This window comes from Gymnoscopelus microlampas (assembly GCF_963454915.1).
Source record: "Gymnoscopelus microlampas genome assembly, chromosome: 14".
NCBI lineage: Eukaryota > Metazoa > Chordata > Actinopteri > Myctophiformes > Myctophidae > Gymnoscopelus > Gymnoscopelus microlampas.
In genome coordinates this window covers 29,363,244-29,507,422 of record NC_139951.1, presented here as the reverse complement: position 1 = coordinate 29,507,422, position 144,179 = coordinate 29,363,244, and the positions used below count along the sequence as shown (strand labels likewise).

General features: G+C 43.8%; 6 protein-coding genes across 6 annotated transcripts in view; 3 read left to right on the top strand and 3 right to left on the bottom strand.

Annotated features, from left to right (window-relative positions):
* gucy2g (guanylate cyclase 2g) overlaps positions 1 to 10,824 on the top strand; it is a gene marked incomplete at both ends in the record, with an annotated part of 15,797 nt that extends 4,973 nt beyond the window's left edge. The window contains 14 exons of the mRNA XM_084078286.1: positions 210 to 347; positions 1,007 to 1,090; positions 1,942 to 2,046; positions 2,189 to 2,260; positions 2,379 to 2,547; positions 2,839 to 2,994; positions 3,527 to 3,704; positions 4,222 to 4,362; positions 6,035 to 6,227; positions 7,026 to 7,200; positions 7,850 to 7,948; positions 9,005 to 9,096; positions 9,186 to 9,293; positions 10,804 to 10,824. Of these exons, the coding sequence (XP_083934412.1) occupies positions 210 to 347; positions 1,007 to 1,090; positions 1,942 to 2,046; positions 2,189 to 2,260; positions 2,379 to 2,547; positions 2,839 to 2,994; positions 3,527 to 3,704; positions 4,222 to 4,362; positions 6,035 to 6,227; positions 7,026 to 7,200; positions 7,850 to 7,948; positions 9,005 to 9,096; positions 9,186 to 9,293; positions 10,804 to 10,824 (1,731 nt within the window). The remainder of the gene's footprint in view (positions 1 to 209; positions 348 to 1,006; positions 1,091 to 1,941; positions 2,047 to 2,188; positions 2,261 to 2,378; positions 2,548 to 2,838; positions 2,995 to 3,526; positions 3,705 to 4,221; positions 4,363 to 6,034; positions 6,228 to 7,025; positions 7,201 to 7,849; positions 7,949 to 9,004; positions 9,097 to 9,185; positions 9,294 to 10,803) is intronic.
* Positions 10,825 to 11,989: 1,165 nt separating this feature from the next.
* Positions 11,990 to 16,829, bottom strand: tectb (tectorin beta; the record flags this gene model as incomplete). Its single annotated transcript, XM_084078835.1, has 8 exons — positions 11,990 to 13,507; positions 14,446 to 14,608; positions 15,067 to 15,150; positions 15,291 to 15,394; positions 15,693 to 15,765; positions 15,874 to 16,025; positions 16,358 to 16,548; positions 16,763 to 16,829. 8 exons carry the CDS (start codon positions 16,827 to 16,829, stop codon positions 13,343 to 13,345), a joined length of 999 nt encoding a protein of 332 aa, XP_083934961.1. The 3' UTR covers positions 11,990 to 13,342.
* Positions 16,830 to 39,465: 22,636 nt separating this feature from the next.
* On the top strand, positions 39,466 to 61,226 carry LOC311060717 (plexin domain-containing protein 1-like). The gene is made up of 13 exons (XM_084079018.1): positions 39,466 to 40,076; positions 50,879 to 51,048; positions 53,305 to 53,448; positions 54,490 to 54,559; positions 55,688 to 55,810; positions 56,923 to 57,041; positions 57,310 to 57,409; positions 58,651 to 58,746; positions 58,845 to 58,926; positions 59,034 to 59,094; positions 59,198 to 59,318; positions 59,640 to 59,800; positions 60,435 to 61,226. The coding sequence occupies exons 1-13, from the start codon at positions 40,001 to 40,003 to the stop codon at positions 60,558 to 60,560; spliced, it is 1,449 nt and encodes a 482-aa protein (XP_083935144.1). The 5' UTR covers positions 39,466 to 40,000; the 3' UTR covers positions 60,561 to 61,226.
* A 6,821-nt stretch (positions 61,227 to 68,047) lies between these two features.
* LOC311059666 (LIM and SH3 domain protein 1-like) lies at positions 68,048 to 79,926 on the top strand. Its single transcript, XM_084077681.1, has 7 exons — positions 68,048 to 68,207; positions 69,522 to 69,616; positions 71,811 to 71,895; positions 76,132 to 76,239; positions 78,312 to 78,381; positions 78,593 to 78,684; positions 79,176 to 79,926. The coding sequence occupies exons 1-7, from the start codon at positions 68,139 to 68,141 to the stop codon at positions 79,347 to 79,349; spliced, it is 693 nt and encodes a 230-aa protein (XP_083933807.1). The 5' UTR covers positions 68,048 to 68,138; the 3' UTR covers positions 79,350 to 79,926.
* A 1,300-nt stretch (positions 79,927 to 81,226) lies between these two features.
* LOC311060543 (kelch domain-containing protein 1-like) lies at positions 81,227 to 93,033 on the bottom strand. The gene is made up of 13 exons (XM_084078779.1): positions 92,833 to 93,033; positions 91,781 to 91,851; positions 91,398 to 91,515; positions 90,029 to 90,141; positions 89,385 to 89,475; positions 88,390 to 88,488; positions 86,729 to 86,803; positions 85,878 to 85,936; positions 85,569 to 85,681; positions 85,420 to 85,492; positions 84,457 to 84,541; positions 83,502 to 83,581; positions 81,227 to 81,693 (listed from the first exon to the last, which is right to left on the bottom strand). The coding sequence occupies exons 1-13, from the start codon at positions 92,914 to 92,916 to the stop codon at positions 81,558 to 81,560; spliced, it is 1,197 nt and encodes a 398-aa protein (XP_083934905.1). The 5' UTR covers positions 92,917 to 93,033; the 3' UTR covers positions 81,227 to 81,557.
* A 1,751-nt stretch (positions 93,034 to 94,784) lies between these two features.
* On the bottom strand, positions 94,785 to 114,365 carry plekhm1 (pleckstrin homology domain containing, family M (with RUN domain) member 1). The gene is made up of 12 exons (XM_084077880.1): positions 114,184 to 114,365; positions 109,121 to 109,211; positions 107,739 to 107,983; positions 105,664 to 106,302; positions 104,715 to 105,207; positions 103,345 to 103,507; positions 101,036 to 102,028; positions 98,689 to 98,834; positions 98,165 to 98,358; positions 97,377 to 97,440; positions 96,797 to 96,954; positions 94,785 to 96,460 (listed from the first exon to the last, which is right to left on the bottom strand). Exons 2-12 carry the CDS (start codon positions 109,172 to 109,174, stop codon positions 96,349 to 96,351), a joined length of 3,261 nt encoding a protein of 1,086 aa, XP_083934006.1. The 5' UTR covers positions 109,175 to 109,211; positions 114,184 to 114,365; the 3' UTR covers positions 94,785 to 96,348.
* Between the last annotated feature and the right edge of the window lie 29,814 nt (positions 114,366 to 144,179).

Sequence of the window (144,179 nt, the reverse complement as noted above, 5' to 3'; positions counted from 1 at the left end):
CACACACACACACACACACACACACACACACACACACACACACACACACACACACACACACACACACACACACACACAAGCACATAATTATTCTGTGAAATAAAGTGACATGGTTATTGTGTGTGTGTGTGTGTGTGTGTGTGTGTGTGTGTGTGTGTGTGTGTGTGTGTGTGTGTGTGTGTGTGTGTGTGTGTACACAACAGCAACAGGAATTGCAGGCATCTCTGAGCACCACAGCCAGTAAGAGTTGGAGTGGAGGTTCCCAGTCCATTGTCTCCTCCTGTAGCTATGGCCTGAGGGATAAGTCAGGAAAAGAACACATCTACTCAACCATAGGCCTCTTCCAGGTATTCGGTCTGATTAGCAATACCCTGCATTTGTCTATTGTTTGGCAGTTTTGCCTTCAATTCTGCCTTCAATTGATGCACAAAAAAAACATTTGACAACTGCCCAAAGTACAAATCAAGCATGACCCATTTCTCAAGGAAACACATCTGTGCCAAGTCCTATTGGTCATCAAAACAGTTTAAGAAGAATAAAAGGATGTACAAGGATTTTTTTATGGAATTGCATTTTTAGTTCAATTGGCCAATATGTTCTCGATGAACCAAATCCATGGCATTTCACTAATAAATCCCCAACAAATTGCCAAAGCATCTCAGGGAACCACATGATGAAACATATATAGATTTGAACCATCTCTATAGTGAAAACAAGATGCTTTATAGACATCCCATATGTCAGCTAATAAAGAGTTTCAACGAGAAATGCTAGAGCATACTGCTCAGATGGATATTTTGAATTGCAAAATGAAAAATCTCTAATTTGATTGTCTGCTATATAAACTTCAAGTTGTGGCGTTGTATGTGGCGGGCAGTGTCTACACATATATGGTCTGGACATGTCCTCCATCAGCACTTGGTGGCATATGATATGCCCATCACAAAATGAAATGCATTTAAATGTGATTGAATATCTAACTGATGTGATGTTTCTTTGGGGGCAGGGAAATCAAGTTGCCATCAAATACTTGAGGAACCAGATGGTCAGTGATGTCAGAAAGCCCTCCATCGTTGAAGAGTTTGCTATGGTAAAGTACCATCATTTATGTTCATCTCATCATTCCAGTTTTATTTATTTATTTCAAATTAAAAAGTTGTTCATTAAAGCTCGACTATGAATTTGCTTTGTGATTACAAAGTTATTTTGTCGAATCTGTATCATACAGTAATACAATTTAACTTGGTTTGGTTCTCCAGTAAATCATAAGGGCCACAGTGGCAAGTTTCCTATCTCAAATCACCACAAATCTGTTTGATCCAACACCATAATTTAAAACTTAAAGCTACCCCCTCTGTAACTTTCCTGTTCTACCCCGGATTAAAACTGGGTTCTCCAGCTTAAGTGCTGAAATGTTTTACCATTGAGTTAACGGTGCCTTTCTGCTTGATCAGGGGAGCAATGTCATTTTGACCTTTAGGCAGTATACCACTTGTCAACCAGTCGTGTCAAACCAGACACAGGATCAAAATGTCTCAATAGAAGAGCAGGGAGACCAAATACAACCACGCCAATTCTATGTTTTTTTAACCCCTTAAAACCGGGAAAGCATCTGTGTCATTTTTTATTTTAGCTATACTGTATATATATACATCAGATGTACATCTTGTACATCTGCTATTTTTAAGTGTTTGAACATTTTTGAATAATTTTTAATCTTTTAACACAAATCTTCTCTTCTGGGGGTCCCTGGTAAAAAAAAACAATAATTCTGATGGGGGTTCGTGGCCAAATATATATATATCAATTTGGGAGTCCTTTGCACGGAAAAAGTAGTCGAGAACTGCTGATTTAGAAGGCATTTGTAGAATCGGCCTCTAAGTAACAGTGCCCAAGGAATGTTGTATTGTGTGCCTAACCTGCCTACGCTCTTTAAGACAGATGAAAGAATTGAAGCATGAGAACTTGGTGCAGTTCTTTGGAGTGTGTATTGAACCGCCAAACATCTGCATGGTCATGCAGTACTGCAAGAAAGGCAGTCTGAGGGTAATCGCAAAAAAAACTACATTATGCTCATTTATTTTTAAGAATACTCATGCTTACTGCATTGTGACGCATTTGGAATGTCCTGCAGTACTAATTAGTAATGCCTTTCATAATTTGATCTGACTTTTAATTTTTTTCACAGGACGTTTTGAAGAATACAGACATTGAACTGGACTGGATGTTTAAACTGTCTTTTGCCTATGATATCGTCAATGTGAGCTCATTTATATCATCAGAAAAACACATCCTAAACACATGCTAATACTATACTAAAACGCATGGTATTTGGAACCCATTCATGCTTTTAACCCAGTCATTCATACTGCATGAAGGGAATGGATTTCATTCACAAGAGCACCCTGAAGTCCCATGGAAACCTAAAGCCCAAGACCTGTCTGGTGGACAGTCGGCTCCAGATTAAACTATCTGGCTTCGGACTGTGGGAGTTCAAACAGGGGACCAAAACCAGAGTCATCGTCCAGGAGAATACCCAATATGAAGGTCAGTGAAAGGCTTGTTAAACTAATTAGTTGATCTGAAGTTAACTGAGACCTGAAGAAGATCCACAAGGGATCAAAAACATCCAAAACATTGTGCAGGTATGACATTTGTGCTTGGACATACTGAAACGCATATGGTTTAACACAGCACAATATCATAGCTTAACCTTGCATGTATTAATTGTATTACTCCAATTAATACAACAATTCCTTTGCAGTGCAGTTCAGTAGCGGTTACGGTTAAAAAGGGGAGACGTCTCAGTATCAGTTTTTTTCTATAACTGTGTCCCAGAGATGTACTGGACAGCTCCAGAGCTTCTGAGACAGGTATGTATCCCATTTAACGGGACGCCCAAGGGTGACGTCTTCAGCTTTGCCATCATCATGCGAGAACTCATCTACAGTTCTGAGACCGGCCCATACCATGACATCAACCAGGAGCCCAAAGGTTAGAATGACACATTACCATGTGTAGGGCTGTCATGATTACAAATTTAAGTTGACGATTAATTGTCACTCAAATAATTGCGAATAACGATTCAATTGTGTGTTATTATGTGGCATTGAACATTGGAATAAAAGTGTATTTCTGTTTGCCTTTTAGGCTTCGTAATCAAAAATTGCACAGGCCAGATATGACAAATAACTTAAATATACAAAGAAATTATTGACATATTTAATAATTTTATACATTTGAAAATAGCAGAAATAGCTGATCTACAAGCTTACATGTCACCAAGTGATGCGTTGTAAGCTTGTAGATCTGCTATTTCAGCTTTTTTTATATTTGAAAATGTGTGAAAAATGTTCAATATGGAAACGATTATAACGATTATGACGATTATGCTAAAATTATTGCGATTGTCTCCAATAATAACGATTAGACGATTATGTAATAATTGTGACAGGCCTAACCATGCAGAGGTTGCATATTGCCGCGGTCCAGCTGGTACAAAACAATTACCTGTTTGTCTATATAGAGATTATTAAACAGCTGCAGACCCCTCTCCTGTGCGGTCCCATCCGACCAACGCTGTCTGACCAGCTGTGTGACGAGAAACTAAACGCCTTGCTGAAGGCCAGCTGGAGTGAGAACCCTGACACCAGACCACCATTCAGCGTCATACGGAGACAGCTAAAGGAGGCCAGTCCAGACAGGTGAGATGGAGAATGCTTTTAATTCATTCATTTATATTTTAATTTGTATTTAAACCAGGGGTCTTCAACGTTTTCCAGGCCAAGGACCCCCTAGCTGAGAGAGAGATGAAGCAGGGACCCCCCTCTATATTGTATAAAATTGTGTTTCAGAAAAAAAACGTTTTTTTAACTTGATCTGCTCTTTTTTCCCTCTCTACACCTATACCTCTTTTGCAAAAATAGCCGATCTGCAAGCTCACAACGCCTCGCAGCGCGAGGCGTTGTGAGCTTGTAGATCTGCTATTTTTGGCTAAAGTTCTCCTCAGAATAGGGATACTAGGGTTCAAGTGGTTAAAGTGGTTAAAAAAAAAATATATCACACAAAGATTTGGCGGTCCCCCTGCAGTATCTCTGAGGATAAGGTCCCGGACCCCCCGTTGAAGCCCCTTGATTTAAACAATTCCCTGTGAAGTATGTGAACATTCAGTTAATATATTATCTTCTAATTTTAAAACAATGCTATGACCTTATCTTGTAGTCATGTAAATATACTGGACAACATGGTAGAGAAGTTGGAGAAATATGCAAACCATCTGGAGGAAGTTGTGGAGGAAAGAACCAATCAGCTTACAGTAGAGAAGGCTCGCGCCGACAAACTTCTCTCTAGCATGTTGCCAAGGTAACAATGGTATATAGCACTGACACCGTCTATCGCAAAGGCCTCCATGGACTTTGTTGAGTATACTGTTTGTACTGTACATATCGATATGGTGCAACTGTTCTGCACGACTCCAGAAGCATATATGGATAAACTGACAATTTAACCTCACCCCTTGTTGAAGTTAAAGGTAGGGTAAGTGAGTTTTTTGTTTTTGTTTAGTTAAAAAGGTTAAAGTACTATATTATGATAGTAATCATTGCTACAGAGCGTTTGTTCGGTCACAGTGGTCTCTCCTGCTCTTTAGTAAACAGAATATAGTACATTTTCAGGTAGGTGACAACATTTAAGCCAATCAGGAGAGAGCACTGAAAATGCATTTTCTGTTTAATAAAGAGCTGGAGAGACATGGGAGACTCCTTTTACTGAACAAACACTCTATAGCAACAATGAGTACAATCAGAATATATAGCTATTTAACACTTATTTTAACCAAAGTAAATCACTTACTCTACTCTTACTCTAAGTAAAAATCAACATGAGTTTTAATTACATAATAATTATATTTCACTTTCAAACATGTTTGGGGTCATTTTAACTACTCAGACTTTTGTGAACAAAGTTGCTTGATTCAGTATTTAGATATTTGATATTCATTTTATCGGACACTCCCACCTTCCTTCAAACTCTATTTTAACCATGATACTGTAGATTAATTGAAAACACCCTCCCATTGGTTCTGGCTCATAGTGCCCTCCTAACACGTGAGGGGGCCATGTTTTTTTCGATAAATGTTTTCATTAATTTAATTAACATTTTTATTGTATAATCATTCATTTTTCCCCCAAAAAATATATTAATTAATATATGAATTAAGTTACAATGGGTTTATATAGGAAGGGGGCGTGTCTGATAAAATCAATATCAAATATCTAAATACTGAATCAAACAACTTAACAACTGTCTGGGGTGTTCACAAAAACCTGGGTAAACGTTAAAATGACCCCAAACATGTTTGAAAGTGAAATATCCCTTTAATATGATCTGTGTAGACCACTGGCTTGATGGATGTCCTCTGAATGGAAATCCATCCAAAAATATATAATGTATAATTCGTCATAGTCTCTATATATTACAACTGTAAACGATCACAGCTTTAATGTTATTGGCACAGTTAAAACACTTGTTTTGCCATCCAAATGTAGTTGCATTGCACAACATGTTTCAGTCTATGACCTATGGTTCAAGACTCAAAGGCACCAGAACATAAACTGGGTTCTTAAAATGCCTCCAGGAGGCCAATTTGTACCATGATATACATATAGCCAATGGCTTCCTCAAAAATCAGTAGAGGGAATTCGGCAGCAGCTAGGCTACCGTTGTACACCTACTAGTCAGTGGGCTGAAAATGTCAGAATGGCGGTTTGGTTCTTGTGATGTCATAAGTTAAGCGATTAAAACCGGGAAAGCATCTGTGTAATTTTAGATTTTTGCGTCGGCTATTCAAAAATAGCAGATATACAAGCTCAAGCTTGTACACCTGCTATTTTTGAACATTTTTTGAAAAATCTTGAAAGTGTGAGAAGTACTGATTTAGAAGGCATAATTTGTAGAATGGGTCTCAAGTCTTAATGGGTTAAACAAAATGACACGTAAAAAAACTAAAAGTATGTTGCTGTTCGATTGTCTGCAGGTACATTGCAGACCAACTGATGGCCGGGAAGTCGGTAGAGCCTCGTACCTACGACAATGTGACCATCTTCTTCTCTGACATTGTGGGCTTCACCTCCATGTGCTCCATCAGCTCTGCCATGGAGGTGGTGACACTCCTCAACGAGCTCTACAGCCTCTTTGATGACATCATCAAGCAGTACGACGTCTACAAAGTGCGTAATGCGAGTAGGGCTGTTGTCACGATTATGAAATTTTACCTGACAATTAATTGTCATACAAATAATTGCGATTAACGATTTCTTTGTGTGGCTTTTAGGCCTTGTAAACAAAAGTTGCACGGGGGCAGACAAAAAGACCACCATTGCTACGTTGACTAAGCAAAACAAATCTAATAAAAAAATAAGCGGACCCTCTGACTGCGATAGAGCTTTCAGTGTGGCAGCGCCTGACCTCTGGAACTCTCTCCCCATGGACTCTTTCAAGTCCGCACTGAATAGACACTTGTCTAGACAGTTTGTATATTTTTTGTATTATAAAGCGTCCTTGGGTTTCTGAAAGACGCTTATGTAAATTCAAGTAATTATTATTATTATTTCAGAGAAGGTGTTTCTTTTTTTTTAAAGAAAGATTATTCTTATTCTGTTCATACACATTTGAAAAGCATGTGCATTTCATTTTGTAAAGTTACTGTGGAACGGTCTGGATGATGAAATCAAATAAAAATACTTTGAACACTATGATTGTGAGATACAGAGAAGAGGAAGCGGGGGGTGTTGAGGGTATATGGTAATATGGTACAGTATGGCTCAGTACTGTTCAGTATAGAATCTTAGAATCTTGATAGAGACCTGATTTAAGTTTTTTTTTAAAGTAAAGAAAAAAAAAGAAATAGGGGTAATTCGAACAATTACTATTATTATTATTTTGTATTGTATTGTGTATTACTTTGTGATTTTGTTTTTAATGTACGTATTAAACATTTATTAATTTAATCCTCCAATCTTTTCCAGGTGGAGACGATTGGAGATGCGTATATGGTAGCTAGTGGTCTGCCTCTCAGCAATGGCTACAAGCATGCTGTGGAGATCTCCAAAATGGCTCTGCATTTCCTGTCTTCCATCAAGGTCTTCAAAATTCCCCACATGGCTAACGAGAGCCTGGCGCTTCGCATTGGAATACACTCAGGCAAGTACAAACATACATCGAATCAGAGATAATTGCTTGTCTGCAAAAAGATAACATTGTGGATGGTATTTGGAATTGGTTTGACTGATTCAGTTATTTAGATCAGTGGTTCTCAACATGTGGGTCGGGAGGGACCCCCAGGGGGGGTCTCCAAATGATTTGCTTAATGTGCAACATTGTTTTCTCACTCAACAGTAAACAAACCAACATACAGTATGAGTGTATACAGGGTATCTGTACATTTCTAAAGTGTCAATTTCAGGACTTTTAATACCTTTTTAATACCTCTAAAATGAAAAATATTTCAAAGTAATGCGTCAAAAGTAATCAACAAACTATACTACTGTACCAAAAATGGTTAAACATTGGCCAAATTGTCAAATATTAGAGGCAAAATGGTGACCTGCATGCTCACAATGCCTCGCAGATCGGCTATTTTCACAATGGAACAGAGTCTAAACTAAATGTAATGCCTTAACTACAATTCCAAGTGCTTGTCAGGGTGGGGGGTGGGGGTGGGGGGGAAGTGTGTCCCCAGTTCAAATATGATTATTTTGGGGGTCACAGCCTCGAATGTTGAGCACCACTTTATATCACATTTGAGAAATTGGAATGCATACATACTCATGTCTTTGTTCATGCACTGTAGGTCCTGTGGCTGCTGGTGTGGTGGGCAGCACTATGCCCCGTTACTGCCTATTCGGGGACACGGTGAATACAGCTTCTCGGATGGAGAGCAACAGCTTGCGTGAGTCTGAAACAAATCACACAAATGTGATTAATAAAACACGCTGAGAATAGCAATAGTTCATTGCCATAATGATGAAGTTCAAGTTGTGGCGGTGTCTGTGGCGGGCAAGATGATTATGCCTAAATATGGACATGCGCACGTCTGCATTGTTAGGATATGGTGTCACGGTGCGACCTCGGGAGATGCAGTGTAGACAGGCAGGGGCAGAGCAGGTCAAGTGCAAGATGATTTATTTACCAATACCAGGAACACTAGGAGCACAAGGAAGAAACACGAGAAATATACTGTGAACACTAGGAGATCAAGAACTAGAACACTGCATTGCGACATTTACAAACTGCCAAGGGAACACTAAACATAGAGGGTATAAATAGACAAGGACTAACCAGACACAGGTGGACATAACTAGTATCAACACACAATAGGCTAGGACTAAACAAGACACGGGAACAACATTTGCCAAATTATAGGAAAGGTGAGACAAGACAGGTTGTAGCAACAAAGGAAGTTCAGTCATACAAATAAATAAATAAATAAATATATATTGAGTCAATAAAAGGTATCTATCTATCTATTGCTGTTGTTTGGCAACAGCTGACGTTTCGTTAGGCAATGGTTTCTGTTGTGTGTGACGTCAGACCTAGCCTGGAAACCAACTATTCAAAGTGGGATTTGTTATGCTGTGACGTTTGAATCTGTTTGCAACCGCCCCTTGGAAATTAATCTTCCAAACCGAAGTTCCAGATAGGGTGCTCAGTGAGATCTCGCCGGCATATTCAAACGTCATAGCAAAAAATGTCTCACTTTGAATAGTGGGTTCTGATTGGTCACCCACAACTCTGGGGTGAGCGAAATGTAATTAAAAACAAGGAGTGCCAGAGTGCACACAGGCTTCACCATTGAACATTACATTGATATTTGTGCCGCTTTGTTCACACATAGTAAATTATAGGGAGGTCTTGCCTCTATTAAACTATGTCTTGTTTTCGAATATTCTCAGCTACGCTATTCTTATTACTGATACAATTGGTTGAAAATGTTTAATTTATACAGCTCTGAAGATTCATATATCCCAGGACACAGCGGACATTCTTACTCGTGTAGGATCGTTTGAGCTGGAGGAGAGAGGAGAGGTTGAAATGAAGGTGATTGGATACTCATCATAATTCTAGCAATCAAATGGACAGCATTATGGTTTTTGATGCTGCGGTGTGTGTGTGTATGTCCATATCAGGGTAAAGGCAGTCAAAAGACCTACTGGCTACTGAACAAACAAGGCTTCAACCCCCCACTGTTTGCCAATGGATCTCCTCCTGCACACAAGCTCAAACCATCATCAGAGGTATGTGGTGTTTTATACAATTATTCATGATTTTTGTTGTCCAAAATAATGTTTGACCCAAACTGGATGTGTGTCATATCTAGTTTGAAATCCTTCAATATACTGAGTAAGGCCCAAGCCAAGTCCAAAAGAGCTCCATTCTTCCACCCCAGTTTTACTTTGCTTGTGTTCATGCCAGTGTTCATTTCGTCGACTAAAACTATGACAGAAAATTTCCGTCGACTACCTTCTTTTCACTGACGAAAACGAAATAAAAACGAACAAAAAATAGCTATGATGACTAAAAGTATGACAATATGAAATATATTGACAATTTAACAAATAAAAACAAGACGAAAATATTAGAACTGTAGAACTAAGATCGAAAATAGCCGATCTACAAGCTCACAAAGATCGGCTATTTTCGGAACACAGCTAAGCGTAAATCAGCCATTATGGCATCACAGCCCGCCAAAAATACTTTTTAGTTGATTAAATCAACAAAACTAAAGCTAAAACATTTGAATCAAAATTTGTTGTCAAAATTAACACTGGTTCATGCAAAACTGAATCCCTACCCATGAGTGATGCTGCAGAGATGTGTGGCTCAGTAACATATGCCGTGACCAGAGAGTTACTGGCCCAATCCCAATGTCCCCCCTTGGTCTAAAGCCCCGGTCGGATGTGCCGGCTTCCCTGTTCACTTCTATTATTAGGGTTGGGATCCTTTAACTGTCCAATTAAAAGTTTTTAAGAGAGACTTTTTTTCCAACTTTTTTTCCAATTAAAGTTTGAGAACCACAGGTATGTGAGGTCTGACAGTGTGATAAACCGGTTCTGAAAACGGTGCCAAATGTGATGGAACCGATTTTGGATCCTCAATGTCGGATGCGGTTCCTCCGTTTCTGGATCCCAACCCTATCCATTACATGGGACAAACAGGGTACAGGGGGGGGGGGGACACATTTGCCACCCAGACCCTGCTCCTGCCCACCCCCAAAATAATACGTAGTAGAAACGTGAATTGATCACCAGAGACAGCTCTGGGTATTAAACACGCAAACACATGCTATCGTCGTTAAAAGCATGAATTAAATACATCACGGTGAAAATACATCACTTTAATTAAGAACATTAAAGTGTCTTACATTCCTGTGTTTAAAAGTTTAAAGTTTAATTTAAAAGTAATATTTACAGTAGGTGCATTTCAGAGCTCGCTCTGATATCTGTTAACTTACGAACAGTCATTTTCCATTTCTTTTGAAATGCTTTCAAATGAATGTCATCCCATGAATAAAAATGATAACTAGTTTTTTTACACATAGATGCATGTTGAATACTCAAATGTTCAAATGCTCAGAAAACCCGGCTTTTCACTCGAAGCGGTCGGTGTGCACAGAGCTCTGAATTTTCGAACGACGGCACTCCGAGCACTCTGAATGTCCGAAAACCAGAGAGCACCTGGGGTGCGCTCTCAGAGCATATTTCCGAATGCACAAAGTGTAATGCGGTGCCACATGTGGCCGCTCAGATTCAAGAGGTGCGCCACTGACCTCTATCCCTCCCAACTCTCTAGCCCTCCATGTGACAATCTGACTTATGCCTGACAGAACACAAGCAATCAACACCACAATGATGCGTCCGATAATGTCAAGCTTCTGAAGTTCAATGAAGGCCCTTTATTACTGTACATCTCACATTTTTACCTGTTGGTCTGCCTCTCTCTCCCTGCCTCTGCCTGTCTGTCTGTTTGTGGCTTCCGCGTCCTCCTTGTTCCCCCTAAAACAAGTGCATCAGCAATGAACTACCACATGTTGAATAGAGATTTGTCATACAGACTGGTTTTAACATTGGTAGGGACATTTGTTTCCTTGTTGAATGTACACCAATTTGCATATAAATGTGTTTACCCAAAAACTAATAGAGAGTAGAATAGCAGAATGGAACACATACAGTAATCACAAGACATAGTTGAACCCTGTCCATTTAATCACTCCTGATTATATATTGATGGTTTCATGAAGGTGTTTGACAAGGTTCCAACTAAGCATCTTAGCCTATCTATATAAAGTACAATGTATGTATTGTATTTACTGGTGTGAACCAGTATAATATAATATGCCTGACCTGTTTTTGATCAATGTTTGATATCGTATCCACTAAAGGTCAGAGAGCCACAGAGAAAGGCCCAGAAAACCAAAGGTCACATGACAGAGATGGCGATGACTACAGTGAACACTTAAAGTCGAAATGAAATGGATTTTTGTGACCATATCATGATGCATTTCCTAGTAAAACAGGGGCTGGGTGTGTCTCAGCCGACCATCCTGTCCCCTCGGAATATGGGATGTAAATGCAACTACACTGCCTTGTCAAGGCAGTGCCGGAACACATCCATGCTACTGCATTGCCTATTTCTCACCTCAAATGTTTTCAGATACATATTTTAGTGTACTGCTGTTTAAGTTTAAAGCGAGAATGCTTGTAATGCATCGTCCGGCCACCATCTGGAATTAGATTCAGAACAGAGTAGCACTGGCCTCTAGTGTCTCCATAACGAATCAGCTGCGTGTGGAAGAGGGACATCAAACTAAGGGAATCACAGGTGAATGAAATCATGATTCATGATTTTATTGGATGAAATTGGTTTGGACCTGCTGCGCATTATTACATTTATGTTTGACAGGAAGTAATTCAAATTGGACTTTTAGGGAATATTGACATAAAAATGCACAAAAAAGATTTAAGTGTGAAAAACATGTTTTGTAGAAACACATATATTCAATACCTTGACCAGAGAATTTCAAAATGATGTAGCCTGCAATATTAACAAGAGTATTCACATACAAATGTTCAATAAATGTATCAATTACAATTTACATTTTTGATTTATCAAATAGACACAGAATAGAGTTAGTTTGTAGTCCTAAAACACAGAAGTGATGTCACAATGGGTTCCCTCGTTAGATTTCTTATGCTTTTTTCTTTTTTTTAACCATTGTCCTCGATTTACGCAGAAAATAACGTCTGTGGTTAACATAAACCCTAAGAGAGGTTCATGTTTGGTTCTATGACGAATAAAGAACAAATAATCTCGGCCACAAATTTTCTGATCTGATATGTGCCTTTTTTAAACATAATACTAATTCCGTGTGTGGTTCTACACATCGTACAAAGTGTGTTCAATTGTGGGGATTATCTTGCTAAACAAAACATGTAAATGTCATAAGGCTCTGTTTGCTCAAAATTTCAAAAACCCAATGAAAACACACTATTTGCAATCTGCAGTGGGAACCCTTGGTTGGAGTAACCTCCAGGCTGGCCTACAAAACTCACAATATGCATATACACTCCCTGAGTCTTGACTGACGCTCTCCTTTGTGTGTGGGTGTGTGCACGTTCGTTTGTTCATTCGTTCGTGTGCACATATGTGTGTATTTGTCCATGAACAAATTGTCACTTATACAGTATGTATAGAATGGAAGCTGCAGAAATGGAAACGGGTGAAACTGTATCTCCTCAGTGTAATCTTGGACCGTTTGCAAAACCAAGACATATGTTTACCAGGACCGCCAGCAGGATGCACAGAGTTGTGCCTGTGGTAGAGGAAATAAAATAAATGGGGGCTGAAGTCAATGATGTAGGATAATTGATTAAGCATAATTGAGGTCTTGGATTGTAACTATTTCTGAGCAACAGTATAATAAATGATAAATATAAAGAAGGTAGTGCTCAAACAACTTATATATAACAATATGTTAAGTATGTTCATTATTTTCATTAATTTTCACATTATTCTAAAACACTTTGTCAGTAGAACCATTTTATCATATTTCTGTTACCTGATATGTGTGCACTCTTTGACGCTCTACCTGTTGAGAAAACAATGCATCTATGACACAAATGAAGAACACTACTAAGACCTGATAATGCAGAACTGAAGGGAACACAAGTTGCATTAAAACAACTTTAAATGGATAAACTGACACCTCAAGGATGATCGTTACTTAGTTGTTGTTCATGCTAACAGTTCCTCAGTTTTAAAAGAAAATGCATGCTACCAATATATTTCAGGGAAACTGAAGGACAATGTTTACAACTAAAATATAGTTTATAATGATATATTCTAAATAATATATGATATGTATTTTACCTTTCATTTTAAACTCAGTGGTGAGGATGCCCCCTCCACTTGGGTCTGTCTGTGATGTCAAACTTCTGGAAGAGCAGGGGCTCTTGATAAAGAGGAAAAAACATTTTTATTCTTTTATTTTCATGTTTTCCATTGACCATTGGAATGGCACTATCTTAACACTTTCATAAATACACTTGGCACTGTTCTATATTTCATAACAGTTGTATAATTTCTTTGGGAAATATATGTAAAGCGATTTATAGCACTGCTGTCACAAACAAACCTTGTATATTTACCTTCTGAATGTTTCATGAAACCCAAATCCACAATAACAAATATAATAAAATAAATGCACACTATTCAGTGCAAGTAAATACATATGGCTGTTTGTCCTAAATTAACCACTTAACCCCCATATACATGGTTGACCAGGGTCCCCCAGGGGTCTATACTTGGCCCCCTCCTTTTCCCCCTCTACGTCAAATCTCTTCGTCAAAAATAACCAATCTACAGTCAATCACCGACTGCTCGCGTATTATGACATAGGAACCCCATAGGGACACTAATAATATGTGGTTAATGCTATGCCATGATGTTTTCATTCAACAGACACGTACTGTGTGTGGTGTGTGTCATACTGACCGGCAGATAGTCTCTCGAGCCAGACTGTTGACTCACACAATTTTGAAATGCTTCCGTCATACAGTCTGTGCAAAGGAAGCGCTGAAAACTATCCGGGGGTAAAGTGGATGTCCCGCCTCCTCCACGCTTCCGTTTCGTCTTTGCAGTACAGTACTTTACAGTAAATCAAATTAGTCTAAGCATATAGCTTGCTGCTTATCAGAAATGGGAATATGTTTTAAAGGTATTTTAAAAGATATTTTTCGTGAACAGAAAAGACAAACAGATGACAGCTTCCTTTCACGACTTTCGGGAGGTGTAGTTCCAGACTCTATGCAGTAGATTGTGGAATAGTTGTCTGGCCACATGAGACTGACCGGCAGACAGGTGTCATGCTGTGTGGTGTGTCATACTCACCGGCAGACAGGAAAGCCTTTCTCCATCACAAATGTGGACGTCACAGTGAAGCCACACCGTGGACACCTTCTCCAGCCGCTGGAAACGGAAGGAGTTGAACTTGAACATGGAACGGCTGTCTTTGGCATTTTCAAAAATGATCACTGTGTGGTCGGATGAGCAGCTGTGGGGGAGAGGGTGATTAAATGTCATTTCATCATCAGAAGACAGTCAAACATGAAGGCTGTAGCAAATGATTCAATCATCCATAAAGGTACATAGCCTTCGGCAAAAGTAGCAGATCTTCAAGCTCACAACGTGTTGCAACACAATACGTTGTCAGCCTGAAGATTTTCGCCAAATGTTCGCCCCAGAATACGCTAGGGTTCATGTGGTTAAGAAGACCTGTTGTGTTCTTTGTCCTACGATGGTGTTGTGTGCAAAACAGCCAATCGACAAGCTCACATACTGTATCACAATCTGACGCGTTGTGAGCTTGTAGATCTGCTGTTTTAGCAATTTTTAAAAATAAATTGTGAAAATTACTATAATGACATGCCCAAAATATGGACACACGGTTTAAAGTGGTTAATGTGCACTTATAATTATATATAATTATATATATGGTGTTATATTGCCCACCTGTTAGCAATGAGACTCCATCTCTTCCGGTCTGTTGAGTAAGGAGTGGGAGTGGCCCAGCAATTGCTGATTACAACTTTGAATCTGAGAAAAAGCGAAATCCAAAAAAACAAGTATTGGCCAGTGCGCTGGGGGCATTTCTCCCTCGAAGAATTTGGGGGTAGGTATAAATATACATGTTCAACATGTGTGTCTTTGTTCTGGAGCTGCATGATTGCTTATACCTGTTACTTAGTCCTTTTGCTTCAATGCCGATGAAGACCTCAGAGCCTATCTCAGATGTGTCAATTATATATGGGGCATCCTTGGCATACAGGAACTTGGAGTTCTACAAATATAAATTCGGAGGATTTATTATGCTGATATTACCTTCTAGCCAGGGATTTGAATGTAATGACCTTAACAAATTCTTCCAAAATAATACACTTTATTTTGGTAAGTAGTGTAGGCCTATTTATTTACTTAATTACTTAAGTTACTTACTATTCTTTCTTGAACATATTATATTATTATATTTCAAATCACATCTAAAGAACTGCACTGTGGTTTGATTTAAATGCGTTGCATGTGACAAACGTGGCAGTTGGCATCCACAGCAATAAGTGAAACTCAGTAGCTATACTCACCGTGAATACATTCATAGTCAACTGTGATCTAAAAGTGCCTAAACTCCCGTTGTTGACATAAACTGTAGCCACTCTGGAAAAAGCATAGGGTTTAGTAAAAACACTGCAAGTCATTGGGTTAGAATGCACATGTTCTCCATTGGGTAACAGTGGTCTCCCTGCTTCCTAGATTGATGCTTACCTTTGGCTGAAGACTGCGTTGTTGACGAGGTAGGCTGCCCGGTATGTGCAGCTGAATGTGTAGTTGACCGGCTGGTTTCGTACTGTTATCGAAGTATCGTTAGACACGATGGAATTGTAGAAGATATACCTTGCGTCTTTGCCAGGAACGTACTGCAAACAGAAGAGTTAGCACACCAAGAATCAAGTTAATTCAACATTCAAACATGAATGATATTCATATCTTCACCAAGTGTGCAAATGTGTGAAAATGTGTGTGCAAATCCCGGTGTGTCCTAGTGGCATCAGTCATGTACCTTATAATAGGGACAGATCAAATTGTGATGTCCCGGGTTTGAATTGCGCGGTATCCATGTTTTCAACCGTAATAATTCCTGTTTCTCTCTAGTCTACTACATGATCCCGTCAATCAGACAGAATTAACATAAAGATAAATCAGAAACAAAAACCAACTACTGCATGTGAATGCTCACTTAGTGCCTAACCTCTGCCATTGTGCCACAATATGAGTTGTTTCTGGGAGTCAAGTCAGGGATGGTGAAGCGATAATAGCCCGGGATGCTGAGCCCAGTGTAGCAGAGCCCACCCATGGACAACTGGCCAATCTCCCAGCCGTAAGGACACTCTGGGACATTGGCGATGATGGCGTTGGGAAAACATGACACCATCACATAGTCTGACCAAAAGCACAAAAGTAAAACATCAAAAGTGGTGGAGCACTTTGAAAGCTGGGATCATACCTACGGTGGAGAACAAATCCCAACCAAAATGGAACAGTGATCTGTTGTGATGGGTGGAGTTAGTCTAAAGTGCCATATGGAAAATAGAACACCTCAAAATAATTAATGTACCTACTAAAATGTTCAACAATTAACAAATATAATAGTTACCTGCTTTTTGAGGAGTACATGTCCATGCAACAGGCAACAGCATTAGCAGAACAGCAACAGAGGCCATTATTCAAAACTGCAGAGACATTGCATGTGTTTGCCAGTACAGTGTATTTAAGGCGTACAGACTGCAGTAAATCTGAAATAAATTGAACTTACCTGTGACTCAATCAACTTCAACAAATTTGGTATCAGGTATCTGCTGTCCAGCAGGTTGCCGAATGCTTGTGACTCTACAGCTTAAAAACTTGAGGGGGCATTTTATACTTTCACAGGTAAGGACTATCACCCATCCCCCTTCTTTCCTTCTCCATTTGTCCCCTTCTCGGCAGTGCTGGTTTGGGAACTCCATTGTAAGGCAACTCACAAAGGCCCTCTGTGCTGGATGAACATTGACTTTCAAATGACTATGGTCTCAAGGGATAAGCACCCCACACTGCAAGGGTGATTCTCCTCTCTAGACATGTCCTTGCTTGAAATTTCTCCTTTATATGGACAAGCGCTGTTGTGGCAGAAGAGGTTGAGATAGATAGATAGATAGACCTGTATTGATACGGCGAGAGAAATTCAGTTGTCAAAGCACCACATGCTCAAACTCACTCAGACACAAACTAACATGTCGCCTAAGAGAAGATTCCATAAGCTGGCGGGCAGGGCATAATGATAATAATAATAATGCACAAACCTACATAGCAATCCTATCATCTTCTATTCTATTATGCCGAGTTGTGGCAAAAAAAAGTATTGTTTCAGTATTAAGAAAATGGTGACTACTTCAGTGTTCTATATCAGACAATTTGAGGTAGACACAAAGCAGCGGCCCTCTTCAACCTTCTTGGCCAGTCTTGCAAGCTATCAGGAACTACACACCACTTAAGAGGCTTTTAATAGTGCAAACCGACATGTATGGATACCCTTACAATGTGATGTTAGCTCTGATAAAGAGTCAGCATACACTAGTAACTAGTGTCTCAAAGCAGAGATGATAGGAGACTGTGGTTTACAGCATTCAGGGATATAAGGTTTCACACAGGTAAAGTCTTGGGCAGTTGGATAGAGATCACTTTTGTCTACTGTCTGGGTATGTGGGTGAGGGGGGTTAGTGTGTGTCCTCACTAACCCTTTGCCATTAATGTTTTAAAAGTCATATTAGCCTTTACCACATTGCCAGTCACAGCCATTGGGGCTGTGACTGGTGTGTGTTATTCTGCAAAATAATATGGCAGGCAGCAACCTGACTCAACTGGCCATTGCAATTTGATCAATGTAGTTGTCTGTCAAAATAGTCTATTCCCTGCTCTGCAGTTAGTTAGTTGGTTAGTTTCGTCATTATCGTCTCCAATGTGGTTTTGTTCTCAGCCTTCACAATCAATTGATATGACAAACTACACTCTTGTCTAGAAAGCATAATGAGTATTTTGAGCTCTTATAAATCTGATTATACAGGGTTATGAGCAGATTATAATGCCTTATAATCATCATCATCATCATAACCTTTATTTCAACTCGGAGTACAGTTGAGGGCAAGCCCTCATTTTCAATGTAGCCGAGATACAACATAATCAACAGGAATACATTTACATACATCGAATAATTAAAATCAGAGAATAGAAATACTCAGTTTTTCAAAGAAAGAACAGGAAAATTAAATTAAATAAAACAGTTACAGTCTGGTACAAAGGTGCTGGAAACCATTGCTCTATATTGACCCAATGAGGGCAGTAAACAGATTTTTAGAGACTTCTGAAGCTCATTCCAGGCAGATGGAGCACTGACAGAGAATGCTGCCTTGCCTAGCTCTGAATTCGCAAATGGAACCTTGAGCGTCAGGAAGTCACTCGAACGGGTCTGGTGGGTACTAGGCTTCCGATCCAACATGTTACAAATATATGGGGGGAGCATTCCTGAGATAGCTTTAAAAATAAATAGATACCAGTGCTTATCACGCCTCACAGAGAGTGAGGATAAACCTGCGTTCTCATAAAGAGTACAGTGATGTGTACCATAACTGTCACCAGTTACCCACCTTAAGGCAGAGTGGTATACTGTGTCGAGGTGCTTTAAAGTCGACGGGGCAGCAATCCTATAAATAATGTCCCCATAATCTAACACAGAAAGAAAAGTGGCTTCAATAATAGTTTTTTTGCAGGAGGCAGGAAAGCACGCTTTATTCCTATAGAGAAAACCAATTTTCTGTCTTAGTTTTGTGACAAGGTTTTCAACGTGATATTTAAAAGATAATTTTTCATCCAGCCAGATGCCAAGGTATTTATATTCTGAGACCCTCTCAATTATAGAGCCACTTGAAGAGCTTATAGTTAAATTGTCACGGTTGGTGGTTTTAGTTTTAGCCCTGGAGAATACCATGAACTTGGTCTTGCTTGCATTGAGTACAAGCCTAAGCTCAACCAGGGCATCCTGGAGTGCATTAAATGCGAGCTGCAGCTTCATATTGGCACGCTGGGCTGAGTCAGCAACACAATAAATAATCGTGTCGTCCGCATAAAGATGTGCATGACAATCATTTAGAGTTGAGATAATATTATTTATATAAAGTGTAAAAAGGACGGGACCTAAAATTGAGCCTTGGGGGACACCCATGGAGACTGGCTGGAACTCCGACTGAGTGCTCCCGGACTTCACCGATTGGTATCTATCATATAAATAATTGTGAAACCAATCGGAGGCTCCTCTGCTAAAACCAATATTGTATGTTCATGATGCGTTATACACATAGGATGCATAGCAAGTGCTACATTCTGTTTTTACAGAAACATTTTGACATATGCCCGTATTCATTGAATCCAATACCCCATGTATAAGCGACTGATGTCATATAAGAGGTTGGTGTAAAATGATAGCTACACAGTCAGACACTAATGTCCTTCATAAAACAATTGAAGTCAGCACAATGCAGTTGAAGGGGCACAACTGCACAGCATTAGCATCCAAATGCACCTCAAATGGACCAACAGGGGAATTCTTTAGGGGATCCAGGGAAGATACAAATCTAAGAAAGGGTCAAGGGACAGCTACCATTACAGCGTCTTGCAGTGCTAACAATAGGGAACTGCAAGATTCCATCAAGTTATGTAACAATGTCCTGCAATCCAAGAAACGTGCTTAGTATTTCACAAAAGTAGGTGATAGAATGTGTGCATGAGTGCGCGCGCGTGCATACGCAGATGTGCGTGTGCATGCATTTTTGTGTGGACTCTGCTTAAAAGTGAATACAATGGAAACCCTAATCTACTACAAAGTTTAAGTTGTGGTGGTGTCTGTCTTGGGCATGCAGATATGTCCATACGTGGACTGGACATCAGTTCAAAATCAAAATATGATACACCACTATATGGACTGGACATGCCCAACACCAGCGCAAATCGGCAAATATGCTCATACAGTATATGGACTGGACATGCCCAGCGTCAGTGCAAATAGGCATACCGATATGCCCATATATGGACTGGACATGCACAGCGTCAGTGAAAGTCTGTGTTGTTAGGCAAATGTTAAAGCCAGCACAAATCACCATTGTTAGGCAATGGTTTCTGTTGTATGTGACAGTGACAGAGACAGTGAGGAAGGGAGGGAGGGAGAGACAGTGAGGGAGGGAGACACAGAGGGGAGGGCAGGGGAGGGTAGGGGAGGGAGGGGGAGGGAGAGCTTGATCAGCATGAGAGAGAGAAGGAGAGGGGGAGGGAGAGAGGAGAGGGGGAGGGAGGGAGAGTTTATTCCATAATTCACCCACGCAATAACCTGTGCTGGGTACTGAAACCTGAATATGCTGATAAATGTGTCACTTTGTGTGTTCAATAACCCCGGCAATGCCAGGCAAGCTCATAACGTTTTCTATGGTTCCAGGTTTTTTTCTGTGCATAAAATCTACCTCTTTTTGTTTGCATTCCAATCCATATTATAGCCATATGGAAACTCCCTGTCATTGTTTGCACCTTTGATTTGGTGATCCTTCCAAACTGAACAACTTGTCTAGTACAGTACCTTCAGTGCCCAGTATTTGGTAGATTCTCCCCTATTCACCACAAGATAGCAGCAAAACCTTTCTTTCTTCCATTGTATCTTAGCTGACTTTTATGTTCTATGAATTATCTTATTTTGCAGCTTTAGATTTAATAGAGACACGTAAACATAATCAAGTGGAACAAACATTTATTGGCTATCACACACACAACACATCTCAAATACATGAAGGAGACATTTCATACAACACAATAACATGGATGGGCCTACAGTAACTAAATAGTGCTTTTGTCAAATTGCACATTGTACAATGTACAAATGGCAAAAAAAGGGAAAAAAAGTGATAAATCAACAGGCCTTGCTGTAAGCATCAGTATGAAGAACATGTAGACATAGAGCCTATTTGGGGGTGCATAAATTCATTATTTACAGTCAGATGCAACATATTTACATAATAAATAGATTTTATATAGTGGCTGGCATTAGGGTTTGGGCACTTGGCAGATCCAACTTGTCGGTTCAGGTTGGTACACAAAAGCCCTCCTGAAACAAAAAGATACAACAGGTTAAATTAACCTAGTTTATCTTATATAAAAAAAAGATCATGTCCATGAGAACCGTTAATGGCTCTCAGCCATTGTAAACTGTTGTTAATATAATCCTGATGCAACGGTGTTCACAGTGGTGGAAGAAGTACTCACATAAAATGTAAAAATGCCTCCAAATTGTACAGTACTTGAGTACATGTACTTAGTTACTTTCCACCACTGTGTGTTGGTTGCTCATAGGTCCTTCCACATTATCACATTTGCCTGTCGGCAGGTCATTAGTAATTGGTTGCTGTACTCACTCTCTCCTGTGTGGTGCACTGTTTCCCCGACACAGTAGTCCCTCGTCACATGGGCAAATCTGGTTGATACTGAAGGCCAGGCCACCATCAGGTACATAGCAACTCTCACCCGGCATCAAACGCCGCTTGCACACTTGCTCGCCATGGTGACGTGCACAGCACATGGATGCATCACAATCTCTGTCCATTTTACACCTGGCACCTGGATGAGGAAATCATTGATTTATTTTCAGAGCTGCAACAAAGCAACCTTGGGTTTGATAAACCGATGGTAAAAAATATATATTTATTTTTAATACAAATACATAATACTAATACTAATAAAAACATAATAACAAAATGGTATAAGCAATCCTGCTCAAGTGCATCAGATAAATGCTAAGCTTCCGTATATTGGAGATGCTCCCTTACCTTCTTGTCCATTTGGGATGCTGCGATGGCACTTCCCAAACATGCAGCTCAGTCCACGGACACACTGGGCATCCCTGCGACAGTAGTGTCCCTCCCCTCGCTGAAGAACGCACAGTCCAAAGTGGCGATCACAGGAGAAACCTCGCCCACAGGCTCTGTCGTGGTCACATACCGCCTGGAGGAAGGGAGAAGAAGATTTTTTTAGAAACCATGCTATGCACTTAAGCCACAATGATAAAGTAAGGTTAGGAGGTACAATAGACAAGTCTGGGTGTCCCAAACCTTTCACTTTGGGCACTAAGATCAACTTCGCAAGCTATTGCAACCGTGATACTTTTAGTTATGAAACCAAATCTCAGACCAAATTGTGTGGATAAGATTTAACCACTTTCAAACTGGTGTCCACTGTTCATATTTTGTGCATGTTAAAGAGCAAAGTGTGACATGCAGCATTCACTGTTACAATGTTGTTGTCGTTGTTGCTTGTATGTGTGTATCTCTACCTGCAGCCTATTTATCAAATGTGATTTGCACAAGAGAAGGTAGTAGGTCTTACCACATGTCCTTTGGCTACAGGAGGACTCTCCCTGCGTGTCATAGCTCCTTCCTTATTGGGAGCACTGTGGGGCATGTTGAGCAGCCAGGCCCAGATACGGCCCTCGGTCAGGGAGATGCACAGACACAAACATGCCAGCTGCTGCAGATTCCTCAACATCTCCACACAGAAAACAACAGACTGAAAACGGTGAGATAAAGACTGAAGAAAAAAATACGTGCTGAAGTGCTGAAAATCCTGTCAAAATGGACAACTTCTTCCTATGCTAGAAGTTTCACTTGGAGATTAGAATGTCTGGGTAGAGCAGTTTGCGGAGGTAAGTAACAGTTACTACCTCCTGCACTTGCGACTTTTATAAGGCATGGGGACTCGACCGCCCCCACCACCCCCCTCCCACCTGGCTGTTTGTTCAAGCAACGGGGTAGGAGGAGACAATTAGTTGTTAATGGATTAACTAAATTGCCTAAGCCACCCCCTGCTGTCAGAAAATAGTGGCAAAATGACCAGCCATAGAATAGTGAAAGGAGGTTTGGGGAGATGGGGCAAGGGAGCTGGGAGGGGCTTAATGGACATGATGGGTTGACGCAAAACAAAACAAACCACACAATGGGGCCAGAGCAGGCACCTCCGAGAAAACAACAGAAAAATACATGACATTGTCCCTCCAGCCACTGAGTGACTAGACCGCCTGGGACCAGTGACCCCAGGCCCAAACACTGGACAAACACTCCTGTTTAGTTACCCCATTACCCCCTACCCTATCCCACCTTGTACCCCATGCTGGGAACAATTTGCAGAAGTGCTCTCTGCAGACGACCTCGTGATCTCATTAAATGTAATTATCATCAGCGATTAGCTCTTGAGGGGAGGCAGAGAGGAGGGGCTGCTGGTCCCTCCAGGGCAATTAATGGCTTGAGGCCATTTTTCATAGTTATAAATCTGGCGTCCTGTCTTCACTTTACCACAATGAGGATTGTCTTACATCATCATACCAAGCAAAGCAAAGCAAGTTTGTTGTTTACCCAGGGTGTTGGACTAAGTGCGGAACTTATTTACAGCCAGACCCTGCATGGAAGCCTTGCTCAAGGGCTATTCAGCGGTGATTCATGATTGATGTGATGAATTGGGGAATCGAACTAGGGACCTTCCGGTATCAAGGCCGCCCCTCTAACCACTAGGCCACCGCTACCACACTTCATACTGCGTATTGCAGTGAAATTGGCTCTTGCCTGGACTTCTAAATGTTCCTTTAAATGTTCTGTAGCTGATTTGAAAAAAATATGGTCTGTCAAAAGGCTGCCAAAGTGATTGCATTTGTGTGCAATTTGTATTCAATGTGGATAACTTCCTGTGTAGGTTTCGGCCACATACCTCCCCAAGTATGTGTCACTTGAAATCACACTAAAATAAAACAAAACAAAAAATAGCAGAGAAGGCCAGCTGGTGCAATGCTCTTTTGTTTTTTTCTGTTGGACACAGCAACCTCCCTTTCGTTTCTATCCTGTCTTACTCGCTTTCCATTTTAAGTCTGAAAGTCCCAACAGTTGCAGTTGATTTGACCTCATTTGTTCTTGGAAACGGCAGTGGTCCCTGCAGAGACCTAGCATGTGCCTTCTTTGGCTATTTAGCTTTACATGGCTGACGTCTGCAAATCCTCCCATCTGTCGATATCACAGGGATGAAATGTGATACTTATGATTTAACTTGTACTCTAGCTTTCTGACATCTCCCTGCAGCTCATTAGCTAGGACTGCTCACAAACTGTTCACACCCCTACTATGACTGTGGCCAGGCAAGGAGGCCTACTGTAGTATCAAGGGCAAGATCACCACATTTTCTCAAAAGCTTCCACCCGGCTACCATCAGACTGCTGAACAAGGCCTGATCACCGCCTGTCACCAGGCTGGGCTTACTTGAAACGGACTGTTTCCCTCCATTCATGTGGATGTTCCTCTATGCAGACTTTACTTTCCCTGTGGACCTACCATGTGTTTTGTTTTGTATGTTTAAAAAAAAAAAATTAGTTTCTACCCAATGTGCTGCACCCTACTGTATGTCTAATCTCATGCACATGCCGCTATGTGGACAGTATACTGGTGTGTTACAACTTTTGCACCTCATGTTTAACCTTGTGTACAGTACAGCAGTGGTTCCCAAACTGGGGGTCGGGGTTCCCAAATTATTTTGGGGGGGTCCCCAGATGATTAGCTTAATGTGCAACATTGTTTTCTCACTCAACAGTAAACAAACCAACATACCGTATAAGCGTATACAAGGTATCTGCACATTTCTAAAGTTTCAAATTAATTACTTTTAATTGGCCAAATTGTCAAATATTACAAAGAGGCAAACATTGTGAAAATAGCCAATCTACAAGCTACAAGCTTGTAGTTTGGCTATTTTCTAAATATTTATCTGTGGAACCTAGTCAAACTAAATGCAATGCAACACTTTCAAGTGCTTGTCAGGGTTGGGGTCCACGGTTCAAATAGGATTATTTTTGGGGGGGGTGCGGCCTGAAAAGTTTCGGAACCCTTGATGTACAGTACATATTGTATCTGCTGGTCTTATGCTACATGTATGTAGATATCTCGATTTTGTTGTTCTCTTTGACATGCTTCTTTAATGTTAAGGTGACTCTCCACCAAACAGACTACTTCAGACTGGCAGTCTGTTGGCAAAAGTTGGCATTTAGTTCAGCACAAACTGTCGGCCGGCGTTAATGAGGACTCATTTTTACAGGCAGTGTTGCCATATTTTGCGAGAGAAATAAGCAACCATATTTTGCGAGAGAAATAAGCAACCAGGTCGGGACACGACCGAACCTGCTCGGTCGTTGATCGACGGTATTATAGAAGTCCCGACCCGACAACACGGCGCTATCTACAACAGGTTATCGTCAAGTTGTCGGCAGGAGGCGCTTTCCAACGCCTTCCGAGTCGGGCCGATATCGGTGCGGTGGAGAGTTGGCTTTAGATTTTTCTCCCCGTCTCCCCTCCTTTTTCTTCTGCTGCCTTTCTGAAAAACTACAAAATTATGGAGCTTGCACTAAAGACACATTTCACCCACTGCTTTACACCTGTAAACTAGTGATGTGACAATAAAGTTCATTATTGATTCTTGCAAGCCCTCCAAGGCTAGCGAGTCCTACACAGTGTCTGTGTTGGGGATCAATTATAGATTCTTGCTAATGAATTATGATGTAACTGATGCAATCCCTTCCTGAATGATTTCACACATCAGCTAATGAAATACGCACATCGCTTATTTGAGGTGCTGCGTTACACAAATGTACATGAAGAAAAATAATAAAACTTGCACACGCATATGCTCCAGTGTATAAAAGTATAAAAAGTAGAACAAATGGATTCCTTGAGTAAAACATGTACAAGAGGCTGGTCAGTTGGTCCACATCTAGTGTGCACAGGCTGGAGGATAATTTACTTAAAGGTAGGGTAAGTGATTTTTTTTCTTTGGTTAAAATAAGTGTTAAATAGCTCTATATTCTGATAGTACTCATTGCTATAGAGTGTTTGTTCAGTAAAAGGAGTCTCCTTGTCTCTCCAGCTCTTTATAAAACAGAAAATGCATTTTCGTTTCAGTTTCAGTTTCATTTCCAATTTTATCCAATCAGGATAGAGAACTCAATCAGGATATAGATTAAACAAGTGAAATTGGAAGTGATGACACTAAGAAATGAGCATGCAAAATTTGAACTGGAACACTATAAAAATGAAGCTTAAAAATGGGTACTTTCTCCTGATTGGCTGAGATTTAGACACCCACCGGAAAATGAATTGTCTGTTTATTAAAGAGCTGGAGAGACGGGGAGACTCCTGTTACTGAACAAACACTCTATAGCAATGATTACTATCAGAATATAGTGCTTTAACCTTTTAACAAAATACTTTTTGTTTTAACCAAAAAATATCACTAACCCTACCTTTAAGACTTTGGGTTGTCCCAAACTATCTAATTAGCTTTACCTATCATTAGCATGGAGCTATTTCCATTAAAATGAAGTATTTTCACTTAAACTGAAATGCCTGTGTAATTGTCATTTGTAATTTACATATGTAATGTAGGCAGCAGACAGCCTGTAGACGGGTTGTGTAGATATCACAGGGTCTGCACCACCAGTTCTGTATCTCAGCTTCAGGTTACGTCCTTATCAAACATGCAGACTAATGACATAATTGTCAGTCAATTGTTTTGTACAAGAGCTGTGACCGTATCAATTAGCGACATGTAAATAGGTAGTTTGTTTACTTAAAGTAAAAAAAACAAATCCCAATCTTGGGATTCTTTAGAGAGTTTTATTTGTAGATGGAACGTTCTTACCGCATCATAAATCAAAATATAGGTCTATGTTTAATGTTACCAATACAAATCTATTACAGCCATAAACAAATACAGTACAATAATGTATCTGTTAAGTTCCTTCTAGTCTATCAAGAGCTGAGTCAATACTTATATAACAAAACACATATATATATATACAGTACACACATTCACTCATATTGTTTTTTTTTTTATTTCTGGTGGTGGGCCTACCCATTTGTTTCAGTTTGTATCATTTATTGGGCTAATATGCTGACGTACAATGCTATTACTCAACACAATATGTTAGAGATAATAGCATTATAGATTTGTGTATTAGACTAACCCTAACCCATGTACAGTTGTAAAAGTCAGTGACTTAAACACTTTTAGCTAATGTTAGAGCGTGTCTCTCAAACACAAGGATTATCCATGAGCTCACAGTCAATTTGGATAGAATTCATCCCTAATGAGGTGATGGTGGGAGCTTTTATTCAGAGATATCTGCAGCTGATCTTATCAGCTTTGGCCGTTTTGCACACAAATAGCAGGCTCCAACAATGGAATTACAACCCAACCTACAAATCCCACTCCCCTCCCTTATCGTGTTCCTCCAACATGCAATCCATATACAGTACCTGTCACCTCAACTACAACTGCAGTTACAGTAAAATATCCCCCTTGTATCCTCCAATAATTCCACAAAGATAAGCTTTGTGTGTGCGGTGAGCCCAAAATCTCTTCTGCCCGGTTCTCCTCAGTGGCTGGAGTAATTGCTCTGCATTTGCACACATCTATTGACCATCACCATGTGCACGGAACAGCGCAGCCCATTTTTGCTTTCCCCAAATGTCAGCTGTTTATTAGCGTTTTTGTGTTCGCTGGCTCCCGGGTTGCCAAATCATGTGCGTGAAACAAGTGTGGGTGCTCATATCCCCCGACGGGTAGGGTATGGTCTAGTTTACTTACTGCTAAAGGAGATAACTGTCTCCAAACATTCTCTAACATGCTCCCCCCATGTTAATGACTCTGCTAATGACGTTCATAATGAATCTACTGCTGTCACAATCAACATTGCAATTAGGCACTGACTAATACAACAGGCTGGGTGATTTGTCCATTGTAATGAACCTTGACCCCCCAGAGGGAGTTGTGAATGGAAGAGGGCATGTGGATTCAGTCTTCTCAGTGCCAAACGCAACACATTCAGAGCAGGACTCGCTGGACAATCATTTTTCACTGCCCTGAATGCACATTGAGGGCAGTGGAAAATAACAACATGAATACATCTCTTCTCCAGTCCTGAAGATAGAGCCTTGAGACTTTTGCACTCATTCTATGACAAAGTTACATGAATTTTCACTGATGCTGCCCAGACCTTGCCTGGTTTATAGACTTTCATTAGGTTTGTTAACATTTGACGACAAGAACGTTTGCTCTTTGGGGTTTATTTTAGGATCTTGCGAATGTTGCTGATTACTCTACAGCTGTGTTAGCACATTGACGTGTGTGTGTGTGTGTGTGTGTGTGTGTGTGTGTGTGTGTGTGTGTGTGTGTGTGTGTGTGTGTGTGTGTGTGTGTGTGTGTGTGTGTGTGTATATTTTGGTTCTCCTTTGAGATGTAATATTTTTAGATACAAGTAATACAAGTAAATACAGTCCAGCATGTCTTCTTGGAGAAAAATCACAGATAGTTTTACTGTCTATTATGTTTTCAGGTAGATCAAGGCAGGAAAGAAAATGAATGATCTAGATAAAAAGTGTCTATATAAAGCCAATGTCATCTTCTTTGGATATGAAGCCCATATGACACATACAGTATATGATGTATACCTGCTATAACATATGCTATCTATGTACAGCATATATTTATGTATTAATAGTTTTATTTAACCTGTTTTCTATCTATTTCCCTTTGCTCTCACTCTACCTCTGTCCTCTCTCGCAGAATATTTCAAAATGATGGAGCATGCACAAGAAATATAATCTGACCCACTGCTTTACGCCAGTAAACCTGTGATGTGACAAATAAAACTGGTACTGATTCTGAAGTGGGGATACCGAGCTGGAAGAGATTGAGGAATTCCTACAGCGCCTACGAGTGAAGTACGATGTGGCAGTATTAATTGCCACTGAGAAGACACTCACCACGGGCGATGGTACCAGAATATACCGTTGAAGATGCCAAATGTGTTGCGTTTGGCACTCAGTGCCAAACGCAACACATTCAGAGCAGGACTTGCTGGACAATAATTTTCCACTGCCCTTAATGCACATTGATTGAGGGCAGTGGAAAACAACAAAATGAATACATCTATTCTTCAGTTTTGAAGATAGAGCCTTGAGACTTTTCACCGGCAAGAATGGCCGGCAGACGGCGACAACACCACATCTAAGCTACTGCTTCCTGCCTCCAAGCATGCCGGTGGTATGCCACTGCCACTGGCGAACCCAAAGACCGCCGACTGTCACCGCATTCTCAAGCATGACCGGAGGTTCACCACCTCCGCTGACAACTGCACGGGTTGACTGAGGTTACCCTCATTTACATTAATACAAGCAGAGTGGGTGGATTATGAAACAGTCGATGAAGAGAAGGTGACTCCAGCCTCCTCCTGCCAGTCATGAGGGGTACTGTAACCAGACAGTGAGCGCATATGAAAAGCCACATTTCCAAATACTCCAAATAATGGTGGCCAATTACTGCCCTGAGTTCAGCCTGGCTGACATCCAGGACAAGTGTGTCATTGATTGATTGAATACTGCAACAGATTGAAAAACGTACAGAAGTTATACAATAATGCTAAAAGGATAACACAAAAAGCCAGAGGGCTTGTTTCAATTGTGGTCATCGGGTTAGATCTACCTGAACGACAGGAAGCCATTGTTGCTGTTTAGAAGGCCCACCTCTATATAGTCTCAGTGACAATAGCCCTTCAGTGGCACAGTGCCAAGAGAGCCAATAATGTCTACTTCCACCTCAGGCACAGCATGCGCTCTCACCTACAACAGCAGTCAGATGGGACACTTTTACGCAAACCAAGTCAACTGCCCAGAGTGTGACGTGGGTCAACAAGGGGTTCAAACAGCCGGCAGCACTAACACCGTCAGTATGTGGCCCATCGGAGGGGACCCACACAACCATGGTGGAGATCTTATAGCAGAGCAATGAGGACTTCTCTCCCACACAAAGCCATCAGCTACGGGGACCTACTGGAAGAGTCCCTTGACAGTAACTGCTGCCAACAATGAGGACCACATTGGCCCACATTGATTGGACCACAAGATTAACATCGGGGATGCTTGCCCCATCAGTCTTCACTCACGGCAACTGCCCTTGGGGGGGAGCCGCAGAACAGAATGTGTGGGAGATGGCATGAGCGGTCATCGCTGAACCTTCCAACAGAAACGATGAAGAATGACAATAACTGGACAAAAGCTGAGCATGATGAAAAAGATTATTTGAACTGAAGTTTACATTCTTGCAGCCCCCGTCCTGCGTATCAGATATGCTTTTTCGAATGTTTTTTGGATGGCTACGCTTGGCTACGAAAATGTTCTGCAGGTCACACTTCGTATATAACGTAACACGGTGGAACACACCACTGCTCCACACCAGAAAGACACTAGAGATCCTGAGCCAAGGAAAGAGACTTCCCAGCATGCCTCAGACAGTACACACGTTTATTGTTTTATTGTTGTTACCGTGTTGTTATTTGCTATGGAGATGCGTTGTTTGTACTTATGTGTGATTAATCATTTTAATTACCATGTGTTTGGTAACACAAATCCTGTGTGACAGGGGTGGTGATTTATTTTGGGGACACCGAGTTCCGTTGGCTTGGCACACAGTTGGTGTCAGCATTATACATTTCTTACGAAGTCGTCATGCCTTCTCCTCGAGATATACAACCCACCGGTTGTTACAAGAATTTAATTAGAGGTTTAATTCGATAGCAATTTCTTTACAATTAACATTATTTCCTGTCCCGAGGAACCTGGTCTGGAGTACAGCAATGAAAGGCCTGTTCATTATTTACAGCTTTTGAATTGAATCACAAAGGTTGTATTGTGTCAATTGTAAGGTATCTTAATTGTTGGGGAGACAGCTGTTTGTCACATGTAGCTAGGGACGACAGATGTTCTCCGTCAGTTGTTTTTGTGGCATGATGTGAGGTTTTCTGTGGTAGGCTGTTACCATGGTAAAAGGACATAATGACATAACAAGTTGCTTTAAAGAACGTGGGAAAAATATGACTTGTGTTTTCTTTTGTAATATTGTGTCATCATAACCAATACGCTGCCCAAAGACACTACATGTCTATGAAGTAATGGGAAAGTTTCATTGGCCAAGTACATTTGCACACATGTCCTGTGAACCTAACTATTAGGAGCAGTGGGCAGCTATTGAACAGGGACACTTCCAACACTATGAATAGGTACTTGGTATTGGTCTGGTAGTAGTATACGTTCATTTGCCTGCAGGGAATCAGCCCAAATATACACGCATACATTTCACACAATGCCTGTACAAGGGCAATTTAAATATAACCCTTACCCAAACCAAAGTAATCTCTCCCTTACTTCCATTAGAAATATCTTTATTTCTCCTTCTTCTTCTTTTCACAAAGGTCTTAGATGTTCAGATTGGTTTCTGGTAAGGCTTAAATCATGTTCACTATAACCTGTTTCCAATTGGAAGGAGAGAAGGCTGTGTGATTCCTACTATAATTGGAAACAGCCCTAACTCCTCAGTGCCAGGTGAAAGAAAGGAGCAGGGGAACAAGAAGAGAGGGGAGAGAATGAGAGGAGGATCTGGAGCGAGAATCACTTGTGGACAACAGTCAGTCGTCACTAATCAGGACGTGGTTCGGAGGGCGTTAGGTTAGGGTTAGCATGAAGCACCTCACATTTGAGAAGCGCTATCAAGTTAAAGACTTGTCTCTGAGTAGTTTGTAAAAGGTTACTAAGTTAAAGATCTGACACACACACACACACACACACACACACACACACACACACACACACACACACACACACACACACACACACACACACACACACACACACACACACACACACACAGATGATGAGTTCATCCGAGGGACACAAGAGTCAAATCTGCAAGAACTGCTAGATTATGAATATGAATGTTGTGAACATTACGGGGTGGGAATTGCCATCCCCTGGGACCCCAAATGACACCCCTGCACACATGAGCTCATTCTTAACATACACACACAATACTACAATAATGAGTCTATTATTATGCCGATTGTTACCTGATCTAACCTAGCTTATTCTCCATCCATTACCTGGATTATTTATTTCATTTAGCATGAAACCTGTTATATTAAAAAAAAATGGTTAATTAATAGGTCATGGAATTAAGTTGAATCAAATTGACATATGGGTTGTCAAAACACCCAATGCCACTATTAAACAGGTTTGTTTTTTATGGCATGGCTCTGTAGGAGTCTATCCGTCTATAAGAGGGTCGGTCTGTGTGACTGTGTGAATGTGTGACTGTGTGAATGTCTGTCTGCGTGTCCAGAGCTAATCTGGAAAACCGTTGCACTGATCTGCGCCAAATGTCTTTTGCACACTGCCAGTAGGCCACGGAAGTACCTCCACTAATAGTTTTCTACTGTATATTGAGTCAATGGGGCTCAGACGGGCTGATACATTGCTCCTGACATCCACATGATTGAATTTTCTTTCTTTTTTCTTTGAAAAGGCACCAGTGTAAATATCTCACATTAATGTTCAATTTACGAAAATTTGCTTCTAGCTGCTAAGCATAGACACGGAATCACACAATCACCAGATAAAATCACAAAACACTGTGGATGTTCACTGCTTACATCATTGAAGCAAGGTTAAGAGAGGACGTGCTTAGCTCTATCTTGCAGGCATTTGAAGCTAAATGTATTGTTATTGGATCTATTAAAAAGAGCAGTAAACTGCTCCCTGCTCAAAGACACAAAAAAATCTAAGTAAACTTTACCTAAGCTTATGAGAAATAACGAGACAGGCTTAATTTTGAGCTGCGTCCTGCTAACAACCAAATTCTTTTTTTTGTTGCTATAGTGAGTGGCAACGTTGACGTCAGCAGGGGGGTGTAGCCGTGTCCATATTGACGGGAGAGTACTAGGGGTGTGCCGATATATCGTCCCGCGATATATCGCGATACGTTTTCGCGACGATATGTATCGTTTTGGAAAAAAAAAATATCGTTTTTGAAAAAAAAAAAAAAAATTTTTTTTTTTTTTTTTTTTTTTTACAATCATAATAATCAGGCATGCAAACGGCCCCGAAGTGAAAAGAGTGACAGGTCAGGTGTTTCGGGTCAGGTGTCATACTATTTGGATTCAAAACGGCTATTGTAGCTGAAAAGCTACAAGTTTGCATGTCTGAATAATGCAAAAACAGAATTATTTGTTTGCATTTTCTTTTTTTCTCCTCCATATATTTTCATAATAAAAAAAGTGCGTATCGTATCGTATCGAAATCGTATCGAAGTTGTGAGCCAAATATCGTATCGTATCGTTTCGTGAAATTAGTGTATCGGCACACCCCTAGAGAGTACATAATGACGACTACATACTAGTGAACGGAAAACGGGATGTACAGAGCGAAACTCGGGCTCAACATACCGTAAAAGGACAAGCTCAACTATGAGGAAAAAGAGTGTTACCTCAGCAAAATCGGGGACCTTGATGGACTCGACCCATATGAACATACACAGACTGGACAGGAAATGATTTTGATCTGCTACCACCACTTACACGAGTACACCTGATGCAATACCTAATTGAAGGAACGAGCTATTTACACATTTAGTAGCTTCCATAGTGAAAGCTTGTAGATTGGGTGTTTTTTTTTGTAATCTCCACATTGTAGCTCAGGCTGTAGCTGCTCAACATTTACAAACAGCCTGCCTACTTGTGCCTACCTGACTCACTGAGTGAGAACTGGGCATGGTTCCCCTGTCTGGCTTCATGTGTAAATTGTGTTTCACTTGTAGATTTCTAGAGAAGCCTTTTCAGGGGGGTCATCACTGATTGTCCAGCTCCAATCAAAAAACGTTAGCGTTTTGCATATGTATGCAGTTGTAGTCTTTGCACGAAACCTGTTTGTCAAGAACCAGGGTCACTGTGAAGGAGCCATTGTAGATCAGCTACAGTATTTTCAGAGAAGAGATGTAACGTGGACATTATAAATGCACAAATATAACATAGCTGTGCTTTATGGTGCAATAAATATATATTGTATTTTTGTCACATATTGGTAGTACACCAGAGTGTAATTCAGCTTGTAGATGAAGCTCATTCTGATACCTGCTGAACATACAAACAGCCTGCCACCTGAAAATCTAACTCCTTTATCTACCACATTCCCTCAACGCGACCTGTTATGGTACTTATAAACTGAGCAAGTCTGCACCATTGTAAGTCAATAGGGTATGTAATAGCACACGAAGAGTCTCTGTTTACAAGCTCCGTCACAAACCCCCTGATCCACTGTCAATCTGTAGAAGAGCGGCATTCATTATGTAGTCTCTGACCATCAAGATGGCTGCCGCTACCAAGTGACATATGTTGACGACCCCCTATTGGATTTTTTGCCAGGCCCTATTACGAAAGACACGCCCTTATTCTATATCCTCCCTGACATTCAGACTCATCTTCCATGATCTGGGAGAACCAATGGCTTCCGTTCCTCCCATATAAAGGGCTGCCCCTCCCTCCATCCCTCTAAAGTGAGACCCAGACATAATCTCTCATTAAGAATGGAGAAAGGGGAAGTGTGTCTTAATAGGGGAATAGAGAAGTTTGTCACTGTGGCACTGTGGCAATATGATAGCTGGTCATCAGTTGTGGAATGAAAAACAGGGAAAGACTGAGCGATACGCGGCAGAGGATTGATCAGTTACACCGAGTTATGAGGAGTTAGAAGATGATGTTCCTATGAATGACTCCAACAAAGCTACAATTCAAATAAGATCCTTGAATACAAGAGAGCTGTGCATGGACACACAGAGAGGCAGCATGATTAAGAAGTGGGGGAGCGGCTCAAGATTCAGCAATATATTATAAGCAATAGAATGTATTAACATGACATCCTCTAGAGTCTAGGACTCCCTGTCACCTGTGGTCCTTTGTAAGGGAAAACATGCAATTGCACTTATTGCTGTCAAATACACCAAAACAAAACATGCCATCTCAAGTACACAATGTGATACTGTAGACTGTATAATATATTATAATAGTATAATAATAATTTTAATATGATAAAGGACAAAGTGGCTTTGGTGTCGCCTCACCAGACTCGCCAACCACCGACAGAGCTTTATGCAATCACGTGATGGATATTCCAGTTCAAATATTTACGGAGAAACCACTGATTAAAGGGGACATGTGAGGACATCACACACACACACACACACACACACACACACACACACACACACACACACACACACACACACACACACACACACACACACACACACACACACACACACACACACACACACACACACACACACACACACACACACACACACACACACACACACAATTTGGCTTAAATTCTGGCAAAGAAAATATACTGTGTGCAACGTTGACAGTGGGTTGCACTACAACCCACTCTCACTTTGTTTCCCCCTTTAAACGGTTTTGAATGCTTGTCAATGTTACATAATGACCAATAAAAACATTGATGGGAGGAATTAATCCTTTCCCACATGACAACACCACAAATCATCTGCTGCCTATTTTTACAGTAATGCTGTGGTGTGCTCCTGCATCCTCGTTTTCGCCTGGGATTCATTCTTCCTGTCTGCATTAGTCACAGAGATTTCAAGGCCGTAGTCGGCGTAGCGTGTGTGTGTGTGTGTGTGTGTGTGTGTGTGTGTGTGTGTGTGTGTGTGTGTGTGTGTGTGTGTGTGTGTGTGTGTGTGTGTTTTGGCATCCTACACGGCATCATGAAATGCAAGGCAGGCAGGCAGTGATAAGCAATCTCCATTTTAGCTGTTTATTTCTATCTTCCAAAATTATATAACAAGAGTAAAAAGTGCAAACCATCTTGACTGTCTTTCTTCCAATTGTGTTCCTGGTGGCGATCACCCCCCCGCATACAGCTACGGTTAAAAGGATCCCAGGCTAATAAGCCTTATATGCCTTAATCCTATATTAAAATCATATATTAAGGCCTGGATCGCTGCGGTATGGGCAATGCACCCTGACAGCGTGTCGCGGGTGCCAGCGGCCCATGGGTGCCAGAAGCGCAAGCGCATTGTGGTATTTTCATAGTAAAATGGCTTTTTTTAGAAACACAAATCAGGAGAGAATCAACTTTGTTATCGACCTTTTTCTATCCCAGCAACCCAGAGTCCATCTGCAGTCTGACGGACGAGACATAGAGGGCTCTGTCCCTTCAACTCTATGCTCTGTCCCCATAAGATGTTCTAAAAACTGATGAACTGATATTCTATATGTGAATATAGTACGTGAAATCATTATGGACATAATGTGTGTTCCAATGCTCAATAATATCATTTTCCATAATTAACTGTCTTGGTTGATGGGGCATGATTTGGTATAACATGCGACGCACAACCAATACAATGCTCATCCACATGACGTTGTCAGCCAGGGAGAGGGGAGGGGGAGGGCGGTGGGATGGTCAGGGGAGAAGCAAACCACGCCTTCTTAGGAGACCATTTGTACGATTTGTGTACTATTTCGCCTCTAGTGGCTCCAATTGGGATGGTGTATCTTCCTATATTAACCATCTTTGCTACAGTTATGCACAGAACCTTAAACCCACTAAGACCTGAGGCCGATTCTACAAATGTCTTCTAAATCAGTTTTTCTGCAAAACCTATGTTGCTATGTATCGTTGCTGTCGGGCAGAAACCTCTTACCTCAATATTTTAACTTTTTGAGTTTTTTCATAAATTAATGCCCTTCTTAATACTACAGAATTACACGAAAGCATCAAAAGTAGCTGATCCACAAGCTTGAAACGCAGCGCGAAGCATAGATGAGGTTCCTAACTGACAGAGGCAATATATAGCTAAAATCTAAAATGACAGATGCTTTTCCGGTTTTAATGGGTTAAAACAAGTAAAAATGTTGACTAAAGGGTGGTGCTAGTCACCAAAATCAGTAGGGTTCGTACTGAAATCTTAGATTAATTATATTATGGGATATATTGTGTGCAAAGTTGACCTTTTGGCCTGCGTATGACACTAGAGGAAGGGTCATGAGTCACTGGTTAGGGTTAATTCTCCAGGAAATATGAATGTGCTCAGCAAGTTACATGGCATTCTGTCCCAATGCAATTTGAAATATCTTTTGTGCAAGTGGAAATGCTGGCCTACTGGTGGCGGTAGACGAAAGGCCATGGGGTCACAAACTCTGCAAAAATAGGTGAACATTCAACAAAAATAGGCAAACATTTGGCAAAAAAAATAGCAGCTCTAGAAGCTCATAATGCTTTTTGAGCTTGTAGGTCGGCAATTCTTCCACTATTTGATGTACAACAAAGTATATAGGGTTTAATTGGTTAAAGCTTGAAAATAATTGTAGCGTCCTGGGCTGTTAATGGCTGAGGAAAGGATTCCCAGCATGCCTTGGGGTGCACATTATTTTTCTATTAGTCTGTTTATTGTATTATTGTTCGCCATGGGAATGCATTGGGGGATTTATGTGTTGTGATTCATATCATTGGTTTATGTTCAGTTAAGCGTTTATGTGAGTTTTTGGGAAACACTCTGAGTCATAGGGGTAAGGGGTTCTTTGCAAGGAGCACCCCCCCTCCCTTGTGTGCTCATTTAACTGAGTTAAAATGCCAGCGAGAGCAGATTTTTGCTGTTGGGCCGAAACCTTGTATCTCCATAATTCAACTTTTTTTCCTTTCTTCCATAAATTAATGTCTTACTTCGACAATACTACAGTGTCACACAAAAGTAGCCAATCTACAAGCTCACAGCTCGTCGCAACGCGACTTGTAGATCTCCTATTTTCGATTTTTTGTTTTTAAGTGAAAGTGAAGATGGTTAAGTATGTCTGTGAGTTTAATAAATAATAATGAACCAATGAAAAGTATTAACAAGAGCTTGTGACTGAATTATAACAACATTGGATCCTTTAGAACACGTGTTCTTTTTTCCATTTTCTTAAAAGTAAATGGAAATAGACATACAAGGTTTCCACCCGACAGCGGCGAAATAAAAGAGTGTTCCTACTAAAAAGCCACTGTCATCATGAGTCATGGCTTCTCCTTTGGATCAGAAACCTGCTTGTCATTACAGAATGCTCATATTCCAACACGTTTTGACAGCCAATCAATATTCACGAACACAACTCCTTCCTCACAGTAAAGCATAAATCAAAGAACTAGGACTCCGAGCTCCTCTGTTGTTGACAAGATCGAAAAATCTGGGGCAGCCCCAGCAGCTCAGATCCACTCATGACATCATTCATCTGAATCCGGCTCATGACCTGTGTTGCCCTCATGCATGACTCATGTCTCTTCTGTGTTGTGGACAGAAATGCGTCGGGTCCCGACCCAGAAATGGGTTGGGACTCGGGACCCCCCATTTTTTGGGGGTGTTCCTATGACATTTAAGTGACAATGTAAGACCTTTTAAATACCTCTTTAAAAAAAGGAAGACAAGGAAAAAAAGGCCATTATTGCATCAAAAGTAATCAATGTCATACTAGGCGAATATTAAGTAAAAAGAGGTCAAGATTTGCCGAAAATAGCTGATCTAGTGATCTGCAGATCATCAATTTTTGGCGTGTCTTCGAAGAGATACAGTGCAGAGCAGCGGTTCTTACATTTTTACATTTCAAGGACCTCCCTTTAACTCTGACAGTATACAAATGGAACTAAACGGACCCTTTGTATACTGTCAGAGTTACAGACTTGTAAGGGTCAATTTAGAGCTTGTAGATCTGCTATTTTTCAAAAATCGTGAACATTTGTGCAAATCTTTGAATAAATATATATTTTTTAAGCCAACATTTTTAACAGAAATCTTTGCTTCTGGGGGTCCCTGGAACAAAATATTTTGAGATGGGGCTCGGCGGCCAAATACATATCATTTTGGGGGTCCTTGACATGAAAAAGTTAGGATTTAGAAGGCATTTGTAGAATGGGCCTCAGGTCTTAATGGGTCAAGTGGTTGAAAACACACACAAATCAGGGACAAAATTCACTCAGGGACAAACTATTGCCTATTGTTCTGCGCTTTAGGACAATTGTGGGGGGATACAAGAAAAACATCACAAATCATTGTGGGGTAATGGGGGTGGGGGGGGGGGGGCTCATTTGGGTCTGATTTGATTTGGTTCAATGGACCTCCACATGGGGGCGACCTGCTCCTGCCATCTCCAGACCATTTTGTTTTCACAAAAAAAAAGAAAAAAGAAAGAAAGAAAGAAAGAAGGAAATACATAAATATTTCCTTTATGGGGTCTGTTTCAAAAATCCAGAGCACTGCTCAGGAGAGAGAGAGAGAGAGAGGGGGGGGGGGGGTGGTGGAAGGGAAAAGAAGAGCAGAGAGAGAGAGAGAGAGCGGAGAGTGGCGTCGGACAGCAGAAAAACTATGAGAGGAGTGAGAGGAGAGCAACAAGAACAGCTCGCTGAAACTGCAACACTCCCATCAGCTGTTTGTCAACCCTTTGCATCGCCATGGATACAATATCCCAGAGGTTCCTCTGAGGGGCAAACGTGAGGGGACGTGAGTCAAGAGAGAGAGAAAAAAGAGAAACGCAATAAACTTTGGCAGCAGTGAGGAAGGAGTGAGTGAGTGAGGGTGTGTGCGTGTGTGTGTGCGCGTGTGCGTGTGTGTGTGTGTGTGTGTGTACGTATGTGCGCGCGTGTGTGCGTGCATGCTTGTGTTTGTGTGTGAGTGTATTGTGTCTGAAAGAGAAGGAAAGCAGAGAGAGAGAAGGTGGAGGTGAGGTGGAGGCGTAGGCACCCCTCTCTCACGGAGAAGAGAGAGAACGAGCGAGGGAAGAGCAGAAGAAGGCGGGAGGGAGCGAAGGGGAGCAAAACCACAGAGCTGAGGAAGAGGAAGGTGAAGAGGCAGCCGTGTTTTGGACATGGGGCTGTGTGCAGTTCTCCTCATCTGTCTTTCCCAGGCAGAGCTGGGAAGTATCTGGGTACAGGGGCAAACAGGTAACACACACACACACACACACACACACACAAACTGTGGGAATATACACTGTTGCAATGCTTTTTTTCTACCCTCTTGAGCTAATTTGAACACCTGAGAGAGAAGAGACATGCAGGAGTTAAGCACAGAACTGCTTCTAATCATCTGTTGGAGTTCTGGGACAGCAGAGACTAATGCATGACCTGGATTCTTGGGCACATTTTTTTAACTCATCATCATCCATGCTAAAGCAAAGAAGAAGAAAAAAGTTTGCCAGAATGGCTTTAATGTGTGTGTGTGTGTGTGTGTGTGTGTGTGTGTGTGTGTGTGTGTGTGTGTGTGTGTGTGTGTGTGTGTGTGTGTGTGTGTGTGTGTGTGTGTGTGTGTGTGTGTGTGTGTGTGTGTGTGTGTGTGTGTGTGTGTGTACAATGTGCAAGCCTGCCTGTATGCACTTGCCATAGTTTTCAGCAGAATTTTCAGAAGAACATTTTAATTTGCTATTAATCGCAGGGGCAGTGTGTGTGTGTGTGTGTGTGTGCACACGCGCGTGCGTGCCGAGTTAGCAGCTTTACAGGTCCTCAGACATTTCTCTCTCTGACACAGATGAGGCTGATGAAAGACTGTAGATGATTGGATTGCTAAGGTCTTCACAATGCAAAAAAATACTCATCTTGTTCTGCCTTTCATTTGTTTACATAAAGAGAAATAAATCAGCTGACGTTCTCCAAGTGTAATAAATTGTGATGTTTATTATCATGCAAATAGTTGAGGATTGTGTTCAGAGGAGCACTAAGTTTTGCTGTCACTTCAGCAGTTATTTTGTGGCACACCGTGAACACGATAAATGTCAAATCATGTCGATTTGTAAAGGGTCTCTACTTGTTCTCTCATCACTTCATCTTAACAGACTCACTGTGTGTGTGTGTGTGTGTGTGTGTGTGTGTGTGTGTGTGTGTGTGTGTGTGTGTGTGTGTGTGTATTTTGGTTCTCCTTGGAGATGTAATATTTTTAGCTAGCCCTCGTTCTTGTGGTGCCGCTCTTCTCTGACAATCAGCGCTGCTCTAGTTTCTCTGGCCTCTCCTGTGGTCTCCGCTCCTCTGATCAGAGGCCTGAGCTCTGCAGAGGAATAACCCAGCTTGTACAGTAGAAGGGCCCCCTCCGAGGGCCACAGACCATATACCCAGCATACAGAAATTGATTTGCTCTTGATTGATCTTGATTTGATTTTTACAACAGGATGTCTGCCTCCATCTCCAACTCCAAATGGCGTTTGGATCCAGGGCTTCTTGTGTAGAGTCACCACCACCTTAACATGGCCAAGACTTTGGGCTTATCTTTCAGTCAATGTGTTTTGCGTTGTAGTCAGAGCTTTGATGAAGATCTGTGTAACGTTGAATATCGAAATGGAAAGTTTTTAATTGAATTTTGATCACTTACAGTATGTGGCACCTTAACTTTGATCCTAACCATCAAAATGCTCGATGATGAACTCATTGTAAAGCTACTTGACTATGATATAAGTTCAAATATTGTGATCATCTTTATGTGTTGCTTCTGTACTCTGTGGTTGAGGAACTGGAACAATAATCCAGTCACTCTCATTGTATGGCAGAACCGCTTTATTCACAATCATTTGTATAAATTGGTACACAGACGGCATCAATCCTGCTCATCTGGAGCAGTTAAAGGGATATTTCACTTTCAAAACAAATTTGGTTCATTTAATCGTCTACTCACGCTTTTGTGAACATCCCAGACAGTTTTTAAGTTGCTTGATTCAGTGTTTAGATATTTGATATTTATTGTATCAGACATGCCCCCTTCCTATACAAACCCATTAACCCAGAAACTTCAAACTCCATTTTAACCATAATAGATTCATCAAGAACAACTGACCCGTTCTTGGTTCTGGTGACTCATATCGCCCTCCTAATACGTGAGGGGCCATGTTTTTTCAATTACTTTTTTCATTGATTTAAAAGAAAAAGATTTGGAAAATGAAACATTTTAATACAATAACAAATGTTAAATAAATAAATGAAAAAAGTAATCGAAAAAACATGGCCCCCTCACGTATTAGGAGGGCGATATGAGTCACAAGAACCAAGGACGGGTGGGTGTTCTTGATGAATCTATCATGGTTAAAATGGAGTTTGAAGTTACAATGGGTTTGTATAGGAAGGGAGCGTGTCTGTCCGGGGTGTTCACAAAAGGCAGAGTAAAATGACCCAATTTAAAAAAAAAGTTAAATATCCCTTTAAGGGTTAAGTGTCTTGCTCAAGGACACATCGACACTAACACAAGTGGAGGTGGGGATCAAACAGGGAAACTTCCGTTTCCAGTGCGGCCGCTCTTTCTCCTGAGCCCTTTCCTATGTGCTAAATTTAATATTGAGACCTGTTGCACCCTACAATAACCCATTAAGGCTTGAGGTTCCGATTCTACAAAATGTCTTCAAACAGATTTCTGAGAAACTTGTTTTTATATCAGTGGTTCTCAAACTTTTTTCGCTGCCTACCCCCATCTGAAAATATTTAGTTCCAGGGACCCCCCAGAAGCAGGGACCCCCCAGAAGCAAATATTCGCTTTGAACAAGGCACGATTTTTCAAAAATAGCAGATCTACAAGCTCATAGAGCGGCACCGAGTGCCGCACTATGAGCTTGTAGATCTGTTATTTCTGAATAGCCAAAGTACAAAATAATGGTTTAAGCGGTTACACAGATGCGTTCCCGGTTTTAATGGGATAAGTGAATAGAAGCGCTACTTTCAGTTCCTCGCTCAAAGAGTACAGAAGCAGCAGATATAGATTGACACGATACTTGTACGTACATTATAGCACAGGTGGAAACCACCTGTGCTATAAGGGCGGATTCAGACTGGGTCCGATTCCTTCGAACCGTTCCCGAGTACGATTGGCCTCTACCAGCTGGCCAGCATTCACATTGGCCAAAATGATTCCGTACTCGAGTACACGTCATGCAACAGTAATGGTAAATATGTGCCTCATGGGGGCGCTGTTGACTATGGGGCTTTGGGACATAGAGAATATCATTCACAGAAGAAGAGTCACTTGTCAGAGTGAATAATAAAGTTTGACTGTGTTCCTGACGTTGTCTTGAGTTATAATAATAACAGAACAACAATACACAACCAAAGCAGTGTGTGCATTGGTCTTTGAAACCTCAAAATGTAACGTCGTCTCTCGCGTCTTTGTTATTATCAATAAGATAGTCACATCACTGATGCATCCTTGGTATTTTAGCAATGACGTCACGGACTAATCCTTGGTATATTTATCCTTATATATACGTTCGCCACACATGTGTTTTTTGTTTATTATTTTTCACGGCTCGCGCTACTCAAACACTTGTGGGATTATTATTTCTTGTCAACATTCAAGTAGAACTATGAGAAGGTATAACCCAGCTAAAATAATGCGTCATTATAAAAATATATAAATGATATATGATTAGCAGTCCACTTCCTTCTCTTGGTACAGATGGATTCACACTGCCGCGTTCCGTTCCTGAGTCCGCAGCAATCGGACCCGAGACTACCTCCCCAGGTGGTTTCGGGTACGGTACGGTGATGCGTTACGGGGAACGGTACGCTACGTTCACACTACCACAACATCTGCCATGTGGTCCGGGGTGCGCACCCAGGACCATAGTCTGAATCCGCCCTAAGTTCAACCGAGATAAATTCTGTATCTCGGCTCCTGAGTACTTTTTTTTTTTCATTGAAAAAGTCTGGCAGTCTACTGTAGAAAATAAAGAAATAATTCTGGCAGCCAATGTGTTAAACACTACTACTACTTCTGTAAATCCAACCGTTACCTAAACTTCCAAATCAGTCTGTTCTCCCATTTCTTTATGTTTTGATTTCTATTTCATTTTGGGACCTTCCTTATCAGTGCAGCTGGCTGTGTTTGTAATTGCCTGCTATGGTTACCACTGTCTCTTTGGGTGCAGGGTGCCAAAATGGGTAACTTCCCTTCCATAAGCTGTTTTTAACATAGTTTCTGAATTAAAGCCAGTACAAATCCACTGTCCATGCTACACTGGCAGTCACACAGATGAATGCATCCTGTCACGACCTTTGGGAGTCACGACTATTCTACTAATATTAGTGTTCGCTGGGAAACTGCAAATGCTCAACTAATCCACTAATCCTCGTATTGACATTGCCATGAGGCAATGGCCAAGACCTTGTTTGTATCCTGAGACTCTCTCTTAACTTTGGACCGTACATCAACATCATGGTAGAGAGAACAAAAGGCGCTCTCTTCAGTTTAAGAGAGTGTCTCATTGTGGAGGAAGTACATGTGGGCCTGCTGTGCTCTTTTGCTGGGATTATGGTTCATGCGACCTCGACTTTACTCCCCCAGACTTTAGTGGTGCTTTGTACATTCGCCGAGGTCACCTTACCCCTGCTTGACTCTTAATACATGAGTGCAATTCCTGCAGAGGGTTGTCCATGAACCCAACAGGAGGTGCTTTTAGAAAAAAAGAAGATTTTTCACCCATGGGCCAGATACAATGGAAAACTGAACACACTGAAAGACCATCAGCTGTTGTCTCGATGGAAGAACGTGGGCCTCGTTCGTTCCTGTCTAGTCTTTATCTCATGCTGGCGCCGGTCCATTACAGGTTGCTCTCAAACTGCAGCCTCGTTCCTTTCCTTGACGACACTCATAAATGTTTTTTAATACACTGTAGAATCCGAGAGTGCCGGCCGTGTTCAAGAGAAAGGCAGAAAAATCTGGATTTCAAACCTTCTGAATGCACTCCTAGAGCAGTGTTTCCCAAACAGTGGGTCGGGACCCATTTTTGGGTCACTGGCCCATTTTGATGGGTCGCGAGAAAATATCCCTTTTTTTTTGTAATTATCTGTAAATTAAAAACAAAAGGAGGGTCCCTGTCTAAATGATTGACAGTTAGGATTAAGGATCAGTTATTAGTTATTAAATTAGTTACTTTATTTTATAAATTGGGGTCTCAGACATACAAATCGTATAAAATGGGGGTTAGTGGCATAATGCATGTAAAATGGTGGTCCTCGAAATTAAAAAGGTTGAGAATCACTGTCCTACAGACACAAAGTCCACCGGGAGGGGAGAGAGAAAGAAGGGGGGGGGGTGCGATGGATGAATGAATGCAATTAACACATCTACTGCATGCATGTTGCTCAAAATGCTTGGCCTAGTTTGGCTCTTCCTGTGTGAATCCCACACCCACTAGATGGGTTGCTGCAATGCAGACACTTGCAAAGGAGCAGAAAAGGGTGGACACAGCTGCTGTGCTTCATGCCTCCAAATGTTATGATGTGGTCACCAGAGTTTAAATCCCCATTGAAGAAGAAGCAAGGCACCAGCGCTGCCGTGGTTACTGGGCTCATCTTCTGTGTCAGATCCATGAGTAAAGCATGCTGCTAACATTGCCAGGGTTTGTGGGTCTGTCCGCCATGCAGCTCAACGGGTACCGCAAGGCAGGGGTCCCCCACCCTGTGGTCTGGCAGGGCCCCCCAACCCTGTGGTAACATTACTAAGGATGAGAGTTCACCCACACTTATGGTGGATGCACTCCTGGCACTGCAAGGAGTGCATCCACTCCATGCTGGATTCCTCTGCGAGGAAGTAGCCAATAGAGTGGAAGCTATCTGTGCCAGCTATGGGACGGTAGCTCAACAGTAGCCAACGAATCGAGTACAAGCTGCTATCCGTCCCGCTAATGGGACGGCATCTATGGATGGCAAACAACAGCTGCACGTAGGACACAGCACCGTACAGAGCGACACAGCACCGTTGTTGCGTAGTTTAGAGGTACAGATCATAGTACCCGCGCACTTTTATGTGAAAATGCGGGCCTGCTACGCAAAATGCGTGCATGTTGGCAGGTGAATTCATAGCCAAATATTTTTCCAGAACACTTTATAAATTACAAGCCTTTTCAGGACTGGAAAACAGTATTCTTAACCTTAAAATAGGCTAGTATAGCCATTGTATTATTACTCACTGCTACAGTGCGGTTATATATTGGAACATCAAACTTTAACTTGGTCTCTGCCAGTAGTAAGTCATGTTTTTGTTTTGTTTGTTTGTTTGTTTAGTGGACTGCTTTTTTCTGTTGCTGTTGGTAGTCATGGCTGCCAGTTCCCACCTGATGTCGTGTGGGAGTTCCGACTGCTTCAGACCGTACTGAATAACAGCTTGCATAACATCTTCAGACTAGGACTTATGTCTAAGATGTACAGGCGATAGGTACAGATGATACGATCTCCTGCCATGCAACAGCACGTCCTATACGTCCTATACGCCTTTGCCCTAGGGTTCAATCTCAGAAATGATTCAAATATTTTCATTTAAAAAACATTTCTAAAGCTGCTGCACAAATGATGTGTTGTGAGCCATGTCTGCTCACCTGATTCGGATGCTATCAATGCATAGAATGGGAGATTATCACGTTCTATCAGACCATTGAATGGGCGAAGTAGGCGACCTACCGGCTACCCCGCGATTTATCAGACCATTCATTGGGCGTAATCAGGAGCTACTGACCTACCGACGGAGATGAATTAAATAGTTTACTTTCGGTTTTGGTTTTGTTTGTTTCGGTTTCGGACCATGACGGAGGCGCGCAGTCTCAGGCGAGGTGGAGCCCCGCGACGGGCCACCGAAGGAGCTAAGGCGACTGAGTTGCCGCCCGGAGCGGTGCGACCCTCGCCTGTGCCTACTCAGCGCCGTTCGAGTTATGTACCGATACGCACAGAATCGTAAATATTGTTGTGGGGACTGCTCCGCCTCCGTCGGTAGGTCAGTAGCTCCTGATTACGCCCAATGAATGGTCTGACAAATCGCGGGGTAGACGGTAGCTCGCCTACTTCGCCCATTCAATGGTCTGATAAAACGTGATAATCTCCCATTCAATGCATTGATAGCATTCGAAGCCGGTGGTCTGCTACTCTTGAACAACTAGAGGTTCGAGCCGCTACGAGGCCCTCACATTGCCGAGCCGGCCAATATGTCTGAGTCATGTTGGGGGCTTTGTCAGAGTACCGATTCTACCCATCTGTCTGTGTTGTTTTTGTGCCCATATATGGCGATGTCTGTTTCTGTCTGTCTACCTGTGTCCCTTTTATGCCCATATGTGGAGACATCTGTATCTGTCAGTCCTTGTCCCTTTTATGCCCAAATATGGAGATCCCTGATGTCATCAGTATATGCCCATTTATTGGAATACCCATATATGGGCATATTGGTTGGATCGGCGGTTCTGGACAACTGGATATCCGAACTACTCGACTGCGGGCACCTCACTCCCTCGAGTCCTTGCCGCTGCACATGCCGGGTTGGAAGTCGGTCGGTCTAGTATCTGTGGCTTTGGACAACCTTTGGACAATCTAGTATCTGTGGCTTTGGACAACCGGATCTCTGTATCTGTCAGCCCTTGTCCCTTTTATGCCCATATATGGAGATTGCTGATTTGTTTGCTGCTGATGCCATTATGACATATTTGGGCGTAGCTGCATTGGGAACTCCTTATATGGTTATGGCTGTGTCAGAGAGACGTCAGAGGTCCACCTGCATTGGCCAATCTACATGCTCATGTTGAAACCATGTGTACAGCTGCACTTAAAGTACAAAAAAATGTGTTTAGTTCAATGGTTCTCAAACTATTTGGGCCAGGGTTTGCAAGATTAACTCCATACGCAGATAGACACACAGGCCCTGTTATAGACAGCTAGGCTCTTGCAGAGCCACACCGTTAAAAAGTTGATGCCCCTGCTTTTGAGGCCCATGCAGTCCTGGCCCAGCACCCCCCAGACTCACAGGGACCTGTGCCATAGAGCCTCTCCTCTGTTTGTGACATTTTTGAGGTCCATTTGGCATTTACACACAGGATGTGAGGTACAGTAACTATCCACTGTGCTACTCTGGGTATTTTTGTGCAATTCATTTTGGCATAAAATGGCACTTGGGCAGCGAACCAGACATCTCTATGTTCAGAGCACACTCTTTGCATTTGCTCTATGCTGTTATCCTCTTGCCAAGGCAAAGGTGCAGCACAACGGATATTTGTAACAGCAAATGGTAATACCGCAGTTTGCAAGCTACAGTACTTGCTATTCCCCACTATTACATGATTTGAGCTTTTTGAATGTTTCTGTTTTGCTCCAATGAAACAAACCATGGTAATTTCTGTACAACTGTTCACTTTCGCTGTGCACATAATAATCACACCTTGGCTAACTACTGATGCTTTAACTAGAAAGAATGCGAGCACACAGCACAGACTCCAGTCACAAAAACAACATGAAAAAATGTGCCCGGTGCACGGCTCCAAAACTACATCATAAGAAAAATAATAGTCAGCAGCACTCACGTTCAGTCCATTCAGGTACTTGACATTTTATTACGGAAATAGGCAATCGTGACAAAAACGGACGACAAACGGTGATGATTACGCTGAGGAAGGTATTGTAGCCGAAACACGTCTGTTTTCGTCATGATTGCCTATTTCCTTAATTAAAAGGACATGTAACTATTGATGCTTCACATGCCCAATGATGTGTACGTTAACAATGGGCACATTTCTGTCCACCTGACAATTCACTGTCTCCACCTTCACCCCTCCTATGCATCATATCTCTCTTCTTCACTTCCTCCTCTCTATCCTGCCTGAAACCTCCTCAGCTGTTTAGTGGTGATGAGCTTGAGCCAAATTGACCCAATTAGCACTCAGTTATTCTGAAGCTGTGGAAATAGCTTCCACTGCACCGTAAGTAAACGCAACTCCTCATTAGAAAACCATGTCCCCTGTGTGTCATTCTCTCTCAATTCTTTCTCTTGTCCCATTTTTCCTCTCAGTTTGTCTAGTGTATCACTCTCCCTCTCTATCTATCTCTCTCTCCATTTTACTCCCTCCTCACTTCCCGTTCTATTCTTCTCCAGTTTCTAGAAAACTCACTTGATTTATTCTGTGACTTGCGTGGGAGTGTACCCCTACCAGAGCTCGACTCAGGCCTGTAAATTTGAGAGGAACTTGACCTGAATCTGGAAAGACAAAATAGTGTCCAAAAACTCTCCAGCCACTCTCAAGTGCCAAAATAGTAAATCACTTTCTAGTGATACATTTTTCGCAATAGTAACTCTCAGCAATCACTCAAACCCAAACAATTGAATAACAAATGTATCATAACCTTACCCGAGTGGATCTGGCCCCATCACGTTCCTTTGGGTCCCATCAGGTTGGGTTTAAAGGTCACACCGTTAGTAGTCAAGACCTTCCAGCACATTAAATATAACTACTCGGAAAATATAGACGTTATTACCAGGGTTCGATTTGTAAAACAAAACATGTTTTAACCACTTAAGCCCTGTCTACTTCTTCTTCGAAACTAGGCTAAGCACACAATCCAATCTGCTATTTTCGCTATTTTTGAAATAAGTCTTTTGGACACTTTTGGACAAATTCTGAGAATTTAACCCCCCCCCCCCCCCCCTCCCCAAACAAATCAAACCCTGGTTATTTCCTTTCTGGTGAGGGATTGTGGCTGAGTTCCACTCTCTCTCCAATCCCCTGGTGGATTTTGAAAACCACACTCAATGTCCCTGACATACGATGTTCATGACAGGGTCGTTGGTTTAACAGCAGCCAAAGTTATAGAACCACAGCCGCCACAAAATGGTGACAGCAAACTGGATTTGTTCCCTGAACACATCATTGCTTCCTCATCCAGGGAGAAAACAGAGACCTTTCACCCTGTTAACGATCATAACAATGTCTGCTGATCTAGCAACTCGGTACACGTGGTTGAATGGAAATGTGCATATGAGGGTGAGTCACACATCAGTGAAAACAGAAATGCATTCCTTCTCGAGCATAGTGAATATGAAAACAAAGACATCAGTCTGTGATGTGTTGAGCAGATGGCGTTAAAAACCAGACAATTGCAGGTGGGAGAAAACTGACGCACACGCACGCACGCACACACACACACACACACACACACACACACACACACACGCGCACACACACACACACACACACACACGCACACACACTTATGCATTGCTCTGCAACTGAAGGTCAGGGATGCCAAAGGAAGTTCAAAGCATCTTACAGACACAATTAATAGGCTAACACTTCCAGGCTAAAATGTTCAGCCAAAACACACATGACACATTCCATTCTTATTCTTCCCTGGGATCTAGTGCAGCCGATCAGTATAAATAAACCAAAAGAAAAGACCAATCATGGAAATGCTTTATGGCAGATGTAAATGTGCTGATGTGTGTCTTTCATGGGTCTGCTGTTTTTTTTTCCTGTCCTTGAGATATTGCATTTGGGTTGCTAAACATAGACTTGATCAACTGCGTAAGAAAATTGTCTTCTAATGATCCAGATGATTGTAAGCAGTGAGGACCAGATGGAGCCACAGGGGGATGGAAGCAAAATGTATCGCTTTGTGGTTACATGTTGTAACTTCCCAACCGATGTGGGTTGAGAAAATTCAGCATTTCAACCAGCATTTTGTTAAGCTTTCTTGGAGCAACGTCTTTACAATTTAGTGTGTTTTTACTATACTTTAGAAAAATAAGAAATGCTACTGAAGACAACACAGTATGTTCTTCTGTAACATTGCATTTGCTGTTCGGTGATCTGAACTAACATTACATGACTACGCCAACTAAAAAACACAGGAATGACACCTGTATGCTGCATACAGTTCAACATAGCGCTCCACCGAGGTTGGGGTGTCTTCATGTTGTGATGTTCCTTCACAACCACCATACCCTTAACGCTCTTGTCTCGTTTCAGATGAACAGAGCAGGATAGGCCTACGAACAGACGGGGCTCCGCCAGGGTTGCACAGAGCCCGAAGGGACCAGCAGACACCACCTAAACACGGCCAGAGACGGGTAGACCGCAGCACCAATGGCGAAGGGGTTGCCGTCGATACGCTTCCAGACAACCTGACCCGCGTGGTGGTGAGAGCTCACAGCAATCTCTAAGCATAACCACCACTGTCTAAAATGTGATGACAATTTAAAGCTGTGGAATGCTCTGTAGGCACTTTAGTGGTATATACTGTAGGTCTGTTGAACCATCAATCCGTCATTTACTAGCTATCTTCCTTAATCAATTAGTAAGCCAAAGCCAGTATATCTTCCCCTAGAAGAGAGCAATTTACTACCTCACATTTTTCTATTTCAGCCGTCATCCCCTAACCCTCTGAAAATGTTCACCTCCACACTGGGAAATCATTACAGTAACGACTTCAGGGCCAAATAAGGTCATAGTTTCAATGTTCTACATTGCTGAAGTGAGGCTTGTTGAATTAGAACATTCCAGGAAACTTTCCCTTTAGGTTCCCACCACACAGCCCTGAACATAAAGCAGAGGTCATCGTTATAGTGATAATTGGATCACGCAGACAGGTGGATTGTTTGTTTTGTGTGACTTTCCATGCGTTGTGTGTCCGTGTACAATTTAAAAAATAATGACATTTGTACACTGTCAGAGTTAAATTAGTTAAACAGACAAATGTACAGTTTGTGTGTGTGTACTGTGGGTGTGTAAATGATGAGGCTTTGTTTGTGTTATTTACTGTACCAGACGCCTCCTTCACTTGAAACAGCCAGAGTAAAATTTCCACCAAATAAATTGTGTTTCACTTCATCTCCTAACTCCCCCCACGGTGCAAATTGGAAACAGACTGCGGCCTCGTCCTGCCAACTTACAGTGTTTGTTTAAGTGTGGCTTTGTGTGTGCATGTGTGTGCATGCATGTGCATGTCTGTGCGTGCGTGCGTGCGTGCATGTTTGTGAATGACTCACTTGGCGTCGGACAGAATAATGTGAATTGCCCTGTGCTGTTTGCCGCTGGTGTCTGATCCCAATTTGTGAATCCCTCCACCTCTCCCCCATTGGGGATCTTCTCCCAACAAATCAATCAGAGACGCTTCAGCTATTGGAAAAAAGTGCAAGGGTCTATTCCCCTCTCTTCACCTAGAAGAGACACCCCCCTCCCCCGTTCCATATCACAACCCCGCCCCCAGAAACACATGCAGGCCGGTGTTGTGGAGCCGAGATAGGATAGAAAGTGGGTCATTGGCTGTATATGGAGCAGTTGGAGAGGCAGCGAGAACACTGCATTTAACTGCTCCACTTTCTCAGCCCACACCTAAACCCCAGCACCATTGCTCTCTGTCACCTTCAAGCGCACTGTGCATTAATAATGGCATCAAGATCGCAGATCCGTTGTTAAGACGTCACGCCGGCACAACGGAGCGCAGAGGCATCGTGTGCCGTGCGTAAACAGCTCCACCCAGCTGGTATGCGCTGTGGAGCATACAGTCAATGAAGTCCCCAATGTCATGTTGTGTCACCAATATTGTCCTGCTGTCTCCCTCTCCTGGTGGAGAGGGGTCATTGCAACAATGTCCGATATAAAGACGATGGCGCATCTAATGTCCAATCCGGTGCGCTGTGTGCTTCAAATAACTTTATTGACATTGTCAACTAATAGATGTCCTCCTAACCGACACCATGGTTGAAATGTATCAATGGAAGAGTAGGGAGACCGCCTCCAACCACTGCAGATATAAAGATAGATATATTGTACGAACATCCTCTACCATACAGATTTGATAATGTATCATTTATTTTATTCATTAAATGAAGTACTGGATTGCAGCTGAATCATGGCTATCACAAAGACATCACCCAATCATGCTAGGATTATACTGTAGGTTAATAGGCTGACCAAAAAAATGCATTGAAGCCACTAATGAAATGCAACAGATATTGCTGAAGTGAACTGAACCGCACCTAAAAACATCAGCACAAACTATGCTGTAGCCTGTAGTGCTGTAGGTCAACTTCTGCCCTAACGAGCAGTGGTGGAAAGTAACTAAGTACATGTACTTGAGGTATTTTTTACTTTACTTGAGTATTTCCAATTTTCAATACTTTTACTTATTAGAAAACACTCATCAACCACTTCAGATTTTCATACATTTCAGACATTCTGCGTAATGAGAACTTTTTGTACTTTAAGTACGTTTTGATACCAATACTTCTGTACTTTTTCTCAAGTTAATTTTGAATACCTAGACTTTTACTTTTTTACAGAGAATTCCTACATACTACGTAATTGGAATTGATACTTCTACTTAAAGTAAAACATCTCACTAAAATGTCTTCCACCACTGCCCTGCCTAACGAGTGCCCTCTGTCTGACAGGAGGACACTAAGGAGTACTACAGATGGCAGAGTTTTGGTCCAACGGACAGACGAACAGAGGACTTGTGGGTAGACCTGAGCACCCTGCAGCACGGCCAAGTCAGAATCCACGTCATACTGTCCAACAACCACCGCCAGGCAGCGGTGAGATGAGCACACACACACACACACACACACAACCCCACAGGTTTACAAATTGTTGGCCATTAGGGGGCGCCTAGTCTTGCGTGGCCTCCCAGACTGTTGCCTCCCACAATTTTCAAATGCTTCTGGTCATACAGTCTGGAGCATTGAAGCTCTGTTGATGAGAAGGGGGAAAGAAGATGCCTCCCCCACTTCCGTTTCGTCTTCACAGTTGCGCAAATGTATACTAATATAATATATATCCAAGCATAATAACTTGCTGCTTAGCAGAAATTGAAATAAAAAAATGTAATGAAAAGATATTTTTAAATATATTTTCGTGAACGGAAATGACAAACAGATGCCAGCTTCCTGCCTCGGATTTGGGGAGGTGTAGATCCAGACTCTATGTAGCATTTGGAGGTTGTGGAATAGTTGTCTGGCTACGCGAGACTAGGGGGCGCCCGGGGGTTCAAAGGGAAAGGAGAGGAAAATGAGCAAGTGCGCGCACACACACACACACACACACACACACACACACACACACACACACACACACACACACACACACACACACACACACACACACACACACACACACACACACACACACACACACACACACACACACACACACACACACACACACACACACACACACACCTCCCTTATAGGCTTAATTTATACTTTGTCATATGACAGTGGTGCTGCTATACCTGGATATGCCTGACTGGCATGGACACTGTAGCACAACAGTAGTATGAATTAGGCTCAAAATGTTCTTGAGTACTACTGTACACGTCTATTCACACTGTAGATATCCTGTTTATTGGCACAAAGAGCGATATTGTACACGCTATGCATCATGCAGTCTGTATCTGTATTACGTTCTGGCCTTGTTCTGCCCATATTTTTGCTTAAACATACAACTTGTTCACCCATCTCCTTGATTCTACTGTTGTACAGACTGTATGTACTGTATGTATCACATCCCTGGCGGCTGTATTGAGCCGGGTTCCCCTCGGGGGTCGATTATACTTTCTTTTTTCTCTTCCTTTGTAGCGGGTGGCACTTTCATTTGATTTCCCTTTCTATGGACACTACCTGAGACAAATCACCATAGCAACTGGTGGTAAGCATAACCTATATTTCTATTAATGCAACAGGCCATATTTGAACAAACCGTGTTGCCCAATCAGGACACAACAGCTAAATGAGACTTGATAATGACAAACACTGGTTGATGAAAAATGTATATATTCCCTAACACAAAGATTATAACAGATTTGGACATCGTAATTTGGACACTGATTTTGCCCTTATTTGGAGCATTTATGAATCAAGTAATAATGAGTCACTATATCAATCCTCCTGATGCACAGTGGACAACTAATATTAATTGATTACATTGAATATGATTGGCACAGTATGACATCAAAATCCTCCTAGGATCCTTACAGCAGATTGTGAGAGTGATGTGCTTTGCTAGGTTATAAAACTACTCATTCTGCTGTGCAAATGCAGCTTATCAATCAACTACAAGATATCCAAGCTTATTTTAGTCACCTGTAGCTGGGAATCTTCACATTCATAACTTTGATGTGATCACTTTTACTTCAAATAGGTTCTGAAGATGCATATAACACATAGTATTGATTATAAAATATAGTATTTCACACCTAGCGTCCCTATTTTGGGCACGTCAAAATAAGCAAACATTCAGCACAAGTACTGTAGGCGAACATTTGCAGAAATAGCCGTTCTACAAGCTCACAACGTCTATTTTGGCTATTTTTTGCTAAGTGATTTGGGGTCGAAGGAAAGGAGGTGACCAAGTATAGACCCCTGGGGGACCCTGGTCAACAACTTAGTGAACGTACATATAAAGGGTTTAAGTAGTTATCTTTCTCTCATCACCACTGTGACAAGGTGCGTTAATCTCACCTGAATGGCAGAATTCCAGGATTTTGACATTGATATCAAGAGTCTGAACGATTCCCTGAGGTATCATTTCCTGAAGTCCACAGATCACTTCCCAGCAGGCTCACATCCAGCTGAAATGAAATGAAAGTGAGAAATGATTAGTGTCTGGAACAACAACATGGGTTCATAACTGCTCAACTGGTCCAGGTGTTTTATGAATCTTCTTGCTGCAATGCCAGACATAACAGTGGCATTGAAACAGAAAAAAGTCAAGACTTATTTTTTGCTACCAGGTGTGATTTTGACATTTTGAACCTTTGATCCTGACCTCTCTTAGGGTTCATCTTCACGGGGGAGATTACCCATCGCATGCTGACTGCTACACAGTACATTGCTCCTCTCATGGCTAACTTTGATCCCAGCTTCTCCAAAAACTCAACAGTGAGGTACATGGACAATGGTGAGTGGTTCCTTCTCCGTGGGAATGGATGATACTTTTGGGTTAGGGGTGTTGCTTTTTTTCTCCCACTTTTTTCCCCAATTTGTATGATCAATTGTCACACAAATAAATAATAGTGATTAATTATTTAATAGTGTTTTTCCATTGAACATTGGAACATACATTGGCTTTTAGGCTTTTTAAACAAAAATTGCACGGATATGACAACAAATCCTATATTCAAATTGGCTAATGAGAGGGCCGGCCGGCCGGCCGGCCGGCGGACCATGTCACTCTGACTCATAACCTTCAATGCATGAGGGTAGCAAGCCGCTTCTTATCACCTAACAGGGGGAGTTTCCCCGGTTGGACGTAGCGTGTGGAAGGAACACGTTATTCCAACCAGTTCCTTTCCCCTCCATCGGGCGCCCCGGCTGACCAGGGGGAGGCAGTATAGAGACCAGGATTACTGCATGTTTTTGTGAGGGTACATACCCTAGGGGACACAGGGAGAACATGCAAACTCCACACGAAGCTTAGTCTTTAGTGGTCATGTGCATATATGGGACCGACCGACTTCAACAGCCTGTCTGACAGCTACAGAGATCTCCATATATGGGCATGAAAGGGACAGACACGGGTAGACTAGACAGACAGATACAGAGATCTACATATATGAGCACAAAAGGGACACAGACAGACAGGTACAACGGGTACTCTGACAAAGACCCTGAAACTATGACTTAGACATATTGGTCGTATAGCCTCTATAACTTAAATATTCAAAGAAATGACTGACAATGACCCATGCCAGTAATCAAATGAAGTACTAAAACAAAATAGGCCATATTTAATATTTTTATACTCAAAATGTGTTGATAAATAAATAATACAAAGAGTGGAAATAGTCGATCTACAATCTCACAACACATCACATCAAGACGTGTTGTGTCTAACAACACAACATATAAGCTTATAGATCTGCTACTTCCACTGCTTCGGAAAATAATATTTTGTTTCAACATGGAAACATTGACTGTGATTATGAAAAATAATTGTGATTGTCTGCAATAATTACGATTAGGCAATTATGTAATAATTGTTCGACTTCTGTCTGTGTCCTATTTTCTCAGGTAATCTGTTTGTGGTACAATGGGACAAGGTGCGATTGCAGGGCAGGGAGGCCGAAGGACCATTTACATTCCAGGCTGCCCTACATAGCAATGGGACCATTGTTTTCAACTACAGAATTGTGAGTTCAGATCAACTTAATTGTCATTCGAACAAATGAGACCACTTTCAACTGGAAAACATTTCCCTCAGGGTCATGGCTTTGTACAAACACCAAACAAACAGTGCCAGGTATCATCTCATAGCTATGGCCTGAAGTATAATCTTACATAAATAGCAGCCTACACGGCTGTCGATTGACTCCAAAACTTTATGTTCCATTTTAGACGGAAAAGGAGTCTATATTCAGGTGATATTGCTCAGTCATGTTCAAACAACCGTTCTGACAGGTACCGTTACCAGTGGAGAAGATCAACTCCACTGAGCATCCAGTGAAGGTGGGACTGTCCGATGCCTTCATGGCCCTCATCCCTTCCTCACAGTCTTCAGGTCAGTTCTCTAAAGCACTGGTTCTCAAGGTAAGGTCCAGGGACCCACAGGGGTCAATGAGGGGCTCCAGGGAGTCCCTAGCAAAACGAGTAACAGTTTAAACCCTATCTTATTCTTCTGTAGCTACAAGCTCACAAAGTGTCACATGCTATTTTGGATTTTTTTTGACAAACTGACAAATCTCCTCTTTTGTGCCAGGGTCCCTGGCACAATTTATTTTTGATTTAATATTTTTAAATGGGGGTCCGTGGCCAAATGAATTTCAATTTGTGGATATTTGACATGAAAATATTTGAGAACCACTGCTCTACAGGCTCATTTATGCTCACTTTTTGTACACAAATAAATATGTCTGTTTCAAACGATGCAACCGTCACTGCGCACATACTGTGCTTCCATGCCTCCTTTATGTAGGCATGAATGTTCAGCAATATATCCACTAGAGGGCAGTTCAGAGTCAAAGGTTTTCTGACAACAAACATGTTGATGGTCGAGTAGGTTGTAATATTGTATCTGTTCTGTAATAACTCAATGTCCCTGTGAGTGGGTGAAGTGACATCATATACCAACTAGCATAGTCTTGCTTCAAGTGATCGTGTAGCTACACTGCCCATCAACTTTCTGTGCTCCATTTCATCTGTATCCGTAAGCTTTGAGCATAAAGGAGCCATAAACCGACATACCTTTGATCTTTTTGTTGAATGAGAAAACGTAAACCATTTATGTATCTGCAAACGTTTTATTATAATTAATAATTACCCTGTGGGCCGCACTGTGTGCCAGCCAGGGTGTTGTAATCACTCCTGTCTGTGTGCCTGTGAACAAAATAACTGAAAATCCAATGACCCAAACGTTTGGGTTGAAAAGGTCAAACCTCAAGGTCCCGATCAAGGTCATGGTCAAAATTGAGAATGGATGGGCAGATTTTCATGAAACCTGCTGGGAATCATCAGTAGGCTAGCTGCCCAGAGTCAACGTTAGGGTTGACAAGGTTGGAGGTCATGGTCAATCAATCAAGAATTACATAATCAGTCATCCCGGACAAAAAACATCCTCGCCAGTTCATAATAGAGGGAATGGGAGGTGGAGATGTTGGTGCAGGCAGGATTTGCACTCCTCGGTGTATTGATATTGTAATAAGCCCACCACAAAATTCCAAACCTGGCAGAAGAGAATCTTTACCTAGAGGAACAGCATAGCCACACAAAACGTATCAACCATATAAACGTTTCTGTTGACAGATGCAAGACGTCGTACTATCTATGAGTATCATCGTGTTGAGATCGACACGACAAGGATCGGTAACAGATCTGCCTTCGAGTTCACACCACTGCCCAGTACGTATGTCCATATAGTGACCACTCACACGATACATAACTAGACAATTTCACTTTATCCTTTACCAGTACAGATAACCTATTGCTGCTTCTTTTAGCTTGTCTTCAACACACAACTTGTGATCTCTGCCTAACATCCAACTTGACACAAGGCTGTGGCTGGTGCAACACGCTTCAACGGTAGGTTCTCAATTTCTCATGATGTGTGAAATTATGTGCGTCTGGCTATTGACCAGCTTCTTAATGAGTGGCTTTTTTGCTCTCATCCCTTTCCTCTGGCGGTGCAGATGCTCTGATGGAATTGATCGGCGTAGACAGGAGTGGCTTGATTATAACTGCCCTGAAGAGGTGAAGTACCCTATCATCAGAGCAGAGTGTGCAACAGTTTGTCTAAATATTCACTATCTTTAGAGCTAAATGTCTTTGTTTTCCCCCCTTTTGTTTCTGGCAGGCAAAGGGCACGTGTGAGGACTACACCCAGGCAGGACCTGAGGGATCTATAGGGCCATTCAACTACTCTTCCCCAGGTCCAACACCATCCTCTGTCTTCGAGGACCACCCTGTCACTGAGGGTAAGACAGAGGATTTTTTTTACATAATCACAATAAAAAAAAAATTGCGTGGCTTTGTAGAAGGCTTCCCGTCTATAAGACTATAAGGCTGATTGTGGGTACTGTATGTGGATGTGGTGTGTGACCAGCGCCAAATCGCTTGTGCTGATTAACAATAGGTGACCTTTTTCATACCTTTTTCTTTTATTTTAACTTGAATGTTATAAAGGAAGTCAATGGGGCTAGGATCATATCAATAATACATATCAATTTGGGGGTCCTTGACATGAAAAAGTTTGAGAACCACTGATGTAGGCTAACGGTGATTTCGCTCTCTCTTAGACTTACAGACAGGACCTCCAAATCCCAACGGGAGAAGTGAGAACACAGCCATCATAGCAGGCGTGGTGGCTGCCCTGGTTCTGCTTGTAGCTTTGACCCTCCTGGCTGTCTACTACATTAACACACACCCCACGGTTGCTCCACCATTCTACCTCATGCAGGTGAAAATCAGAACTCTCTCTCTACAGATAGACCACTGTATTCTGTTCTTCAGCAATGTTCTACATCTAAAGCCAAATAGACATACATAAATGCCAGTGTCAACTTCCCACCCACACACACACACACACACACAGACAGACAGACAGACAATCCTTTTAACCCATTTAGACCGGGAAATAATCTGTGTCATTTTGGCTATTCAAAAATAGCAGATCTACAAGCTCATAGCACAGCACTCGTGAACTTGTAGATCTGCTATTTTTGTAAAACATTTGAAAATGTATGCAAATCTTTGAATAAATATATCTTTAAACTTAAATCTTTGCTTATGGGGGTCCCTGGAACAATATGTTTTGAGATGGGGGTCTGTGGCTAAATACATATAATTTTGGGGGTCCTTGACATGAAAAAGTTTGAGCACCACTAATATAGTTTTTTTCAGAGAACTGTTTGTCATTTGTAGAATCGGTCTCAGGTCTTAATGGTTAATCTTAATAATCAATCTAGCATCCCTATTTTGTATATGTATGTACATGTATGTACTAGGGGTGATTGTAAATAGCTTGACTTATACTGACCTCTCCTCATATCAGAATGGCGTCTCGTCTGTCTCGTCTGTCTCTTCTTCCACAGCGACGCACCAATAACTACTGGCCATCTATGAAGTTCCGCAACCAGGGCTGTCACTCAAGTTATGCAGAGGTCGAGCTGGGGGGTCATGAAAAGGAGGGTTTCATCGAAGCCGAGCAGTGCTGCTAAGGGGGCTGGACTTCCACGGCACAGATGACACGAAAGGGTACCATCTTGAGGACTGGAAAGGGATTACAAAGTGACAAAACATGGAAGCTGAGGGCAAGGCATAATTAGGACAAAGAATGCCCTTTACTCCAAACTTGGTGGCTGGACAATGTCTACTGTAACTGCTCTTGTAGCTTGTTTCTCTCTTTCTCTCGCTCTTTACCATCACGTAACTCTCCATGTCATCCAGCGGGATTGAGGTCAGGGCCTTAGGGAGGCCCAGGAGGAAGCTGACTATACACCCCATGTGGGATTGTTCAGAGCAATTGTTTGTACCGGTCCACAGCCTACCACGGCATGGGAAGGTCAGGGAATGACGATAACTAGCCTTCATACTGCAAACCAATGTACAGTTCAACTTAAACAATGTGTTTGTTTTTGTTTGTTTCATGAATGAATTGTTTTATGAAATGTCTTAAAGTGAGCAATGATTGTTTTATAAAATGCTATAGCTTTGACATGCTATAACGGATATTCAACTATATAACAGATAGGAATTATAAAGATTATCAGAAACTTTTCTCAGAGAACCAGGAATATTTGTTTTGATGAATTTTAGAACCATTGTTGATCATTTCTGTTCAAACGTCCTCCAATAAAAACTTGTGGTCAGTTTTTATATATACACACATAGTACATATTTGGTATACTTTTATATAACAAAGTTCAAAACACAACACACAGTCTGGCGATTTTGATCAGGGCCTTCATGTTCCATGTTTTTGATTAGTCAGGTACAGTCAGGTCTAAAATGGCTGCCAATGAAACCAGCTACATGGTCTATCGCCAGAAATTGTCTTTCACTTTTCCTTGGATGGAAAACATTGTTCAAGTATAGCTGGGTCTGTAGGGGATACTCTCGGATCAGGTATTCTTTCTAGACCGTTCAGAAGACATCAAATAGCTGATTTCATAATTGATAAACTAGCAATTGAATCTATGAAAGGGCCTGACAGCAATATTATTGCCCCATATTTACTAGTTTTTCTTTACTGGATGTATCATACCACTTGTCAGCCAGCTAAACTAGCACACCTTTCTTATTCAGGCTTTCTTGAGTGAGACAGTAGGGAGAGGGCTGAGAAGGACACAGTAGGAGCTCTGGCACAATTCAGTTCTAGATCAAGAGGACACTTGTTGCTCTCAAGAGTCAAGACACAAATCTTATATGGAACCTGAAAAGCTCCATAGTCTTAAACTTTTCCCAATATATGTGGAATCTGGAATATGTGGATTATTTTGAGCAATGAGGATGACGTTTAGATGTAAAAGGTCAATGGTCATTTTAAACACACAAACCCTAGTGTGCACCTATTCTGAGCATATTATATTAGGTGGACGGACATTTGGCAAAAATAGGCAGACATTCAACGAAAATAATAGATCTACAAGCTCATGTGTCACAACGCGATACATTGTGAGCTTGTGGATTTGCTATATTTGTTATTTGACTTACAACAAAGTATACAGGGCTAAACTGGTTAAAAATGTCTGTTTGGATCTACATGGCCAAATATCTTAAAGCCTCCACTGATTAAAGTTACAAGCAGGAGCTCTCAGTCAAGAGAGGAGATTGGTTTCATCTAATTCACTGATATATAATTGGGTATGATCTGCATAGACAATAGCAAAATATATATGGTTAATAGGTCCAAGCACAGCAGCACCTTGTAGAACTGTGTCTTGTGCTCATGCAGGATTCATAATTAAAGCGTACAAACTGAAATATAGGACTTCATCCAGCTTAATGAAGTTCCTGCATTGTTCCTGCAATGGAGCAATTATTTTTTATTTCTTGTCCACCTTTGAAGTTATATCATGGCAAGGTAAGTACACAACCCAGACCTCTAACAAAGTGGTCTTGCCCTTTAAGTACATTTAAACAGGTTGACTAGTCTGGATAACAAAGGTGTAAATGTATCAGGTTTTGTAATTGTTTCTAGGATTGACTATGTTTGAGGGTGGGTGCCAGTTGAGGGCAAGAAGGTAATTAATTTGATGAATATCCACTGCTGTCTAATTTCAACTATCTCTAATGAAAACTTGTTAATTGTGAATGAGTGCTTGTTTTCAACAGATTCTTTATGCATTTTTAATACTTGGCCTACTGCACATAACATATGGGGTGCCTGAAAAACAGTTTGGGTTTTGATTTCTAATCAAGACCCCTTTTACTGGCTTCCTCAAGTACCAACAAAGGTATCCCCATGAACATAAAATGCTAAACAGTAAACACCATGACACCCTTAAACCAATGTGCTGTCTTGTCTATGATCATAAGAAATACGTGCTATAAAATTGTCCATCAACAGTCAACACCAATGTAAAACAAGTCTTGTATTAAGAATTAATTAATATACAAGTTGGATAGTAGACCCTTTTTGGCAGCCATATTTCCATGAAATAATAGCACAAACACAGGTGTTACTAATGATACCAACTAATTAATGTTGGTGTTCCTGTCATATCATGAGTTCAATCAGTGTCAGCTGCTATTTGCATGTTGTTGGGCTCTGGCAGCTACACTAAATTGAATGGAGACAGTAAATGATCAATAAACCTGTGAGTGTGAACATAACTATTTATGTGAATAAATAAATACAGTATGGCTGCTGTGAAATGGTGAATGTGGACTCCTAAACATTAGGTCTCTGCAGTGGTGGAAAGTAACTGTACTCATGTATATACAAGCACAATTTTGAGGTATTTTTTTTAACTTTACTGGAGTATTTCCAATTTTCAATACTTTTACTTCTATTCCACCAAATCTCAGAGGCAAATATTGTAATTTTACTCCTCTACAATTATTTGAAAACTTTAGTTTAGTTACTTTGTAGATTTAAATTATTACAAAACATAGAGTAACCACTTCAGCCCTATATACATTTCGGGATTTTTATATATTTTATACATTTGAAAACTTGTGAAATGGGACATTCTGCATAATGAGTAGTAGTACTTTACTTTTGCGACATTAAGCACATTTTGATACCAATACTTTTGTACTTTTACTCAAGTAAATTTTGAATTCCGGACTTTTACTTGTAACCGAGTAAGTAGTAGTTTTCCACCACTGGGTCTCACTCTGTATGTCATCAAAATCTGTTGACGAACTGACTCCACTCCTCCCAACCCAGTCATATTAATACTCACATTCATGATTCTTCGAGACACCGGCTGAAGCTGAGGAGGAGGAGTAAACTTAATTATCACTCTTTCAAACGCACGCATTTTGTAGTTCACACATCCAACCTGGAAATCGTTACAGACCACTTCTTGCTAACAACAGCCCCTCCTGACCCGAACTCTGAATTTTTACGTGAATTTTCAGAGTTTTTGACGATAATGCTATTAGCCTTAGCAGAACTGCGTTTCCCCAAGCTCCGTTCCGTCAGCAACTATAGGACATCCGGTTTTGGAGCTAGCAACTATAAGGTTTCCGGTTGCCTTCAAAATAAGATCACGGATGTGTAATGTTTTTTAAAAGACACAAATGTATTCTAAAAATACATTTATGATGTACGTCTTTTAAATGGTGCATACTAGAACACTTCTAATTGCCAATTTTATTTTTATAGACACAAATGTATTTTAAAAATACATTTACTTTAACTGGATATTCATTTGTGTTTGTTACATATGTATTGTTTTTGAACTGTTTGTCCATTATTGTAATAATGCTGCCTCTAGGCCAGGTCACTCTTGGAAAATTATCATGATATAATATTGTTTATTGCAGAAGCAAATAAACAGTGAAAAAAGTAACAACAAAATATGCTACAAATAATAATAGTAGATCAGTGCAGGTGCGATTAAAAGTGTGTGTGTGTGTGTGTGTGTGTGTGTGTGTGTGTGTGTGTGTGTGTGTGCAGTGATGCTATGCTCATTTGAGAAGTGGTTGCTCTCTATTTTAATGACGTGACGCGCACGTCGCTTAACACCTACAGTACAGGTCACACAATGGACAATTGATATGCATATAGGCTAATTCGTATGTTAATGTACCTGGCGTGAGTCGGGAGCCTTTGTAAACTTTGATGAAGTGTGAATTTAAAGTAGTTTTAAATCTATGCGTGTGCCTGCGCGTCCCCCTGGCCAAATAAGTGGTTGCTCGGCGTGCAACCCCGTCCACTGAGCATTGCACCCCTGTGTGTGTGTGTGTGTTCGTGAGAACTGTTCCATAACTGAACGCCCCTGAACTTGATAGAAAATTGATACAGACCAGTAGGACAGAATGTTGGTGAAAATTGAGACATAATTTGTAAAAAAAAAAAAAACTGGCAGGCCGTCCAGTGCGGCCAGATGTAAGAAAAGAAAGTGCCGTTTTCAGACAACAGTGGACACTGGAAAGGCGCCGGCGGACGCTGCCAACACTTCTGACATACGCACGCGTGCGGGGACACCTGCCCTACAACGCCACACTCTCGGATATGCCCGAGAGGTGTAAAAAAAGTGTGGCGGACCGTCCAGTGAGGTCAGAGGTCAGAAAAGTGCCGTTTTCACACAAAAGTGGACACTGGACAGGCGCCGGCGGACACTGCCAACACTTCTGACACTTCTGACATACGCACACGTGCGGGGGCACCTCCCCTACAACGCCACACTCTCGGATAAGCCCGAGAGGTGTAAAAAAAAGTGTGGCGGACTGTCCAGTGAGGTCAGAGGTCAGAAAAGTGCCGTTTCCAGACAAAAATGGACACTGAACAGGCGGCGGCGGACACTGCCGATACTTCTGACATACGCACGCGTGCGGGGACACCTCCCCTACAACGCCACACTCTCGGATAAGCCCGAGAGGTGTAAAAAAAAGTGTGGCGGACCGTCCAGTGAGGTCAGAGGTCAGAAAAGTGCCGTTCTCAGACAAAAGTGGACACTGGACAGGCGCCGGCGGACACTGCCAACACTTCTGACATACGCACACGTGCGGGGACACCTCCCCTACAACGCCAAACTCTCGGATAAGCCCGAGAGGTGTAAAAAAAAGTGTGGCGGACCGTCCAGTGAGGTCAGAGGTCAGAAAAGTGCCGTTCTCAGACAAAAGTGGACACTGGACAGGCGCCGGCGGACACTGCCGACACTTCTGATACACGCGTGCGTATGTCCAGTGTCCATTTTTGTCTGAAAACGGCACTTTTATGACCTCTGACCTCACTGGACGGTCCGCCACACTTTTTTTTACACCTCTGGGGCTTATCCAAGAGTGTGGCGTTGTAGGTAGGGGAGGTGTCCCCGCATGCGTGTGTATGTCAGAAGTGTCGGCAGTGTGTCCGCCGGCGCCTGTCCAGTGTCCACTTTTGTCTAAGAACGGCACTTTTCTGACCTTTTCTGACCATTTATCCATTTAGATAAATTATTAATGTTTAAAAAAACGTTTTTGTTACACAGAAACATAATATGTGTTGTATAGCTTCGTTTAAATGCTTAATTTGTAGTTTTAATGTGCAAATTAACCGTTTTTCTACTTTATTTTTATTTTTAGAGGGTACTCTTATTCTGAAGAGATCGTCCACCGGAAGTCTTATAGTTGCTCCGTTATAGTTGCTGACGGAACACAGCTGTTTCCAGCTCCCAGACCTAGCTCTGGCCCAGAGCGTTAGTGAGTTCTCTCACTCTGCCAGGCGCGCAGTTAATTAATTTACTCCACTGCGCCCTCTACAGATATGGTCTATCGTAATTTATATTAACCAAATCAAGAAGAGATCAAGAAGAGATCCTCCTAACATTCAGCAACCAATATTCAAAAAAAAAAATCAAAACAAGGGGGCATCCGGATTTGAACCGGGGACCTCTTGATCTGCAGTCAAATGCTCTACCACTGAGCTATACCCCCTGATGGTAACATATCTATAGAGGGCGCAGTGAACTAAATACATTATCACGGACCTATTTTATTTTCTGCCCAAAATGTGTATTACACAGATAATGTGGGGTCCTGGGAGGCTTCCCACCCTGGAGAATAGACTTTCAACAAAACAAAACTGCCTTTGTTTCGGTGAAGAGCGAAATAATTGTGTTTATTAGTACTAAAGTTGGAGACCTCACACGGCAGTGGAACTTTTGGTCTATGAGCAGAGCAGCGCGCCTGGCAGTGGCAGGGCGTTAGAGAGAACTCACTAACGCTCTGGACCAGAACTATCTCAGACCAGACCAATGAAATGGCGCAGATCGTGGAGGCGAAGTGTCCGACTGTGAATATCCACAAGTAATAATAACCAGACGCCGAATCGCCCCAGAAATTGTATCAAGAAGAGATCCTCCTAACATTCAGCAACCAATATTGTAAAAAAAAAAAAAAAAAAAAATCAAAATGAGGGGGCACCCGGATTTGAACCGGGGACCTCTTGATCTGCAGTCAAATGCTCTACCACTGAGCTATACCCCCTGACGGTGACAGTGAGGTTCTGCATGGGGTTATAAACATTCAACAAGTCTTACAATACGTCGATATACTTACATTCTGTTGTATATTATGTCGAGTATATAGACAAGACATCATTCCGATTAAAACACTCCTGTGATCCACTGCATACATACAGCGATTTTATGTTCGCGCGATCAAGGTGGAAGGAACGACTGCACTTAACCTAGTTCTAAGATAGGAGGCACCAGTTCATTGAACATGCTTTTTCCAACAATCACAACCTAAAAACGCTTCTACAACGCTGGCTTCTACAAACCATAGAGCTACAAACACATAGCTCGTCCAGTAGCAACTAGTAACCACCTTGGATTAAAACAAGACCAATGTCTCCACTAGTTTACCGTGACAAGTTCTAATCATAGTTCTAGTAGGGTAGCTGTTGAGAACATTTGAGAATGAAACATTTCGTAATTCGTAGCTCTACTGCTACTCCTTATAAGGAGCCCCCAGAGCCGTCTCGCCTCCCTTATGTTACACCGACATTTGTGACTTGTCGAATTCCTTTCACTCTAAGGTTCGAGAATGAATGACAGTCATTTCTCCACTTTCCCAATAACACCAGAATAATATGTGGCCAGGAAAAAGATGATCAAATATTGCGCCATAACCTTTGTAGTACAACAGTAAAATATTAAGACCTCAGGCGTCACATAATTCGATAGGTTACCATTTGCGGGTTAACAGCAGCGTTGCCATGTCGGATTATTACAAGCGGCTTCTTTTTTTCTTTAAAGTTGCTTGTACAAATTGGTGGTTGCGGTGTTTTGGGCTTGTTTCTAACGTCGTGTACTTGCTTATTTAGGCGTGCTTCCAAATTTTGTAATTATTTTTTAAACAGTGGTTCTCAAATATTTCCCCACATTTTATTTCAAGAGTTTGTGATCGGCTATTTTCAAATAGCCGGGTTAATGTGCTCATGTGCCCACGTTGCTTCTTTAGGGCTTGTTTTCCTAGACCTGGTTGCTTATTTCTTTCACAAAATATGGCAACACTGGTTAACAGCCGTCGGTAGAAGAAGTTGAGTGACTCCCCCTCTCCTCTTGTTGAGGTGAGGATAAGGTCGGTGGACTGACTCTAGCTCTATACACATCTTTATTCTCATTAGAAATCCCATCGCAATGAATCCCCCCTGTGGAAGATGCAAGAAAGCAGTTTATCCCACAGAAAAAATAAATTGCCTGGACAAGGTAGGGATGGATGCATGGTCTTATATTAATATGTACGATTTTCAGTCTGTTTTAGTTATAATCTAACAATTTAGGCATGTAGGCTTATTTATTTAGCTAAAATGATGGGGTAGCCTACTTGATACAACTGTGCAATTATTAAAAAAGCAGGTGACTGACAACATCCTCAAAATGATAGTAGTGAATTAAAAAATAGCTTAATGTAAATTTCCATGTGAACAACCAGAACAATATTTTTTTCAACTCAGTGTCAATATTTAACTTATTCTCTATGGCTGTGTGGTGTGCGTGTGTGTGTGTGTGTGTGTGTGTGTGTGTGTGTGTGTGTGTGTGTGTGTGTGTGTGTGTGTGTGTGTGTGTGTGTGTGTGTGTGTGTGTGTGTGTGTGTGTGTGTGTGTGTGTGTGTGTGTGTGTGTGTGTGCACACACATGTCTCACTTGTGGAGACACACTTATCAACATCAATCAAATGAATGTTGCCCTGCAAGCATCAGTGTTCCAGTTGCATTTCCCATGCCAACCTCAATTAATAAGCCCATCCAGTGAAGCTGACAGGCAACAGCTGTGCTCTCATGTTCATTGGAAATGGAATTTTCCCATGCTGTTATTTCAAATTACATTTAAATAGCCCTTTTAGCCTGTTCCAAGTCCAACTAGAGAAGACATTAATTGAGGCAGCCAGGGTCTTTAACAGTGTTGGAAAAAGTAAAAAAAAAATGTTTTACTTAAGTAAAAGTATCAATACTGCAACGTAGAAATACTCTGTTACAAGCAAAACACTGGAATTAAAAATTACGAGTTTTCAAATGTATACAAATCTTTTGAAAATAGCAGATCACAATGCATGGCATGATGCGACGCATTGTGAGCTTGTAGATTTGCTATTTTCAAATGGCCAAAATGTATACAGAGCTGAAGTGGTTAATGTATTGTGTTGTAATAATAATCAAAATCTATAAAGTAACTAGTAACTAAAGTTTTAAAATAATTGTAGTGGAGTAAAGGTATAATATTTGCCTCTGAGATGTAGTGGAGTAGAAGTAAAAGTACTGAAATTTGGAAATACTCCAGTATGTAAAAGTACCTCAAAATTGTACTTGAGTAAATGTACTTAGTTACTTTACACTACTGGTCTTTTCCATGGATGTGGGCTAGTCTCAGTGGGTCAGAATGGGCTATTACACAATATTTACTGTTTATCAAAAACTGACCATTAGTGGTGACTGGAATGTTGTTTATGCCAATAGGTATTTCTTATATTTATCCTCAATGTTCCGCTGTGAAATGTCTCTCATACATTCTTGTCTTTTCCTAGTATTGGCACAAGAGCTGTTTCAGCTGTGAAGTGTGCAAGATGGCCTTGAGCATGAACAACTACAAAGGCTTTGACAAGAAACCTTACTGCAGTATGTGAGTGTTTACACCGCAATAACCATGCTGATAACCTTTGCTGGAAATGAAAACTTACACTGTGAATCACTGTAGTTTAATAAATAACCTCTTCTTGTAGGGGCACAGTGCACCCCAATTATGTTGAAGGGGCTCAAGTTCACATAATGTCCAAGCAAATCAACAACAGAGATATTAGAAAGGGATTTTGAAACTCAGAAATATCTGAATATCTGTGAAATATTTGTGAAGTAGCTATAAAACACAGGGAACTGTGGTATCTGATAACTTCTGGTATCTGAACAGAAGCACCCATTTGCTTGGTGCTTTGTACAGACATAGAGATGGACAGAAAATATGTTGTGTGTAAATGTGTTGTAAATAAGGAAGTGTGAGCAGACAGAGGTTCTAATCATATGACCTTCCCTCAATGTGATCTGCCATTGTTTTTGTTGTGCCATGCAAAATGTCCAGTTTATCGCACAAACTCTCATAAACGGAAATACATTTCTGCAATCTATGGAACATCACACAAGCAAGAAAGCAGCAATGAGCAACCTCAATGACTGAGAAACATGTGGCAAAGACCCATTCATGCGACACCTTGAGTTTGAGTAAGGCAATGTGTTGCCATAGGCAGATTAAGAGATTGGCACGGATGCGTAAAAGCCCCGGATACGTAAAAGCCAACAGCATAATAATTCATCTTTACCTCAACAGGATTTACAGTGCACATATACACAATTGAAGCCAACAGCATATTAACTAAGGCATACAATCACTGCATCTCAAAAGGAGCGTCATAAATATTGGAGTAATGTTTATCCCTCAACCAACCTTCAAGAAGCACATGAAAAAAATATCTGTAAATCCTCCTTGACCACAAGAACATCACCAGATTCTGTCCTACCTTGACCCCAATGGTAGATGTAAACATGCCAGAGTTTAGCGAGATTTTTTTTTTTTTTTTCATCAGTAGTCCCTATGCAGAAACAGAAACATTACAAGTGACAGTATACAAATATAAATATACAAATAGTAGAAAGAAAATGAAATATGTACTGTTTGTGTAAAAGAAAAGTGAGCTGGGGTAGGCCTATGCAGATATGTCCCTTATTGCGTCATTCTAACGTTTACTCTTTAGTGAAAACACATTTTCTCCAAATGTGGTGGTGTGCCTATATGGCACCTCACATGGTGCCATATGGGTGTGATGGGTATGACGGGTGTAAACTTCATCTTCTCCTTCAGCATCAACTTCAAGTTTGTTGTCGCATCACGAGTTTTCCAGATGTAAAAGAGTAGGTGATATTATTTGCTATGCAAGGTCCATAATAAGGTCAGTAATAAATGATGCCTGTGTGATGGTCTATGTCGCCAAGACTGACAGCGAGACAGGGCTCAGTGCTCATTGGTTGACAAGTGTAAACTGTTCCATAGTCTGGTTGTATAGGTATCGCTTGCCTAGCCTGCCTGACGACAGCGGCATGAACAGATAGTGGCTGGGGTGGTGAGTGTCCTTGATGATCCTCTCAGTCTTGGCTGTGCACTGCTTCTCATATAAATCCTGGAGGGAGGGAAGCTCACTTCTGACAATCTGCACCACCCTCTGTAGCACTCGGCACTCCCCATTCCAGGGGGTGATGCAGCTTGTCAGGATGCCCTTGATAGGGATGTTTGTTGAACGTCCTGAGGATGCAGGGGCTCACGCTGAAGTTCTTCAGCCGTCTGAGGCAGTACAGATGTTGCAGCGTTAGCAGAGCTGCTAACTGGCTGTTCCCTCACACCACCTCCTGCAGTGGGCTCGTGAGCCTCCGCCTCAATGTTGTTATTCTCATCATTTATTTGAATGTTTAAAAAGTATATTTGTGTATATCTGATTGCTTGTTTTTCTTTTTAACTTTTGTTTAGCTGCTCCATTTAGTGTCTGGGACTGGCAGTGCTCCATTTTGCATGTGCGCAGTTGTCAAGATTGTGATTCATGACCTCACCTGTGACCTGCCTCCAGTCCACAAACTTTAATAGTGTCCTCAATTGAACAGTTTCAATTTGTAGCCCACGCAAGCTTCTTTTTAATAATAGGCTTAACAATGTTATAGGGTTAGGGTTGCTGCCAGCTTCAAGTGTTGTGTTTGTGATCATTATGTCATTTAATGAGTTTGGAGGGAGGGTGGGACAAATCTGAAAATTCTCTTTTTTTTCTGGTTTCTTCCAGGCATTACCCCAAAATGTCCTTCACCATAGTGACCGAAACCCCAGAGAACCTACGACTTAAACAGCAGACCATGCTCAATAGCCAGGTTAGACACACATATGCCTACAGTACGTAGACACACACGCACACATGCACACACACATACAGTACACACACACACACCACAGGATAACCTAATCTTGCCACATTCTCTCCGCTATCACCCTCACTCAATCAATCGCCTTGTCCTCCTTGATTATGTCTAATCTTCACCATGCTCTCCCATATCCCCCCCCTCCTCCCCTACTCTTTTTCTCTGTCGACTTTTGTCTTGCCATCTCTTTCTTCTCCATCTCGGTGTTAAAGATCATACCGATAATCTGACATGTTTAGTCCATTGAATGCAACTCATACAGCAGTTCTACAAGATCACAACGCTTCGTGATGTGATGTATTGTGCTTGTAGGTTGACTATTTTCAGGATGCAATGCCAGGTGCTCAATTAACCATGAATTAACCATGAATGAAAACTTTCATCTCAACCGCATCAATGATACATTTCTCTGCTCTAGGTGGTTTGGGTGGGATTAGAGTTACGCATTAATTGATATGGATGATTATAACAAGGCCCAATGCATAGATATACACAGACAGACACAGCAATTTTAAAAAGTAAAATAAATAGAATTACTTACTACCTTTAACAGGTTTATTTCCTTCCCAAAACCCATTCTGTGCAGGACAGCACTTGGCTATGGACATACAACTGATTCATTCTGTTCTGATCCATGGAGGACACCAGTCTATTGTGTATATTTTTTTAAGATTTGTCGAATTACCCTGTCAGCTTGGGGATTGTCTTGATAATTTGCTAGTCACCGTGCTCCTTCAGCCTCTGCAGCTTTTTATTTATATATTTTTTAAGCTTTCTTTTTTTCTTCTTATCTTTGTTAAGATAGGAGTTTGGAGAGACAGGAAACTGAGGGCAGAGAGGGAGAAGGACATGCAACAAAGGTCTCCAGGCGGATTCAAACTGGGGACGTTTATACAGAATGTGCAGGGCTAAAAATAGCACAATTAGTGCCCTAAGATTACTCTGGTACTCAAATACAAATTTAACCGAGCAACTTTCACTTGTAGTTGAGTAATATTTGGAATACCAGGAGTATCTATCCATTTACTCAAGTACTGGGGTTGAGTATTTTGTCCACCACTGGTTGAACTTTCAATAGTCATCACCCCCCAAGCCCAAGACTGGCGTACATTAAAAACTAACAAGATTACACAATGCTACAAAATGCTAAAGTTAACATAGCTTAAAATTTTAAATTACATATCCTTAGCACATTTTTCCTCTGCTCCTTTTCTCCTTTGTACTGTGCTCCAGATGGCTTTGAAACTTAATTTTCTTGTACCAGTAATCAGTCCACTTCAGTCTCCACATAAGCAGTGGACAAAGTACTCAACCCCGTTACGCCGTTACGCAAAACATTATAATAATAATAATATGTGGTCCATGCACCGGTTTTCTACCAGCTCTCCCCCTCTGAACCTTTCCTTCAGACAATTTTGCCACGGTTTACTTCACACAAAATCAATGAATGTGAACTTAGAATCCATTGCATAAATCAATGAGCAACTAACAAATTCAACTTTTGTCCTGTAAATTATTTTCTGTTGTTAAAATATTTTACTTCATTTTTATCTACTCATTTATATATATTTATTTATGTATTTGCTTGGCCCCTAGGCTTCAGACTATGCCGTAAAGCGGCATACATCTGTTTAGCATTAGCATAAAGGTCAGTGAACCCAATGATGGTAATGTCACGAAGACCCTCAGCTCTCTCTTCTCCTTGTCTAACTTACACAAGATGCCAAACTTAAGATGCTGTTTCTATACAATTCAGCCTGAAAACTAAATTAATCCAAAAGTAACAATCTTCAAACAACGGCAACCGAAAACATTTCAAAATATTTTCATGAGTCATGGATGTAAAACATTGCTGTAGTTTAAAATCCCCAGTTCAACACAAATCATTTCAGTCTTATTGAGGGAGAGTTATAGCATCATCAATGGTTTTGTAACAGAATGAATACAGTCCAGTAAGGCTTCAGTACGTGAAGTTCAGATGTATCAAGTTGCACTGTGTAAGAAGTTTGATTATTTTGATGATGAGTGCTGATACAAGTATAAGACTTTTCTCTATTTTCTCTCTCTTTCCTTTCCCTTCATCCCTGCTAAGCTGCGTTCATTGTTTATAACCATAAAAGTCAAGGCAAGCAAGCTCGCTCACTGAGACAGCATGTTCCTCATAGCAAGTACATGACTCACCCGTGTGTGTGTGTGTGTGTGTGTGTGTGTGTGTGTGTGTGTGTGTGTGTGTGTGTGTGCGTGCGTGCGTGCGTGCGTGCGTGCGTGCGTGCGTGCGTGCGTGTCTGTGTGTGTGTGTGTGTGTGTGTGTGTGTGTGTGTGTGTGTGTGTGTGTGTGCGTGCGTGCGTGCGTGCGTGCGTGTGTGAGGGCAGCCACAGGGGTCTGTTTTACTAAATAAATAAACATTTTGGGTTATGTTCTACAGACCTAACCATGGATTAAAAAGAAGGACACAGTTAAATCACTAGTGCATGTGTGTATACTTCATGATTCCTAGGCTCTTCTCTAGTGTTGGTGTATGGTACAGGAGCCAACTTTTTAAACAGTATGGGAGGTAATGTAGGATGTTTACCTACAGACTGCACCCTCAGACCATTATGCCATTCACCTGAAAATGTCTGCCCATATCATCATTTATAGACTATTAGAAAAGATGAACTCTAACCACTTGAGCCCAGCATCCATATTTTGGTAGAAAAGTAGATCGGCTATTTTTGCCTAAGACATTTGGTGTAGAGGTAGAAAAGCAGTCCAAGTACAGTTGGAACTCAGGTCTGTTTTACTAAGAATAGATCAGTTTAAATGGTTATAAGCAAGGGTTTGGCACTGTCACTTGACAGAATGCAGACTCACAGACAGTTATAAAACCTTAAAGTTTGCTCCTTCCGATGCTGTGTCTTAACGTGGATCGAAACAAACTGTACATTTGATTGGATGGTTGTTCCTTTTATCCCTGGCTCTGACCAATATCAGTACTTCTATCTGTACTGTCGGTTACTTGCTATCTATTGGTCTCCACGGACAGAACTGAAACTCACCACACAGTTGTACAGGATGACTGTGTCATATTTACTATTTACATATTGACGTAATTTGAGAGGGGTGTAAATTAACGATACAACTTGATATGTTTAGGAAATTATTTTAATGTATGATGAAATCTTTAATTTCACCATAATTGGATTGAATTATTTTGATAGGATTAATCCATTTGACTACGAAATTATCTTATTATTTTTTAAATACAAGGAATTTTTAAATGTGACTGGAGGAACCAATTTACTCATTAACTGAAATATAATGTGCTTAGCACATTCAAGAAGTGCCATATTTTATTCAATTTGATGTGGGCTAAAAATACAGTAATCTACATGTACAATCTACGACATTCCAAATCGATGTAGTAGAATCACAGTCATTGATGCATTTTACACCCCTGAGTGGGTTGTAGAATTATATGAGGCAAAACTATCTATTTACTGCATCTTGGTTCATCTACAATACAGTAGTATATACTTTATATCGCTCATATCGTTTTATATCGCTCTTTTTTAGCGGCGCTAGCCGCTCTATACCTGACTTTGTCCGTGTGCGTCAACGTTCTGATTGGTCAGGTGCGTCAACAAAGTGATTGGTCAAGCTTCACGTGACACATGGCTATAAACACATTATAAACACATATCGATGACAAAATGTATCAAAGGCGCCGCTACCTTCACACAGGGTGTGATTTTTCAATAACACTTCACTCCTCAATGTTGAGGAACCAAAACCATCGACTTTTACTCTTAATTGTGTCCTCGTATATGAGATGTAGCAATGAAAATCTTGGAATCTTGAACCTCATGCCTCAATTAATAACACCTCTTCAACAAGGTTGTCCCAGTTGCTTCTTGGTACATCGGTACCTGATGTTACTCAGCTGCTACTTAGTTGCGTGCTGGTGTCACGCACTGAAAATAAATAGCACATCTGCAAGCTCACGGTACCTTGCACCGCGATGCATTGTGAGCTTGTAGAGCTGCTATTTTCGGGCAGATCTACGCGCAACCAAGTACAAATCAAGCATTAGTCAATCCTCGTGTCAGCTTTTATGAGTTGCTTGAATAATTCATGCCTCTATTTTAGCTTATACGCATGGCTGTTTGGAAACTTTGTAGTAGTGTATGTTTCTGTGTGTGCACCAGGCGCTGTACAAGGAGGATTTTGAGAAGAACAAGGGGAAGGCGTACAACTTCGTGGCCGACACTCCAGAGATGCAAAGAGTGAAGAAAACACAGGATCAGATAAGCAACGTGAGTGTGGTACATGTCTAACCCATTAAGAACTGAGGATGATTCTACAAATGCCTTCTAAATCAGTAGTTCTCACTTTCAAGATTTTTCAAACATGTTAGTTCAAAAATAGCAGATGTACATTCTCGTAGATCTGCTATTTTTGAATAGCCAACGCAAAAATCTAAAATGACAAGATGCTTTCCCGGGTTTTAATGGGCTAATAATACAGCCTCGTACTGTATGTACACTGTAGAATCCCAGAGTCTGGTACTATTTTGTACACTTCCTGTGTTAAATTACGTCTCAGGATTGTTCTGTGTATCTAGAGCTGGAAACTTCTAAAGTATGCACAGTATATTCCACCAGAATGTGAAAACTGTACTTTTTGGGGAATGTGAAATGTTAGTGAAACACAAGTGATGACATGCCAATTTACCATTTGGTGAAATTGGCTGGAAAACATAATGTAAAATGTTTAAATTAATTTTAGACCTGTTTCGACATACAATGAAAGTGAATTCAGAGAGAAAAAAGCTCTAGTTCCTCTCTCAGAGAACAACAGATATATAGATGATTGACAATATTTGGACTTATATCATGGCCAGGTAGCCTCTATCAAAATCCAATATAACTTAAAGGGAAATATTAAAGCCGAAACCCCTATAACCATTGAAGCTTTTACCATAACCTAAAAGGATACTGTGGTGTTTTGTGCAACTGTATTTTAATCAGATTAAAATGATAAAAACAAAAAAACAAATGAGAGCTGTTTGTCCCTTAAGGACATGCACAAAATATACACATGTTCAACTACGAAGTAAAAACCAAGCCAGTCATTTCACTGCATGAACATGCAGCCACAAATTATTCTTCCCAAATCTTTCTGGCAGACATTTTTTGAGAGACTTTTTCGGAATAATGCCGATCATCAGCACAAGAGGCTGGGAGTTTCTGTCAGGAGAAGGAGCCCCAGTTGCGGGGCTGTGGCGGTCACTCTAGGCGGGAGCCAGCCAAGGATGTCAGCATACAATCCTTCAGAGACACTCAGAGGCAACATTTCAGACATTTCTCCAAGTCCACCACGGAGAGGCTGCCCTATATGGTCAAAGTCTCTCAGCTGTGGACTCAGAGGGAACGTCCGCTCTCTGATTCCAACACACACACACACACACACACACACACACACACACACACACACACACACACACACACACACACACACACACACACACACACACACACACACACACACACACACACACACACACACACACACACACACACACATTTCTTTTCTTCGGGAGCAGTAGCAGAAAGGAATGATGTGCGATAAGATGGTCTCAAAGGGTCTCAAATGTTTTATTATATGCTAGGCTACTAGTTTATTTTCTTTCATTTCCATCATTCTTTCTTTCTATCCATCTTTCTTTGTGTTTGATTCTTTCCTTCTGTCTTTCTTTTTATTTCTTCTCTATTTACATTTACTCACTGTCTCTATCTGCAGCATGCATCTTCTGCTAAAGTTTCCTGTCTCCATCTGGCCAACTGGATGAGTGTTTTGCTTGTTTCTCCAGTGGTCCTGTGAGGACAGTAGGTCAAAAGAGGCCAGTGACCCCCTTCTCTTCCTGGCTGAAGGTCCAGTTTCTCCCCTAAACATCATGGCTGAGTTCCATTCGTTTTACAGAGGGTATATAGACTATGTCCTTTTCCGTGACTTTGTTTTTCAGACTATTGTTCCAAAATGGTTTGTCCAGCGTAAACTTGAACGTACTTCAGAGCATGCATGGCATGTTTATGAATGCATCGTTGATCCGATGACTCAATTGTAACTGGATGGCAAAGTTTACCCTCAAAAAGAAAAGAAAAGAAAAACCCTGGCTGTCTCCTCATCATATCACCATAACACCTAAAATGGTAGGCTTCTTCTCACAGCCTGTCCAGAGAAAGAGAGAGCAGAGAGTGGTGTTGTGGGCGTGTGTGTATTAAGGGTATCCATATCCATTTTCTCAAACTTGAGTTAGAGGGTATGGTGAGGATATGGTGACCCCTTGTGGTTCTGACAATTCATGTGTGTGTGTTTTTGTGATCAGATCAAATACCACGAGGACTTTGAAAAGAGCAAGATTCGCAGTGATGCTCCTCCCCCTGAAAACAGGAGAGGTACTGTACAATACATTCACCTGTATATTCAATAATATTTTTTGTATTTGAGAGGCGGCCTTAAGGTTCTGAGTGCTCGTTTCAAAAGCTAACGTTTGGCCCCCAATTGTAGCCCCCCCATACGGCTTTTCTGTATTAATTGTTGGATTGATCACATGAATGTGTGTGTGTGTGCGTGCGTGCGTGTGCGTGTGCGCGTGCGCGTGTGTAGATGATGAAGAGAAGCAGCCAGCCCAGCCTCAGGTGCACAATCAACAGCCGGGGCCAGTGCGCTCTGCTGCCGTAGCACCACCTAGTGGTGGGGTAAGGAACACACATGGGGATGGCATGGCAATGCAACATATTGATGATATTAGGTTATAGAATACCAGGATGTACGGGTAGATGACCACATAGTGCTTCAACCACATAATCGTTGGTCCTTGATTAGATTCCGGCTGGAGACTATGTTGTCTATTTTCTGCCCATGTATACGCAAATCGATTAACCACTTAAGCATTATTTTATACTTTGTCATAAATCTACAAGCTATTTTCACTATAAAAAAAGAAAAATCCGCCTATAATGACATGCTCAAAATAGGAATTGATTATCTATAATCTTTTAAAACAATCACATTGATTAGTTCAATTAACTTTTGCAACTTTTCGCGACCCATAAAAATTGGTCCATGACCCAAAGATGGGTCCTGACCCACTGTTTGGGAACCAGTGCTATAAGCAACTGCCCAACACTGTAATCAGGACACTTTATGGAGTGTGCATGCGTATTGTTGTGTGCCTCTGTCTCTCCAGAAGCGCTACCAGGCCTTGTACAGCTACACGGCGGCAGACGCGGACGAGGTGTCCCTGCAGGAGGGGGACCTGATCTCAGAAGTGGAGCCCATCGACGACGGCTGGATATACGGGCGCAACCAGCGCACGGGCCAGCGTGGCATGCTGCCTGCCAACTACGTCCAGGCCGTCTGAAAGAATGAAGATGTCACCAAACATCAAGAGAGACAGACAGAGATGTATCAAGGGATGTACCAGGAGATTTTCACTTTCTAGCATACAGTATGCACATCCCTGTAGAAATTCAGGAGCAGTCAACGTCCAACATTAGTTGTCCTGGGGATCCACAGTCACCACCGACATTCAGGATTTTTAAATTACTTTTTGACATAGAATGAAGCTAGGTTACCAGTTTATTTTTTTTTATTTTATTTTTTTTACATTTTGAACATATTCACCTATAATGATATGGCCAAAATAGGTGCACCAGGGTTAAAGTGGTTAAATGTCAGAAGTTAGATTTGTCAACATTTTTCAAATTGAAGAGGGTGGCACTAGTGTACAGGTCTCCAGAGGGGCCAGTATTGATGGCTGACTTCATGAATTCATACACAGTAAAATCCTTGGTGTTCATTTATCTATTAGAGTGTACAAATGGGACCAAATGGAACCGTAAGGGTCCATTCAGTTACATTTGTAGGCTCCCATTGTTACAGACGTTGTAGGGGTTCATTTGGAGTAACAAGTAACAAAATAAAAAATATTCTATCAATGTGTGTGTGGTGGTTCTTTGTCTTGACTCTTAACAGAAATACTGATTGTTGAAATCCAAATGTATTTTGATGGATAATTACCAGTGGGTATATTATACCTTCTGACTATGTTGTATAATAGCTCTCCAGAGTTGAGTATGAGGATCAGTATAAATTAGCAGGACGACCATGTTAGAGTGGTTCTAACTTGGTTTTATGCTGGGACCTGAATTTTGTACTTAAGCAGTAGAGGGCAGCACATGCCTGTGTACCGTTTACCTAGAACAGGTCTGTTCCAATCAACAGTGATATTCTACAGCAGTTAAAATACCTGTGAGATTGTGGCCGATATTGCAGCTAGTGATGATAGTAAAGTTTAATATTTTATACTACATTTCAAAGCAGTCTATTTTGTGGTCTTGAAAAAGCAAGGTCTTATGCACACCTGATCAGCTCAGAGACGGGTGCGTAGGGAGGGATTAGACGTCTACAATACAATAACAAAGACCCGCACACCATCTACACTTGCACAAAAAGGACAACTTTATTTAGGCAACGTTTCGGTTAATAGACCTTATGTGAGATGCCTGAAGGTCTATTGACCGAAACGTTGCCTAAATAAAGCTGTCCTTATTATGCAAGAGTAGACGTGTGCTCCTGTGCGGGTCAGTTTATTGTAATTACATTTTCAAATAGATTAGAGGTTTGAATATTTCCATGCTTGTGTCAAATTGGCCACAAGTTTATCCTTTTTTCCTCAGTCTTGTCTTTTGTTAAGTAATTGGCCATGATTATACATTTACACAGTTTCATACACAACTCATTATAGGCCCTATATCAATTTGTTATGGGTGGAGTCATGTTCTATCAGCTGTATTCCCTCTACAAAATAAAAGGCTCTTAAGTGTTTTATCAATATAAATCACATTAATATAAATCACATTAAGGGATTAAAAACTTAGACATTTCACCTTAACCCCCAATTAAAATACTGCACATTTACCAACATCACCAATGAACTTCAGTGGTCTTTTATGAACAGCTACTAAATATGTTTTAGATGCTAGTTGGTTACTAGGAATTGATGGTGGATGCTAAAGAGATGAAAGGTGATTACAGAAGTAGGTCCTAGGTAATTACTAGTATGTTGCCACGGTGCTACTAGTTGGTTGATAGTACTACAATAGATGTCATCCTAAGTTACACAGAACAAACCAGTGTATGATGTAAGGCTGTGCTGCTTCAGAATGAATCAAGATACAGTATAACAACATAAAACATTGAGGTAACATAGACACACACCTCCTTATGGAATAACATTTACCTAGACACTTTATTAACCTTTTTTAAAACATTGAGGGAACATAGACACACTCCCTTATGGAAATACATTTACCTAGACACTTTATTAACCTTTTTTTAAAACAACAGTATTTAGCAAAAACAAAACAGTATTTACAATGAGGTATTTCTTATGGCTAATTTGCCAAAATTCAAGCTGAAATACTAAAGTAAATTCAAATTAAAGAGATATACATAATAAAGTTGTAAAGTTGCAAGTAAAACCACAATATAAGCACAAGTAATTAAAATGTGATTATTCCACATGATCTGAGAGGCTCGTTATCTTGTCATTTATCTTGTAAAAGCATTAAGTGATGAGTGTTGGCTCACTGTTGGAGAAGAAAGTGATTCTCTTGTCGACTCTGTTCTGCAGCCTTGGAGGAAGCCACATCAGCTGTTCTCCAAGAAGTGTGGCACTTCTTGCTATGTTGTCCTCGCACAGTCTACAGACAACAGAAAAGGGGTATAATTATTTTGTGCCAATGTCTTCCCAGAACACATGACACACTACGGGCCAAAATACACATCCAATCTGGGTATTAACAGTTTAAGCGCTCAAAACACAAAATGAATCATTCAAATTCGGGAATAAGAAAATATAAGATTAGCAGTTATGTCAATATACAATTGCCTTGAATTAATTTTGCGCATATCCCCCTACATTGGTGCTGTTAACACTGTAAAACAATTTGGAAAAAAAGGCTCACAACTCACTTTTTTGTGTTATGCAAAACTGTATTTATCCAAACTAAACTTGAATAAAGATAACATTAGTATGGTGCCAAAATATACAATTGCCTAACATATCCCCAACAGTGTCCACTGTGTAGTTGTGCAACAGGATGGATCAACACAAGGCTACTCGAGTATTACACAAAGCATTGCAATGTATACAAACAGTGGCGAGGGGCTTTAAGCATCTATATGCCCATTTCACATACTGTACACACGTCAAATCCAAAGTATTGCTCATACAGTATAGGTTTAGACTGGTAAAGCTCATTATGCTGTAACGTGCACTGGTCCAAGAAGGAACAGAGCAGAGGTATAAATAGCTCACAGACTTGTTTGTGTGGTAACTGCGGACTTTGTTAAAACGCCTAATCATCTGTGAATGCACGGCAGATGATGGAGGCAATATGAAAATGCACTCATACGGTACGTGCTGCCGATTGCACGTGCTCATGACGTAGTCATACAAACAAAAATGTGTGTGACTGACTGGGAATACATTATTATTATCCTCACATTAGGACTTAGGTGCATTAGCACCAGGGGCCTCATTCATAAAAACTTTCCTGGATTTAAGCTTAAGATCATTTCCCACATTGTATTTATGCTAGATTAATATAAAATACTTAAGACAAAGAAAATGGCATGAAGTCGTTTTAAGCAAGATTATGTCACCTTTGATTTATGCATTTCAAATGATCTTAAATTGGTTTGCACACGACTGTGGTTTACAGTCACCTTTGCCTCTGGAAAAGGGCCCGTGCCTCACGAGAAGTGTTTATTCAGACGGAACCACAGAAAATGATAAAATCAACCACACCTACAACCATAGGGACATTAATAGCGCACACAAAGTGCTCTTTAATGTGTGCCTGTTTGTCGGCTGTAAGCTGAAAATGCTTCTACAGTAGCTGCCAAGCTACACAGAATAGGCCATACCACAGTGGGTAGAGAGAGACCAAGTTCCCTCTGGAAAGTCCCTATAGCTAGGAATCCCAGGCTGGAGAGTATTTAGGCATCTCAGCACATAAATATAACAAAACATTTATTGGGAAATTAAAGTGACTCTAAGCCACTTATCATGAGCCAAAAGGTAATTCCCGTCTCTGAAAATTCAATTCTCTTCAAAGTGCACAGTTGACAATGTCTTCCAGTAAGACAGGAACAGCATGGTTGAGTTAATGCCAAACAAATAAATGCCATGCCAAAATGTCATAACATAGAGCTCTCTGCAGTTCAGAGGATGCACGCTGCTGTGCTACAACTCAACATAACGAACAGGAATTTGACTTATGCCTAGTCTGACTTGGATGTAGCGATACAATAATGTCCACATTCTAAGTAAGGTTTCATCAATAAGCACTTGATTGGCTTGAACGCAAGTGGTTACTTACAGTAGAACCCCAGATGCAATCAAAAATAATTGCATCGCTTGAATCACAGCAAAACAACTCAAAGGAAATATCCAGCTACATCTGTGTGGGAGATAAGCAAAACGTTCCTGGCAGATGGTTCTTACCTGGAGAGGGAGTACGGCTGTGTCTGGAAGAAAAGCAGGTCCTTGCAGTGCTGCTGACATGGAGCCCTTAAAACAGCAATCTGAAAAGAAAAGATTGATGGCATTACGGAGATTACGACTGAGACACAGCAGTGTCACCATCTCATACAGTTAAAATAAACAGTCAAATCCACACTCAATAATAAATAGAGACTAACTTGATGAACAGGTCTGTGAGGCATCAGACAAAACACTGGTCTACAACTTAAGTGAACAGTGTGTGTGTGTGTGTGTGTGTGTGTGTGCGCGCGCGCACGCACGCACGCACGCAAAAATATACAAATTATTATAGAAAATATGACCATTTTAAAAGATATTCAGAAGGTACTGAGCAGGGTAAATTTGGCAATTGAAAACTGTCCCACCCAGAGTTTTTACTCTTGCTTTTACATATGCGCTGCTGTCTGATTACACAGTCTTGGGTGGGAAATCCATGTAGGAATCATTGAGACCAGTTTACCTTATTAGGCCCCCATGAATAAAAGGAAAACATTACAGTGTAGTGTCATTCCTGTTTGAATGCTGAGTTCGATTCACACAGAAAAGCACTTTAACCCACTTACGGTAAGCTTTTTATTTGTATTATCATGTAACAGTTGTACTTAATAATGAATTAGCTAGTTATATACAAATTATGTCAGCAAAGTGGATTACATGGAAGGGGATCTCTTTGTTCGCCTGTGTAATGCATGTGATACTTTGCTTACATTTAGCTAAATCCCACATGCAAGAAAAGAGCTTGGTCGGTCTGTGTCACGTTCACTGTGACCATTCTGTGGAATTAAATCCAAACTTTTCATGGCTGAATAGGACAGTGTCTGTCAAAGAACCACAGTGTTCACATCCAGCTTCTACAGAGTCAAGTGACATGATCATTATGATGAAAGCAAAGTGTCAGCATGTCATATAGACCTACCGAATCCGCCAGGACGGAGAAGTTGTGGCTTCCACCGAACACAACTACGTCGTCATCCTTGCCCCGATATGCTGTGTGCCACAGTCTGGGGAGGAGGGACAGAGCAATGTCAGTTAGACATAGACAGATATAGCTGTTGATTTGCAGTCCATACACTGAAGTTGTGTTGTTCTGAACAGGTGTGTTTGTGTTTCTGTGCACTAGACAGTGCAAGAGAGACCAAAAAGATACATTTGATAGATAGCATTTGAGGATGAGAGATGTGGAGAAGTTAGTAATCGGGTCTTAGACACCATTTATGCAGACTATTCATGAGGAATAGCAATGGTGACTCGAATTTAGATCGCCCTCAACTAAAAAAAAAAACATTCTGATGGACAAATGCTTGAATATGAAAACATTGACCAAAGTCACATGGTGGCGATTTTGCTCTTACATCGTACTCATTGTACCCCCACCACCACATTGGGAAAGCAGGGGTGGGAAACTATGCCTGAGAAAAATATCCACTGTATCTGTATGAATAGTGACATTAAAGACAAGACAGGGTCTTGTGCAGTCTGGAGCCATGTGCGATGCCGCAAATAATGACATCAGACATCTCTATATTTGGGCAAAATTTGGGGGGCATTCATACAGGGGACAAACAGACAAACACTGTTATAGAATGCTGATCCCCCTGTTCCACACTGTAAAAATGCAGCCTGGCTCATTCTAGTTCAGAGATGGAATATAAATTAGAATGAGAAATGTTTTTCTGGCTTTGCGAGAGCCCCAACGTTTTTGCAATAAAAAGTAGAGATATTTGACCGATAACAGGACATTTAACAGCACTCGCATTTCAAGGAGTAATTTTCAGGTTAGAGCTTCAAGTTGAGGGTTAGAACTGAGGTCAAGATAAGGTTAGGGTTCATGCCAAGCAAGTTGCTCCAAGGATGGCTGGCTGGCTGTAGGACAGCTTACCTGGGCTTGTCCTCGTGTGGATGCTCCCTCTGTCTCCACTCTCCCTTCAGTGCATTAAACTCCCATGCATCACCTAGAACAGAAGCTTAACTCTAAGTATGGGGCACGCATGCATGCAGAAGACTTGTACTGACAGATTTAGGACTTACTCAGCGATGTTCCATCTATTGCCAGGCCTCCAAACATGAAGAGGTTGTTGTCTGCTGTAGGGGTGAGGGTGTGCATAGAACGCCCTATGGGTGCGCATGAGGAGGGGAACTCACTGGTATTGTGGAGATGAACAAACGGCAGAATAAAGCACAGAGCAGCCGTGGTCAATGAAAACATTGGAAAAACTAGACAGTGAACCAAGTTATATGATTAACATTGTGCTACTTTGACCTACATTTTATGTACAGTAGCACAGGTGCTAAACAAATCATTTCTCGTTTTTCGTATTAGAGTCACAACATTCTTACATATGTGTCCAGGTCCAAGTGTCCAGATCCAAGCAGTACATGTCCAACTCTTTAGTTTCCTGCAAACAAACAAAGACACATGAGTGATAGCAAATGAAAAATAGTTTTTTTATATATCAAATCAGTCCAAACCTTCACAAGCCATCAGTAAGAAAGTCAATTCCATCAAAGCAACCTTTTCTTAAAACAAAGATCTCTGCTTCAGCAAGATTGACTAATGCACAATATATTATATATACTATATTTAACAAATTACTTATTTGCTTATTTATATCAAGTGTGCCGTATATTACTGTATATTATGGCAAATGTAGGAAACGTGATCTGTTAGGTGGAGGGGTGGGGGGGCCTGGCGAGAGTTTCACTACATAATTCCCATCGAAACTGGGTTTTCTGTTTCAAATATTTTTTTTGTGAATCACAGGATAGGATTATACATTTCTGTTCACATACATGGATTGCTTCCTTTTTACACTCAAACTTAAATAAAGACAGGTGAAGCTGAGCATTTCTCTGATTTCCCTGTCATAATTAGGATCCACAACCACTAAATAGACAGAAATCAATAGTCAACCTCATCCGTTGTAACAACGGTGACATAATCTGTCTTTGTTCCAGGAATTCAAACGTTTTACATGATTAACTCATAATATATTTTGTACGCTTGGGTCCCTGGGAGACTTTAAACCCTGCTCTGGATGGTGTCAGCGTGCTTATTCAGTTTTTCCACATTTCCCTGTCTGCTGGGAAACGTCTTCACTTACTGTGACTATAGACTGCTCCAGAATTGTATTTATTCACATGAGAGATGCAGTTAAACAACGCACTTGGCATTGATCGAGTCCACTCACCAAGCCACCACAGACGTAGCCTTTACGCCCCAGACTGGCGCTGGCATGGCTGCCTCTCGGGGCAGGAGCAGGTCCCTAGGGATGACAGAGGTGAGAGGGGACATGCAGTCATTTACAATAAAGTGACCACTTGAACCCTAGCCTAATTATTCTGGGGATAGCATTCGACGAAAGATCTAATACATCGGCTATTTTAGGCGAAGACATTCAAGTGTAGTGAAAACATGACAGGACCTAGTATAGAGCCCTTGGTAATCCAGTCAACTAAGTATAGGGTTTACGTGATTAAATAGAGTAGTGATTCAGTAGTAAATGCAGACTAGCTTGATGTACAGGTTTTATTTTAAGGTTGTCTGATCCCTCACAGACCTGTACATCAAGCTAGTCAGTATTTAGCAAAAGTCCTTACTTCATAACCCCAATTACACACAGCCTTCTCACAAACCATCCGTAAAATGTTTAGGATTCTTTTTTCCATCTTCTTTCATATCAGTTTTATTGTAGAGGGCAGTGAGGGATAGATGAGATTGAATCCGGGTATTGAACCAGGTATTGACTCTTTGCTTGGAGAAAACAAAGATATAGCAACTTTGGGCAAAATAAAATCATTGCTTCAGCTCCATCATGCAACGTTCAATCTGTGCTCTTTTCAAACATTGTTTGGCATGCACTTTGTTGGTATTTGCCCGAGGCGGTACTCAATCTTAATATACTATAGTAGACAGCCAGGAATGCCCCCCCCCCCCCCCCCCCAAGATTCATGAAAAGGGGTTATTTAACATTTTTTTGCATTTCAGATTTTGATCTGCAAGAAAGTGGAGACATTAAAGTAAAAAATAGCGTACTGTAGCCTACACCAGGCAGTGATGAAGAGTAATGTGTTTTTCAGCAAGAAATATGTGGGCTTCTGTGTTCCAGTGTGCATCTATCTCAACATAGTAATTATCGCCTCCCCGAGGTAATCATAACTAAACAGCTGGATCAATCTGTTCAAAGACATTTTACATACCATTTTATTTGGTTTTATTCAGACAGAAAGGAGGGAGTGAGAGAAATTCCTGAGAAAGTCAGGAATTGAACTTGGGATTTTGTGGTTGACACTAAAACTGAGCCACCGCCCCAGTCAATTACTCCCGTAGCATATAAGGCTGTGTTGTGTACAGAGAAGAGACTCAGGCCCCGTTTTGGACGACAACGGTCTCTGGAGAAAACAGCAAAATAAATGATCAGATGTGCCGCCCGTTTAGACGGCAACTGTGTTATCGAGGGTTGAAACCGCAACAAAGTGAAAATCCCTTCCAGAGTGGAAATCTTTTAAAACGTTCCGCTTCCCGTCTTCATGTAAACATGCAATACTGGGGAACCCACAAAACGTGTGACGTTATGTTTCGCATAACATTTCACGACAGGAAGTAGAACGGAAGTGGCTAATACGCATGCGTGACTGGTCTATCTGGCAGCGCGTCACCACCACCTAGCCACCTGGCATGCACACTACAGCGTTTTCAATCACCGTTGCGCCTCCTTCAAAACGCAGAATAAAAAGTGAGAACGCAACTGGACTTTGATGTTTTCTCTAGACACCGTTGTCATCCAAACGTGGTCTTAGTCCTCTCACTGAGCATTTTTCAATATTACAGAACAGATGACCCGTACTTTACCTGAGTCTCCGGTTGGGTCCATGTAGCGGTGCGAGTGTCAAATTCATGAACCTCGTTGTTCCAGCCCCAGCATCTGTAGAATGTGGTTCCGATTGCTGCCTGTAGGACAAAGATTACAACATTTTAAGATATGAGTCATGATAAAAAATCTTATAGAATTCACAGCATGATACCAACTATAATTGTTACCCTAAGTATTGATTGACATGGACATCTTAATGGACAAAATGCACATGCTTAAACACATTTGTACATATTTGTCAAAAGGACAAAATACAATAAAAGTTGAGAGATTATTTCCATTGTGGTCGTTTGAGATAATGTGAAAACTGTGTAAACTGTTGCTGAGCACTGTGCGTGTGTGTGTGTGTGTGCCTGTGTGTTTCCCTCTTTCTGTTTGGGGGGATGGGGACATTAGTGCCAAACTAAGGACATGGGAGTATCTAAATCAACTTGTACTTTGATAACTCTACAAGTAATCGCAACTACTACAATTCTGGACCCGAGTTGGCTCTGTACTTGGAGTGCTTTTTCCGGCTACACCAAATCTCTTTGCCAAAAAATTGTCAATCTACAAGCTACCCAGCATATGGATGCTGTGGTTCAAGAGCTTAACGAAAGATTGGTTGTCAGTTATTGGTAGTGTAACATGACAGTTCTAGTATGAAGAACAATATTAGATTTGATATTCATACAAATTGTATCTATTTCATCTATCTAGAGATAATCTCTCAAGAACAGATTCAGCTCTCCGCTTGAATCTGTCGGGGGGGTTCATCATATCGCGTACGCACTGGCCTACAAGTGGGCGTGCCTTCAGGAAGCAGACCAAAACCCCGGTTTCCTTGCGCACGGGTGCTCCATTTAGCTCCCCCCAGAGCTAAGTGAAATAGTAAAAAACAGCAGAGGGCGCCGTTTTTCCTTTTTTATTTGGCGATGGGTTCCCAGATTGATCTAGAGATGACTGATCTTCTGCAGTTCTGTGTTTTATTTACCCAGGCGGTCTCCTCAACAACAAAGCTTGACGAGGATGAGTTACGGATTTCCTGTAGGGTCTTGCATCCATACCCGCCAAAGTAGATTAGCCTACACCAGGAAAAATAGAGTAAATAGAAATGAAAATAAACTGGCAGAAATTATTATAACACAAAGTCCTCTAGTAAAGATGTTCTGAATGCATGGCAAATTTAGACCCAACACATATTTCCTGAGTCAGAGGTAAACATTATGTACATTCAATTTCAAAACATCTCAGCTTTATCTAAATCTGTTTTACATGTTGAGGTGCGAGCATTTTAGGTACACATTTCATGTTAAGGACCCCCGTTTGAAAAGATTTTGTGCCAGGGACCCCCATAAGAGAACACCCCATTTTCAAATAGCCGAAATATAAAACAGGACATAAGTGTTTAGACTGTTCCAAGGACCACTGGGGGTCCCCACTTTGAGAACCAGGGGCATCTACAAATTAACCAGGAATGTGAAAAACCTGTGTCGGCACTATAATCTTCACAGGGTTGGTCAATGGATCAGCCAGGGGTGATTGTCAGACCAGGTGTGCGAGGTGGGGGCAGTTTTGTGGGACAGTGGCTTGAAAGACGCTGTCGATGGTAATCTGAGAAAGGTTAGACAGGCAGACCTGTCTCTGTGTATCCAGCAGCTGTGTCTGTTTCGTGGTGAGGGCGTCAGTCCTCTGGTGTCTGTCACACTCTTCCAAGTGTAGGGCTCCTCTCTCAAGTCAACACTGTGGAACTAATGCATAGGAGCACAGGTTGACTCTACAGACATTAACGGGTCGGCAAGTAAGTTTGGCCTTGGGCCAATGCTTTTCTAAGCCATTAGATGGCAAGCCAGAACACAATCAATGGCTAATATTTAGAACTGGAGCATGCGACATACCGACATATGCGACATGCGACATATTTCTATAAAAGTTAAATAAAGATCTGTGAATTATTACTGCACACTGAAATATATGTATGTGCAATCCAAGTAATCAAATGTTACAGGTGCTGATAGAAATGTTTGTGTTATGATTTTGTGCAGGCCCCATCCTTGAATGTGGCAGGATATTTAGTTCATCAAAAAAGTTAAAAATAAATATTTTATCTGGAAACAGTCACTCCTTTTCAAACAAGAGATATGTCATTGTCCTTAGATACAGACAGAATCAGTGTATTGTTTAAGGCATGTAAAACACAGTTTTGTTTTTAAACGTGAGAGAAGTTTTCCATCTAAAAGTCTAAAAGAGGGAAGTTGACAGTGAAAACAGAACATTCAAAAGGAGAATGGAAGGAACTATCCATTCATCCTACCCAGTTTCATTAAAGCAGAGCCATTGTGTATTTAACTGTCCATATCCTACATATTGATTGCACTATGATGGGTTCAGCACCACTGTGCTCCCCGCTGCCTGATTTGTGTGTCTGTCATTCACTCTCAACATGAAGAAAAGTATAATAAAGATTAAGCGTGCGTGAGTGCGCATGCGTGTCCGCAACTGGTCGCGGCCCACATCAAGTCACCTTTTGACCAATGTGGCCCTCACCCTCAAATGAGTTTGACACCCCTGAATGTGGGGCTGTTAGTCAAATACTGTAAACTATTTACAAAATAATTTCGTAAACGGTGATGTGCTATATAATATTCAAAAAGACAGATACAGTGGAGCGCTGCTTTCACTTCTCACAGAGGTTGTTGCTCATATTCCCTTCTACAATAAGACACTCACTTTCCACACCCTTGTCTGTCTGTCTGCCTGCCTGTCTGACTGCATGCTAATCAGCCTCGCCAAATAATCAGGCTGCAGCAAGTTCTGCATGTCACAGATAGTTTTCATATCAGTGTTACAGGGTCAGGCAAAACAGAAAACAAAAAACAAGTCAACCAACACCCTTCCCTATGGCCTGTTGTTAGTGACGCATGAATATGATAATTAATTAGCAAAACAGCTCAGTCGGGGGTTATGGATCAAACCACAAGGCCCCTCGGGCCCAGGCAAACCCTACCTGGTTGGTGTAGCCAAGGGAGTCGCACCCGGCGAACATGTACAGTGTGCCGTTGAGATAAGAGCTGCAGAATCCTGACAACTCTAGAGGGACCTCCCCCGTTATCCCCCTGAGCTCCCTGGTCGCACAAACACAGAAAAGAGGAAGATAAATAACTGAGATGACAGGTTGGGCAAACAAACACACATGCAAATCTAAAGAGTAATAATGCGGTTCATTTTGGTAGGTCTTAAAGAATGCAAACACAACCTGTTAAACCCCCTGCCCCCAACCGATGTGATGTTGACATGAACAGGGGGCCTATTTCACCTGATAGAATGAAATATCGTGATACATTATCAGATAATGTATCACGATATTTCATTTTATTCATTTTATCTTACCATGTCCCAGTGTCAAGATGGCAGAGCCACAGCTCACTGCACGGCACCAATACATCTTGTTTGTTATGTGCCTGTTGGGAAACAAAGTCAAGTAATAGAATCAGACAAAATGTGTATTTCACCCAGCAACATTACACTGAGCAGAGGTGATCTTCACAATGTAGTAAGTCAGGATGAACTATTTACGAGCCAATTTTATTGTCTATAATAAGGCTTTATCTGATTTCTAATCTACTGTTGGAATTATTGTTCTCTACTGTGACTGTCCTGTATATTCTTGTACAAGGAAATATTACTGACACAAGTTTAACCACTAGTCATATTTTATACTTGAGCTATTTGAAAATAGCCAATTTTTTGCTCTGTCATTTATTCAGATTTTATTTTTGATCTTTAAGATTTTTGAAAATATTTTTAAAGAATTAGGTTATTTTACATGCCCAAAATAGGGACACCATGTTTAATGTGGAGTTGAGACAACGTTCTATGCATAAGCTCAATTTCCTTACATGATCCCCTCTTTGCAATAAAGTTCTTCTGATTCGAGACAGGGAACAATGCATTATAGTTGTTTTTTACTTTGTGGGACAGTACAGCAATGAGTTATGGATGGATTTTTCTAGCTAGGTAATATTTCTTGATCAACACTGTTGTAAACCTATATTGGGTGAAACAAAGCATATTGGCCTGACATTTAAAACATACAAATTAATCTTGTCATGCATTGTTCAGTTCTATAAAGACTACGACTCAATGCTGCTGCCTCAGAGATGGTTCTCTAGATAGACAACAAGTGCTGTTTTGGCAACAAGGTGTTCATTTGCGATTAAATGCAAGAATGGGCAATTCTTATCAATGTTACCCTTAAAAATAGGCTTCATTTGGGATTTTCCTTTGGAAGGTGTAGGCTGCGTGACGGATATGCAGATGAGATAATAACAACCTACTTTGCGCAGGTATAGTCAGTCAGTCAGAATGTAAAAACTAGGTTAAGTGACATCACATTCACATGTAACACCACAAATAATTTATATTAATGAAACGCATCTTACGCGATAACCTCCCAGAACGTGAAGTATGTTGTCCTCAATAAAGGCAGTGTGGCTGCTTCTCTCCAACTGGTCCTGCGCGTCCATCCTCCCCCTGGTTGGCTGGTGCTCCTCTCCTCTGGGGCACAACTGTTGACTTGAAGACTTCCACCACCACAACACAGGAATGCTAACAGGAAACACCGGACACCACGACTGGATGAATGGGGCTGTTCTTGTTCTGACACAAAAATAAATAAAGAGGAAAAACCAGTCAGGGGAGGAGATCTGGTTGTTATAACCCCTCCCGAGTCCTTAGTGTTACTTACAATCCCATGTCATGTTGAATATTCGAATAACAAAACGCTCGCCCAAAACACAGTCGCCCCGGGGCAAATCCGGCGACCTCGGTCGCCACCTGGTATTCCTAAACGTAACCTCAGTAGTAAGTGAACTATGGCTAAACGGTAACTTAACCTTATTCCTAAACGTAGCCTATGGCTATTCTAAACATAACCCCAGTAAACTTTGCCTAAACCTAACCTTATTCCTAAACGTAACCTCGGTAAAACTATGCCTAAACCTAACCTTATTCCTAAACCTAACCTCGGTAAAACGGTGCCTTTTCCTTGACTTAACCTCAGTAAAATTATGCCTAATCATAAACTTATTTCTATTCTAACCTTAAAAACAAATACAAGAACCGTTAGGGATGAGCGTGTTTTTGGGCTAGTCTTCCGGTTACCGAATATTAAAATTCTACCCAACTAGGGACGAAACTTATAAGTTAACATGATCGATTAATGTAACCAATTCCTTCCTAACTAACTCTTTACCTTTGGGCATTGACCCTGATCTACCTCCAATTCAATACGCACAGGCCGCCGTCCCGCACCACTAATCACCTATTCATTAAGGATACACGCATCAGGTGTGTGGACCACTGATAATACACCTTCAACATCATAAATATGTGGCGTGCGAATGTGTTTATTTCTCACAGATTATGTGCACAATTTACAAGTGTCAGTGGTGTAAAAACTTAAGTAAAAGTATCAATACTGCAATGTAGAAATAGGCCTACTCTGTTACAAGTAAAAGTCCGGTAATCAAAATGTACTTGAGTAAAAGTGCAAAAGTATTGGCATAAAAATATACTTAAAGGACCAAAAGTAGAAGGTTTTCAAATGTATGTATAGGCTATATGGCTGACGTGGTTAATGTATGTTTCGTAATAATAATCACTATCTACAAAGTAACTAAAGTTGTAAAACAATTGTAGAGGAGTAGCCTAAAAGTACAATATTTGCCTCTGAGATGTGGAGTAGGCCTAGAAGTTAAAGTACTGAAATACTCCATTAAAGTAAAAAAATACCTCAACATTGTACCTAAGTACAGTACTTGAGTACAATTAGTTACTTTCCACCACTGATTATTTGTACAATTTACAAGTGATGGCTCGAGCATAGATGAAGGCATCTTTTGGAGTTGTCTCTTGTCAGCTGAAGAGGGAGTAGGAAATGGCACATGGAATGTTTGGACATTTGAAAGGAAGAGAGCCATATCCGCCCACTCAATGACCCAGAACCATTTGTCGTTTTGACCTAGGTGACATATTGCCAATTCAGTCACTTGGCTTATAGCTAGTTGAAAATATAAATCTTATGACATTATTTCTAGGTGGTCAAAGGTGAGACATCATGCACTGCCCCAATCATATCTTTGACTAATTTATCTTTTTCGACACATGGTGGTGCCCTTTAGCCATACTAAACCAAATTGCTGTACAGTATTAACAAACGTTTGCAGAGAATATGCAAAGGAACTGTACATGTCCACATCTCAAAAAGCATAGACTGGGCTGATGTATAAAATATGCCAAAGTGAATATTCATAGCCCATGATGTCAGTAAAATGTCTTCAAGTCTAGAAAGGGAAACAGTTAAGACTTAGAAAAGGCAATGATGTTGACTGAAATTGTTTTATCTTTTTAATTGATCATTAAAGTATAGGCTAAATGAGACATGACCATGAAGAATTTGAGAAAAAGAAACAATCGATACAGCAATGTTCTATTTTTCAGCATTTGGTAATAGGTGGTGTAATGTGTTAAACACATCCCATAACAATACTCTTCCTTTCAGCAATGGCTGTGCAGAGATGCACGTTTAGACAAAAAATACTAATTACTGTGCAGTTTGTTGCTGTTTTTATGCAATGCAGCAGGTGAAATTTCCTACTGTTACTGAAATCAAATTAAACTTGAACCTCAAATTAACCTTAAACATTTTGGCAACAATACATTTATTTTTCAGAGGGATAGATTGGCCACTATAAAAACTGTTTGTGTAAGTGTAACATTAGCCCTAATCTGAGATTAAGTTAACTTCACATAGTCAAGGACATTTCAACTAAAACGTTAGTTGAAATATCACTTTAACAGTCACGCCTTTCAGTGCAAATGTGCAAAATATGAGAATATGTCAAATTAATGTTCAGAAACAGTCAAGAAGTACTGTATAGAGTAAAGACTTCTACAAACGTAAAAAAACCCCAAACTTCTGCACAATCATGATTTATGCACTTCCGCCATTTCAACAATCTTTTCAGTATGGCTAGCCACACTAGCAGCATAGCAACACAGACTAAATCTAAATATTTGCTCAGAAAACTTTAGACAGTTTGATTATTAAGAAAATAAGAACATAATCAACATAATCTTGATAATAAATCTGATTTACACATTCAAACAATTTAAGTAATTTTTCCCCACACTTCTTCTAACATTCAACTTGGATGTCAATTATAAAATCTTCAACAAGGCAATGTCTAAAATATTTTTTACGAAGCTTTTTTGGCACTATATTAATAACATATAAAAAGGTGTACGGTTTAAATAAAAAGGAAGGCACATTATTATCAAGATCTTAAGTTAAGTTGAACATTTCAAGTGTTGTTTTTTATTTATTTATTTTATCTATTAAAATTATTTACCCAACCCCTTTGTCAATACCGCCTGTAGGCATGTGACTTCTATGAGTCTCCATGAAGTATAGTGTAAAGCATCTCTTGTAAACATGACATAATGGAGAAAAAAGGTTCTGTTCATCACATACCAATAAAAAATAAAATAAAAAAACACTTTAAAAGTGAGCATATTGGCGGAACATCATTGGGACTCAAACCTTTATTTGATGGCTATGTGACTGTCTGAATTAAACCTCCAATAGTGAAATTAAAGTTGGCTGTACAGTGCACACTGTCAGTAACACCCATCATGTCAGTGAAGGGGACTTGCTGAGTCACTCTGGCACACACACATCCACTTCAATGGATGTTTGTTTTGGGTCAGTCAGAACAGACGAGCCCCAGTCCCCACTACATAATTGCACTTGAGGTTAGTTGTCAAAAAAAGCTACATTTTGTGTTCCTTTTGTCCGTTTCTTTCCATCAATAATCTTATAGCTTCCACGATTACAGATAGGAAGGGGGCCCTGTATGATGGCAGGGTTGCTACAGCGGTTTGCAGTCTGGCTCGTCTCAGCCGTGCAGATCATCATCATCCAGGTATTTCTTACGCCGCTGGCAGCGTGGGCAAGAGGGCGACTGTGCATGGCAGGCCAAGTGAAACACAGCCTTACAGTCTTTACACCTGGAAGACAGAAAGAAAGGTGCATGAAGATGAGGACTGAGGAAATTAAGCAAGAATGCTTATGTAAGATAAACCAATGTGATTCTCCTCCTGAAATATGTCTATGCTCAATGACATTTTCAAAACAACAAAGCCTACAAATTTGCACAAGTGTAGCCAATTATTTGTACCCCTTCATCTCCCAAATTTAGACATAATGGAAATCAATTCCTCCCCATAGATTTCTGTATGTTCACTGCTGTTGTGCTCAACTGAAATGCCATCGATAAGTCCTATAGCGTGTGTGTGAGAGTGTGTTGAACTTAAGTGAATTGTGTGGGTGTGGCTGCTGCCTACCGGGTGGTGCTGTCGACCTGGAAGGGGAAGATGACGTCGTTGGAGTTGCAGATCTGGCAGTAGAAGCCGCGCTGGCTGCAGAGTTCACATTGGTGCACATGGCTGGAGGCGAACTGCACCAGTGTGCTCAGGTATGCCACGTATTGACCTGCCGCTATCTGCAAAACACACACAATGATATATATGTATATCAAGGAGGCAAGCTTGACTATAAAGAGTCATGTGATAAGTTATGGAGTGTTTCTTAGTGATATTATCGTTGAAGGAGAGAGTGAAGGTGAGATCACTCTTTCATCTCGCCGCATCACAATCACATGCGAGTAGTGTTCGGAAGTATTGTTTACCACATCTAAGTATTACTTCCACATTCTTAAATTGTAGTTGATGTTGTTATCTGGGTTAGGGTTAGGGTTAGCCATAAGAAATTCCAAATCAGAAAGATTATTGAATATTATATTAAAATTGATTAACTACCTGGTCCGTTTTTATACTCTCTGATAAATTAACACTCAGGACACTGAACGCTGAGCTGAATATATCATAACAGTCATAGAGGAGGCAGTATGAAGCATTTGCATACCTGTCGCAGGTCTATCACGCTGTAAAGATGGCTGGACTCCAAGAGGTATGTCCGCTGCTGCAATCTGAGGAGAACCCAATAACAAAACAATGCTTGTTAAATATACAAAAACATGAAACAACCTAAAATTCCAATGTCGATAACGGCAACACAAAGCGGTATATTCGTTAAACACATTAAGCCTGGTATCCCAATTTTGAAATAGCAGATCTACAATCTCACAACTAAAGATGTGATGCATTATGAGCTTGTAAATTGGCTATTTCTACTACTATATCGGTGCCTGAAACTCGGGAACCACACAAGTCGGGAATGATGAAAGTTGATGCAAGTTGGGAATGCATGCCCCACCCAGTTATTCATACCCGTTATACCCATTATCCCCATCTGTTTGTCTGTATCCCATTTATGCCCATACCTGGATATTAGTCCAGATTTCCAAAAGTCTTAACCCTGGAGGCAAATTGTGTTAATTTAGGGTAAACATGTTTTTTAGGGGTATTAAAGCAGTTGTTCACCCAAATTTGTTCTATCAATCACACACCCCATGAAGCCTTGAATTCATGGAGATTATTTTGTTTTTGTCACATTCCTAAGCCAATAATTTGCATGTCACATTTTGGGAAGAATCGCACCTCTTAACATTGAAACCTGGAAGCCTCAAGTCAAATTTAATATAAGATAGGATTTGTTGAATGACAAAGTACTGTATATAGGACTGAAGTGCTTAAAACAGTCCAACAAATCTAACATGGACAGTTTCGCACAACACAACGTGCCCTCCATACCTGGCTTGGACCTTCTTACAGGCACCACTGCGGCAAGTGAGCAGGTAGTCTCCCAGCAGGCGAAGGCTCTGACGGAGGCGGTGTGCCTGGCCCATGGGTTCGGCGTGCGCCATCAGCTCTGGGTTCAGCTGCTCCAGGTTCAACAGGGGCTCCTGCTCGATCTCCTCCAGCAACCCCAGGGCCTTCCGGGAAACCTGATGAGGCACACACGCACACAAGGTACATAAGAGTAAAACTTATTTTTGTTTGGCTTCTTCAGACATTGCTGCAGCATTAGTAATAAAATAAAAGACAGTAGGCTAATAATAAGGGAATACAATAAATCAACATATATACAACGTATGCACGATGATGCATTGTTTGCTTTGAAATGCTTGGGGAGGTCATTATGTGAAATGTTGCACAAATAAAATTTCTATTGCTGTGTAGTCTATATTGTTTCCAGAGGTATTTAGAGAACTTAAGGTTCCGTTTTATGGCCTTTGGCCCTGTATGTTACAGCACATCTCCAATGCTGGACCCACCTCTCGAGCTGTGAGGTCCCAGTTGTGCACCATGCGGGCTGGGATGATCGTGGTGTCACCAAGGTGACAGGAGTCACAGTAGTACTGGCCCGAGAACTCACACAGCCGCGCTCTTCCCAGGGAGAGGCCGATCTGCTTAGCGCAACCTGAATGAGGGACAGATGCAAGGATATAAATATAGCAAACACATACTGTATACCTAGTTTCACGTCAAGGTTGTGGTATGGCTTTACCACAACCTTGGAATAATTTAGCTAATTTTGATACATCGGGGAGAAAGTGTCACTACCTGCTGTATCCTCATTCTCTTTTTTTCTTACAACACAAGAATACAAAGTTTCTTTCATTTCTTAAGAATTAACTGCTTGAACTGAACTGCCTTTTTCTTGTTCAACTATACCGTAGATGCCTAGAATTACATTCATTTCCTTACAAACTATGAAACCCCAAAGTTCACATGTATTTTATATTTAGAATAGGCAATTCTTTTTAACCCTTTTCTCCACAATTTAGTCGTTATGCCAATTAATTCCTCCCCACACACATTTGTGTGTTGTCAGTGCTGCCTCCGTCCTACAGGTGCCGCCCCAGCCCGTAGGACTACATGCAGTGACAAAGATCACCCTCCCCGGCCAGCAATTCTGTTCATATACTGTACACGCTCGGTTGGATTCGAACCCCACGACTCCATGGTGGTGGGCAGGTACTTTACCACTGCGCCACCCGAGCCCCCCTACATCTCACATGCATTTAATTTACAAACATATTTTGTAGCTTTAATATACTTCAAATCCCCTGAAAGAAAGCAAACAATGTTTTTCTCTGTGAGATTGGACCAAGGCCAACAAATGCATGTGATGATATCATGCATATATAACTAGCCTACTTTCTGTAACTTCCTGAAACTACAGGCCCATGTGAGCAGAGGCTCTTTACTTCTCTATTGTCACTGTGTATTTATATAGAGCAGCACACACAAATCTCTCCCATTGTAACAATACATCCAGCAACGAAAATTTAAAGTCATTATATGGCAGGCCAGAATTTAATTACCCGCCAATTTAACTACTTAAGCCCTATATACTTTGTTGTCGAACTTTCAACTTGTAGATCAGCTGGGTAAATAGTCAGAGTCTGATGACCTGCAGTCAGAGTCTGATGACCTGCAGTCAGGAATCCCCAGGACCCACGCATCTGGAGCTTGCAAGAGACCGCCTTATTATAAGACATGCATGTGATGGGGAATAAAAGACTGGGAGATGTGGAGAATGGATAAAAATAAAAGAGGACAGTCATAGGCCCATTGACCACTTCAACCCTACATACTACTTTGATTGCGGACTCCTTGTTTCCCTCTACACCAAATCTCTTCATGGAAAATAACTAATCTGCAAGCTCACAAGGCGTCACGTTGCGACACGTTGTGAGCTTGTAAAAATTGTGGCCAACGCCTCACTACTGGCACTCAGCATTACGGGTTGGATTGGGGTTAAGTCTCTGCGACATACTAGCGTAGGGGGTGTACTTGTACATCAAAAGCTGCCTCACGCTACGGTGGTAACCAATGCAAGGTTCAACAGCAATGTCTTGCTCAAGGACACAATGCCAGGAGGAGGCAGGACAGGAACCGGGAACCTTCTGATTCCCAGAAGGCCACTCTACCTCCTTCATTTACGCTGTTACAGAACAGACTGTGATGATATTTGAAGTGACATACTTGCTTGCACAACTGAATATTTTCCAAATGGTTAAAGCTCACTTTACATGACAGTGTTAGTAATGTTTGAAACTTATACCACACAGCTCATGAATGGGGCAACAATTAAGAAGGGGTTGTTCAAATCATTGCTTCTCCCACTGTTAAATTGAAAGTCATACTTGCATGGATCCCACACTTTTGGATAACTAACAGGATGTTTCTTTGACACAATGGACGAACAAAGCCTGCCTGAGGTGGTTTTTAACCATGTTAAATACTATCTGCGTTTTATTGTTTTACAGTACCTATTCATGCTGCACAAACTGGTCTTTGAAACAGCACCTTTAAGAAATATTCTACCTGCTGCTACTTTTTCCCCCCACCTGTGTATGATGCTGATGTTTCACTTTTCATTTGTTCCATTTAGCCTGTTTTCTATCTCTTAGTGTCCCTTTGCTCTCACTCTATCCTATTTCTTCTCACAGAACACTACCAAACAATGGAGCGCGCACGGAAAAGAATATTTCACCCACTGCTTTACACCTGAAAACTCTGATGTGACAAATAAAACTGATTCTGGATCTGTTCAACTGCCTTCAACAACAAGTTGAGACAGGAGTGCAACCAAGCTGAAAACTCCCAAATCACCTGCACACTTGAAGTTCTGCTTGTCCAGACCCCTCTCTGATGGCACAGTGTATAGATGAGCCAGCAGCACTCCATCGCCTTTTAGTCTGTGTTGCACCAGTCTGTGGATGTTTCCCGCAATGCCCTGACCCCCTGCTGCTGGCTCCTCCGATAACCCATCCTCCCCGCTGTCCAGGTAGGAGTCCAGAGCTCCTCGGATCAGAGCCCTCCAGGCGCGCGCCTCCTCGGGGCTCTCCGCTCTCAGCCTCAGTGTCTCCTTGCAGGTCAGGAGTTTAAAGAAGGCCTCTCCTCCCAGCGATACGGCCGGAACAACATCGCGAATGACTTCGATGGGGTGGCCCATCCGCAGAGACTTCCGCCCTTCCTGGACCCAGAAGCCCTTCAAGACCTCTAAGGAGAGGGAGAAGACAAGCCGCACCCACGTCCGGCCATCAGCGTCTGGCGAGAAGTACAACACGGCTTCTTTGATGGCGTCTGGCTCTGGGTCGGCGGACCGTGTCCAGTCTAGGTTCTGTGGAGGGAGAGGTGGAGGCGCCGTACACCCTCCACCGCCCTCCACGTCCGTGGACGATAAGCCTCGTTCAGGGCTGGAAGGGGCGGAGGAAGGCGATGGCGAGGGTTCATTCAGACCGTTTGTGAGGGGGACCTGCAGCACTTCCCACTGCTCGTCCACGAGGGACGTCGGGCGACATTTGTTAGCCGCCTCCACAACGCGGTCCACCCAGTCCTCGGCCTCGTCATGATTGGCTGCCCGGAGGTAGAGGCGCTTACCCGAGAAGGCCAGCTCGAAGCGCCTGTCGGTTGAGGTGACACGGGCGTCCTCACAGCGCAGCAGGGAGAAGTTCTCGCAGCCGGTGCGCTCCTCAGCATCGAGGTAAAGGCGGAACTCAAAGGGGGACAGCTCACAATAGTAGTCTCGCCACCTACCCAAAACACCGGCGCAGTATTCCAGGTGACCAAGCTTCAGCAGGCCGCGGAACGGGTTGGACAGCCCTGACAGGTAAAAGATGGGGAAGATAGGGAAGTGAAACAAGGACAAGACAAAGTTAGCACAATACAATACCAATTTGGCTATTGGTTTACTTTCATTCTGACACGTCTAAGATTATTATTTTGGGTGTGACAAAAGCACAAAACCGGTTTCAGCAGTACACCTGATCCTACTACAGTCACCAGACAAGGGCAGTGATGAAGAAAACATGAAAAGGGAGCAGGGTTGGAAAGGTAAAATAAATATTACTGTAAGGTTCAACATTAATGAGGAAGTGCTTAAAATGATTAAGCCCATAAAAAAGGGAATGATAATCACAATATATCAACACACAATATTAAGCGGTGTACCAGGCTTTGTTAAAGTAGATGGTTTTTGTATGCGTTTTCACTTGTGATTAAAGTAGAAAATTAGGCAAAATTAGGATAATCTATTTATATTGACAAACTGATTTAAGTTGAATATTTCACTAAAAGGCACTGACTAACAGTAGAACTTGACACTTTCAACTCTGTGAATAATTTGTAAAAAAAAAACATTTTAGAAAAACAGATTGGAAAAAAATAAAATAAAAACGTCAATCCTTGCAAATGTCTTAGGGCATAATTTAGGAGACTGCAATTTGTCTTGGACTTGCTGACTATAATGTTCCTTATAATACACTCATGGTTTGGAAGGGTGTGAGGAAATACTTGAAGTTTCCTAAACATGACAACATGATTTCCCCACACAGTAAAGAAATATTGGACTTCTTTACTGGAAACTGGGGGAATTGACACATCTCTACACCAAGAATATTTTTAAATCAAATAATCTCTTATTATAAAAAAAAAAAAAATTAATATCTATATATATTTTTTTATGTTTTTTATTTTTTTTCCAATGTAACATATTGCATATATCACATTAAATGAAACCCCTCTCCACCAACAACTACTCTCAACATTTATCTTAAAATTCAAAAAAGTCTACATCTATTGTCCTTCACCGACATTGAAGACCCAAGAGAGAAATCTTTGCCTGGGACCCAAACTAGTGAAAATAGCAAATCTACAAGCTCACAACGTGTCGCTTTGCGCCGCTTTGTGAGCGTGCAGATCTGCTATTTTCACTAGTTATTAAACATTTGTTTTATAATTTATTTCAATTTTATTCATGAAAGTCTTTTTGAAAAATGTTTGAATTAGTTTTCAACACATGATAATAATTCATGACAATAAACAAAGGGATATTCACTTGCAACCCACAAAAATGGGTGTTTGGGAAACAGAGATCTACATCTAGCCAATGACCAGTGTGTTTTCACCAAATAAAATACCTATTTTTCTGTGGTGAACCACGCTGGGGGGTGACTGAGAGACCTCGGGCTCAGAAGTGGGGGAGATCAGCCCATTAACACTGGATGAGGACTCCTCTAGGTCCGACACTTCCTCAAGGTGGGGCTTGTAGATGTCGTCGTCTGAGATCCAGGAGTGGGTATACTGCAGATGACAGTACAAAGTCATTCTCTCTGCTCTACAGAGTTATGTGAAATGTACTAACTTACAGTAAGAATAATACATGAATTTCCCCACAGGATCAATAAAGTCTTATACTGTATATATATATATATACACACTTGGTTGCACTTTGTGTCACACACTGAAAACCACCGCATCTACAAGCTTGTAGATCCGTTCTTTTCGGTGCGCATCAGAAGCTGCAAGCAATGCGAACGGAGAACACCACATACATGTAGGAAGGATAGAAGTGTGAACTGAATCACTTATGTACTGTAGGAATAATACAACAATACGAGTATATCAATGAGTAGAAATATTGCATCTGGTCATTCTGGTGCTTGTTTATTGCACGTTTGTTCCAATGTTACAGTGATGTTAGTGATGTCCATGCAAAAACAAAAAAAAAGGTTTTATACTGCTCTACTCTACTGTGCTTACCAGAGATACCAAACAGTGCACCAAACAGTAACCCTAACCCAGCAACAATTGGATATTAGATCACTAAAAAAAATAGCGAATGGGCTCTACATTAGGCAAACTTCTCAGCAACAGTGGAAATGCACAATTTCTAGATGTGCCAACAGCTTCCCTGAAATTTCTGTGTGACATATCATTTTGTCATTAACCCAGAGCGAACAGGTGACTGCCTTGATAAACAAGCTTTTAAGTTAACTCCTAATCTATAATGTTTCATAAGAGTTGTGTGTGTTACGGCACACTACAGCAATGTGACAAATGTTTTATGAAACCATAAAACACGAGGGATGACAACGACCTTCACATAACATCACACTTACAGTAGGTTATAGGACAAGGACTTTGGATGTCAGAGGAACAATGCGTGTGTGTGTACTGTACTTGTATTACTATACTTGTCAAGATAAATGTCCCCACAAATATAGTAGAATTTGAGAAATAGACATTATGAGGACCATTTTGGGATTAGGCATTTAGAGGTTGGTTTAGGGGTTGGGTTGGAGTTATGCCTGATTTATACTTTGCGCCAGTGTCACGCACTGACAAATAGCTGATCTACAAGCCCACAAAGGCTGTTTTTCTGCCATCCTAATAATATATATATGTCCTAACATCAAAATATCATATATGTGTAATGTGTGTGTGTGTGTGTGTGTGTGTGTGTGTGTGTGTCACTTTCACTACCCCATTTGTCTGCAAATACACTTACTGAGAGCGATTCTGCTGACATTTTCCTGCTAAGCATACTGGCGGAGCGAGAGAAGGCAGGATCAGAGAAAACAGTTCTGAGCCCGTTTGCTGAAGGCTCAGAGCTGCACTCTGCGGGGTCCTTCATCACCTCTACTTCAGTGTCCTTCTGGACAATCTCAGTCTCCTTCTGATAATTGGTCGCCTGTTCCTCCTCCACGGGCTTGCTGATGGCCACTTCTGTGTCCGAGCGCGACTCGGAGGAGGTGTCAAGCCGTGATCCTGAAGAACCGAGCACCGATTCGGGTGCCGGTTCTGACCGTGGCGGTGAGGGACTTGTTGTCCGGTCTGCAAGAACGGGGACGGCCGTGGCCGGGCCGTGGATCTCGCTGTCGGAGCCGCTGCAAGCAGTGGTATCAGATATGTGGTCGGGACCCACACTGGAGACAAAGGAGTCTTCCTCGCGCATGGAGTCCTGGCTGGAGTGTCCGCTGCTCCGAAAGTCTGACAGTACACTGCAGAGACACGACAAGTTTCAACCAGTGCACGGCACGGCAGGAGGACAACATTTCATTTGTAAATGAAGGTGGATGCATTTGATAACATTTCATACAAATGTATATATTCTGTAAGAGCAAGAAGTCAATACATTTACATTGGTTGACTTTACCACAGACAATGGTAAATATTGGTAATAATGGTAGTAATTGTTATTAAAGAAGCCTGCACATTCTCTCCATATAGGTTAGTACACTCGATGTTATACTTCCTTCTTCATGGTTTCTTAATTTCATTTACTCTGAATTTGGGCTGATGGTTTGCACTTTTTTAATGGGTGTGCACTCAGCTGAATAAATTAAGAAAATGTCCACTGGTTCCCAGCACTTAGCTTTTAATATCATTCATCTTATGATATTATTGGCATTCTACATAATGCAATTGCATGCACACACACACAAACAGAAACGTACTCTTTGGGTGGCCTCTTGGTGCTGCTGTCCCCATTGAGGGACAGATCCAGGTCACTGCGGGGATCCTGGCCCTGCAGGAGGCTGTCAGAGCTCAGGCTGGACGACAGCTGAGAGGAGCCCGTTGTGTCCAGGCTCAAATTGGACGAGTTCATGGCGGTCCTGCTCCCTGGTAACGCCCCCGTTCCCTTTCCCACCAGCACGCCCCCTGGGCCCCCTCTGTGCACCTCCACCGTGTCCGAAGTGCCCGACGACTGAGATGCGGTATCCCACGACTCCTTCGGCTGGGAGGCCGTACCGTTAATAGAGGGTGGTTCGAGCGCGTCCGCCTGGGCGGCGGGGCAGAGCCCGGCTAGAGCCAGCGGGGTGGTGGTCCACTCGTTGAGGACGGCCGACTTGTAGGAGAGGTCGAATGTGAGCGAGGCCAGGCCCTGCAGGTAGCTGATCAGCACCTCCCGCTCCTCTGCGTTCAGGAGCAGTGCGGTGGGCTGGTAGTGGGCCCCCAGCTTGGAGCCCTCCCTGAACAGGGAGACCAGGTAACACTCCAGCAGGCCATGGTTGAGCGCCAGCCGGAGCCAGGCACGGCACCGGCCCACATCTGTGCTCACGAAGCTCAGCTTCTCCAGTTCCTCGATCACATCACTGGACAGATAACAGTATTAATAATAATTCACTTATTTGGGTAGCATCTTTCACAGTTCACACACCTCATGTAATGGTTATTAACCATGTTGAACCTCATTATAGGCATAGTAATAAAATAAATCTGAATGTTGTTGTTTTTTATAGCATCATTGTGAGCTTGTATAGGTTTTTTTTAGGGTTGTCCGATATTGGCTTTTTTACTGATAACCGATATACCGATATTGTCCAACTCTTAATTACCGATACCGATATCAACCGATACCGATATATGCGGGGATTATTGTGATTAGGGTAAGCTCAAATTTCATATCACACACACCATATACAGTAAGAACTCCTGTAACTTATTTATAAAGCAAAAAAAAAAAAAAATGTTTTTTTTTTCCAAAAACCGATACCGATATTTTCCCGATATCAATTTTTATGCTAATATCGGCCGATAATATCGGGAGGCCGATAATATCGGACATCCCTAGTTTTTTTTTCTTTCTAATTTGTAAATAGGGCTTAAGTGATTCATGACAATAAATGATATAGAACCAAAAACAGTTACAGTAAAGTAAAACATTATCAATAAAATATAGTTCAAGAAGCACCCGCTTAGATGGTTAATACAGGGCATTTGGGCATGGAAAGTTGACTAGTAGCCGATGTTGAACAGGTGCTGACTAGTAGTTTACTGTTACGCAGTGGTAAGCACCAAAACTTAGTAGTGTTTGGTGGTATTTGGTCATATTGATGATAGAAGTGTTGATTACGAGCTCCTCAATCAACAATTACTACAGCACAGCCAAGAAAGCAAAGCGACATTAACTTTTCTTGAATGGGAACAAAGCTTGCTCTGGTGGCAATATCTTTACTGTATACAGTATGAGAATTTACATGAGTACACCAGGTACTGTTAAGCAGTACCTGGTGTACCTGCCACCTCGGTTCCAGTGTTTTCCAGTGTGGACTCCATATACACGCCTATCCCCTGATTCTGAACATATTTGGAGAATAAGAATAGCAAACATTACACTTTGGGCTTCAAATGTTTTCATATTTGGTAGACCTTTTTTGCCAACTGTTTAGATAAGTTGTGATATCTAAGGTCTAATTGGTGAAACCAGGCTACGGGTTGAATAATGTCCTCGGCTGTGGGGAATAAATAAAAAGTTGACTGAAAAATCTTTTAATGTAATACTGCGTTGCTTAATATTATGGGTGAATTGTGGTTATCGTTGGCCTGGTCATTTACTTTTGTAACAATCTATATAGCTCCGATTTAGAGTTGAGTTGTGAGCTATTTTTGGCAAAGAGATTTGGTGTACTGTAGACGGAAAAAAACGGTTGAACAGTTGTAACTCAGGTCATATAAATCTAGAGGGTTTTTGTGGTTAATAACATCATATTGTCTGTGGTATGTGAACCTTGTTGAGCTTTTCACTCACCGGTGGGTGACAGTTTTGAGCAGGCTCCAGAAGACGGGCTGGGGGAGGGATCCCCTCGCCCTCTTCTTTTTCCGGCCAGCGGCCTCGGAGTGGATGTGCTTGCTCTTGAGGCCATGGATGAAGATGGCCTCCAGGGCACAGCAGAGCAGGTTGGCATCCCCATCTTCGCTAGTCACCACCGCATCTGACGTCACATAGCGCTTCTGCAGGGCCTTCAGAGACAGCACCAGCTTCTCTTTGATCCGCTAACAGAAACAAGATGATTATTGTGGAAATAGGTAAATAATAAATACATTTTTAGAAAATGGTGGCGCTATAACAGGTTGATTCGAATAATTTGGGCTGGAGGGTCTTCCCTGACCTACTGGGAGTGTGCGAGCAAAGTTTCACAACGATCGGACGGACAGACAGAAAACATAATCCGTCGCCTTTGGCCTGGTTGAGGATAATAAACATTATTATCCCTGTTTAGCCTTGTTTCCATGTACTGACCCTCTAAGGTGAGGATCTCAGATTAAACCTATAAACTTAATTTAAAATCAATATTGATAATTAAGGCCTAAACATAAAGAGACTGCTTTTCATGTTAGACACAAATACAAGCATTCAAATATGGAATGGATCTTATTTTGAATGAGGGAACAATAGGAAGATACAACAGTGGCAAAACTTGGGGAAAAACATTTGTCATAGTTCCATTAAGAGAAGAGGAAAAATGGCTCATTGACCATGTGACTTTCAAACGTTTACCTATTGAGTCACCTCCAGTCAGCTGACAGGCACAGAGTGAACATCAACATGCCCACATTATGCAATACACTATAGGCCTAAATAGATTATTCATCAACAGTTATCAGACTGAGAATGCCATTGTCTGTGTTCTGTACATTGGGTACTGTAGCAGCTGTGCCGATGTCAGCAGAGCCTTTCTACAAATGCATTACTAGGCTACACAATAAAATCCAGTTCAATTAACACTCAGGATTTTACCATGTACTCTGACTGAAATCCACCCAAAACCAACCAGCTGTCGCTATGTCTAATTGGCAATAATTATGAATAACAGCCAGTCAGACAGTTTCCCATGAAATGTACATATCTGGCATCAGTTTTTAGCCCCACAGCATTTAACCCCACGTTGCTTGGATGTGAGGACAAGGCTGACCTTTTGGCTTTGATTGATTCACTCAATATTCACACAATATTAGACTTGATTAAGGCCCTCAGGCCAGGGCCTTTGAAAGTATCAAGATAAGCAGCAGATAAGATTCTGAATAACATGTTAGTCGTTAGCCATGAAATGTCACAAATCAATGCAAAACTGTAAGGATCTAATCTTCTAGAGTTACAAAATCGTAAACAACATGGGGCTGTTGCTTTACCTGTGTGACATCTTTGGCCTCCGGTGATGGGTCTGGTGTCTGTGTGGCAAGCATGGCACCTCCAGAGAAGGTTTTATCCCCACATGGCACGCTGGCACACAAAAACAAAACAAAACATATTCCTTTAGGAATCTGCCCAAGGAGGCTGGGGCTGGATTGGGCACATCGGGGGAAATCAAAACACCCTCCAAAACGACCAGACAGGCCTTAACCTACAGGCAAAAAGAAAGTCAGGAAGACCTAGTAACGGCTGGAGGAAGGCCTGTCAACCGAAAGAGAAACCCAGAGAAACCAGCTGGCTCATTGAAAACTGCCAAACATCTCTTCCTTCCCATTGTATTCATGACTTACTTACTTCCCTGTTGAAACGTTATCTGACATGGCAGTTGGGTAAATATTAAACTGAGTGGGTGTGTTTGCAGCCAGATTGCCAATACACATCACATCACAATGAATGAATCCCCCTCATATTGCATTATGTTGTCTATGAAATTGCATCCGAAATCAAATCACTGCAAGTTAAAAGGCACTTCTGTAATCAAGTCATGTGACAGTGATTAGAGGGTTCTTTTTGGCTGCAGGGAAGCAGCCACACACAGATGATAGTAGTGAGTGTAAATCACAGCATTGTCACACACCCATGGGTTAAATATGTCCAAATAAATGTCCACTTTGTTACATTTGTAGCCAGTCAGAGATTTTACAAAAAACATATCAAGAAATTCAACCAAAGAACAAGATTTTGGGGCAGGATCTCCTCGTTGGTCAGTGGTACTAGGAATACACTGAGGACATTAGCTGCTGGAGCACTCATCAAATGTAATTTCGACTATGCATGCACCTCATGGTACTCTAGCACCACAAAGGCATTAAATAAATTACTTCAGAGTTCAGACCTCTCAAAATAAACTGATCAGTTTACTACTTAACCTCACACCTAACCTAGGACTCACCTAACTAGCGTTGATGATTTTACTACGTCTTTAAATGTCTTGATGAATTGAATACACAGGACCACAATTTGTGTTATCCCTTGGCCTTTAGCATCATTGTATAATTGTACCACTTGTAACAGATCAGTGGTGTAACTAAGTACATTAACTCAAGTACTGTACTGAAGAGAGGCATTTTTTACTACTGGAGATTTCCAATTTTCTCAGAGGCAAATATTACACTTTTCCTCCACTACAATTATTTGAAAACTTTAGTTCCTAGTTACTTTGTAGATTTTGATTATTATCACAAAACATACAGTAACGGTAACCACTTCTGCCCTATATACATTGTGTCCATTTGAAAGTAGCCGATCAACAAGCTTGTAGACCTGCTATTTTCAAAAGATTTTTATACATTTGAAAAGTTGTGAAATTGGACAGTCTGCATAATTAGTACTTTCTACTTTTGGTACCTTAAGTTTGATTGATTGATTGATGTACTTTATTTAGTAAGACATGAGAACAGTACATGGCAGTACATAACAGTACATGGAAGTACAAATTCGCAATACAAGGTCTACTAAACTGGATAGCTCAGTTAAGCACGTAGCTTGTTTAAGATGAGATCCCCATGCACACAAATCATGTTGACATATAAGAGACAGACAGATATACACACTACTATACAGAATGTCATACAATCAGTTTGCAGGTTACTGGTATGAAGTATGAAGGGTGAAAAATATGTACAAAAAAGAAAGAGAGGGGGGGGGGGGGGTAGGTTAGGTTAGGACATGGGGTAGGTTAGGACTTGGACAGGGGCCATTTTTGAATTGCAGCCTCCTGAAGGTGTATCTTTAGGGCATTTTTGAAAGTGAGTAGGGTTTTACACTCCTTTACTCCTTTTGGTAGGGCATTCCACATTTTAGATGAATAGCATGAGAAAGAGTTCATTCCCTTTGTTGTGCCAAATCTGGGTTGAACATGGTTTGTGGAGCTGCCTCTGGTGTTATGATCATGGACTTGATTAACATTTTGGAAGTATTTTGACAAATACAGGGGGATCCCAATGTTGTGGTGTATCTTGAAGACCAGGCCCATAGCAAGTTGCTGTACTCTGTCCTCAACCCTAAGCCATCCAAGCCTAGCAAAATGGGCATGGGTTAGATGGGCTTTGTAATTGAGGCCAAGAAGTAGCCTTACAAGTTTGTTTTGGGATGTTTGGAGCCTTGTTTTTAGGGCCTTGGAGGTGTTGTGATACCATGAAGTGCATGCATAATCATAATGACCTTGTATGAGGGCCCCTACAAGAATCTTCAGAGTATTCTTACTGACTTTACGAACAAGCCTCCACATCCTCCGTGTTATTTTGTGGACCTTTTTGATCGTCTTTTCAGCGTTTTTGTCACCTGAGAGGTTTGCCTCCAAGATGGAACCCAGGTAGGTAATTTCCTCCTTTCTTGTGATAACATTTTCACCCACTTTGATCGTGAAACTCTCAGCCTTTCTAAGGTTAGGGTTGGACCCAAAGAGGATGGATTCAGTTTTACCCAGGTGTAATGAGAGTTTGTTGTCGGAGAGCCAGATGCAGATCTTGTTGAGTTCAGTGCTGAGAGTTTTCTCAACCTGCAGCCTGTCCCTGTCCGAGACCAGCAGAGCCGAGTCATCTGCGAACAGGAACAGTTTGCAGTCGCAAGCTGAGGACATATCATTCACATATATCAGGAACAGTAGTGGTCCTAGTATGCTTCCTTGAGGAACACCACAAGTCACTGGGAGGGGAGGGGACTGGGTGCCGTTTACTTCCACCACTTGCTCCCTCCCTTCCAGGTAGGATCTCATCCAGTTCACCGACGTGTCATCAAAGCCTATTGCTTTGAGCTTATTGATCATAATTGGGTGATTAACGGTGTCAAAAGCCTTCTGGAGGTCCAGCATGACCATGCCGCAATATTTGCCCTTGTCGACATCTTGTTTGATAGAGTCGTTCAAATAGAGAAGGCATGTGTCAGTGGAGTGGTTTGTTCTGAAACCAGATTGGAATTCGTAAATTAGATTTTTTTCGGCAAGGTACTTATCAACCTGTTCATAGACTATTTTTTCCATGACTTTCGAGATGGAGCTAAGAATAGAAATAGGGCGGTAGTTGCCAGGGTCTAATTGGTTTCCTTTTTTGTACAGAGGGGTCACTCTTGCTTTTTTGAAGTCGTTAGGGACCCGTCCCTGTATGATGGAGAGGTTTATTATGTGGGTAATGATTGGGGCAATGGAGGCGGCTGAGTCTTTTAGAAATTTAGCGGGGATGTTGTTGGGACCTGTGGCTCTGTGTTGTTGGAGTGCACTCAATTTTTTAAACACCTCATCTGTTGACACAGGGGAGAGTTTAAAATCATCTTTGCGTACACCCTGTTTATCGTAAAATGAATCAACATACTCTCCACCATGACTCCCAGAGTGAGGGGGTAGTTTTTCAACTAACTCTGAGGCCACGGTCGTGAAGAATATGTTGAGGATTTTACTCACTTCCCGTTTGGATGAAATGAGAGTGTCATTCACCTTGAGGTTTATGTTTGTAAACCTGGTTTTCAATTTCTTGCTGCAGCCTAGTAGGTTGTTGAATAGCTTCCAGAGCTCACGTGGTTTGTTTTGATTTTCCTCAATTTTGCCATCGAGGTAGCTTTTTTCTGCTAACAACAGCAGCCATTAACCTTGTTTCTTAGCATGTTTTTCTCTTTTTTGAGTTTCGCTACGTGGGATTCGAGACCTTTATTGAAGCTTTTGGCAAGTTTGATCCTACTTTTATGATAGTCAGAACACTTTTTGTCTCTGACTTTCATGGTAGTAAGGATATCCGAATTCATCCATGGAACCGAGCGGGTTTTGACCCTGATGGTTTTCATGGGAGCCACACTGTCCAAAATTTGAATGAATTTGGTTTTGAAACCAAGCCAAGATTCGTCTACCTGTGTGCTGTTTAGTACGTCGGACCAATCCTGTTCCTCCAGTCTGTGATCTAAGTCCTCACTCTTGTAGTTTTTGAGGTCTCTGATCGTGACTGTTTGGTGGTAACCGGTCTTAGGTTTACGTTTCTTTCTGGTGCAGAAGATCATGTTATGATCAGATATGCCACAGGTAGAAACACCACTATTGAGGATTTTGTCCTTGTCCGTTGTTAGAATGAGATCTATGATAGTTTGAGTGGAAACACACAGCCTTGTGGGCTGAGTGATCAGCTGGTGGAGTGAGTGCCGATTACAAAACCCCCTGAATGACTTAAACACTGACGCTTCCTTACGGAGCATGTCAGTGTTAAAGTCACCAAGAAGTACTGTCTCCTCATTGTCCACTTTAGCTAAACATTCATCAAGTCTATCATAGAAATCAGTCTGGTTAGGAGGTCTGTATATGGTACAGCATTTTCAAAAATGATCTCGACCCACACAGCTTCAATGTCTGCATCATTCAGGTCTTCGCGAAGGATGCAGACATTGTCTTTATGTACATACATGCATACGCCGCCCCCGTTTCTGTTCCTATCTTTTCTGAAAGGTTTGTAGTTTTCAATCTCAATATCAGTATCATCTATCGTATGATCAAGTTTCGTTTCAGAGAAAGTTAAAATGTCAACCTTACCATCATAAAACATCTGCTTGATTTGTGTTAGCTTGTCTCCTACAAGGGAATTCACATTGAATTCACATTGGAAAGTACATTTTGATACCAATACTTTTGTACTATTACTCAAGCAAATTTCTCGGACTTTTACTTGTAAGAGTATTTCTACATTGCAGTATTGATACTTTTATTTAAGTAAACAATGTGAGTACTTTTTCCACCACTGGTAGTATTCAATCAAACAAACAAACAACCAAACAAACAGTGTTGACTACATTAGGCTAAACTGTTCATTTCTGCTAAACTTTAGCAAACAAGCTAAAGCGCTTGTATGCCGGCAAAACCTAAACAATGCGATTCATACGTGTGAAAAATGGACAGAAGGACCCACAGATCACCAATGACAACAACATCAGCTGACACACACACACACACATACACACACACACACACACACACACACACACACACACGCACACGCACACACACAGTCACACTGCTGCTATACCTTACCTCGGTCACTACGGTCCCAAAACACGCAGAGCAGGCCAGGGACGTCCACGAGCAATGTCGCAAAAATATCGAATCAATTCGTCAGTTGGTTTTCCAACGCGACGGCGTTGAGACAAGTGTCTCTGTACAACAAGATGACAAAGTGTGACAACAAACAGTCTGCTGGTTTGTTGTTGTTGAGTCGCCTGAGAGCAGCAGAGCAAGCCAAGCACTGATGCATGACGGGAAGTGATACCAACTCATGTGACGGTATAGGGTACGTTTTTGCCTTGGATGAGTACAGCAGCCAACAACCAGCGGAACTGGAGGATTGATTGATTGATTGATTGATTGATTGATTGATGTACTTTATTTAGTAAGACATGAGAACAGTACATGACAGTACATAACAGTACATGGAAGTACAAATTCACAATACAAGGTCTACTAAACTGGAAAGCTCATTAAGCACTAAGCTTGTTTAAGATGAGATCCCCATGCACACAAATCATGATGAAGGCTCACCTCACCTTGTTGAGCCTTCCTACAGGCTACACGGCCTAAGGGTGGGCAGCATTTATTTCCAGAGGGCCATACTGACTTCGATAAAAATGAGTGAAGGGCCACACATTATACAATTGAAACACATAGTGCTGAATGATGTTAAAACTGCATGAATTTGGTAGACATGCCAGACTACTTTAGAATAAGGTCCTTGCTTTCACAACAAGAATGTTCATCAACAAAATGTTGATCTTTCTTTTTCTTTTTGTATCACTCTGGATTGATTGATTGATGTACTTTATTTAGTAAGACATGAGAACATCAGTGCATGGAAGTACAAAAAAAAACACAATACAAGGTCTACTAAACTGGGAGGCTCATTAAGCACTAAGCTTGTTTAAGATGAGATCCCCATGCACACAAATCATGATGACATATAAGAGACAGACAGACAGTCTGTGGTGTACTCTGTATGAGATTACAATGAAAAGATTACATAAAACAATCCACGTCAATGCCGTAACTCATCTTATATGATATGCACCATTCCATAGGTCACTGATAAAACACATTGCATTCACATTGAATTCATTATATATGGACTCACTCACGGCAGACTGTTTCACTGTTCACTGCACATTATAAACATAAACATTTGAGTACATACGGATGGAGGAATGCAGGTATGTACTCAAATGGCAAATATTAATTACTATTAATTGGAGTGAAATTATTTTTGGGGGGGGGGGCAGTTTTGGTCAAAGGGCCGGGTCCGGCCCCGGGCCGTAGCCTATGTTGCTCATGTGTGGCCTAAATGTACCCTCTGCTACTGTGTTTCCTCCGCGGTGGGAAGGCTGCTGAGTGACGCGAGGTTAGCAACTGTGACGTCATGATGTTCCTTTGCTGGGACTCCGTGTTCCCTCATTACCTGTGTGTGTGTGTGTGTGTGTGTGTGTGTGTGTGTGTGTGTGTGTGTGTGTGTGTGTGTGTGTGTGTGTGTGTGTGCGCGTGCGTGCGTGCGTGCGTGCGTGCGTGCGTGCGTGCGTGCATGTGTGTGTATATACATATTTAATTATTTATATATTTGTATTTATATATATATTATTATAATTATATATAATTACATATATATGTATAAATTGTACTTAAGTGCAGTACTTAAGGAAATCTACTTAGTTACTTTCTACCACTGATTGTTGATTAACCTTGCATCACCCAACCCGAAACTTTCCACCTCGGAGGAAAGCCCGGTATTCGTTCTAAAACAAGCCGTGTGATCCGGTTTAGAAAAAAGGAAACAAAGAATCGTGGTTCCGGTGGTTGGTGTCACATTGTTTTCGTTCCCGGCATAATGCGAATCAATTAGTTTAGTCTCGCTAGTCACGCTACGAGTTAGAATAGAAAATGGACGAACCATTATTATACTGAAAGAGACGAAACTATTGTACCAAACAAAACAAGTGTCAAACTGGAGGGAATCATTTTGGAGGTGCACGGCGCCGGTGGTTCCGGTCATTGGTTCCGATCACGTGATGACGTAAAGTTATTTCCGCTCTGACCGGATCAGAAACCCTAAAATGGTATTGATTCCAGGCTACTGATTGATTGAACGTCAATGGGCACCAGCTTGCTTGGAGATTCGGGAGTAAAATGAAGCTCAGCTGTGGCCTCAGTTGAGTTGAGAAGAAAACTTTTGGTAAAAAAAACAACGTAATGTTGTTGAGTGTGAATGGACAAACCGGACATGATGAAAGCACTAGTAAATTAAAATGTCTGTCTTCTCTTTGAATAGCAGTGTGTGCAACCTGTATACTGGTTACTAGCTTGTGCTCAGTCTAGCCAATATAAAATCTAAAACCCATGAATAAATCACACACAAAAAAAATCACAGTTGTCTTCTTGTACTTGTTTACTTGTATAATACCTAGTATGATTTATCTTATCTACTCTGCATGTTCTATGCTCTATTTATGGATACTAGACCATACCCGGTCGGCGCAGCCCATCCGTGGGGGGATATGCGCACATGATCTATGCATAGAGACACACGGGCGGAAACGGAAGGCCTACAAATTCACGCCCACTTTTGAGACAGCGCTGCTACTCGGGGTCCGTTACAACGATGAACTGCAGCTCTCAATGCAATCTTTATGAGAGGCATTGTAAAATACCGTCATTTCATTGGTTAACTACTGAGGCTGTAGCAACTTTTTTGGTGTTCTAATAAAGTGTCCCATTTGTTTGATTTGTCCTTTTTAATGTCCCATATCTGTCATCTCGATATACTACCCACAATATACTATAATATACTCCATCAGTATGTCAAAACCGCTAGCATCGGAGATCTAGACTTTAAGTGGTCGCATGGTATATACGTCACGGACGCATCCCTTGAGGTTTTCAATACCCAGAAAACTGGCGAAAGTGGACGTTTTCAATATGTTTTGGTCATTATCTCTGGAACAGAAGGTCCAATCTGCTCAGTTCAAAGCTTGTTGGGTGCGTGACGTTGAGGACATTAAGCACGCAATGACACATTTTCGGGTTATTTGATTTTTTTTTAGGGGAGGCGAGATCTTAGTTGGGCAGGCGACCGCCTGTCCTGCCTCTACAGTGTACACCACTGGTCGGCGCTCGGCGCTCGTAAAGACAGTGATGTCACTGAAATGCGACAACTTGTCTGTCTGCCGTCTGCGATCCCTTTTTCTACCCCTTGTTTTTCAGTAGCGGGGGGCGGGGGGCGCCCTAGTCCCTACGTCACATCCTAGACGGATAGCTCCGCCCACACTGGGCGAGCGCTGTCAGTGCAGCGGAAGTCGATGCGCAGACGGCTTTGTTGTTGAAGCCCGACTGACGCACGCTCATGAGAAACAGCAGAAATGAAATCTGGCGAAAACAGTTGCGTGCATTAAACTTTAAAGGAAACATGCAGTCTAAATATATAATAAATATCCATTTGCCTAATTCACCACTACTTTTGCGACTGTGTCTCAACGTGTTTTTACTGGTTAAATAAAGGTTAAGTACAAAATAAAATTTGCGTTTGAAACTTAGTATTTCTCTAAATATTACACTTTCACGACAGCCTAAGTATAAACTGTTATATTAGATGAGTGAAACAGCTGTCTCACCACTACTTTTGCGACTGTGTCTCAACGTGGTTTTACTGGTTAAATTAAAAATAAGATTTGCGTTTGAAACTTAGAATTTCTCTAAATATTACACTTTCACGACAGCCTAAGTATAAACTGTTATATTAGATGAGTGAAACAGCTGTCGATACAGTCAATATAAGTAAATCATTATATGATGATAGAAAGTGTAATATTTAGAGAAATACTAAGTTTCAAACGCAAATTTTATTTTGTACTTAACCTTTATTTAACCAGTAAAAACACGTTGAGACACAGTCGCAAAAGTAGTGGTGAATTAGGCAAATGGATATTTATTATATATTTAGACTGCATGTTTCCTTTAAAGTTTAATGCACGCAACTGTTTTCGCCAGATTTCATTTCTGCTGTTTCTCATGAGCGTGCGTCAGTCGGGCTTCAACAACAAAGCCGTCTGCGCATCGACTTCCGCTGCACTGACAGCGCTCGCCCAGTGTGGGCGGAGCTATCCGTCTAGGATGTGACGTAGGGACTAGGGCGCCCCCCGCTCCCCGCCCCCCGCCCCCCGCTACTGAAAAACAAGGGGTAGAAAAAGGGATCGCCTGCCGTCTACCCTCTGCTGTGTTAACATTATGGGTAACTCGTTAAAGTGGCAAATTAAATGTGAAACACATCAACTATTAAGAAAACAAGAAGATATGTTGACAAAGACACTCCATACATTTGGAAACATATTTTTATTTAAATCAATATCGTCTCCAGTTAATGCAGGATAATTTTAAAAGTAGGCTAATTCTCATATCCTCTCATAGGGAATGCATTGAGAGCTGCAGTTCGTCGTTCTAACGGACCTCGAGTAGCGGCGCTATCTCAAAAGTGGGCGTGAATTTGTAGGCCTTCCGTTTCCGCCCGTGTGTCTCTATGCATGATCTGGCAACCCGGGAGGCAGTTCGTCCCATAGCTGGGCAGGCCCGTAACCATGGCGACATTGTTTGACACATAAACGCTAATAAGAAGCTGAGATTTGATGAAATTGAAAAACGGGCTTCACAGTTGCGTTCAGATGGTAATGGTCAATGGCTGTGTGCAAAATCAGAGCAATTGCTCCAACCACTGAGGAGAACCGGGTAGCTTCACGTACTCACGTACTCACCTACTACTGCGGTCACGCTGGCCGCTCTTCAGAGAGAGTCAGTCGCACTATCCGTGCTTCAAAAATGATTCCGCAGCTACGTGGCTTTTTACGGTTAGGCGAACTGATGGTGTGGTTCAATGAAATCGTAAATCCCAGTTACTTCAATATATACATGTAAAAATGTAATAAAACAAACTTAAAACATTGTTTGTGTCTAATGTTCTCGTCTGTGATTATTACCAAAATGTTTTACTGCACAAATTATTACTAATAAAATATTGTAATATTACAGAATCCCATACAGTTTAATGTAATTTTTTGGAAAATCATAAAAAAATCTAAAAACATAGTTATCACCCAACAACTATATATTAATGTGCCCCATGGTCTCTTGTACACCTGTGATGATTACCAATATGTTTTACAGTAGCAATTATTAATAATAAAATATTGAAATATTACAGAATCCCCATCCATTTCAATGTAATTTTTCAAAAGATCATAAAAAATTCAAAAAAAATAGTTATCACCCAACAACTATATATTAATGTGCCCCATGGTCTCTTGTACACCTGTGATGATTACCAATATGTTTTACAGTAGCAATTATTAATAATAAACTATTGAAATATTACAGAATCCCATCCATTTCAATGCAATTTTTCAAAAAATCATAAAAATTCAAAAAACATAGTTATCACCCAACAACTATATATTAATGTGCCCCATGGTCTCATGCAAAGCTGTGATGGTTATCAATATGTTTTACAGCAGCAATTATTAATAATAAATTATTGAAATATTACAGAATCCCATCTATTTCAATGTAATCTTTAGAAAAATCATTAAAAAATCCAAAAAACATAGTTATCACCCAACAACTATATATTAATGTGCCCCATGGTCTCTTGTACACCTGTGATGATTACCAATATGTTTTGCATTGGCAATTATTAATAATAAAATATTGAAATATTACAGAATCCCCATCCATTTCAATGTAATTTTTCAAAAAATCATAAAAAATTCAAAAAACATAGTTATCACCCAACAACTATATATTAATGTGCCCCATGGTCTCTTGTAAAGCTGTGATGATTATCAATATGTTTTACAGCAGCAATTATTAATAATAAATTATTGAAATATTACAGAATCCCATCCATTTCAATGTAAATTTTCAAAAAATTCAAAAAACATAGTTATCACCCAACAACTATATCTCTGCTGTCCGGCCAGAACCAGCTAACTCCAAAATGGTAATTGTTCAGGAAATGAAAAACAAAATATACATTTTTCAGAAAATGAAGAAAACCTTATATTTTTAAAACAAAGCAATACTGCCTCATCGTCTCAGAGCGGAGCGGAGCATAGCAGAGCGTCTCAGAGCAGAGCGTTTCAGAGCGGAGCGGAGCAGAGCGTCTCAGAGCGGAGCGTCTCAGAGCGGAGCGGAGCAGAGCGTCTCAGAGCGGAGCGTCTCAGAGCGGAGCACTCTCAGAGCGGAGCAGAGCGGAGCGTCTCAGAGCGGAGCGGAGCAGAGCGTCTCAGAGCGTCTCAGAGCAGAGCGTCTCAGAGCGGAGCAGACGCTCTGCTCTGAGACGCTCTGCTCCGCTCCGCTCTGCTCCGCTCCGCTCTGAGACGGTCCGCTCTGAGACTGCTCCGCTCTGAGACGCTCTGCTCCGCTCCGCTCTGAGACGCTCTGCTCCGCTCCGCTCTGAGACGCTCTGCTCCGCTCCGCTCTGAGATGCTCCGCTCTGCTCTGAGACGCTCTGCTCTGAGACGCTCTGCTCCGCTCCGCTCTGAGACGCTCCGCTCTGCTCTGAGACGCTCTGCTCCGCTCCGCTCTGAGACGCTCTGCTCCGCTCCGCTCTGAGATGCTCCGCTCCGAGACGCTCTGCTCCGCTCCGCTCTGAGACGCTCCGCTCTGAGACGCTCTGCTCCGCTCCGCTCTGAGACGCTCTGAGATGCTCCGCTCCGAGACGCTCTGCTCCGCTCCGCTCTGAGATGCTCCGCTCTGAGACGCTCTGCTCCGCTCCGCTCTGAGACGCTCTGCTCCGCTCCGCTCTGAGACGCTCTGCTCCGCTCCGCTCTGAGACGCTCCGCTCTGCTCTGAGACGCTCCGCTCTGAGACGCTCTGCTCCGCTCCGCTCTGAGATGCTCCGCTCTGCTCTGAGACGCTCTGCTCCGCTCTGCTCCGCTCCGCTCCGCTCCGCTCTGAGATGCTCCGCTCCGCTCTGAGACGCTCCGCTCTGAGACGCTCCGCTCTGAGACGCTCTGCTCCGCTCCGCTCTGAGACGCTCTGCTCCGCTCCGCTCTGAGATGCTCCGCTCTGCTCTGAGACGCTCTGCTCCGCTCCGCTCTGAGACGCTCCGCTCTGCTCTGAGACGCTCTGCTCCGCTCTGCTCCGCTCCGCTCTGAGATGCTCCGCTCCGCTCTGAGACGCTCTGCTCCGCTCCGCTCTGAGACGCTCCGCTCTGAGACGCTCCGCTCTGAGACGCTCTGCTCCGCTCCGCTCTGAGACGCTCTGCTCCGTTCCGCTCTGAGATGCTCCGCTCTGCTCTGAGACGCTCTGCTCCGCTCCGCTCTGAGACGCTCCGCTCTGCTCTGAGACGCTCTGCTCCGCTCCGCTCTGAGACGCTCTGCTCCGCTCCGCTCTGAGATGCTCCGCTCTGCTCTGAGACGCTCTGCTCCGCTCCGCTCTGAGACGCTCCGCTCTGCTCTGAGACGCTCTGCTCCGCTCCGCTCTGAGACGCTCTGCTCCGCTCCGCTCTGAGATGCTCCGCTCTGCTCTGAGACGCTCTGCTCCGCTCCGCTCTGAGATGCTCCGCTCCGCTCTGAGACGCTCTGCTCCGCTCCGCTCTGAGATGCTCCGCTCTGAGACGCTCCGCTCTGAGACGCTCTGCTCCGCTCTGCTCTGAGACGCTCTGCTCTGAGACGCTCTGCTCCGCTCTGCTCTGAGACGCTCTGCTCTGAGACGCTCTGCTCCGCTCCGCTCTGAGACGCTCCGCTCTGCTCTGAGACGCTCTGCTCCGCTCCGCTCTGAGACGCTCTGCTCCGCTCCGCTCTGAGACGCTCCGCTCTGCTCTGAGACGCTCTGCTCCGCTCCGCTCTGAGACGCTCTGCTCCGCTCTGAGATGCTCCGCTCTGAGACGCTCCGCTCCGCTCTGCTCTGAGACGCTCTGCTCTGAGACGCTCTGCTCTGAGACGCTCTGCTCTGAGACGCTCCGCTCTGAGACTGCTCCGCTCTGAGACGCTCTGCTCCGCTCCGCTCTGAGACGCTCTGCTCCGCTCCGCTCTGAGACGCTCTGCTCCGCTCTGAGACGCTCTGCTCTGAGACTGCTCTGCTCTGAGACTGCTCTGCTCTGAGACGCTCCGCTCTGAGACGCTCCGCTCTGAGACGCTCTGCTCTGAGACTCTCTGCTCCGCTCCGCTCTGAGACGCTCCGCTCTGGTCTGAGACGCTCTGCTCCGCTCCGCTCTGAGACGCTCTGCTCCGCTCTGAGACGCTCTGCTCTGAGACGCTCTGCTCCGCTCCGCTCTGAGACGCTCCGCTCTGGTCTGAGACGCTCTGCTCCGCTCCGCTCTGAGACGCTCTGCTCCACTCCGCTCTGAGACGCTCCGCTCTGAGACGCTCCGCTCCGCTCTGCTCCGCTCCGCTCTGATCCGCTCCGCTCTGAGACGCTCCGCTCCGCTCTGAGATGCTCCGCTCTGAGACGCTCCGCTCTGAGACGCTCTGCTCCGCTCCGCTCTGAGACGCTCTGAGATGCTCCGCTCTGCTCCGAGACGCTCTGCTCCGCTCCGCTCTGCTCCGCTCCGCTCTGAGACGCTCCGCTCTGCTCCGCTCCGCTCTGAGACTGCTCTGCTCTGAGACGCTCTGCTCTGAGACGCTCTGCTCTGAGACGCTCTGCTCCGCTCCGCTCTGAGACGCTCTGCTCTGAGACGCTCTGCTCCGCTCCGCTCTGGGACGCTCCGCTCTGGGACGCTCTGCTCCGCTCTGAGACGCTCTGCTCGGAGCAGAGCGTCTCAGAGCGGAGCGTCTCAGAGCGGAGCGGAGCAGAGCGTCTCAGAGCGGAGCAGTCTCAGAGCGGAGCGTCTCAGAGCGGAGCGTCTCAGAGCGGAGCGGAGCAGAGCGTCTCAGAGCAGAGCGGAGCGGAGCGTCTCAGAGCGGAGCGGATCAGAGCGGAGCGGAGCAGAGCGGAGCGGAGCGTCTCAGAGCGGAGCGTCTCAGAGCGGAGTGGAGCAGAGCGTCTCAGAGCGGAGCGGAGCAGAGCGTCTCAGACCAGAGCGGAGCGTCTCAGAGCGGAGCGGAGCAGAGCGTCTCAGAGCAGAGCGTCTCAGAGCGGAGCAGAGCGTCTCAGAGCGGAGCGGAGCAGAGCGTCTCAGACCAGAGCGGAGCGTCTCAGAGCGGAGCGGAGCAGAGAGTCTCAGAGCAGAGCGTCTCAGAGCGGAGCGTCTCAGAGCGGAGCGTCTCAGAGCAGAGCAGTCTCAGAGCAGAGCAGTCTCAGAGCAGAGCGTCTCAGAGCGGAGCAGAGCGTCTCAGAGCGGAGCGGAGCAGAGCGTCTCAGAGCGGAGCGGAGCAGAGCGTCTCAGAGCGGAGCAGTCTCAGAGCGGAGCGTCTCAGAGCAGAGCGTCTCAGAGCAGAGCGTCTCAGAGCAGAGCGTCTCAGAGCAGAGCGTCTCAGAGCAGAGCGGAGCGGAGCGTCTCAGAGCGGAGCATCTCAGAGCGGAGCAGAGCGTCTCAGAGCGGAGCGGAGCAGAGCGTCTCAGAGCAGAGCGGAGCGTCTCAGAGCGGAGCGGAGCAGAGCGTCTCAGAGCGGAGCGGAGCAGAGCGTCTCAGAGCAGAGCGGAGCGTCTCAGAGCGGAGCGGAGCAGAGCGTCTCAGAGCAGAGCGTCTCAGAGCAGAGCGGAGCAGAGCGTCTCAGAGCAGAGCGTCTCAGAGCAGAGCGGAGCAGAGCGTCTCAGAGCGGAGCGTCTCAGAGCGGAGCATCTCAGAGCGGAGCGGAGCAGAGCGTCTCAGAGCGGAGCGGAGCATCTCAGAGCGGAGCGGAGCAGAGCGTCTCAGAGCAGAGCGGAGCATCTCAGAGCGGAGCGGAGCAGAGCGTCTCAGAGCGGAGCGGAGCAGAGCGTCTCAGAGCAGAGCGGAGCGTCTCAGAGCGGAGCGGAGCAGAGCGTCTCAGAGCAGAGCGGAGCATCTCAGAGCGGAGCGGAGCAGAGCGTCTCAGAGCGGAGCGGAGCAGAGCGTCTCAGAGCAGAGCGGAGCGTCTCAGAGCGGAGCGGAGCAGAGCGTCTCAGAGCAGAGCGGAGCATCTCAGAGCGGAACGGAGCAGAGCGTCTCAGAGCGGAGCGGAGCAGAGCGTCTCAGAGCGGAGCGTCTCAGAGCGGAGCGTCTCAGAGCGGAGCGGAGCAGAGCGTCTCAGAGCGGAGCGGAGCATCTCAGAGCGGAGCGGAGCAGAGCGGAGCAGAGCGTCTCAGAGCAGAGCGGAGCGTCTCAGAGCGGAGCGGAGCAGAGCGTCTCAGAGCAGAGCGGAGCATCTCAGAGCGGAGCGGAGCAGAGCGTCTCAGAGCGGAGCGGAGCAGAGCGTCTCAGAGCGGAGCGTCTCAGAGCGGAGCGTCTCAGAGCGGAGCGGAGCATCTCAGAGCGGAGCGGAGCGGAGCGGAGCAGAGCGGAGCAGAGCGGAGCAGAGCAGAGCGGAGCATCTCAGAGCGGAGCGGAGCAGAGCGTCTCAGAGCGGAGCGTCTCAGAGCAGAGCGGAGCGTCTCAGAGCGGAGCGGAGCAGAGCGTCTCAGAGCGGAGCGGAGCAGAGCGTCTCAGAGCGGAGCGGAGCAGAGCGTCTCAGAGCGGAGCGGAGCAGAGCGTCTCAGAGCGGAGCAGTCTCAGAGCGGAGCGTCTCAGAGCGGAGCGGAGCGGAGCAGAGCGTCTCAGAGCAGAGCGTCTCAGAGCAGAGCGGAGCGGAGCGTCTCAGAGCGGAGCGGAGCGGAGCAGAGCGTCTCAGAGCGGAGCTCTGACACGCACGCTACAAAGACACACCACACGCACGCTACAAAGACACACCACACGCACGCTACAAAGACACACGACACGCACGCTACAAAGACACACCACACGCACGCTACAAAGACACACCACACGCACGCTACAAAGACACACCACACGCACGCTACAAAGACACACGACACGCACGCTACAAAGACACACCACACGCACGCTACAAAGACACACCACACGCACGCTACAAAGACACACGACACGCACGCTACAAAGACACACCACACGCACGCTACAAAGACACACCACACGCACGCTACAAAGACACACCAAAATGTCAATGTATTTCAGTTATTATATCTTCCCTGCACATTTTTTTTATTACGAGGCCTGAAAGTCAAACAAATCTATAATTGTAATCATTTGTACCAATGTTCAATGCCAAAAAACACAATTAAATCATTAATCACAATTATTAGCGTGACAATTAATCGTCAACTTAAATGTGTAATCGCGACAGCCCTATACATGACTGTATACTCTGTCATGTTATTATATTATGCTGCTTTTTAACAGCTGATTTAAACCATACATGCACCTTATGTACTTGCATCTGTTGCTTTTTCACTGCTTCATCCCAATGCTATTTTAACCACACACCTTATGTATATCATCATAAACCTTATGCATATATTTCACAGTGCCAATGTATCTGATATCTGATACTGTATATCTGAGATATGTTTTTCTGTTTCTACCTCTATTGAAACTGCAATTGATGGAACTTGCAGGACAAGTTTTTTTTTTACACCTGTAGTTGTGGTGTAACAATTGAGTTGAGTTGGAAATATCATTATTTTTGCTTATCCAAGACAGCAGTGTCTGTCGACCCAAAGCTTTTGAAACTACTTTTGTATCGATGTTACTTTTTCCGTTCATTATTTGTGATTGGCACATACTGATCATTAAACATAATTTAGTCTGTGGTGAAATGATTTAGGCACATGACACAATACTACTTGCGTTTGTTCTTCGTTATCAGCTACTCATAGCTTGTGTAATGCCCTCCTTATTTGATTTAAAATATGCAGGATTATCCTCTATTTTACTCTTATGGTCGTTGAAGAACATTATTTGCACCTTGTATACAACATGCAGTATATGTACTGTATATATGCATTTGCTGTGGCCCTTTTTGTGTGTATAGGTTGGCTCTGATCTCAACAGTTCTGGCTTTGGCTTGGCTAATGCAATAAATCACAAGGGCAATGACTGGCGCTTATTAAACATGATTAATGAGCCAGTGGGCTGAGTCTGCATGTACCCAGCAAGTTCTTTGAATCAATACTAGCTTTGAGCAGCAGCTCTTGTGTGTCAAACAAAGTCATACTGATCCTAATTGGCCGAGGGATGAAACCAACCAAAAAGGATTCCAATAACGGTCTTTTCTTTCTCATGTGTGTACTGTCTGCAGGCTTTGGTGGACCGTTTTGTGAAGTAGATCTCAACGAGTGCGAGTCCAGTCCATGCCAGCGTGGTGCGATCTGTGTGGATGGAGTTGACTCATATCAGTGCCTCTGCTCAGACGGTAAGCTACAGTACAGTGTGCTTATGGCTCTTTTCAACAATAAGAACTAAGCCAACTGTGCTGTGCTGTGCAGTGTGAAATGTTTCGCAGGTTATTTTTATGCGCTGCGACTCGGTTTCAGAAAAGGTTCTCAAGAGGTGCTGTTGCTCAGGATTGGTCAAGACGAGATGATAACCAGACACTAGAACAAAATATTGACGTCCCTAACAAAACAACCAGCTCCCATCCAATAATAATGTGTTACAAATGGCCATGCGCCACCGTTGAGACTGGCGTCCGATTATCCATTCATGGTGCCTTCGGCTCAATTCCTCCACTGCACCCCTACTCCAGCACGGCACCTCTAGCTTGGCCAGAGGCATCAATGCTTATGCATTAAGCGTGTTTGTAGGCTGGGTTCTTCATATATACTGTATATAACCCTCACATTTGATGTCTTAATAGTATCAAGTAATGATTGTGCCCATCCCTATGTGATGGGTAACTTTAACCATTTTCGACGAGGCAGCGTGGCATGCACTGTTGTTATGTAATGCTCATATACATACAGTATGTGTGTGTTATAGCTTGCTATTTGACCTATCTGTGTCTTATTTGTGCTGGTAAACTGTAGAATATGGTACATGACTGCACAGTACTTGTATTATACTTTGCTATGCTTTAGTTGGTTGTAATTGTATCGCAGTGTAGTTTGTGTGGTGGTTTGATATGGTCAGTAACTGATATATCAGACGAGGTGACATAAAGCAAGTTCGCCTACATGCTGCAGTCATGAACGTGTGAACGTTTCCTTGCAACATGAGTCGCAATCAGTCCTCTCTTTGAGGCATTTTTATGCTCCCCTGAGGATAGCCGCTACTGATTTTTGGTGACCCCCATGGCCCTTCCTCTGTAGCACCACCAGGCCCAAACTTCCACTTGGCACACATTTTATTCCTAAACAAGATATCTCGAAAACTACCGGATGGATTGCCATGGAATTTGCTGTGCAACTTCATGCTCCCCCGACGATGGTCCCTACTGATTTTGGTGACCCCAGTGGTCTTTCCTCTAGCCGCTAGAGGAAAGGCCATTGGGTCACAGAAATCAGTACGGGCCATCGCTAGAGTCTAGTGCCACCATTTAGGACACCATTTTTGTCCTAAAGTTGTCTCAAAATCGAATGGGTGGATTGCCATGAAACTCGCTGAGTACATACATGTACAGTACATGCATGCTCCCCAGATGGCTCCTACTAATGTTGGCGACCACATAGACTTTCCTCAAGAATGGTGTTCTATAGGCCAAACTTTCCACTTGCACACATGCCATCTCAAAAATCTCAGGGGATTGCTGCAATAAAACTCGCTTAATTAATGCTAGAAGGTAAAATTAACCCTAATTATTTGAGTGAACCCATGACCTATCTTATAGCACCACCCTCAGGTCAAATCTTCAACACACAACACAATTTCCAGCTGTTTGTAAAGAGCAGCGTTGACTCTAACAATCTGTTTTTTTCCCCTGAGCTTAAGCATATGATTTGATTTTTTCACAATGGCAGCACGGCAGTGTTCATTTTGTCGACTAAAACTATGACGAAAAAAAACCTACGAAAACTAAATAAAAACTAAGCTACGATGACTAAAACTAAGACTAAATATATTGACAATTTTGTCAACACAAAAACTAGACAAAAATGGGCCACGTGGAGAAGAAATCCAGTAGAACTAAAAGACATTTTATGTTTGGTTGTGCTCGGGTGTTACGCTTTGAAAATAGCAGATCTACAAGCTCACAACGCGTCGCGACGCGTTGTGAGCTTGTAGATCGGCTATTTCCAGCATGCAACCAAGTGTAAAATCAGCCATTACGACGCCATCACGGCCATTTTAGTTGACTAAATCAACTGTAGATTTAGTCGACTATAATCTTATGATATTTAGTCGACTAAAACTAGGCAAAAATTAAAACATTTCAGGTGACTAAAATATGACTAAAACTAAATGGAATTTTATTCAAAAGACTATGATTAAAACTCTATCAAAATTTGCTGTCAAAATCAACACTGGAGCACGGCATTTTTGGAAACTCCAGCAGCGTGACAAAGCGCTTTTATCTGCTTGACGAGAGCTGTAATATTTTCAACTCGGGCGTTTGGAAGCATTTTTTAGACGAGCGCCTGTCGTTTTCTAGCCTGGTAAACCCTCCCTCCGGAAATCTCATTTCAATTCGATTTCAGAAAGGAGTCTGGTCTGAAACGCCTTTCTCCAATAATCGCTCTGCTCGCCGAGCCGACGAGCCTATCAGCGTCGTCGCTCATTGTTCTGTGATTGACAGCGACAGTTGGCCAATCAGGTGGCGAGTTCGAGTGAGCCCGAATGAACCCGAGTGCAGCCTGAGAGCCGCCGAAAAAAGACGAACGGCAGCCATTGTTGTTTGTGCGAGTGCCTTCACTTCTTACTTTCAGTTTTATAACGCTTTCAAACTTCTTTTTTGAGGCACGGAATTTACTTATAAGATATCGTTTGGATAGAATTTAGTTCTTTAACTTCATATATGTGGTCAATTAATCATGACAGAGCCTATTTAAAAATATAAATTTAGAGAACCGGCAGGGGCGGGGAGTGACACGCATGTATCCCAATAAGGCAACCTATTTTCGGCATGGCCGTCCCAAAAGTCCCGTTGCGTCACATAGTCTGGAGCTCGTCAAATTGAACTGCTCATTGGCTGAAGGGGAAAAACGATCATTGGTTGAAGGGGTTGTCAGTCAACGGTATTACTCCCGCCCAACTCCAGCCCACAGCGATTATTGCAGAAAGGCGTTTCAGACCAGACTCCTTTCTGAAATCGAATTGAAATGAGATTTCCGGAGGGAGGGTTTACCAGGCTAGTCGTTTTCATCAGGGAAGAAAGTCTTTCGTGGACACACAGCCTTAGGGTAGGGGGTCCGTGACTCCTAGGGGGTCCTCAGAGTTACTACAGGGGGTCCGCCAAATCTTTGTGTGATGGGGAACATTAGCTGTAAATAGCAGATCTACAAGCTCACATGCAATGCCTCACAGCGCGAGGCAAAAGGTTAACTGAAAATATACATTAATATGAATCCAACATATTAACTCATTGGCTGCCATCTTTTTTTTTTTTTCCTACAGTAGACTGCCAGACTTTTTCAATGAGAAAAAAAAAGTACTTAGGAGCCGAGATACAGAATTTTTAAGTTTTAAGTTACAAGGAAGTGTCTGGGAGTCTAAATCTTCGGAAGATCATATCTCCTTAGTCTTTGGGTCTAGTTTAAAAAAATTAAAAAAAACTTTTATTTTGAATTTCTTTTTTTTTTGAAAGAACGCAGATCTGCGTCAATGGCAGCGTGCGGGCTTTTGCGCAAAAGAACGCAGATCTGCGTCAATGGCAGCCAATGAGTTAAATAGAAAAGACAAATGATAGTGATGTCAAACAAGTCTGATGAAGCTATCATTGAAATCTATGAAAAAGTTTAATCTGCCACACAGTTTTATACAATATGTAATGGGGGGGTCCCTGCTTCACCTCTCTCTCAGTAAGGGGTCCTTGGCCTGAAAAACAATGAAGACACCTGGCCTAGGGGTTGCTAGCTGCCTTTTAGAGTCTTAGGGGCCATGTCCACCGTTACAAAAGACACACCACACGCACGCTACAAAGACACACCACACGCACGCTACAAAGACACACGACACGCACGCTACAAAGACACACGACACGCACGCTACAAAGACACACCACACGCACGCTACAAAGACACACGACACGCACGCTACAAAGACACACGACACGCACGCTACAAAGACACACGACACGCACGCTACAAAGACACACCACACGCACGCTACAAAGACACACACGACACGCACGCTACAAAGACACACGACACGCACGCTACAAAGACACACGACACGCACGCTACAAAGACTAACGACACGCACGCTACAAAGACACACGACACGCACGCTACAAAGACACACCACACGCACGCTACAAAGACACACGACACGCACGCTACAAAGACACACGACACGCACGCTACAAAGACACACGACACGCACGCTACAAAGACACACGACACGCACGCTACAAAGACACACCACACGCACGCTACAAAGACACACGACACGCACGCTACAAAGACACACGACACGCACGCTACAAAGACACACGACACGCACGCTACAAAGACACACGACACGCACGCTACAAAGACACACGACACGCACGCTACAAAGACTAACGACACGCACGCTACAAAGACACACGACACGCACGCTACAAAGACACACCACACGCACGCTACAAAGACACACGACACGCACGCTACAAAGACACACGACACGCACGCTACAAAGACACACGACACGCACGCTACAAAGACACACGACACGCACGCTACAAAGACACACGACACGCACGCTACAAAGACACACCACACGCACGCTACAAAGACACACGACACGCACGCTACAAAGACACACCACACGCACGCTACAAAGACACACACGACACGCACGCTACAAAGACACACGACACGCACGCTACAAAGACACACGACACGCACGCTACAAAGACTAACGACACGCACGCTACAAAGACACACGACACGCACGCTACAAAGACACACCACACGCACGCTACAAAGACACACGACACGCACGCTACAAAGACACACGACACGCACGCTACAAAGACACACGACACGCACGCTACAAAGACACACGACACGCACGCTACAAAGACACACCACACGCACGCTACAAAGACACACGACACGCACGCTACAAAGACACACGACACGCACGCTACAAAGACACACGACACGCACGCTACAAAGACACACGACACGCACGCTACAAAGACACACGACACGCACGCTACAAAGACACACGACACGCACGCTACAAAGACACACGACACGCACGCTACAAAGACACACCACACGCACGCTACAAAGACACACGACACGCACGCTACAAAGACACACACGACACGCACGCTACAAAGACACACGACACGCACGCTACAAAGACACACCACACGCACGCTACAAAGACACACCACACGCACGCTACAAAGACACACGACACGCACGCTACAAAGACACACCACACGCACGCTACAAAGACACACCACACGCACGCTACAAAGACACACCAAACGCACGCTACAAAGACACACCACACGCACGCTACAAAGACACACCACACGCACGCTACAAAGACACACCACACGCACGCTACAAAGACACACGACACGCACGCTACAAAGACACACCACACGCACGCTACAAAGACACACGACACGCACGCTACAAAGACAAACGACACGCACGCTACAAAGACACACGACACGCACGCTACAAAGACACACCACACGCACGCTACAAAGACACACGACACGCACGCTACAAAGACACACCACACGCACGCTACAAAGACACACCACACGCACGCTACAAAGACACACCACACGCACGCTACAAAGACACACCACACGCACGCTACAAAGACACACCACACGCACGCTACAAAGACACACCACACGCACGCTACAAAGACACACCACACGCACGCTACAAAGACATACGACACGCACGCTACAAAGACACACGACACGCACGCTACAAAGACACACGACACGCACGCTACAAAGACACACGACACGCACGCTACAAAGACACACGACACGCACGCTACAAAGACACACCACACGCACGCTACAAAGACACACGACACGCACGCTACAAAGACACACCACACGCACGCTACAAAGACACACCACACGCACGCTACAAAGACACACGACACGCACGCTACAAAGACACACGACACGCACGCTACAAAGACACACGACACGCACGCTACAAAGACACACGACACGCACGCTACAAAGACACACGACACGCACGCTACAAAGACACACCACACGCACGCTACAAAGACACACGACACGCACGCTACAAAGACACACCACACGCACGCTACAAAGACACACGACACGCACGCTACAAAGACACATACGACAGGCACGCTACAAAGACACACGACACGCACGCTACAAAGACACACCACACGCACGCTACAAAGACACACCACACGCACGCTACAAAGACACACGACACGCACGCTACAAAGACACACCACACGCACGCTACAAAGACACACGACACGCACGCTACAAAGACACACCACACGCACACTACAAAGACACACCACACGCACGCTACAAAGACACACCACACGCACGCTACAAAGACACACCACACGCACGCTACAAAGACACACCACACGCACGCTACAAAGACACACGACACGCACGCTACAAAGACACACCACACGCACGCTACAAAGACACACGACACGCACGCTACAAAGACACACCACACGCACGCTACAAAGACACACGACACGCACGCTACAAAGACACACCACACGCACGCTACAAAGACACACGACACGCACGCTACAAAGACACACCACACGCACGCTACAAAGACACACGACACGCACGCTACAAAGACAAACGACACGCACGCTACAAAGACACACGACACGCACGCTACAAAGACACACCACACGCACGCTACAAAGACACACGACACGCACGCTACAAAGACACACCACACGCACGCTACAAAGACACACCACACGCACGCTACAAAGACACACCACACGCACGCTACAAAGACACACCACACGCACGCTACAAAGACACACCACACGCACGCTACAAAGACACACCACACGCACGCTACAAAGACACACGACACGCACGCTACAAAGACACACGACACGCACGCTACAAAGACACACGACATGCACGCTACAAAGACACACGACACGCACGCTACAAAGACACACGACACGCACGCTACAAAGACACACGACACGCACGCTACAAAGACACACCACACGCACGCTACAAAGACACACGACACGCACGCTACAAAGACACACCACACGCACGCTACAAAGACACACCACACGCACGCTACAAAGACACACGACACGCACGCTACAAAGACACACGACACGCACGCTACAAAGACACACGACACGCACGCTACAAAGACACACCACACTTACGCTACAAAGACACACGACACGCACGCTACAAAGACACACCACACGCACGCTACAAAGACACACGACACGCACGCTACAAAGACACACCACACGCACGCTACAAAGACACACCACACGCACGCTACAAAGACACACGACACGCACGCTACAAAGACACCACACGCACGCTACAAAGACACACCACACGCACGCTACAAAGACACACGACACGCACGCTACAAAGACACACGACACGCACGCTACAAAGACACACGACACGCACGCTACAAAGACACACGACACGCACGCTACAAAGACACACGACACGCACGCTACAAAGACACACCACACGCACGCTACAAAGACACACGACAAGCACGCTACAAAGACACACCACACGCACGCTACAAAGACACACCACACGCACGCTACAAAGACACACGACACGCACGCTACAAAGACACACGACACGCACGCTACAAAGACACACGACACGCACGCTACAAAGACACACGACACGCACGCTACAAAGACCACACATACGCACGCTACAAAGACACACGACACGCACGCTACAAAGAAACACGGACACGCACACTACAAAGACACACCACACCACACGCACGCACAAAGACAACACACGCACGCTACAAAGACACACCACACGCACGCTACAAAGACACACCACACGCACGCTACAAAGACACACCACACGCACGCTACAAAGACACACCACACGCACGCTACAAAGACACACCACACGCACGCTACAAAGACACACCACACGCACGCTACAAAGACACACCACACGCACGCTACAAAGACACACCACACGCACGCTACAAAGACACACCACACGCACGCTACAAAGACACACACACACGCACGCTACAAAGACACACCACACGCACGCTACAAAGACACACACACGCACGCTACAAAGACACACCACACGCACGCTACAAAGACACACCACACGCACGCTACAAAGACACACCACACGCACGCTACAAAGACACACCACACGCACGCTACAAAGACACACGACACGCACGCTACAAAGACACACCACACGCATGCTACAAAGACACACGACACGCACGCTACAAAGACACACGACACGCACGCTACAAAGACACACCACACGCACGCTACAAAGACACACCACACGCACGCTACAAAGACACACCACAAACACGCTACAAAGACACACGACACGCACGCTACAAAGACACACGACACGCACGCTACAAAGACACACCACACGCACGCTACAAAGACACACGACACGCACGCTACAAAGACACACGACACGCACGCTACAAAGACACACACGACACGCACGCTACAAAGACACACCACACGCACGCTACAAAGACACACGACACGCACGCTACAAAGACACCACGACACGCACGCTACAAAGACACACGCACACGCACGCTACAAAGACACGACCACACGCACGCTACAAAGACACACCACACGCACGCTACAAAGACACACGACACGCACGCTACAAAGACACACGACACGCACGCTACAAAGACACACGACACGCACGCTACAAAGACACACGACACGCACGCTACAAAGACACACCACACGCACGCTACAAAGACACACCACACGCACGCTACAAAGACACACACACGCACGCTACAAAGACACACCACACGCACGCTACAAAGACACACCACACGCACGCTACAAAGACACACCACACGCACGCTACAAAGACACACCACACGCACGCTACAAAGACACACCACACGCACGCTACAAAGACACACGACACGCACGCTACAAAGACACACCACACGCACGCTACAAAGACACACCGACACGCACGCTACAAAGACACACCAACACGCACGCTACAAAGACACACCGACACGCACGCTACAAAGACACACCACACGCACGCTACAAAGACACACGACACGCACGCTACAAAGACACACCACACGCACGCTACAAAGACACACCACACGCACGCTACAAAGACACACCACACGCACGCTACAAAGACACACGACACGCACGCTACAAAGACACACCACACGCACGCTACAAAGACACACCGACACGCACGCTACAAAGACACACCACACGCACGCTACAAAGACACACCACACGCACGCTACAAAGACACACCACACGCACGCTACAAAGACACACCACACGCACGCTACAAAGACACACCACACGCACGCTACAAAGACACACCACACGCACGCTACAAAGACACACGACACGCACGCTACAAAGACACACCACACGCACGCTACAAAGACACACCACACGCACGCTACAAAGACACACCACACGCACGCTACAAAGACACACCACACGCACGCTACAAAGACACACACACGCACGCTACAAAGACACACCGACACGCACGCTACAAAGACACACCACACGCACGCTACAAAGACACACCACACGCACGCTACAAAGACACCACACGACGCTACAAAGACAAACACCGCACGCTACAAAGACACACCACACGCACGCTACAAAGACACACCACACGCACGCTACAAAGACACACACACGCACGCTACAAAGACACACGACACGCACGCTACAAAGACACACGCACACGCACGCTACAAAGACACACGACACGCACGCTACAAAGACACACCACACGCACGCTACAAAGACACACCACACGCACGCTACAAAGACACACCACACGCACGCTACAAAGACACACGACACGCACGCTACAAAGACACACCACACGCACGCTACAAAGACACACCACACGCACGCTACAAAGACACACCACACGCACGCTACAAAGACACACGACACGCACGCTACAAAGACACACCACACGCACGCTACAAAGACACACGACACGCACGCTACAAAGACACACGACACGCACGCTACAAAGACACACCACACGCACGCTACAAAGACTAACGACACGCACGCTACAAAGACACACCACACGCACGCTACAAAGACACACGACACGCACGCTACAAAGACACACCACACGCACGCTACAAAGACACACCACACGCACGCTACAAAGACACACGACACGCACGCTACAAAGACACACGACACGCACGCTACAAAGACACACACGACACGCACGCTACAAAGACACACCACACGCACGCTACAAAGACACACGACACGCACGCTACAAAGACACACGACACGCACGCTACAAAGACACACACGACACGCACGCTACAAAGACACACCACACGCACGCTACAAAGACACACCACACGCACGCTACAAAGACACACCACACGCACGCTACAAAGACACACCACACGCACGCTACAAAGATACACGACACGCACGCTACAAAGACACACGACACGCACGCTACAAAGACACACGACACGCACGCTACAAAGACACACGACACGCACGCTACAAAGACACACCACACGCACGCTACAAAGACACACCACACGCACGCTACAAAGACACACCACACGCACGCTACAAAGACACACCACACGCACGCTACAAAGACACACCACACGCACGCTACAAAGACACACCACACGCACGCTACAAAGACACACCACCACTACGCACGCTACAAAGACACACGACACGCACGCTACAAAGACACACCACAACGCACGCTACAAAGACAAACCACACGCACGCTACAAAGACACACCACACGCACGCTACAAAGACACACCACACGCACGCTACCTTTGTAGCGTGCGTGTAGCGTGCGTGTGGTGTGTCTTTGTAGCGTGAGTGTGGTGTGTCTTTGGAGCGTGCGTGTGGTGTGTCTTTGGAGCGTGCGTGTGGTGTGTATTTGGAGCGTGCGTGTGGTGTGTCTTTGGAGCGTGCGTGTGGTGTGTATTTGGAGCGTGCGTGGTGTGGTGTGTCTTTGGAGCGTGCGTGTGGTGTGTCTTTGGAGCGTGCGTGGTGGGTGTGTATTTGGAGCGTGCGTGTGGTGTGTCTTTGGAGCGTGCGTGTGGTGTGTCTTTGGAGCGTGCGTGTGGTGTGTCTTTGGAGCGTGCGTCTGGTGTGTATTTGGAGCGTGCGTGTGGTGTTTATTTGGAGCGTGCGTGTGGTGTGTCTTTGGAGCGTGCGTGTGGTGTGTATTTGGAGCGTGCGTGTGATTTGTCTTTGGAGCGTGCGTGTGGTGTGTCTTTGGAGCGTGCGTGTGGTGTGTCTTTGGAGCGGTGCGTGTGGTGTGTATTTGGAGCGTGCGTGTGGTGTGTCTTTGGAGCGTGCGTGTGGTGTGTATTTGGAGCGTGCGTGTGGTGTGTATTTGGAGCGTGCGTGTGGTGTGTCTTTGGAGCGTGCGTGTGGTGTGTCTTTGGAGCGTGCGTGTGGTGTGTATTTGGAGCGTGCGTGTGGTGTGTATTTGGAGCGTGCGTGGGGTGTGTATTTGGAGCGTGCGTGGGGTGTGTATTTGGAGCGTGCGTGGGGTGTGTATTTGGAGCGTGCGTGGGGTGTGTATTTGGAGCGTGCGTGGGGTGTGTCTTTGGAGCGTGCGTGTGGTGTGTATTTGGAGCGTGCGTGTGGTGTGTATTTGGAGCGTGCGTGTGGTGTGTCTTTGGAGCGTGCGTGTGGTGTGTCTTTGGAGCGTGCGTGTGGTGTGTATTTGGAGCGTGCGTGGGGTGTGTATTTGGAGCGTGCGTGGGGTGTGTATTTGGAGCGTGCGTGGGGTGTGTATTTGGAGCGTGCGTGGGGTGTGTATTTGGAGCGTGCGTGGGGTGTGTATTTGGAGCGTGCGTGGGGTGTGTATTTGGAGCGTGCGTGGGGTGTGTATTTGGAGCGTGCGTGGGGTGTGTATTTGGAGCGTGCGTGGGGTGTGTATTTGGAGCGTGCGTGGGGTGTGTATTTGGAGCGTGCGTGGGGTGTGTATTTGGAGCGTGCGTGGGGTGTGTATTTGGAGCGTGCGTGGGGTGTGTATTTGGAGCGTGCGTGGGGTGTGTATTTGGAGCGTGCGTGGGGTGTGTATTTGGAGCGTGCGTGGGGTGTGTATTTGGAGCGTGCGTGGGGTGTGTATTTGGAGCGTGCGTGGGGTGTGTATTTGGAGCGTGCGTGGGGGTGTGTATTTGGAGCGTGCGTGGTGGGTGTGTATTTGGAGCGTGCGTGGGGTGTGTATTTGGAGCGTGCGTGGGGTGTGTATTTGGAGCGTGCGTGGGGTGTGTATTTGGAGCGTGCGTGGGGTGTGTATTTGGAGCGTGCGTGGGGTGTGTATTTGGAGCGTGCGTGGGGTGTGTATTTGGAGCGTGCGTGGGGTGTGTATTTGGAGCGTGCGTGGGGTGTGTATTTGGAGCGTGCGTGGGGTGTGTATTTGGAGCGTGCGTGGGGTGTGTATTTGGAGCGTGCGTGGGGGTGTGTATTTGGAGCGTGCGTGGGGTGTGTATTTGGAGCGTGCGTGGGGTGTGTATTTGAGCGTGCGTGGGGTGTGTATTTGGAGCGTGCGTGGGGTGTGTATTTGGAGCGTGCGTGGGGTGTGTATTTGGAGCGTGCGTGGGGTGTGTATTTGGAGCGTGCGTGGGGTGTGTATTTGGAGCGTGCGTGGGGTGTGTATTTGGAGCGTGCGTGGGGTGTGTATTTGGAGCGTGCGTGGGGTGTGTATTTGGAGCGTGCGTGGGGTGTGTATGTGGAGCGTGCGTGGGGTGTGTATGTGGAGCGTGCGTGGGGTGTGTATTTGGAGCGTGCGTGGGGTGTGTATTTGGAGCGTGCGTGGGGTGTGTATTTGGAGCGTGCGTGGGGTGTGTATTTGGAGCGTGCGTGGGGTGTGTATTTGGGAGCGTGCGTGGGGTGTGTATGTGGAGCGTGCGTGGGGTGTGTATTTGGAGCGTGCGTGGGGTGTGTATTTGGAGCGTGCGTGGGGTGTGTATTTGGAGCGTGCGTGGGGTGTGTATTTGGAGCGTGCGTGGGGTGTGTATTTGGAGCGTGCGTGGGGTGTGTATTTGGAGCGTGCGTGGGGTGTGTATTTGGAGCGTGCGTGGGGTGTGTATTTGGAGCGTGCGTGGGTGTGTATTTGGAGCGTGCGTGGGGTGTGTATTTGGAGCGTGCGTGGGGTGTGTATTTGGAGCGTGCGTGGGGTGTGTATTTGGAGCGTGCGTGGGGTGTGTATTTGGAGCGTGCGTGGGGTGTGTATTTGGAGCGTGCGTGGGGTGTGTATTTGGAGCGTGCGTGGGGTGTGTATTTGGAGCGTGCGTGGGGTGTGTATTTGGAGCGTGCGTGGGGTGTGTATTTGGAGCGTGCGTGGGGTGTGTATTTGGAGCGTGCGTGGGGTGTGTATTTGGAGCGTGCGTGGGGTGTGTATTTGGAGCGTGCGTGGGGTGTGTATTTGGGCGTGCGTGGGGTGGTGTATTTGGGGCGTGCGTGGGGTGGGTATTTGGGGCGTGCGTGGGGTGGGTATTTGGGGCGTGCGTGGGGTGGGTATTTGGGGCGTGCGTGGGGTGGGTATTTGGGGCGTGGTGGGGTGGGTATTTGGGGCGTGCGTGGGGTGGGTATTTGGGCGGCGTGGGGTGGGTATTTGGGGCGTGCGTGGGTGGGTATTTGGGGCGTGCGTGGGGTGGGTATTTGGGCGTGCGTGGGGTGGGTATTTGGGCGTGCGTGGGGTGGGTATTTGGGCGTGCGTGGGTGGGTATTTGGGGCGTGCGTGGGTGGGTATTTGGGGCGTGCGTGGGTGGGTATTTGGGCGTGCGTGGGGTGGGTATTTGGGGCGTGCGTGGGGTGGGTATTTGGGCGCGTGGGGTGGGTATTTGGGGCGTGCGTGGGGTGGGTATTTGGGGCGTGCGTGGGGTGGGTATTTGGGGCGTGCGTGGGGTGGGTATTTGGGGCGTGCGTGGGGTGGGTATTTGGGGCGTGGGGTGGGTATTTGGGGCGTGCGTGGGGTGGGTATTTGGGGCGTGCGTGGGGTGGGTATTTGGGGTGCGTGGGGGTGGGTATTTGGGGCGTGCGTGGGGTGGGTATTTGGGGCGTGGGGTGGGTATTTGGGGCGTGCGTGGGGTGGGTATTTGGGGCGTGCGTGGGGTGGGTATTTGGGGCGTGCGTGGGGTGGGTATTTGGGGCGTGCGTGGGGTGGGTATTTGGGGCGTGCGTGGGGTGGGTATTTGGGGCGTGCGTGGGGTGGGTATTTGGGGCTTGTGCGTGGGGTGGGTATTTGGGGCGTGCGTGGGGTGGGTATTTGGGGCGTGCGTGGGGTGGGTATTTGGGGCGTGGGGTGGGTATTTGGGGCGTGCGTGGGGTGGGTATTTGGGGCGTGCGTGGGGTGGGTATTTGGGGCGTGCGTGGGGTGGGTATTTGGGGCGTGCGTGGGGTGGGTATTTGGGGCGTGCGTGGGGTGGGTATTTGGGGCGGTGCGTGGGGTGGGTATTTGGGGCGTGCGTGGGGTGGGTATTTGGGGCGTGCGTGGGGTGGGTATTTGGGGCGTGCGTGGGGTGGGTATTTGGGGCGCTGGAGGGGTGGGTATTTGGGGCGTGGGTGTGGGTATTTGGGGCGTGCGTGGGGTGGGTATTTGGGGCGTGCGTGGGGTGGGTATTTGGGGCGTGCGTGGGTGTATTGGCGTGGGTGGGTATTTGGGGCGTGCGTGGGGTGGGTATTTGGGGCGTGCGTGGGGTGGGTATTTGGGGCGTGCGTGGGGTGGGTATTTGGGGCGTGGGGTGGGTATTTGGGGCGTGCGTGGGGTGGGTATTTGGGGCGTTGCGTGGGGTGGGTATTTGGGGCGTGCGTGGGGTGGGTATTTGGGGCGTGCGTGGGGTGGGTATTTGGGGCGTGCGTGGGTGGGGTGGGTATTTGGGGCGTGGGGGTGGGTATTTGGGGCGTGCGTGGGGTGGGTATTTGGGGGCGTGGGGTGGGTATTTGGGGCGTGCGTGGGGTGGGTATTTGGGGCGTGCGTGGGGTGGGTATTTGGGGCGTGCGTGGGGTGGGTATTTGGGGCGCTGGGGTGGGTATTTGGGCGTGCGTGGGGTGGGTATTTGGGGCGTGCGTGGGGTGGGTATTTGGGGCGTGCGTGGGGTGGGTATTTGGGGCTGTGCGTGGGGTGGGTATTTGGGGCGTGCGTGGGGTGGGTATTTGGGGCGTGCGTGGGGTGGGTATTTGGGGCGTGCGTGGGGTGGGTATTTGGGGCGTGCGTGGGGTGGGTATTTGGGGCGTGGGGTGGGTATTTGGGGCGTGCGTGGGGTGGGTATTTGGGGCGTGCGTGGGGTGGGTATTTGGGGCGTGCGTGGGGTGGGTATTTGGGGCGTGCGTGGGGTGGGTATTTGGGGCGTGGGGTGGGTATTTGGGGCGTGCGTGGGGTGGGTATTTGGGGCGTGCGTGGGGTGGGTATTTGGGGCGTGCGTGGGGTGGGTATTTGGGGCGTGCGTGGGGGTGGGTATTTGGGGCGTGCGTGGGGTGGGTATTTGGGGCGTGCGTGGGGTGGGTATTTGGGGCGTGCGTGGGGTGGGTATTTGGGGCGTGCGTGGGTGGGTATTGGGCGTGCGGGTGGGTATTTGGGGCGTGCGTGGGTGGTATTTGGGGCGTGCGGGTGGGTATTTGGGGCGTGCGTGGGGTGGGTATTTGGGGCGTGCGTGGGGTGGGTATTTGGGCGCGTGGGTTGCGTGGGGTGGGTATTTGGGGCGTGCGTGGGTGGGTATTTGGGGCGTTGGGGTGGGTATTTGGGGCGTGCGTGGGGTGGGTATTTGGGGCGTGCGTGGGGTGGGTATTTGGGGCGTGCGTGGGTGGGTATTTGGGCGTGCGTGGGTGGGTATTTGGGGCGTGCGTGGGGTGGGTATTTGGGGCTGTTGCGTGGGGTGGGTATTTGGGGCGTGCGTGGGGTGGGTATTTGGGGCGTGCGTGGGGTGGGTATTTGGGGCGTGCGTGGGGTGGGTATTTGGGGGCGTGCGTGGGTGGGTATTTGGGGCGTGCGTGGGGTGGGTATTTGGGGCGTGCGTGGGGTGGGTATTTGGGGCGTGCGTGGGGTGGGTATTTGGGGCGTGCGTTGGGGTGGGTATTTGGGGCGTGCGTGGGTGGGTATTTGGGGCGTGCGTGGGGTGGGTATTTGGGGCGTGCGTGGGGTGGGTATTTGGGGCGTGCGTGGGGTGGGTATTTGGGGCGTGGGGTGGGTATTTGGGGCGTGCGTGGGGTGGGTATTTGGGGCGTGCGTGGGGTGGGTATTTGGGGCGTGCGTGGGGTGGGTATTTGGGGCGTGCGTGGGGTGGGTATTTGGGGCGTGGTGGGTGGGTATTTGGGGCGTGCGTGGGGTGGGTATTTGGGGCGTGCGTGGGGTGGGTATTTGGGGCGTGGGGTGGTATTTGGGCGTGCGTGGGGTGGGTATTTGGGGCGTGCGTGGGGTGGGTATTTGGGGCGTGCGGGGGGTGGGTATTTGGGGCTGTGCGTGGGGTGGGTATTTGGGGCGTGCGTGGGGTGGGTATTTGGGCGTGCGTGGGGTGGGTATTTGGGGCGTGCGTGGGGTGGGTATTTGGGGCGTGCGTGGGGTGGGTATTTGGGGCGTGGTGGGGTGGGTATTTGGGGCGTGCGTGGGGTGGGTATTTGGGGCGTGCGTGGGGTGGGTATTTGGGGCGTGCGTGGGTGGGTATTTGGGGCGTGCGTGGGGTGGGTATTTGGGCGGCGTGGGGGTGGGTATTTGGGGCGTGCGTGGGGTGGGTATTTGGGGCGTGCGTGGGGTGGGGTATTTGGGGCGTGCGTGGGGTGGGTATTTGGGGCGTGCGTTGGGGTGGGTATTTGGGGCGTGCGTGGGGTGGGTATTTGGGGCTGTGCGTGGGGTGGGTATTTGGGGCGTGCGTGGGGTGGGTATTTGGGGCGTGCGTGGGTGGGTATTTGGGGCGTGCGTGGGTGGGTATTTGGGGCGTGCGTGGGGTGGGTATTTGGGGCGTGCGTGGGGTGGGTATTTGGGGCGTGCGTGGGTGGGTATTTGGGGCGTGGGGGTGGGTATTTGGGGCGTGCGTGGGGTGGGTATTTGGGGCGGTATTGGGCGTTGCGCTGGGTGGGTATTTGGGGCGTGCGTGGGGTGGGTATTTGGGGCGTGCGTGGGGTGGGTATTTGGGGCGTGGGGTGGGTATTTGGGGCGTGCGTGGGGTGGGTATTTGGGGCGTGCGTGGGGTGGGTATTTGGGGCGTGCGTGGGGTGGGTATTTGGGGCGTGCGTGGGCGTGGGTATTTGGGGCGTGCGTGGGGTGGGTATTTGGGGCGTGTGCGGGGTGGGTATTTGGGGCGTGCGTGGGTGGGTATTTGGGGCGTGCGTGGGGTGGGTATTTGGGGCGTGCGTGGGGTGGGTATTTGGGGCGTGCGTGGGGTGGGTATTTGGGGCGTGCGTGGGGTGGTATTTGGGGCGTGCGTGGGGTGGGTATTTGGGGCGTGCGTGGGGTGGGTATTTGGGGCGTGCGTGGGGTGGGTATTTGGGGCGTGCGTGGGTGGGTATTTGGGGCGTGCGTGGGTGGGTATTTGGGGCGTGCGTGGGGTGGGTATTTGGGGCGTGGGGTGGGTATTTGGGGCGTGCGTGGGGTGGGTATTTGGGGGCGTGCGTGGGGTGGGTATTTGGGGCGTGCGTGGGGTGGGTATTTGGGGCGTGCGTGGGGTGGGTATTTGGGGCGTGCGTGGGGTGGGTATTTGGGGCGTGGTGGGTGGGTATTTGGGGCGTG

What these genes read in the sequence shown, in the direction of transcription:
- LOC311060717 (XM_084079018.1), top strand. Translation starts at nt 40,001, where the DNA reads ATGGGGCTGTGTGCAGTTCTCCTCATCTGTCTTTCCCAGGCAGAGCTG. An exon ending in TGGTGCAACACGCTTCAACG is followed by an intron (nt 58,927 to 59,033) that starts GTAGGTTCTCAA and finishes CTGGCGGTGCAG; the next exon opens with ATGCTCTGATGGAATTGATC. An exon ending in ATTATAACTGCCCTGAAGAG is followed by an intron (nt 59,095 to 59,197) that starts GTGAAGTACCCT and finishes TGTTTCTGGCAG; the next exon opens with GCAAAGGGCACGTGTGAGGA.
- LOC311059666 (XM_084077681.1), top strand. Translation starts at nt 68,139, where the DNA reads ATGAATCCCCCCTGTGGAAGATGCAAGAAAGCAGTTTATCCCACAGAA. An exon ending in AAATAAATTGCCTGGACAAG is followed by an intron (nt 68,208 to 69,521) that starts GTAGGGATGGAT and finishes GTCTTTTCCTAG; the next exon opens with TATTGGCACAAGAGCTGTTT. An exon ending in AGACCATGCTCAATAGCCAG is followed by an intron (nt 71,896 to 76,131) that starts GTTAGACACACA and finishes TGTGTGCACCAG; the next exon opens with GCGCTGTACAAGGAGGATTT.
- LOC311060543 (XM_084078779.1), bottom strand. Translation starts at nt 92,916, where the DNA reads ATGGACGCGCAGGACCAGTTGGAGAGAAGCAGCCACACTGCCTTTATT. An exon ending in ACTTGGACCTGGACACATAT is followed by an intron (nt 85,682 to 85,877) that starts GTAAGAATGTTG and finishes CCACAATACCAG; the next exon opens with TGAGTTCCCCTCCTCATGCG. An exon ending in AATAGATGGAACATCGCTGA is followed by an intron (nt 85,493 to 85,568) that starts GTAAGTCCTAAA and finishes CTTCTGTTCTAG; the next exon opens with GTGATGCATGGGAGTTTAAT.
- plekhm1 (XM_084077880.1), bottom strand. Translation starts at nt 109,174, where the DNA reads ATGCTTGCCACACAGACACCAGACCCATCACCGGAGGCCAAAGATGTC. An exon ending in TGTCAGCAGAATCGCTCTCA is followed by an intron (nt 103,508 to 104,714) that starts GTAAGTGTATTT and finishes TGTCATCTGCAG; the next exon opens with TATACCCACTCCTGGATCTC. An exon ending in GGTTCACCACAGAAAAATAG is followed by an intron (nt 102,029 to 103,344) that starts GTATTTTATTTG and finishes TTTACCTGTCAG; the next exon opens with GGCTGTCCAACCCGTTCCGC.